At 36.9% G+C, this 144,179-nt stretch overlaps 1 protein-coding gene, 2 non-coding genes and 1 pseudogene across 5 annotated transcripts; 1 reads left to right on the plus strand and 3 right to left on the minus strand.

Annotated features, from left to right (window-relative positions):
- The first annotated feature begins 5,980 nt into the window (after nucleotides 1–5,980).
- LOC113927943 lies at nucleotides 5,981–6,271 on the plus strand (annotated as a pseudogene).
- Nucleotides 6,272–7,306: 1,035 nt separating this feature from the next.
- FAM83B (family with sequence similarity 83 member B) lies at nucleotides 7,307–90,635 on the minus strand. 3 transcript variants are annotated; one of them, XM_027604188.2, is made up of 6 exons: nucleotides 90,181–90,635; nucleotides 80,108–80,304; nucleotides 73,786–74,289; nucleotides 22,011–22,175; nucleotides 21,124–21,248; nucleotides 7,307–13,907 (listed from the first exon to the last, which is right to left on the minus strand). In XM_027604188.2, the coding sequence occupies exons 3-6, from the start codon at nucleotides 74,239–74,241 to the stop codon at nucleotides 11,606–11,608; spliced, it is 3,048 nt and encodes a 1,015-aa protein (XP_027459989.2). In that variant the 5' UTR covers nucleotides 74,242–74,289; nucleotides 80,108–80,304; nucleotides 90,181–90,635; the 3' UTR covers nucleotides 7,307–11,605. The 3 variants fall into 3 exon arrangements, with proteins under 3 accessions (XP_027459989.2, XP_027459991.2, XP_027459990.2); XM_027604190.2 differs by lacking the exon at nucleotides 80,108–80,304 and having other exon boundaries at nucleotides 90,276–90,635; XM_027604189.2 differs by lacking the exon at nucleotides 80,108–80,304.
- Nucleotides 59,602–59,708, minus strand: LOC113928107. The gene has a single exon (XR_003521791.1). It is a non-coding gene; the product is annotated as a U6 spliceosomal RNA (small nuclear RNA).
- Nucleotides 90,636–142,437: 51,802 nt separating the features above from the next.
- On the minus strand, nucleotides 142,438–142,540 carry LOC113928114. The gene has a single exon (XR_003521797.1). It is a non-coding gene; the product is annotated as a U6 spliceosomal RNA (small nuclear RNA).
- Nucleotides 142,541–144,179: the final 1,639 nt, after the last annotated feature.

The following is a 144,179-nucleotide window of genomic DNA, read 5'->3' on the forward strand; positions in this document are numbered from 1 at the left end:
ATGACAGATGATAAGCATCTCAAATTTTTTATTAAGAACAAGGGGATTAAAATAGAGTTAAGATAAAAGTTTATAAATTTGTCAGCAATATTTGTGTCTACTTAAGGTATTCCCCCCCCTTTTTTTTGTAAGTTAAAACGTTAGTTTTGCTAAGTTATGTGATGGATAGTCATTAAATACCTAGATCATTTTCAAATAAGATAAAATACTGAAACATTAATTACTAACATAGGTTTATCTACCTTGAACTTTCTATTACAGAGAAACTAAAGGTATTTGGGTCTATTAATAAACATATTTTGTGCCATGTTGAAACATTTACTACAAGAAGGCATATGTTTCTAAAAATTACTAAATGTATTTGTAAATTTGCCCATCTAAAGAATACTGGTATAACAAACAGTTCACAATTGCTTACTACTTTAGTTTTTACTAGAAACTAAGGTTTCTAAGAGTTCAGAACTCTAATAAATGTAATTGAGATTAATGGACATAATAAGGGAAACAACTCTATGCAAGGAAAGTGAGATATATGTTTTTGGTATAAAAAACAAAAAAGCATGAGGAATGGGAATGCATTTTTGCTGAAGGAAAAGAAAATTATTTTGTCCTAAAGTGAGACGATTTAAAGAGGGAAAACTTAGGACAAATCTAAATGTAAAAAAAAGAAGAAAGACAAAAAAAGAAAGAAAAGAAAAAGAAAAGAGTTGTAGAAAGTTTGCAAAAAGGAAACCTTTGGAAAAGAATATGTATGGTTAGTAGTAGCTAAGATTAGAATAAATTTATATAAAATGATGTCAAAAGTACACTGGTATAAGATTGGAATTTGGTTTTTCTCTGTTAAAATGACAAAGTTTCCTTAGATTATTGGTCTACTCTTAATGTGAAATTGTAAACAAGGTTGTTTATCTTTAATGTAATCACCTAGAAAAACACTTTCTCTGTTTTGTATTTATGAGATCTTTGATCACTTAAGAAAACTGAATCTTCTCAGTATTAAAAGAGCTAAGTTTTGCTAACAATTATGTAATTTCTTTATTTGCCTTTGAATCTTTTATTGCTACCTTGGTTAAATAGATAATTAAGTATTATTAAGTATTAAGTTTTGCTCTGTAATTCTATTTAGGCACGTCCTTTAAAACTTTGATATTTTTGACAACCTTCACAAAATTTTGAAGGATGTCTTTTTGGCTAATTAGTCTTATTTGGTACATTAAATTACATGGGAAGCATTGTCAGATAAGCGATGATAAACCTTCTTAGATTATATAGTATGGGTGAATGCTATTAATATGATCTTTCTAGAAATTCTAAAAAATTTCTCAAGTTTTGATTTGTTTTGGTATAATGTTATCACTTGTAAATCTAATTATTGAAATGGTGTGTGTCTCAGAAATAACCAACTTTGCCTTATAATGAACTCTCATCAGATCTTTAACCATGGCCATTTTTGAATCTTTTGTCATTTACCGTTATTGTTTTTACTCTGATGCTCTTGCAAACATGTTTCAGATTCAAGAATATTCATGGAAAGGACTTACGACAAATACAGGTATCTGATACCTTTAAGGTCATAAAACTAAACTGGCTAAAGAATTGCCAGAACTAATGGGAATACTGGATTCAAACATAACAGGAATTAATAGCATGGTAGTGAATGGACTAAGATGATTATATTTTTTATGACTTTTGTTTGAAATATTTACTGGTTCTATAATGTTTGCTCTTTCAGATCTAAGGAAACTTTTTCTCTTAAGCTATCTTTGACTTAGAGAAATTTGGTAAAATATACCATTGTAAACAAATATGAAACTTTCATTTCTCTTTCTCCCTACCTGATCCCTCCAGAATTTGGAAACTCTCAGTAAATATTCTTACTTTCAGGGCAGTTATAGTTATTTGCATAAGTTCAATAAGAACCTGTTCTCCTTGTAACAGGACATCATTGGAAACATCACTTATATTAGCAAGGCTTTGACTGGAATGCCATATTTGCAAGAGACATGCATAGACTCAGGGATGAGCAGACAGCTTTAAGCAACTAAGGTTGATTTTATGCAGCCAATGAAGCCCCTTGGAGAAATCAGCCTGATACTGCTTATAGGGTTCCTGGGAACCTTACCAGGTGAGTAAGGAAGGTCACTTCCTGGCAGGCTTTGGAACCTCAGAATATTTTAGGGACTGCAAGAAGAAAGGAAGTAACCAAATCTACAGCTATTAACAGGCGAGTCTGATGGCAAGTATTTGGCTTGGCTTCTTAGCCTCAAGGGGCCGTTAAAATTCTTGATAAAAATTTGCGGCAGAGCAGATTTGAAAGGACCTATATGGCCAATCCCTATTCTTGCTGGCGTTGTGTCAATAATTAGGACAAGATTGTTAAAACTGGACTTATTTTATAAATTAGTCTTTGGCTAACTTTGATGGAAAGTAAGGGTGAGGGCGCCTGGGTGGCTCAGTTGGTTAAGCGACTGCCTTCGGCTCAGGTCATGATCCTGGAGTCCCAGGATCGAGTGCCACTTCGGGCTCCCTGCTCAGCAGGGAGTCTGCTTCTCCCTCTCTATCTCTCGTTCTCTCTCTCTCTCAAATAAATAAATAACATCTTTAAAAAAAAAGAAAGTAAGGGTGATTTCAGAAAAACTCTGTTTCAGTAACACAACTTTGTGGATGTTAGATTCTAGTCCTGATTAATTGTCTTTGAGTGTTTGTTGTTTGCCTATAAAATTGGGCTGAATCCTGAATTCCTCTGGTTTCCTCAAATATCTGGCTATTACTCTCTAAACTAAGATTTCCAATTTTCTTCTGTTCTTTTAACTTAGAGTCATTGAGAACTTAAACTGCCCATTTTCCTGAAGCCCTACAGACTGAAGCTAGACAACTTGAGGTAAACTTCAGAGAAATTGCCACAGTGGCCATATTTAGACTATCTTCATATTTGTTGCTAAATAGGCCAATCAGAAAGATCACCAGAGATATTCAAACTGAACCAGGAAAATCTGTCAGACTGCACTGTCTATTCTCACTCCATCTGAAGATGCTTTGAGCCCAACATCTAGAAATTATCTCACTGAGAGTACTCAGGATTCAGACACTGGGTTTATAATTTGCTCCATTAACCTGTGTTTTTCTTTTCTTTCCATAAGAAATGCCTCTATTCATTACCTACATTGCTTGCACAATGCAGTCCTAACTCTAAGAGACCATCTGCAGGACCGCTCCTGAAATGAGACAACTGTATTTAACTGAACTGACCTGTTCTCAAGACTAGGACTGGTTCATGAGATGTGAAACAGACTTCTTACCTAAGGTCCAGAACAGAACAGTTTAACTCCAGCTAAGAGGGAACAGTGTTGATAGGTGATGTTATTCTAAGAAAAAAAAAATCTTATCAAAATGGGAGAATGTTACTTTGCAACCACACCACAAGGACTTTTGGTGAAAATCTATTCCAGATACGTGTAGACGACTCTCAGTTAGGGTAGATTAAGTCAGAGGGCGCCACTCTGCTGGAACAAGCTAATCATACCAGTTATCAGCCTTAAGTGACCTAACACCCAGTCTCAGGAAAACATTAGCTCAATGGCTTGGTTCTGAAATGCGTGGTTTAAATCTATTCTAATGTTTCTAGCTAAGATATTAGCCTTTTTATTGTTAATATATTTACTATACAAATTAACTTCTTCTTGTGTGCATTGGTGTACTCAGACTTGCACTAAGCTAATGATGGTCAAATGTCTAGATACTATAAATAATATATACAGTTCTGTATAAAGTTTGACAGTTTATACCTAGACACAACGAAACACCTCAGGCTATAAAATTCTTAAACTTTAGCAAATTTAGAAGTTTACAGATAGTTATGCTTTTTAGGACATGTTTGCCTCATATATCAGAAAAACTAGGAATGAACCTTCCTAGTGCCCTGGGACAAAGAAATACTTGGTCACCATCGTCTCCTACAGGTTGCAATTTGCCAAAAAGGGGGACCGTGCATGAAAACTGCAGCAGGTGACTGATGTCAGCCTTCTGTGAAAGTCTCGAGTGACCTCAAGGAGATCTCAAAAACAGGAAGAACCAGAAAACCAGTTAAGCAGAGGTATGCAACAATTGGCTCCGATTAAAACATAAGGTATTAAGAGACCTAAGCGTCTTTCTCCTATGTGGAAATCAGAAAACCCTAAATTTTTACAACTATTACAAGTTATACCTTCTGGGACACACATGCATTTGGAGAACATGTATCCCCTTGCCCCCATTTTGTATATATAACCTGTAGCTAATAAGCTTTGGAACAGTTCTTCAAAGCAATTTGAAAGACTTTACTGGGTGTTCGTCCTCAGTAAGACAACTTATAAAGCATTTACTAATTTACCATTTTGAGGTTGGCTTTCTTTCAATCGACACCCCAGTTATGAAAACACATCCAAGTCTGAGCTTTCTGGCAGACTCTTATTAGCTAGAATGCTTATCTTGATTAAATGACTATCTAACTTATTTAGCCTTAGTAGTGAACTCAAAGAAAATTTTGCTAGTTTGTAAAACAACCAAACAAATAAACCAAAAATATGTCCCCTTCCCACAACCCAAAAGAACCTTCTTTAAAAAATGTGGTCTATTAAATCTAACTGAATGTGCCTGATAACTGAGACACAAAGAGGGATTGTGAAAAATCTTTATTCCTATAGCTAGAAAAGGGAAGTTTAGAGACAGAATGTGTTAATGTCAGGATATACCTTGAAAGTTGTTCTCTAAAATAAGTCCCTGATTTAAGGTTGTTTTTGTTTTGTTTTGGGGGTTGTTGGTTTCTCCCCCCCCCCCGCCATTACCTCTTTCTAATTCAAGCAAAATAGCAGAGACCATTCTGTCAAATTGATTATGTGAATTTTGTCACAACATTTTGTGTTTCCTTGTGGCTCTGTTACAGATGTGACATACTTCCCAAGCCAATGGAGTTCAGCAAGAATAAGGAAACTGTAAGTTCCCATCTAAATCTGTTCTGGTGGGGTGTCCACCTCTCCTCATTTCCTACCACATATGTTCTAGGAGTCCCTATTGGGATTTGCTAGCTTGGCTTCCTCATGGCACCTGTTCTCTGCTCTGGCCCTCTGTGCTAATGCTGCCAAGGACCACTCACACCCAAAGTGGTAGATGTACCTACTTGTGCCCAGAAGAGTCTGCCGTGGTTGCTGTAACATTTTAACATTAGCACAGAGGCTGCTGTTGAACACAGGAGGCTGTGCTGAGGATCATGGTGCGGACACCCATGGTGGTGGCCCCTGACACCTGACTCTCCACGCACTGTCCATGGAGAGTTTAGAGAAGCCATTCTTCTGCTGCAGTCCCACAGAGTTGAACTACATTGGTTGACAATCTGAATGACCTTACTCACAGTCACCACTTCCTTCCCTTGTGTGTCAACTATCTTTGAACTGAATTTGAACAGCTCTACTCCATTTTCCTTTAGAATGAATTCTTCATCAGGGGTTTTCTTTCCTTCAAAAAAAAAAAAAATTATGTCCTCAGAAGACTAGCCCTAGGTAAATGTGACTGAAATTTATACTAGGACCCCTGCTGCATTAACTCATCCATGTTTTTTTTTTTTTTATACAAATGGCTATTTAGGTATCTGTATATTTTAATGTATCGATATTACTGGAATATATATTTACCTAACTATAGTTAAGGAAATGACAGGATTCACACATAGAATATTTATCAGGCATTTCTTCTGTGCACTTTGGTAGGCACTAGGAGTACAAAAAAACACAAATTTGGACAAACAGGCTGTGGGTAGCAAATTTTTGCTGTTAGTTTGGGCTATTCCTAAAACACTCATGAAAACTTGCTGCAGCTTCTGATTACCCATTCTTTTTTTCCTTACATCAAAAGTCTACTATAACCTATATACTTGGAACAAAGTAGGTTCCCAGTATGAGTGTTAGATTCCATTGGCAGAGCCGTGGATGACCCTGTGCCTGGTAAAATGGAGCTTGAGGCCATGAGCAGATACACCAGCCCAGTGAACCTGGCTGTCTTTCCCTATCCAACTGTGGTGCTGTTGATCATCGGCATGTTCTTCACTGCCTAGTTCTTTATTTATGAGGATATCTACACGTGCACTCGGGATATCTACAAAGAGCTCCTCATCTCCTTGGTGGCCTCACTCTTCATGGGCTTTGGAATCCTCTTCCTGCTGCTCTGGGTTGCATCTATGCATGAGCTCCCAAGGGTTCCAACCAGGTGGCTTCACCGAATCCCTGCTTTTGTAAATTAATTGTTTTACTATTGTTGGAAGTGTCCTACCTGCTGCTCACAATAAAGGCAGACCACCCCCCCAAATTAGCCAGACTGTTGAAATAGATTATGGGAGAATTGTCCAATTTGACATGTTATATTTTTCATCTATACGTCTCTTACTTCAGTTTCTTACTGCTTTCAGGTCAGGTAATTTCACCTCATGTATTTCTTTCCCACAGGCAGGACATATGCTTACTCCTTTCAATCCCCTCTCATCTTAAACCCAGTCACCTCAGGCTGGTCTTTGACTCCTTAAATAACAGAGCCTAGTTAGGTGTTTCTTTTAGGTATGGTCACAAAAGCAAAACCTTGTTTATTTTCCTTACCAGCTCATTGAACCAGGGTTTTCTTAAACATCTGTGTTTACAGTAAATGGAAAAAAAAATCAAGGTTTTTACTGAAAATTATACTTACCTACTTAAAAATCACATTTGCCTTTAAAATGACACTATTTAATTCCCAATACACAGTATTTCAACTACATCGTTATCTGTGATCGAAGGGACAAGTGTTTTTTTTTTTCCCTAGGAAAAATGCCTTTTGAATTTTAAATAACTTTCAGACTCTAGGTTATTTAATGTCACTAATTGATCTACTACAAATGCACCTTTAGAATATTTATTCAAATTCAATGCTACAAAGTTATACAAAATTCAGCCATCAATTTTTTAGCAAAATTGATTCTATTTTTCAAAGTCTCAAGTTATTTAAAATAACTATATATTACAGTAGCAATAGAAATAGAGTGAGTGTATAGGATACAGTTGTTTAAGGGAAGAGTATTGTCACTGGGTATCAAATATGGATAAATTATTGTATGAAATATGTGCTAACCAAAAATAAAATGAAGATATTTCAAAATTCATAAATATTTAAAAACATGCACAAATATAAATGATATAAAACTAAGTAAAAGCATGTGTTTAAGTAGAGAAATGCAAGGTATGAAGATAAAAAACAACTTACAACACATTGATGTTTGTATAAAATTATTTAATATTCATTTATTAGATCTAAAACCAAGCTACTTAGGAAGAATATTTCTTTGATAATATTTATGTATATAAAAATGGACTCTTTGGTTTATAATTTCATCCTTTTCATTTTAAATATTCTAGAACCAAACTAAGTATTAAAATAAACATTTTTTTAAACAGTATCACACATGGTTAATGTGAAACAATGATTCTACTTTATATTCCTCAGCCATAGTCATATTACATCATATTTGTCTTTCATGACAAATATCTTTGGAATAATAGGTGAATAACTGGATAATCTTGAGTAAAGTTAAAGTTGAATGTAGCCAGAGTTCAACTTCTTCCTTGCTTATCTGGATTACTCTAGATGTCATCTTGATTAAACAAGATATTTGCTTCCATAAAAGTAGACTGCCAACATATACCCATTACTCAATACGCCACATTAGAGTTATGGCTAATCCCAATCATTATAAGAGAGACACCAGCGTGTTCAGGATGCAGGCACTTAAACTATTCTGAAGATATCTGCCAAGAACTTCTTTGAATTCATACCTATTTTCTTGAGTTTCTGCTTACACACTAAATGTATTATGTAGAGAGTAAAACCACCTTACCCATCTTTACTATGAAAAGTACATCTAAGTGCCATTATCTTTCCACCAATATTAATGTGGGGAGAAAAAGGAAGTATTTTGCTTGAAAGGATTACATCCATGAAGTTTAGAAGTGTCTGTTGAGAACTTAAACTCTGAACAAATTATTTGAAGTATTATGTGCTTGCTCAGCCTTTACCCCTGAGGAATTTCTCAGCCACAGAAACGTTGGAAAGTTACTACACCTAGATTCTGACATACAGATGTTTCTGGAGGGAAAAATAAATAAAGGAAAATAAAGACAAATGGCAGAGGAGAATAAATCTGTGCAAAAGCTGAAGCTACCAGTCACAGGCCGATGAGACAAAGCCTCCTGCCTTCTCAGTGCCATGAGGAGAGGAGGGATTCAGGAGCTATTATTTAAAAGCACGGAGCACTGGGTGTTACATGAAAATAATGAATCGTGGATCACCACATCAAAAACTAATGATGTATTGTAGGTGACTAACATAATAAAATAAAATTTAAAAAGATAATAAAAAAATAAATAAAAGTGACCTGTTTCCAGAAGTGGTGGCTGTTGCTGCACAAAAAGGCAACAAGCTTTTGCTTGTAATTAAAAATGATTAAAACTAGTTTATGTAATTTCACCTTCAAAGTTATCTTGCTCTACATTTTAGGACTTCCAATTTCAGAGCTGCCTAAAGACAATTAGCCCATTTTCCTCTTAGGCCATCTAACAAAGAATGGGTAATATTAAAGTCAATCTGGTTTGGGTAATGTGGGTTCTGTCTTTGGTAAGTGGGTAAAGGACAATGGTCCGGAATTACAAAAGCGAATGTTTCTAAGAGCAAAATGAAAAATCTCTTGCATTCACTGGACTCCAATTCTAATGCTTTTTAATAATCTGATACTAATATATAAAGATTATACAATTTCCTTATCAGATTATAAGCCAATGCCCATTCCAACAGTTATTTTTCTTTAAACACAAAACTTTTGTAGATCAAGTGGCTACTTTTCCTGTGAAGAATAACTGTTCTCTCTCAAAGTTTTATTTGTATGCTATTACCTCATTAGAAAGTCTGCAAAATTTCCAATCGATTACATGCAGCTTTCCAAAACAGTAAAATCCCATGTTGCAGTAATTCCGTTATAATGGGAGTCGTAAAACCTGCTTTTATGAATAATGTTAAACTGGGTCCATATTCTGGATTTGTGTTTATAAAATGCCATAAACGGCTTAGGTTACTGCAATATTTCTGGTATATCCTGGTAGAGACAGAGCAAAAGAGAGAGACAACATTCAGAAAAGTTGCCTCCATCATAATGGAGTAGAAGCCAGCAAGGTATGGTGTGGTGTAGTATTAAAGGTACAGGCTTTTTGGGCGCCTGGGTGGCTTAGTTGGTTAAGCGACTGCCTTCGGCTCAGGTCATGATCCTGGAGTCCCTGGATCGAGTCCCGCATCGGGCTCCCTGCTCAGCAGGGAGTCTGCTTCTCCCTCTGACCCTCCCCCCTTCATGTGCTTTCTCTCTCATTCTCTCTCTCTCAAATAAAATCTTAAAAAAAATAGTTTAAAAAAATAAAAATAAAAGTACAGGCTTTTGCGTTCAAACCCGATTCTGCGTTCAAACCCAGTTCTACCTATGCAGAGGCATGTGACTCTTGGAAAGTTATGTAACTTCTCGAAGGGTTAGTTTTCTCATTTGCAAAAAGGAACTATTTACTTTACAGCGTTATTGTGAATACTTAACAAGGTAATATGTTTAACATTGAGTTCCATCCCCTGCCTAGCTTCCTAACCTAAGGGACTGCTTTGCCTAGCACAGACACAAGTTAAACTTGTTGTTTCCTTTCCCTTTTCATTGTCACAGGGCAACCAGCACAAGATCAAAATGGTGGCCTAGCAATTAAAACTGTCCTGGTAAGTTACAATCAGAAAGTAACATCAATTTCATTCCCTACCTCACCTACTATGATTATTTTGAGCCATGCGTGTCCTTGTTGTCTGGTGGAATTCAACTAAAGCTTTCTTGGCTGATTACCATTGAGTCATAAAATCTAAATATTCTCTCATTTAATTCTCAACAGTTTGGGCGAGGCAGATATTGAACAAATTTGGGAGTTAATGGGATGTGACAGAATGTTACAGACACGTTGGTACAATTACTTATAGTTATGTGACTTGGAGCATTACCTCTCTGAGTCTCAAAGTCTCATTTATCACCTCAAACCTCATCTACAAATAATGAGGACAAGGGTACCCACAAAATAATTATTGTGGGAACTTTAGGTTCTAGCTCAAGACCTGGTCCATACAAGGGCTCACTAAATGTTAGATTTTCTTTTCCCTACTGTCATGTTTTCTCTTTTCATGTTCTCATCGTGTTTTTTAAACACTATGGAAAATTATCTTAATGACTGATATTTTAATGCTCTCATTTTAACTTAATAGATATTATTTGACTGAATCTTTGAATTTTTAAAACATACTGCCCCATATTACAACTTAGAAGGTGTTAATATATTTAAAGAGTTACAGAAATACCTCACACTTCTCAAATGGTGTGTTGTTTCTTGAATTCTGTCCTTTGTGGATGAAGTGCAGCCAAGTTAAAGTCTCTTTAGTGGATGTGGGGCTTTAATTTCATTACTTCAAGAAAGGCAAAGAATATCTTATGATCTAAATACTTGAGGATGATCCAGTTAAGATAGGAAAGATTTAAAACTTTCAACTAGGCTCTCTGGTCATGAAAGAATGAGGCCAGATACCACTTCTCATGTCCATCATGGTACTTTCATGAAAACACTATGCACTCACACTGCATTTGGCACAGCATAAAAAAGAGCAAGGACTTTTGCAAGCAAAACACCTAAGCATTGTTGGACTACTCTAAGATAAAAATTTGTGCAGAAGTTTACATTTCTAAAAGCTTTTTTATCTTAGAGGAGAAGTATAATTCAGGTTTCCCAAATATCTGCTGGTTGCTCTAAGTTTCAAGGGAGGAATGACTACATAAGTTCAGCAGCTGACTGGTGAGGGCAGCATGGGGTCCTCTGGTCCAGAGTGGAAAGATTTTCACAAAATGAGGAAAAGAAATTCCTAGCATGTACCACATGAGGCTGATACTTTGCAAACACCTCAGTCAAAATGAAAGATGTGCTGAGCTACATAGTTTAAGTTGTACTGTTGCTGCCCAACCAGTTGTATATGCTCCACAGGAAAATTAATAAAATATAACAAGTTGTCCTGTAGAGTTTAAAGGTAATTAAAACCCAAAAAGGCTTTGTACTATTTTTCTCATAATTTGGAGATATGAAAACCTATAAAGATATATTAAAAAGGGCCACTGATAGTATTAGGATCCTTTTTTAAAAGGAAAGACTTTGGAATGAATGCTTGAAATCCATACACCATCTCTCCACTAAAGTTTCTATTTGAGACTTAAGAAGATCTTCAGTCTGAAGGAGACAATCTACATTCTATTTACCATTACCATTTAAAAATCGTGTGTATAGAGACATTCCATCTACACTGTAATTAAGCACAACTAACTTTATCACACAGAACAACTTTACTGTATATTAGTACACTGGTAAACATATACATCATACCTCAAACTCTCTCCCTACAGAATCTATTGGCATGTTACAAAAAGTGTCCACAAAGTTCTTTGGACAAATGCTTATAGCTAGTCATTTGTATTTTAAAAACTATTTGAAATTACAGTAGTTCATTTATTTTTGTGTATAAAGTTTCCAAACTTCTGCATAAATCCTCGGAACTTGTTTTCATTTGGCTGGTATGAGTGATAAACACCAGTGTTGTAATTAAGCATCGGGCTGGACCTGCCGTAACTATTGCCCACAGTTGTGGATTTTATTTCTGGGCGGTGCACACCAGTATTTGGTATGTTGCTTGCTGGCTGAATAGAGCTTTCAATCTTATAAAATGGCTCAAAACGACTGTAAATGCGCCTGTCAGTTGAATGAGATCTTAGCAGCTCATTGGGCTTTGGCCGTGGAGAAGAAGCTGGTTTTCTTTCAGGAGCAAGAACTGTATTAATCTCCTTCGAATCTCTGTATTGGATCTGTTCAGTGTTAAATCTCGGGGCAGAAGCATCTCCTGCTCTTTCCAAGAACTTGTTTTCAACTGGACCCGGAGCAGGTATTATTTTGCTACTTTCATCAGATGGAGAATTTATCCCCTGAGATGAGCTAACAGTTACATCTTCCTTACTCTTGTGAATACTGCCTTGAGAGTTTGATGACGAAGAACGCTTTCTTCTAGGAGATGAATCAATTTTTGGTTCTGATTTTTTTGGTTTTTGATTCTCTTCAGCCTCAGAAACTAAAGTGTCAGAACTACTACACATTCTATAAAAGGCAGGTGCTTTATTTTTGGATAGATTTTCTTTCTTCTCTGGGGTCAGGCTAAGTAATGACCTTAACTTCTGAGATCCCTTTTTCAAAAAACTCGGAGAGCCTTTAACTTCCTTCTTTGCAGTGAGTTCTTTGCCAGGTTCATCTTTATTCATATCAAGCAAAGCAGCAACGGAAATTGACTTGGTCGTGGTGCCACTTGGAGGCTGTCTCTTTATGACCTCCCTGTCCTCTTCTATGCTCTGGGTCACGTTGTGCATGCTTTTAGAATTTTTCAGCAAGTCCTCTTTGGGTTTTTCTGGTTGTCTAACTCGATTCCTGGTAAGCGTACTATATACATAATGCTTACTATGTCCATGATCTAGGTTGGCTTTTGAGTGGTCAAAGAATGGGAAACTTCGCCTTTTGAGCAGATTCTCATTTTGTTGATTCTTTAGATTTTCTGTCTGCTTATTTACACACAAGGATGTATATAAATAGTTGTTTGCCTCTGTATGGCCATTTGTGGTTTGATTTAAGACTGTGGAGTGGTTTTCAGAAACCTGCAAGGTGTGCATTTTTGGTGCCTCTGACTGCAACGGGAGCTTGGGGCTTGATTCTGGCACAGGTTTTTCTGTCACGTTCTGTCCACTTGTAGGGGTGTCTGGGACCTCCTTAGGTGTGTCACTTCCCTGGGAACCAATGACAGTTGAATTTGAGGAGCCAGTCGTACAACTGTTAACTTCCTGTTGTTCAGGTAAAGTTGGTTTAAACACAAAAGAGGAACGAAGCCGAGAATGAGTATAATGGGCATTGGCTTTCAAATTTTCAGAACTATCGTAGCCCTCAAACCGGTCACCTAGAGCCGACCCATTTGAGTCAGGTGCAGCTTCTGAATGATCATTTAAGTAGGATTCAATTCTCCAGTTACGCAAGAATGACTTTGTGGTATGTTCAAGGGTTGGCATTCTTTGTTGCAAAAAGCGAATATGATTATCTGTTCCGTTAAAAGACCTCCGCACATTTGAGTTCCTCTCTGCAAGATTTGTTGTTTTTCTCTGGGCAAGCCGATCAGCAAAACTCTGGGCAGGTGTGTTTCGGTGGCTCACATAGCCTCCTCGCAATGAGGATGCCACACTGAGACTATCTGAAGGCTTTTTCCAATTACCTGGAGGATTAATGTTTCGATTTAGAGCCCTGTTAAGCAGCAGGTATGGTGCTGTTTCTGGCTGTTCCCCAGCATAACTATGCCTCTTCCAATTTTCATTTATCTGACTGGATTGATACTGACGGACTGTATTTGGACCATTAAAGTTTGGAATAAAATGAGGCTTGTATCCATGATTTCTTATGCTGTATTTGTCATGTTCATTTAGAGTATATATCCCTCTGTTTTTGAAGTAACCAGATTCTAGTTTATGAATTTTGTCTTGTCTGCCAAAAAGGTTTCTTTGGCTGGAAACGGAAGCTAATGAAGAAAGTGACCGCTGGTAGGTGCCACTCTCCCAGAGTGCTTTGCCAGGCTTCACCCTTGCTGATTCTTCCTGAGCGAATGAACTGGGGATACAGGATCGGGCATAGAGAGTTCTAAATTCTTCATCAAAGGACTCAACAAGTTGTCCTGTGATTATCTGAACCATGCTGAGGTGAGCTTTTTCAAATGACCACATGTAGCTGAAAAAGAATCAAAATTGGAAAATTTTAATTTTTCTGTTAGAAGATTAATGACAATATATAACTCTAAGAAAAAATGTGTTGTTTAACATCAACAAGAGTATTTTTGTTCATTTTCCCTCCCTACCGTAATTTAGAACATCTTCAATCATTAAATGCTTGCAGGGCCTGTATCTCCCTACTCCCACATTTGTATCTTAAATAACAAAGCAACTCAAGTCCTGGCTTTGAATCCACCCATAATTTCTGACATTACTTTCTAGAAGTCCAAAGAACAACCTGCTGTACATTTTGCATCTCTGCCTCCTAAGATTTTATGGTGTAGAAAATGTTATATTTCATAGATAGCAGCCTGGCAGAGGGAAGGCAAGCCAGTATGAGTGGAAAAGTTGAGAGACCTGACTTTTGTTGAGCTATCTACCCACATGAGCATGGGCCTCAGTTTCCAAAACGCTAGCATAATCCTACCATTCCTTATAGTTCTAGCATGTTATAATACAAGATAGGTCTTTGCTCATACATTTTATCTCTTTGGCTTACTCAGGAAGTGTACTTTGGGACGCTAGGGCTTGTGAACAGAGAGAGCCTTTGTGGGCTGCAGTCTCAGTCCATAAAGGGCACCTTACTGCTTACTTTATGCATGCAGTGGACAGAGAACTGGTAAATTTAGCCTCAAAAGCCATGCCAGTCAGAATGCCAATTAAGATCTTTTCATATAAAATACAATTTCTAGGAAATTAAAGTTTGTAACTACTTTATAGTACTTTGTGGAACTTCTACAGTTTAGAGGTGACAGTTGAAATGTCATATAAAATTTTAAGTCTGATTTGTAAAAATTTAGATAATGTAACATACAGAGTCACTGAGCCAAAAAAGGAATTGCTAATATGCTATGTATCAAATACTGTTCCTGATATAATAGGGGTTAATAAAGGAAAAAGGAGACAGACATTCTCCACAATGAAGGAGCCTGCTCTTTATAGAGGGGACACAATAACAAAGGCAGATGAAATACTAAAAGAATGTACAGAGTATGAATTTAAAATATGCAAAATATCATAAACAAGAGTGTAAAACTTAAGAGTCCTATTATTTTATCTAGTGTGTTTACTGGATGCATGGTATGAGAAGAATAACTCACTAAGTGCTCTTCTTGTACAGATGTGTGGGTCACAGGTTGACTTAAAATAAATGATACAAAGTGAATCACTAAAGGAATTTTCAACCCCACTGAAGAACTGAATACAAAATTTGTGAGAAACAGCCAGTAGAAGAATGAATAGTCAACTATGACATATGAGAAAATCCCCAGAGACAAGTGGAAGTTTAACTGTATTTTGACAGAGACTGTACAACCCGGACGTTAAAACACAAAAGGTGTCGAACAGCTTGTGTGGGAGGAGAGAGACATATGGGAATAAGAAGGAAGGAAGAATGGCCATGTTTTGGTTGAACACAGAAAAGAAATTACATTTAGCTGAGGTAAATAAGTTATATAAGGGACTGATGAATGGGTGGGGAAAATCTTGAAAGCAAAGCAGAAAGTTTGACTGTGTACGATTCCCTCCCCCCCCAATTTGGATAAATTATCATAAAAAGATGTTTGAGGAGTGATTTTTTCCAGTAGGTATTTGTACTATAGACTTGAAAGATGAGGGACTGAACTTACTGTGACGGGTAAGAAAATTGAAGTAAGGGGATAAGAGCCCAAACCAGAGTAGAAATTAGAATAAAGAGTAAAAATGTTGAGCCAGGAACAAGAAGAGAGAACCAGAATATCGGCACGTCATAAAGGACGTGTATAGGTTATTAAATAAAAATAACCTCCAGGTGTTGAGCTCAGGAAACTGAGAAGGTAATGGCACTGGTGAATATGTTGCAACTGGGAGAACTTTCCCTGCTTTGGTCAGTCAAAAAACAATATTGTGATATCACTTCAGGTAACAGGAAGACATTCAACTATATATGTTCAGTGTAGAGATTATTCTCCGGAACCACTAACAGCCCCAAATAAAAGAGCTATTTTATTGACACCCAGGAAACTTTCAATAAGACTGTCAAGACTCCAGCCAATCACTCTCCTGTAAACTCAGCTCTTGATAAACATTTCCCATGCAATTTCCAATAAGCGTTAGGATCCCTCATTCTTTAACAACAATACACAGCAAAAGATCAGCAGACATTTGAAGACAGTTTAGAAGATGGTTTATAAAGCTTAAAAGTTTAGATGCAAAACAGGCCAAAACAAGCAGGAAACAGGCACCTGGAGGAAACAGAAATTGCACAGATAAGAATACATATAAAAACAGAGCTACAAAAAAACTATAATTAATATCCTCAAAGAAATAGAGAAAATGATGAATCTATAAAACACAAACAGGATGCTTTGAAAATGGTCCAAGTAGGAGATATTAAAAATATTTGATAGAAAAATTAAAAAAAAAGTTGTAAAAGATGTGTTAGAATAAACAACTGAGAAAATCCCTCAGGTAGTACAATGCCACCCACCCTCAGAAAGAAAATCAGAGGGGAAAAAATTACAATGGGAGCAGAAATCTAGTGAATAAGAATTCCAGAGAGAGAGAGAGAGAGAGAGAGAGAATAGAGACAACTGAGGAGAAGAAATGATCAAAGAATAAGAAAATGTCCCAGAATTGAAAGATAGGAGTATTTGGATTGCCTAGAACAATAAATTGAAAAAAGCCTAGACCAAGAAACATAATAAATTTGAGAATAGCAGGGAATAGAAGAGAAACCTTAGAAGTTTCCAGTGAGAAAAAAAAAAAAAAGTTACATAAGAAGAATGGGAATAACAATTGTTTGAGACTTCTCAACAGTAATTTTGATTGCCAGGCAGTGTCTCAAATTCGGAGGAAAAACGATTTGGCTTAGAGTTCTATCCCCAGTTAGGCCATTAATCACATAAAATTATGAATTTTTGGACTTAAAAAAAAGTTCCATGGTAAGGGAAATTGTTCTTGAGCAAACATGAGAAAAACTATGATTTGGAAACAAAAAAGAAGGAAAAAGGGGATTAACATGGGATTTAAGACATTGTAGCTGAAACTACTTGGGAGTATGGGAAATTACAGGACCCCAGCAGAGCTCCAGGTAAAAGACCTGCTAGGCCAGATGGGACACGACAGATTGTTGGTAGTAATCGAGCATTTGGAAAAGTTGTTCATGTGCTAAGAAATCTGTAGAGTCAACTGGAAAAAAAATAGCAATACATAAATAGAAAACAAAGACAATGAATAAAACCAAAACCAAATGGTCATTATTAACTTTGTTATAAAAAAGGAAGCATATCACAATGACTCCATGGCTCATCAATGACCAATTCTGACACAATTTCAGTAATGTAAACTGAGACTTCTCACTTAACAAACAACTGTGATAAAACTGTACTGGGTGAATGGTAACCAGGAGGGCAAGTGGATATGGGTGAATAGCAGATGTAACCCTTCAATTACCATACTACAGAATGAAGAGATAATATCTAGAAGTGATAAATTGAGCATTTGCAGTATAATCACATTATGTAAGAGAATGTAATAACTATCAGAAGAATTAGCTGAAAGAATTAAATAACTGCATCTGGAGATCAGATTCCAGGAGTGGATACAGATGGAGAACAAAAACTGTCTTGTATTGCATATCTATCTTTCTTTTCTTTCTTTTCTCTCTTCCTTCCTTCCTTCCTTTTTTCTTTCTTTCTTTCTCTTTCTTTTCTTTCTTTTCTTTCTTTTTCTTCCTTCCTTCTTCTTCCTTCCGTCCTTCCGTCCTTCCTTCCTTTTCTTTCCCTCTTTTTCTCTTTTCTCTTCTTTCTTTTCTTTTCTTTTTAGTAGGCTCCATGCTAGGCAGTACTTGAACTCACGACCCCCGAGATCAAGGCCTGAGCTGAGATCAAGAGTCGGAAGCTTAACCAAGTGAGCCACCCAGGTGCCCTTGTATTGCTTATGTTTTAGTAATATTTGCTATTTTTAAAAATGTGCATGAAACATAAAATTAACTTACTACTCCCACTCCCTTCAGACACACTGTCATATTCATGATATTGGGAAAGTGGTTATGAATTTACATATTAAAAAGTGGCTCAAAAACTCTGGCTTCCTGGTTGGGGGTTTACACAGTGAAATCCAGAGAGTGAAAGCAGTGACAGCACACGGGTTGTAGCATGGTTCTCTAACTGTGACAGTCTTCAAGTCTGATCAAAGATGGCACCTGGAAGCCAACAACTTCAGTGAAATGTGTCTTTTGAAAGGAGCTTTAATAGAGACCATAAGATTAAAAAAAAAAAAGGCTTATAAAATTCTCCTCAGTCAAATTTGTGGACAATATTTTACTAAATATGTTCCAGATTTTCATACAATTTCAAATGTGGGCATCCAATTCACAATTTGATTTGTACACATTGATAAAAAGTATATGTGTTTTATCTCATCAGTGTTAGTATCATGATAGGACAGAACACCTGTTGCAGTCTTCTGATAAAACTGTCATCACGATGAGTGAATTGTCACACACTGTATGACTAGGTATCAGGCCTCTCTGGAAATGCTTGGAGTTTGGAATATGAAGACATTTTGGGACGTCCGGGTGGCTCAGTCAGTTAAGTGTCTGCCTTCAACTCAGGTCGTGATCCCAGGGTCCTGGGATGGAGCCCCGTATCGGGCTCCCTGCTTGGTGAGCCTGCTTCACCCTCAGCCTCTGCTGCTCCCCCTGCTTGTGCTCTCTCTCTCTCTGACAAATAAACACATAAAATCTTTTAAAAAATAGAATATATAGACATTTTATGGCAAAAAATTTTGAGTTAAAGAAGGTGGCATTTTGATTTGGGCTATGAGGAAGACGATGGCAACACTGGGATATGAAACAAAGGCTGTTTTTAACCAAAAATAAATCAATTTTTAACCAGTTTCTATGAAGACTGGTTCATAACTGTTCCACCAGATCCTGTTACAATATTGTTAATAGGAAAGGTCCATGATAATGAGGAAAAAAAAAAAAAAGACAAGGGCTGACAATCTTTTTTTTTTTTTTTTTTAAATAAGTGTATCTAAAATCAACATGGAAAATAAGGAAAGTGGAGTTGTTACATAAAGAGTTTTGGTTAATTTTTATCATCTGTGGTCCTAGGCATTCTACAGATTCACTTCCATAAACAGTAACTTAAATTCTGCCTTGACTTATGATATACATAGAAAGATAGAGTTTCTATTGCTCTTGTTTGTTTTTCCCAACGTCACTTTAGCCACAGTTATCTCAACATACAGCACCTATTAATGCCTAGTGGTAGCAAAACAAAGTCAAAGTGAAATTATTGTTCAAGGTAATCTTAAAAGTCAAGTTAAATAATAAAAACAGAAAGCCTAATAAATACCATTCTATAAGTCAAATGAACATCTAATTTTAATTAAAATTTCAATGAAAAACCCTGTAAAACCAAGTGGGTCTGAACAAATACATACACCTATACTAAGTCTTTAAGAGGACTCGTTAATTCCAAGCACTGGTTGTAATTTCGTCTCTTAACAAGTTTCCCTTTAGAACTCCAAAAGGCACTTTCAAAAAAAGGTCCCTGAGCCAAAAGGGAAAATTAGCAGATAGTAACAGCTAAAACATGCCTACAGTAATAGCTGACTTCAGGGGCTGTGCTGCATTGACTCCTTTGATTCTTACGACAACACAAGGTAGGCTCTAGGATTACCGTTACTTTACAGAAGAGTAAACTGAAGTGCAACCAAGTTGAGTAACTTGCCCATGGCCAATCACTTCAACACATTTTGGTGTCTCCTTACTGTGGACTTTTTCAGTTCTTAAGAGGCAAACGTTTCCCCTCACACTGTCCTGTTTACCCCCACAGCTCTCCTGGCTCCTTCCCACAGTCTTTAGTAACGAGTCTGTGCTACCCTGGTGACTTAGCAGTTTGCATGTGCTGGTTGATATTTTCATCTGCCTGGTGATACGACCTTATTGTGTAGCCCATTTAGGACGGATGGCCGCAATTTATCAGAGAGTATTAGAGAAGCACTTGAACTCTGGAGCCAGCAGAACTTGGACTGGGCTGCCAGTCCTCGACTGCTTCTGACCTTTAGCTGTGGAGTTTTCAGACAAGTCACTTAGACTTCTGGAACTTCAGTTTCATCATTTATAAATGTAGATGAGAACAAGTGCCCTTATACCCTGTATAAGTGGTAAGGATGGGGGATGACATATGTGGAAGAGCCAAGCTGGAACAGAGTAGAGATTCCAACCGGTGGTCACCTTGAAAGATGTCAGATAATAGTAACCCGAGTGACCTTGTCTAGTGTCTACCATGGCATTTTTAATAGCCTGACTCCGAAATGCTTTTTTGGCTAGCACTACATGTAGTGACTACATGATGATAACTATCAGATTCTTAACAATACTAAAATAAGAACAATCCATAGGTTAGGTTGCTCCAAGTGATAAAGATCTTCTATTTTTTTTTTAGTTTTTTTTTATTATGTTATGTTAATCACTATACATTACATCATTCGTTTTTGATGTAGTGTTCCATGAGTCATTGTTTGTGCATAACACCCAGTGCTCCACGCAGAACATGCCCTCTTTAATACCCATCACCAGGCTAACCCATCCCCCCATCCTCCTCCCCTCTAGAACCCTCAGTTTGTTTCTCAGAGTCCATCGTCTCTCATGGTTCGTCTCCCCCTCTGATTCCCCCCTTCATTCTTCCCCTCCTGCTATCTTCTTCTCCTTCTTTTTTTTTAAACATATATTGTATTATTTGTTTCAGAGGTACAGATCTGTGATTCAACAATCTTGCACAATTCACAGCACTCACCATAGCACATACCCTCCCCAATGTCTATCACCCAAAGTGCTTCTATTTTTATGAGCAACTGTTATTATTAAGCCCATACTATGACTGTTTTCGTAAGGAGCAAAACCACTCCTAGCATTATAGAACTGTATGGAACCTGAAATATCGGTCAACACCGTACTCCTCATTTTGGGGCCGGAGAACTTGGAGCCCAAGGAAGTTTTATGACTTGCCCAATGTGTTAATGTTCTTTAGAGGCACAACCAGAACTGAAACCCAAGTCTCCAAGCTTCCATGCAAAGGTTCTTTTTTATTTCTAAGAAATAGCTAAATAGGTTATATTAAAATTTGAAATTAATAAATTCTATAAATGACTGATAAGGCTGAAGGTAAACACAATGATCTTACCTGTAGGAACCATACATAACTTTCTGGCAGTCAATTAACAAAAATTTCTGTTCCAATTTTCCATGAAATTTTGCTCCTGTTTTGGAAAGATAATCTTGGCCTCTTACTGTCCGCACTCGAATATTCTATAATTACATGTAAATATAAAGTAAAATTATAACTAGAAAAGAGATATTTTGAAAGTGAAATACATGTCAATATAAAATCTTAGTACCAAAAAAGTATACTTGAAATAATCTTTTAAAACACCTAACAGCAACAACAAAAAATGGTAAAAGCAAATTTTAAGACATCACCCAAAAAAAGAAATACTCAAGAAAAACAGTCACTTTAAATATGTATTTTAACATAACATAAATAGGAGGCATTATTTCACAGTTACACAGAACGGTTTCATAAATCACCTAGGGTCCCACTGCAAGAGAGCCTTTCAGGTTATAGTAGCATGATTTCACAATAACTACAATTAAAATCCATGCTCCTTTTTAAGAAGTCAAATGTAACTGAAAACACTATGCCTAATGATTGTGATAAGCAACATCTGCTGAATGAAAGAATCACTCGAGTCACTGGCTTCAAGGGTATTTATGGAGAAACGGAAGCATTTATTATGACTGAGCAAAGTTAACTCAGAAGCTTAAGCGCCCCGTTATCAAGAAAAGCACCTTCTAAACCCATCATGAAGATGTGTGTTTTCAGTCACATTCCAAAAAAGTACAAGGGTACCCTTCTGTGATCAATCATTATACCATCTTAAATATATTTATGCATATATGTATATATTTTTATTTTTGGAGTACTGTAGCTTAACTTGCCTTAAATTCAACTGAAATAAAAATGGTACACAAAATACTTGAAGAAAAAACAAACAAACATGGAATTCTTACCCTGAGTCGTTGAACTTGACAGCCCTGTTTTTCAGTCATATTTAGGAAATGATTAAAGTTGGACTCATCCAGCAGAATGTATACAGATATCCCTCGAGTTGATGCCTCCACTATTTCTTTGAAAATGTCCACATCTGTAAATATATCCATCACTAAAGCAATGACCTATTAAAGATAAAAATGTAAAACAATTATAGATACCCAATAGGGAAAGGTTTAGAAATTGCCTGCTCTCAATAATAATAGGGTAAAATAGAAAATAATCAAATACAGAACACTTATAAATGTATACACAATGTGTGTACAGTCTCCTAAAATAGGAGATACAAAAGTACACTGAAAATAAACAAATGACTACATACAGATTTGCAGAACTAAGTAATTTCATACTGGCTTTAAGTCAAAGGGAATCTGCATTTCAGTAGGATGCTGAGCAAACACGAACCCAAATCATAGTCACATGGATGCAAGTAGGGTAGTGGGAGGAGATGGGTAGACAGAAGGGGGAAACCAGTGTTACAATTTTTTGTGGGAAACATTTCTAGGGAAAAGCAACCTGTCTGAAACTAGCTGTTAGTAATAAATGTTTTGGGGTACTGGGAAAGGGAAAAAAAAAAAACTTATAGAAATAGAAATATAGCTAGGAAGCAACCAAAGCTGAGAAAGGGTACAGACTTGAAGACCAGAAAATTAAATAAATGTGCCTAAAATAAGCTTAGCAGACAAAATAAGCAGAATAAGCAAAAGGCAGAATGATTAAGAAGATAAACACAGAAACTTCCTAAAGAACAGACCCCTAAAATGAAGAGAGTCCAAGTTAACTGTTGGCAACAGAACCATTATTGACTCTGAGAAGCAGTGGAGTGAAATAATGCTGAAAGCAGGGTGAAATCATTCGACTGATCACTTACTATGCGCTAGACAAGAACACAAAATCCCTGCCCTTGGTGAAGATTATACTTTAGGTCAGGGAAGAAACCACAAGCAATAAATACAAGAAATAGATAAATGTGGTAATAAGCTATAAGGTTTTTTTTGCATGCATGAGTAGGGGAGGGGCTAGGGGAGAGAGATAAACGGATTCCTTACTGAGCACGGAGCGTGATGCAGGGCTCAACATCATGACCCAGAGATCATGACCTGAGCCGAAATCAAGAGTTGGATGCTTAACTGACTGAGCCACCCAGGCGCCCCTGTAAGATGAGAAGCTTATTGGGGAAAAAATAGAAAAGAATAAGGGGATCATGAGCCCCCAGAAATTGAGAAGGTAGGATTTGGGACTTTCTAGGTAGGTCTCTTTGAGAAAGTGTCCTTTGAGCAAAGACATAAAAAGGAATTGAGGTAGTCATCAACATGGATACCCTGAGAAATTGTGTTCCAGGCAGGGGATACCAGCAGTGCAAAGGCCCAACATAATGAGTTTGCCTGGCATATTCGAGAGACAGCAAGTCGACAGTGGAAATGACATGAAATCACAACGCCTTGAAGGTATCATAAAGCCTTCAGCCCTCTGTCCTGCATAAGACTGTAAGCTATGAGAAGTTTTTCAGTTGAGGCAATAATATGATCTGATTTATGTTTGAAAGGATTGTTTTGGCTCCTTTGTTGATTCTAAGGGTGGGAATCAAGGTGGAAACAGGCAGCCAGTTAGAACTACTGGAGCAATTTAAGTCAGGAGTGATGGTGGCTAGGAGAAGGGTTAGTCCTGGTCCCAGTCACCAGCAATGATGAAGACAAATGGCCGAATGCTGGATACCTTTGACACAAAAGATTTCTGAAGGGACTGAACCCAGGATGTGAGAGGAAAAGTGGGAAAAGAAGGTGACTCTAAAATTTTTAGCCTCACCAACCTGAAGGACCAAGTTGTCATCAACTGAGATCAGGAAGAATGCAGCGACACTAAATTTTAGGTAGAAGATTAGAAAGGCTAGTTAAGTTTGAGGGGCCAAGTGGAATGCTAAGTAGAGAAGGCTTGGCCAGAGATATCAATTGCGTGTCAGTCGTGTGGAGATGACAGTTAAGTCCAAGTCACCAAGGAAGACTGGATAAAGGGAAGGAGACCAAGGACTGTGCCCTGGGACAAGAGAAGTTACCAGCAAAGGACGCGATAGTTTTAGTGGAGTGGTAAGAGCAAAAGCCTTACTGTAAGGGGTTTAAGAGGCAATGGGAAGACAGATACCGGAAATAGCAGGAATAGGCAACTCTTCTCAAGTAAGTTGGCTATAATAAGAAGCATAGAAATGAAGATGTAGCCATGGGGAAAGCTGGACCAAGCAGAGTTTTACTTTTTTGTTGTTTTAGGGTGACAGAAATAACGGCATGTCTGTATGCTAATGAATGAGTGAAACTGAATGATGTAGGAGATGGTGGGAGGTGGGTGGGGAAGGAAAGAATTTCTGGAGCAGTGTCTTTGAGTAGGAAATAGAAGAGCAAATCTAGTGTAAAAATAAAGTAATGAGAGCACAGAGAATAAAGACCAGGAAAAGATCATCTCTAATATCAAGACAGAAGGCCATGGGTGCAGATGCTGGAGGAAAGGCAGGTGTGGCGGTGGTGCTGGGCAAGTTCTCTTGTGAGTGCTTCAATGTTTTCCATAAACTGGGAAGCAAGGGCTTCAACTGAGAAGACCCTAGATTATGGGAGATGTGTTAGATAGAAGATGACAAAAGGGGTATTAAGGAATCATCTAGGATGGCAGGAAACAGAATGAACTACAGAAATGCAGTAAAATTATAGGGCTGTATTAAGGACTCACTCGATCATAAATTTAAAATGAGAACAGTCAATGTGGTTGTGAGTTATTCTCCAGCTTTAATGAGCTGCTCCAGCATGGAGCAGGCAGAGAGTTTGACTTAACCACGGGTGTAGTTATGGCCATGAGAGTATAATGGAGTGAGAGAAGGAAGCGGAACTGAGGGTGTAGGTAATGTGGAGTGGCTAAAGTGACTGGTCATGGGATTTAAAGTAGACAAAGAGAGGAAAGAGTCATCGATGTGGGAGGCAGTGAAATGAGAGTGGAATCAATGAATTTGTGAAGTCTTGATAGGGTTAAAAAACAAATATTAAGAAATTACTTTTAACTTTTTGACAGTATATAATAAAAGTCTTACCCTTTAAATATACATAATAATATACATATTAATATAATTACAGATGAAATGATAGGTTGCCTTGTATTTAGTTCACATGATAGTCAATGAAACAAAATTGGCAAAACATGAGGGTTCTACGTACTTACTTTCTACTTTTGGAAACTTTCACAGCACAAAGTTTAAAAAATAAATAAATAAAGGAATACTAGATACTAGCAAGTACCAGAGGGAAGTGACAATCAGATGGGGATACCTGAGTTAGGTTCTAGAGGGTCTGCAGTTACCGGCTATGCTGTTATCAAGGATATGACCAGGAGTCAATGGCTGAGGTATATGTAGGACAAGATCATGGGAGGCAAGGGATTGATCTTAGAAGCATCTCTTCATGGATAGCGGAGACGGGAGTAGCACTGGAAAGAGTGATGGAGACCAAGGAACAAAAACTGTCAAGAAATGAGAGGGGATGGAAGAGACACATGGCAACAATAACCAGGAAAATGTAATGAACATAATTGTGACTATGTTAGAAGACGAAGAAAGTCATGGATGATATGTAAACTTGTTTTTATTTACTCTAATGACAGGTTGAAAGAAAAAACTGGACCATACCCAGACTATAGAAGTCGATGACATTCTTCAAACTACCAATGAAACATACTTCAATCAGATTTTTTCTAGGAAGAACAATTTCAATCATTCTAGTAGCTTCACATGACCCTTTTCTTATTTATGAATGGTATGAGGTGCCAGACAGTGAAAAAGATAGTGGTAACAACCTCATGCATGTCTTGTGCATATTCTTTATAAAACTACATATGAGAAAAGACCTTCAAGTCACATCAGAATTATTAATTAATGCATTAACTCTGAAATGACAAGTGGTATGATGATGTAGAACTTTGAGATAAGGAAAAGAAAATGTCTGTATTATAAACTTATTTTACAGAATAACTTCTAAAAATTTAGGTCTGGAGCAGTCTGACACTATTTTTTTTTTAACTAGAAATTTTTTGTTTTAAATAAGAAAACATGTATTGTTTAAGAAATTAATCAGCACATCTAAAGAATTTATCTTTTATTTGCTAGAGTCTCATGTAATAAATTAAGACTTTGGAAATAAACAAAACACATTACCAGGATAAATAAAGGTTTCTGTTTGCAAAAAAGTAATTGAAGTCAGTCAGCCAATGGATGATTCTAGCATACTAAATGTTGAACAAATTACAATCTCTCTTGCATGACAGATAATACAGTGGATCAGGATCCAAGAGACTAGATTATACATCTCTGACAAGCTTATCTGATGTCAACCGAGTCAGGTAGCTTATCAGGACTTCTGGTTTCCTGCATCCTCATGAGGTGGAAAATTATATAACATCTACAGAAAATTTCAGCTGTGCCAAGGAAGGCAAAATAAAATGTAGCACTTTTTTTTTTTTATGGTGGGTTATATTCCTGGAAAGGAATAATAATTACTAAGGAGATATGCCAACCTGATCTGAAAGTATTACAATCCCAAGTAGTTAACTAAATCACACTGTGCTGTAGAAATGACCACAATGACTATCTATAATAAAAGAAAAATTATATACCTAATTAACATAAGGCTTTTCAAAAGGTACATCAATTGATTTTATAAGTCAATAAAGAAACCAGTCACATGAAATGGTATTCATTAAACTATTATGTTATATACCGTTTAAATTCTTATTTTGCTTGTTCATTAATTCCTGTTTTATTCTTGCTTTGTAAATTGAAAAACTAAACAAATAAATGCATTTATCAGCAACATGAGACTTAGAACATTTTTAGAAAGATATCCTGGGTCATTTTTAAGATTTGACTGAAACCTCACTTCTTTTAGTAGTTTCAGAGAACCTGACTCAAGGTCATTGGTTTTCTCTTAGCTTACTCACAGTAGCAAATTCTCCCAAGGTGACCCAGACACTGCAGGTCACACTAAATTAAAATAATATGAATACTGACAATGAATTTCTCATATAAGGCCATTCAGGAGATTATATAATCAGTTGTTAAGTAATATACTGTAATCGTAATTCAGAGAAAGAAAAAAAATGCTCTATATGTGTATGGTTATTAGGGGTGGGTCCAAAGCGGGAGGAAAAAGACTAACAGAGCTTCATGGGTAAGCCTTAAATAATGAGTAAAGATTACTTTTAGCTATCCAAGCTGGAGGACCAGCATTGCAAAGACAAAGAGACAAAGATCAGAATGAAGATGATAGTAATATTTTTAAAAATGTTTATTGAATTAACCTCAAATTAAACACAAAGGTCATTCCTTATGAATATGGAATAGACTTAGGATTTATACAGGTTATGAAAGATCTTGAAAATCTGACACATGTTTAGATTTGATTTGGAGTGCAATATAAAACCTGAAAAAATAAGTATCTGGTCAAAATAGTGTCCTGAGAAAATGAGTATGATAGCAATATTCCTATTGAAAATATCTAAATTCCCCTGAGTGATACTGACTGAAGATTATGAAGCCCCATTATTCTTATTGTAATGTTCATGTTTATAAATGCACTAAAATACCAAAAAAAAAGTGAGGCAGAAACCAGTGAAAAGATGAAAAGAACTGAAAATTGAAGATAGATTTGATAGAAAATGTTTACCACAATGTTAATATTCAATACCTGCATTACCTTAGAAACATGCTTCACAATCTTCAGAATTTTAATTTTGAACCCTACCTTATTTTTCTCATTGTAATCCATTAGGAAAGAAAGCCATTAGCAATATGCTTTTATATGACCTAGATACTTCATGAAATGTAAGTATCCCTTGGGTTAATGTTCTGTAGTCACAGAACTGTCATTATCATCCTCAAAATTGAAAAACTGAATTATACCTTTTATGCTTCAAAATACTAAGCACCATTTGAAAGGGCTCGGACTTCCTTGGTAATTGCCTACATAGATACAGGAGGATTTACTTTTTCCAACAGAAGAAAAGCTAATGAGTTCAAATTTAAAAAAAAAATAAATTAATGGAGTTCTATAATAACTATGTTTTTAGTAAAATTCAACATAGCTAGAAAACTTTGAATTGAGTAATAGAAATCAAGGAAAATGATCACTTAGGGAATATATATTTTTGAGTCTATAAAATCTGTCAAAAGCAATGAGCTAAGTGGATTTCAGAAAAAAGGAGAGGCTGATGTTATGAATAAATGCTTTTGGTCCTTATCCTTCTGCAGCCTAAGGAAAAGTGTTCATTTTGTATAAAATGTTTCATACAATATATTGTGTGCACTATACTATTGTTTAGTATGACAGCTTTACCTTATGAAGACCTTAATTTTTGCAGACATTTAAGCACCTGTACTAACAGTTGTTACCAATATATCATTTGCTTGGTCTATCACAAGTGACCTTGGGGAAGCCGCTGAAACAATTTGGAGTCTCACTGACCTCTGTTATACATTAAATAAACCAGAGAACATCTTGCATTTTATCAAGTTCTAAAACTCTATGTTTCAAGAACTGTTGATTTACTCCCAATTACCCAACATCTGGAGGAATGTTTGGGCTCTGTTATGGCTGTGACATAAATTTGTTGAACTAGTATGTATGTTTGACAGCTCAGAAGAGAAACTGCATAAATTATTTCCTGCATCTTTTACAGTGTACTATATGATCGGTGTTTGGAAATGGAGACTTTGAGAAGTAATTAGGTCATGAGGACAGAGCCCTCATGAATAGGAATAGTGACTTTATAAAAAAAGACCCCAGAGAGCTCTCCTGTACCTTCCACCATGTCAGGACAGCGAGAAGACAGGTGTCTATAAAGCAGGAAGGGAGTTCCAGCAGACTCTGAATCTGCCAGCATCTTGATCTTGGACTCCAGAACTGTGAGAAATAAATGTTTGCTCTTTAAGCTACCAAGCTACTCAGTCTGTGATATTTTTGTTACAGTAGCCCGAATGGACTACGACAACTACAAAAATGGATTATGTTATCTTTATAATTTAATCAAAGCCTTTTATCAGCTCTGTGCAAGGCGGATCTTTGCTTTTTCAAAGATTGATTTTTAAGATTTTATTTATTTGTCAGAGAGAGAGAGAGAGCGAGAGCGAGTACAAGCAGGGGGAGCGGAGGTAGAGAGAGAAGCAAGACTCCCCACTGAGCAGGGAGTCTAACGTGGGGCTCGATCCCAGGACCCTGGGACCATGACCTGAGCCAAAGGCAGACACTTAACCGACTGAGCCACCCAGATATCCCATAAATACTTATTTATTTTAGAGAGAGAGAGAGCACAAGTGAGAGGGGCAGAGAAAGAGGGAGAATCTGAGGCAGGCTCCATGCTCAGCGCGGATCCCAACGTGGGGCTGGATCTCACGACCCTGAGACCATGACCTGAGCCAAAACCAAGAGTCAGACACTTAACCGACTGTGCCACCCAGTGCCCCTCTTTGCTTTTTAAAATAGCTTTTAACCTAATACAGAAAGAGGAAAGGAAGGAAAGGAAGGAAGGAAAGGAAAAGGAAGGGAGGGAGGGAGGGCGGGGAGGGAGAGAGAAGAAAAAGGAAGAAAAAGGAAAGAAGAAAAAGGAGAAAGAAAGAAGAAAGAAAGAAAGAAAGAAAGAGGAAGAAAGAAAAAGAAAGAAAGAAAGAGAAAGAAAGAAAGAAAGAAAGAAAGAAAGAAAGAAAGAAAGAAAGAAAGAAAGAAAGAAAGAAAGAAAGAAAGAAAGAAAAAGAAAGAAAGAAAGAAAGAAAAGAAAGAAGAAAGAAAGGAAGGAAGGAAGGAAGGAAGGAAGGAAGGAAGGAAGGAAGGAAAGAAGAAAGAAAGAAAGAAAGAAAGAAAGAAAGAAAGAAAGAAAGAAAGAAAGAAAGAAAGAAAGAAAGAAAGAAAGAAAGAAAAAGAAAAAGAAAAAGAAAGAAAAGAAAAGAAGGAAGGAAGGAAGGAAGGAAGGAAGAAGAAGGAAGAAAGGAAGGAAGAAAGAAAGAAAGAGAAAGAAAGAAAGAAATGGGAGCAGGCCTAAAAGCCTGAAAGCAACTGCAAAGAAGAGCCATACTCCTTTCACTGATTTCATAGTTCAGTACTTCCCCTAAAGTGACTTTTCCTCAAATCTGGCCCGGTAAGGGTCTTCTAGCATGAGACCCCAAAGCTGAGGTGTCACAGCATCTAGACAGAGGAGTCAGCAGTGGGAAAAATGAGCTCAGGACTTCCCAGCCTCTGTGATCACAGCACAGTCCACCAGACTGCTAAAGCAGGAGCCCTACCAGGAAAGACGCGGAGAGCCTGAATGCAAGGAGGCAGCACGGAAGCCAGTTCTGTTCAACCAGCAACAGTTACCATCCCACTGACTTTGTGCAAAGCCCAACTCAGTGTGTCAAAAGGATGCTCTTTAAAATAAAGATTCGTGCTCTGTCATCATAGCACTAGAAATGCTAGTTTATTCTGCAGCTATGGAAAAATCAGAGTCACATTTTAGTCAAATTCTGGCAACATTTGTAAAAAAAAAAAAAAAAAAAAACAGAAGGAGAAAGTTAAATTTATATATTTATTTAAAAGTAATAACAGACTTTACTAGGAAACTATGAAGCATTCACAATTTCTAAAAGACACAGTACATGTTATATAGCACCCTAATACTTTGAAGTATATAAGTATACAGCAATATAGATATATAGTAGTAGTACCTCCCTAGGACTGAATTAAAATGTATTTATATGTGACTTTTTTTTAAACTTCATTCTTAACTTTTATTTTCAAAATTGTCAAACATGCCGTAAAGTTGAAAGAATATCAGAATGAATATCCATACTGACACCAATATTTAAGAAGTGTTAAAATGCTGTCATGTAAATGTATTAAGAAATTTGGGATCAAAATTAAGAATAAAAATTGAGATAAATTTGATTATGGCTGTAATTTTTACCCAGGGTGTGGAAAAAGGCTTGGGATGGATACAAAAGGCACCTGACTAGAACAGAAGATTCACTTGAGACCAACAGCCATTCATTAATAGTAATAAACATTTCTCTACTTAATTTCTTAGCAGCTTACTATTCACCTTTCAATTTTGCACTAAAATTGTATGTGTAATTGGTTATTTTCACTGATGATGTTTAAAAGAAAACATTATGGGGAAAATGAGTTTATTAGAGTAATTATTATTTTAAATCATTAATTTAAACTAAACTATTCAAAATTCTGACCAAAGAGGTAAAACTATGGCAAGGGGTATGTCATTATATTTTTTTTTTTGCTTTTTTAATTTTCACCAATCATGAGTATTAGCATGGCATTAAAAAGAAATAATTTTTTAAAAAATATTTTAAATTTAAGAGGATGCCACTGGGAAAGAAATAATTAGGAGCGGAAAATTCTTTAAAAATCATTTTATAGTCATAAAAACTGTAATTTTAAGTAAAACCTCTGTTTAGACTAAAACATATTTAATTGTTCTGAGTAAGTATGCTGCAATTACTGGGTTAGTTAAATCTTTCTGTAACTCCACAAAACTTGGATATATTTACATTGTTACCTAGCGCCCAAGGATAAGTATACCTGAAATAGATCAGGTGTTTAATTAATTTTTGTTGGGATGCAGTAGCTACATGGTGCCTGTTCTCAAGGAGCACACAGTTTTGTTTTTTTTTTATGAGATTCACTTGTAGAACTATAAATCAATGTGATACTTGCCATAATAAAATTATGACCAAACTACTGTAAGAGAAAAATTTCTTCTAAGAACTGCATGCCATTAGTACCCGGAGCCTAGCTGAGTGAAGTGTCTCCTTAGATCTTGTTAAATAAGGGAATGAGACTACCTTCTAAGAATTAAATGTCACTGAAGAGTAGATCAAAGCACTGGTACAAAGAGTCCCTTGGCAGAGAGAGAGAGAGAGAGAGAGAGAGAGAGAGAGAGAGAGAGAGAGAGAGGTCTGCACAATATGAGGATAGTTAAATGAATCCACATGAATGACAGTAACATAAAATAAAAGTAGATGCTTCAACAGAAGAATATGGCAGTTGGTTAACTGTGGAAACAGAGTCACAGAGACAAATACTGCCCACGTTCATTTAAGTACTGTCCAGAGGGACAAGTGAGTGACCAAAGGCATGAACTTGACCTTTCTGTAATATTGGCCAAGTAGACTTGGTTTAGTAACAGCATCTGAACCAGACACATTTTAAACCTCATGTAACAAGTCCCTCTTACTCTAATTTTGTGGCCTTCAAGTATACTGGGGCTTACTATCATATTGCCACAGGGAAAGAATGAGACAGCTAGATTAACTAAGGTCTGTCAGCACCGTGAGCCCTTACAACAGGCACTGTTAAAATGGCATTCTGTTTCTGCATTTTATTTTGTATTTACTTCTTATTCTACTTTATTTTTCCCGCATTTTTAAAATTTTTTATTGTTATGTTAATCACCATACACAACATCATTCGTTTTTGATGTAGTGTTCCATGATTCATTGTTTGTGCATAACACCCAGTGCTCCATGCAGAACGTGCCCTCTTTAATACCCATCACCAGGCTAACCCATCCTCCCACCCCCTACCCCTCTAGAACCCTCAGTTTGTTTTTCAGAGTCTATCTTCTCTCATGGTTCATCTCTCCCTCTGATTTCCCCCTTTCATTCTTCCCCTCCTGCTATCTTTTTTATTTTTTCTCTTAACATATATTGCATTGTTTCAGAGGTACAGATCTGTGATTCAACAGTCTTGCACAATTCACAGCGCTCACCATAGCACATACCCTCCCCAATGTCTATCACCCAGCCACCCCATCCCTCCCACCCCACCCCCACTCCAGCAACCCTCAGTTTATTTCCTGAGATTAAGAATTCCTCATATCAGTGAGGTCATATGATACATGTCTTTCTCTGATTGACTTATTCCGCTCAGCATAACACCCTCCAGTTCCATCCACGTCGTTGCAAATGGCAAGATCTTATTCCTTTTGATGGCTGCATAATATTCCATTGAATATATATACCACCTCTTCTTTATCCATTCTTCTGTCAATGGACATCTTGGCTCTTTCCACAGTTTGGCTATTGTGGACATTGCTGCTATAAACATCGGGGTGCATACCCCTTCGGATCACTACATTTGTATCTTTGGGGTAAATACCCCGTAGTGCAATTGCTGGGTCATAGGGTAGCTCTATTTTCAACTTTTTGAGGAACCTCCATACTGTTTTCCAGAGTGGTTGCACCAGCTTGCATTCCCACCAACAGTGTAGGAGGGTTCCCCTTTCTCCGCATCCCCACCAACATCTGTCGTTTCCTGACTTGTTATAAAATGGCATTCTGATGTCAGACATCAGTGTTCAAAACATAGTCAAAATAAGTTTACTTTAAAGAAATGGATGAGGCTTTTAAGTCTAAGGTCCAGAATTTAGAACTTGTTAAGTTGACGAAAGTTAACTTTTTTTCCTGAGACTCGGGAGATCTTTTTATTCTAAAACATAATCATCCATAGGCTTGAAATACCTCATGTGTGAATGTCTGCAATATAAAGGGGTGTCTGTCGTGAAGAAAGGAGTGAAGGGCACTGCAGTCAGAAAGAGAAAGAGAAGAAAGAGTGGAAATCCGGGTGTGTTAGGAACATTGCAGAATAGTGCCTGAGGAGGAGGAAGGGTTTGGGTAACAGGAGCTGAATCGTAAGGGAGGCTCAGAGGCACGGAAGCACTAGAGTGGGAACAGCTCGTGATCCAGTTTTGCTGAGACATGGACATCTGCTGAGGAGGAGCTAACCATAAGATTAGAAAGACCAGAATGGTCAATTTGGCCCAGATTGGAGGGCGCAGTCCTTGAATGCCAGTCTAATCAGATGCCATAAGGCACAACGGGGAAACATTTAAAAGCTTTATAGTCAAAGAATGATGTAATCAAAACAATACTTGAGAAGATTAATATGTTGGTATATAGGGGATGAGTTAGAAATTGGAACATCTATCAGCAGTAGAGGAGTTAGGGGGTTTCAATCCTAATGCAGCATAAATGTATAGGATCCCAACGTGGATCGTGGTAGCAGAAATAAAAAGGGGTGGAGGTAAATTTGCAAAGGGTGTTTTGACAACATTCAATGGCTAAGTGCTTGAGGAACACAACACAGAGCAGCTAGTCTGGGATCATTAGGGATAAGAGACCCAAATTAAACGGATAATTATAGCACCACTGTAAGAAAACTTCAAATTCAAAAGTAGTATTTCACTTTTTTTGTATGTAGGAAAGCCAAAACTGTGATAAACAATGTGCTAAAAAAGCTGTATTCTTTGATTTTTCTATCTATTTACCTATCCATCTATTTATCCAACCAATCATCTATCCAACCACCCACCCACCCATCCATGCAGCCGTCTTCTTCTTTTTTTAACCACTGCTTAGGCATTTTTAGGCATACAGGAAAAGTTAGGTGGACACCAAAAGAATAAAATGGGAAAGAGGTAATTAGGTTGATGGCATAAGATCTCAGTGGTGTTAGAATGGGATGGGGTGAGCAGAAGAAGAGGAGTTTGTCTTCGAATTAGGTTACACAAAAGTGCTAAGACCACAGGAGAACGAGAAGAGGAGAACGGGTGGTAACTGAAAGAAATACCATTCATGGTTAGAGTTAAAGTGTTCCTCTGGGGGTGTGGTCGGTAAGAGCTGACTGTGGGCTTGCACGGGGAATGAAAAAGATCTGCTCTCACAGATACAGTAAAAAGTTAGGGGGAAATCAAGAGAGTTTGTGGTGTAAAGGAGAGACCAATTGGGATAAAAAAATGTGAATTTGTCGTTGATTTTTAAGCAAGTTTTTGAGAAATTTTCCAGCAATGTTCAATAGCTATCAGACATTTTTGTCACAAATAGGGAAATTTTAATACTGACTGGATATTTAACATTGATTTGTTTTAGGTTTGTAATGTATGTTTTTTTAAAAGCCCTTATTTTTTAGAGAATGAAATTGAAACAATTACCGATGAAATGAAATGATTTAATATATGTAATTTTCTTTAATTCAGCACCAAAGGGGAATATGGAGGAAACAAAATTGACCACAAGTTGGTCATTACTGAAATGAGTGGTGGGTGCATGAGGTTTCATTATATTATTTTCTCTTTTATGTGAGTTTGAAAACTTCTCTAACAAGATTAAGTAATCAAGAAACTAGACTTTGACTCATCTTATTATCTTTTCTTTTCCTATTATCTTTTTTTTAAGATTTTATTTATTTACTTATTTGACAGAGAGCGAGCGAGAGAGGGAACACAAGCAGGGGGAGTGGGAGAGGAAGAAGCAGGCTTCCCGCCGAGCAGGGAGCCCGATGTGGGGCTCGATCCCAGGACCCTGGGATCATGACCTGAGCCTAAGGCAGATGCTTATTGACTGAGCCACCCAGGCGCCCCTCCTATTGTTATCTTTTTAACTCATGTCAAATTTTCCATTTATTTTTGTACTCATTCTTCGTAAGTCACTTTTTGAGGTGTCCTTTTCTTCTACAAATGTCTGTCTTTACATGTCTATTTGAATCTGAGATCAGCCACTTTCTAACTAGGTGAAATCAAGAGAGGAAAATGAATCTCTTTAAGCCTCAAATTTCTCATCTATAAAATCAAGTAATTCCTATCCTGCAGGATTGTTAGAGAAATTAAGATGACATGTATCAAGTTGCTGGTAAGTGGCCCGTGAGAAAGAATAATAAGCATTATAAGCACATGGCAAAGGATCACTAAATAGTTGCTATTATTAAAAAAAAATGTTGGTGATAACATAGCTTAAAGAATAGACATTTTTATTATACTGAGAACTTTATAGTCCCTAATTTAAAGAGGTGAGTGAAGTGTTTCACATTTCTCACTTCATTATCCTCTTCATTTATAATGTTGGTCTTAAAGAAATATTCCTGAATCCTCAGAAGAACAACTACCACAAAACAGAACAAAACTTTCTATTCCTGCTTTAAGAGGCTGTAGTCTTTACTTGGGAAATAATTAGTCCACTTTAACGTGAACAATAAATAATTAACATGACATAAAAAAATAACAAACATACTGCATGGCAAAAATACCACAAATTCTATTTATTCTAGTAATTTCTATCGGAATAAGGAACTTCAATATCAAGGAGTTAAAGTCTTGAAATAATTGCAGTGGCTTTTGTATTGCCTTCAACACGTTGCCATGCCTTTACCTTATAGTCAAATCATATGTACTTCATCCCCTGCTCATTTAACTCCAATACTCCTCTTTTCTCTCTTGGGTAATTCCCACACTACAATAATACACTACATCTGTGAGTTGTGTATTATTTTTCACTTTGGTGCTTGAAAGTTGCAAGACAGCATTCCTTTGGTATAGGGAGCAGTGTTTGTAAAAGCTAGGAGATACGGACAATAATTTTCAGGACACCATCAAGCTAAATTGAAAAACTTTAGCCGCATTAGACTACTTCCTGAATAATCCCTCTCCCACGCACTTCAGGTTTCTTAAGCATTTTGAACACCTAATGGCAGTCATTCTATACAGATAAACGATATACAGACACAAAACAGTAAATGTTTTTCAGTGGGGCTCTAATAAGAAGATACAGATTTTGTATTTTATTAGCAGCTATTTTATTTTCAAGTTTTCAATATTATTATTCAAATCCCATTGTGAAAATCTTCATTTTCTCTGCTGAGAAAATGATAAAGTATAATGTATTTGTTTTCCTAAAGTAGGTTCATAGCAAGGAATGGGTCAGATGTCTACGTAAAGTCTGTTTCTGTTTATTACATATTTTGCATCTGAAAGTTGAGGTTTTATCAAAATGAGACTGCTATCAAGAGCTGAAATAATCACATTTATTCCAACCATTCCCATTACATTAAACCCAATTGTTTCATCTATAAAATTAAGAACGTTCCATGTCCTTGTATATCACCCTTGATTGATAATTCTCCCTAAATACATTTGAAAAATAAAATGTGTCCCATATAATATATCCTCAAGCATCTAGTCAAAATGGAAGTTAATTAAAGAGCAGAATGAGATGAAGACAAGAAGAAAAACAATACCCAAATTCTCTTGGAATAACACATTAAATGTGTACTTCCCTTCTAACAAAATTTGGGCAAGTAAAATATTTTTTAAAAAAATTAAATATGCCTATAATTTCGGTTTCTTGAGACTTCATTTTTGGAAATAGATCAAATGGCAAAAGAAATTTATACCAGATAGGCATTAAAACATTCAGATAATCACAGAAGAAAAAATTATCCAAATGATTAAAATGTGGAGCAACTCAGTAAGAAATCCAACCATAAGCTTTTATTATTGAGTTAATCATATGCATCAGTAAGCCTGCCAACTGATAAAGTAATTTGTCCTCTGAGAGGAGTGTAGAAGAGGGTTATGCAAAATGCTCTTGGGAATTTAAATAACTGATAGAATGTAGCATTTTAAATAACATATTTAGGTTTTTTTTTAAGATTTTATTTATTTATTTGACAGAGAGAGAGACACAGCGAGAGAGGGAACACAAGCAGGGGGAGTGGGAGTGGGAGAAGCAGGCTTCCGGTCGAGCAGGGAGCCCGATGCAGGGCTCAATCCCAGGACCCTGGGATCAAACATATTTAGTTTTAAGTTACATTATAATCCATGAGCATCTAGAAAAGATTTCCAACCCTACCTCATATATCCAGTTAAAAGATCACCTCACTATTTTTTTAGACTTAATGTTAGATCTGCCCTTTTTTACATTGAACTCAAACTTTCTAAGTAAAATTTAGGGGCATTCCTTTCAATTCTAGCATCTGGGTCAGAAAGCAAACAAACCAGCAGTGAGCAACATTCTTATAATATCAAAAAAAGTTATAAAATATTTGTATTATATACACAGTTTGTCTAATTCTCTCCACCCCCAGTGTAAAAATTATAACAAACAAACCAACCCAGACCAAGTAAAGAAAAACAGCAATATTTTCAGTTATGCCAGGGACAATGCCATCTCCCTTTCATACTGGAGTATGCATTTTTTTTTTTACAGAATTGAGATTATATTATTTATGTAAGGCCACATTGGTCATTACAGAATATTCTATTATACAAACTGTCATAACATCACATGTTCAAAAAACATAGCTCTCCAAGCAGTGTGAAGAATGCAGTCTGGACAGAGAAAGACCAGTTAGAATTCTGCTGCAAAAGTCCAGAACCTTAATTGGAAAAGGGGATTCTATCTTTCAGAGTTCTGGCAGGAAAACAAATTTCCTGCAGGGTTTTAATGTTGACAAATTTATGAAAAGACTATTTACAGAAATGTGGGCACAGTTAAGGGTACCAAGCAGGGAGTGTGCCAGGGGAAAAAAACAAAAAGAAAACGAACTCTTCTCTGTCCGGTCTTCACTCTCCTGTTGGTGCCTCCCACTGGGCACCCCTTACCCCCCAGGAGGAAAGCAGGCAGGAAGGACCCAGGTGATGCAGCCTACTGCAGCAGCCTCCGAAAACCAAAGGGCAGAGAAAGGCGGAAAAGATTGGACAAGCATGCGGCAAGAGGATAAAACGCTCACAGATGGAGAACACGCGCCAGATTTCAGAGATACTTAGGATGTAGGTGACAAAAACAACATATGACAGTCAACTGGATGGCAGAGTACATGAGGAGAGTGTACTTCTGGAAAACATCATTTCTAGATTGTATGACTGATAAGTTGGTATCGTCGAGGACAGACATAGGCAGATGGGAGGTGGTTGGAAAGAATGAACTTGGCTTTGGGTCTGCTGAGTTTCAGACATCTATGACACAGTAGGTGGAAACCCATATAGTCTGCTGGTCGTCGGGGCTGAGATTCAGGAGAAAGTTTCTGGCTTCCAATTTCACATATTCTGTTCTATACTTCAGACTATTCGAGAATAACTTATGGAATCAAATGTGAATTTTTTATAATGGAATTCACCCATCTAACTTTTCTTCTTAGTTTCACACATCACCGCATATTCCATGCATCCTACTCTGATGGCCATGTTCTTTCACCACCTTTCATATTGTACTACTTGTGCAGTTCCTTTTGTTTAAAATCCTCATCCTTCCCTTTCTCTAGGAAAATCCAACTTACCTTTCAGGCCCTAGCGTACCTGCAGGCCCCTTGCACAAAGCCTTTGCCAATGCCCTGAGCCTAAATTAACTGCATCCTAATTTATATTCCATCTGTAGTTTATTTATACTTTTAGCATTTATTTCACTCAGCCCTGCTGCTTACTTAGTCAAGGAAGAAATAAACTACCAGAGGGTGGGAGGTATACCAGTCATTTTTGTGTCCCCATCAATTTACCAATAAAACTCAATAATATTACTGTTATTTCTCCAAAGCATCAAGTGTAGTTATTTTCAAATAGTAAACAAGCAAATATTTTAAATGAATATTTACATTTCTTTTGAACTCAAGATTCTTATGATTTTCTAAATAAAGCACTGTGTTGGAAACTTCTCATGGTGCTTTTCATTTAAAACTGAGTACTCAAAAATAAATAAAAAATAAAACTGAGTTCTGGGAAGGAAGTAGAAGGGAGCACGTGGACTGCTGTTACTACTATGTTTACGGTCTTCTGTTTGTAGGCAATATTTTATGTATGTGCACCTCTATGAGAAAACTAGATTTCCAAAAGGTATCTGCCCGCTATTCAAATAAAGTACGTCCTGAAATATACTGTAATTGCCACAGATAATACATGTTAAAAATGTGGGTCGTAGTAAATTGGGAATACAAACATTTGCACTGTGGAAGGTATTAATAAGGATCGTATTTCTCAAAACAGTTCTATGAGTTGGGGTGGACAAGTAGTATTACAGACCAATGACATCCGTGACAAAAAGTGAACGATCACAGAAACTAAGATATTTAATATCACAGTAAGCGATGAAGGTATAACCAGAACTAATTTTCTTCTAGTTCAGCACTCTAATATGATGCCATATGACCCCTTGTCTGAATCCGTGGAAAATGTGTTTACTTGAGGGGGTTCCAGAACATGGTGGCCATCTCTTTTGGTAGAATCCAACTTGATCCCAGATGTATGGTTAATGCTTCACTGATACTAAGAGGCAAAGAATAGTTTGATGCAGAGTTGCATTCTTGAAATAAAACTGTATGCTATGTTCTGAATGTTGTCTAAAAAATTCTGACAATCTCCATGTTATTATCATTGGATTAAACTAGTACTGAATTCTACTTTCTCTCTATAGTCTATGCAGAGCCATATCTAAAGCCATTATGGGCAGAACCTTAGTCTGAAGGGTCTATTCCAAATGTATATAAAATTATGGGTGCTTTCCAATATATGCATAAGTTATATGAGATATGAAAATTACAGCTGGATTTTTTCTTAAAAAGTATAGATGAAAAGTGGTTGGTTGAAAAATCTATCTCATTAATTTAAAAAGTAAAAATCAAGTAATCAAAATGAATCTTATGTTCATCCATGCTAAAATTCACAGAATATTTATATAAGACAGGTTTCAGAATGTTTAAAGGAGCTCTTCTCTTTGGTGGTAGAACTGTACCTTAGAAATATTTCTCAGAATGGAAGAACTGTACCTATTAAAGGAGTCAAAGCTACAAAAGTATAAACAGAATGGCTCACGAGAGAAACTGCTTAGTTTCTAATAAAGAAACAAAGGGGAAAAAAGTGGAATGAGATAATTAGGAATTCGAGAGTGAATGAAATCACTGACTACAACTTCTATTAGTGGAATATCTTTTCCCAGCATCTTTGTTAGCATTTGCTAGGCATTTTTTTTTTCCCCCATGAAATCCCAAGAAGGTAATGCTCTCCACTGGGTCAACAAATGAGGTAGCAACAGCTGCCTTTTATTTCACAAGTATCAAGTCAACTTATTTTTTTTCCTCCTCTAAATTTTGGTAAAGGAGAGCCTTAAATAAGTAGTGGTAATTTTTTTTAACCCCTTGAGTGGATTTTCTTTCATAATGAGTTCTATATCACACCTGTTTAATGCCATTTCTTTGATAAAAATCACATGGTGACGCAAGCTAAATGTGTTACCATAACATTTATATTTGGTCCCTTTCCAAGCTATAATAAAAAACATGTTAGCTTTAGAAATTGAGATTCCTTCAATTTATAAAACCTTTTCTGAAATTTGGTCAACACTACAGTGTTTAACAGGAACCCTGCACAGAATAGAAGAAATTCATTCATCAAAGGCATAAATTAGGTCAATTCTGACCTCTGAAATTCTTTCAAACTCTGAGATGCTATCTCCTTTAAAAAAAAAAACAAAAACTAAAACAAACACAAACACAAACAAACTTCTCAAAACACATCCCCTATGAAAATGTTACCAAGAGTTCTATTTCCTTGGTCTCATGCCATCAGGAGGCTCCTTATGCTACAAGCTAATGAGATGTTAGGTATAGAAGTTGAAAGTAAAGATCTAATGAGAGCAAAGAGAGTAAGGAACTGAAGAGACACAGCACTCCCTTCATGAGAATGGCTAACAGTACTCAAAAGTGTTAGCCACACCATCAAACTTTTTACTTTTATATTTTAGCAACATTTTAACAATGCTTTGGAATTTGATGGTTTTCCACTATAACATTTCTAAACAATTGAGATCAGTAAATACAATTACACTAAGAAAAATAACACATTCTTAAATACTATTTGGTTGAATAAAATAATGATAGGAACAATATTCTTTAGTTTAAAAATATAGTAAGACTTATCTCAGTAATGACTGTACACTACAGAAACAATAACAATAAAAGAGGCTGGAATATATATATATATATATATATATATATATATTTTTTTTTTTTTACAGTTAACCAGCATTCAAGAAAGGGCACAGGGTAAAAATAGAAACAAATCACATATTAAAAGGTAGGCTTTCTCCATATAACTGTAATGAGGTTTATATTTGATGGTACTGTTTACTCTAAATACATTGCAGTAATAACATAAAATGGAAATGGACACTTCATAAAACAGAATGAATTTGAATATAATCAAGAAAGGATGTCTAACCAAAAGGGTTCATGAATATATATTGGATGAAAGAGACTGTATCATACCTGCTGTCCTGTGGATGGATATTTCAAACATGTTATTTAGTCATAGTATTTTACCAGGACTTAAAGACAATTCTTGGCAACATTATATCAAATCTCCATATTTTTAAAATCACCTGAGCAACTGTAGGAATAGTCAATAACTTGTTTTGCTTTGACAATGTAGTCTATAGTATAGACTTAGATTGAGTTCTGAGTCTAGGAAAATAAGGATGTTTTAAACATTTCAATTTAGATGATCAGATAAAATAGATTAAGCAGCAGCTCCATTCAGTCCATGCGATACCTATATGGAATCACTGTCACAGGTTGTTGCTTTTATCGGTTCTTAATAGCATAAATGACCCAGTTTATTTCTAAACTGAGCCAGACATTCTGTAAGTGGTGGCCCTTTGAAAGTGCCACTTAAATGGAGTCCAGGTTCTCTGCAGCGATGGAACAGCGTGGGCAGCTGAAGCAAGATCGGACTCTACATTCAGTCCCATCAGCAGACTCACCCACACCGATGCCTTTACACTGGAGCCATGGGGGGACCCGTTTCCTGAGGAGTGGACTCCCGGCCACATGGTCAGTATGAGAGAGAGCAGCTCTGACAGGCACGGCTGGAGCCCACAGTGACCCCCAACCGCTCCAATGCCCGACACTGTCTCTGCAGCAGTTCTGCTTCCCCTCTGTCCTTTCCTCACCCTCTTCCTCTTACCTTGAGTGGAAGCAGAGAAGACGTTACATTGAGTAAGCAGAATGACCTTAGCAGGTGGCCAGCAGCTCCTCCTCACCTCTGCCTACTCTGTAACTGCTTCCACATGGCTCCTGCGTCTGGGATGCCTCCCCAGGCCTTGCCAGAACATCCTTCCTTTTCCTTATGGGTAATCAATCCTCCCTCCCATCCCTTCCCCTCTCCTCTTAGCCCTTTCTCCTCTCATTTTGTTTCTCTGTCCCTCTGGATATATATTTTTTTCTTTGTTTCTCTTGACCCCTTGGCTTCTCCACAGTTAGTTTTTGCCTCCCACGGCCACTTGGCCAACTTTGGCTTGCGTGACGTTCCTGTAGCCGGAGCTAAACTCTGGCTCTGAGTATTGTTGGTCTCCCAGCTCTAGTGCTAATGTCATCTACAGTCTCATGTTCTGAATTTCTTAGTCTAATGTCTTGGTCAGAACCTCTTAAGCCCATCCATGAAACAAACACTAACAACTGAAATGGGTAGAGGTGGGGTCGTGTCCATCTGTATATTTTTTATTTAAAACAAACAAACAAAACACTGTGTACTGAGCTCTCATTCTCTGCCAGGCACCGTGAGAAGTATTAAATCGGGGCTGGAGGTGTGGGGCGGTGGGTGGGAGGGTACCGTGGATGACTGTTTATCTTAAATTACCTCAGAAAAGTGTGGGGAGGCAATATCTAGGTTACAACAATATTCAATCTTTGGGCAACAGTACTTCTAGACAGACATGGTAGTATCTGTAAATTCACTTGACAGGGTGCCTTAGGACTTTTGGAAGATAATGCTATTCACTGCTTTAGAACAAATTTTTTGTTTGTTCAGTGAACTTGTTGTTAACTGCCTTCATATCAACATATTTACTGATCATCACTCCCTAACACTGTTAAATATCTGAGAACAATTACTTTGTAAAGTATTTTAGAATAAAGAGAAATAGTCTTTCACTTATAATTTTTTTAAAACATTAACTCAATACTTAATAACCGAACACTGAACGATATGTAAACAAAGACTTTAAATTATTTGTGATTAGTCATGGGGGCCTTAAAAAGCAAATATCTTGGCCAAATGGTGTGGGACAATAACAATTGAGGGTGCAGGACATAATTTTCACTCGAACGAAGAACTCTTCCCTTAGTCCTACTAGATAAGGTTGACACTAATTCCTTGATGAGGAAGAGCTGGGCAGTGCTATCAGAACCTACTCTATAGGCGCATGATCTGTAAATATATGTAGTCATGATTCTAATATTTGCCTGGAAAATGAAATGTGAATATATAGAAAAATTCACAAAAGTTTGAGTAAGTGAAAGTGTAATATTTTGCTAGAATTAAATAGTATGCTACTAACACATAAAAAATAGATCAGTAGAAAGGAATGGAAAAAAATAAAGGAAATGAGTAAAAAATATATTCAAGATGCTTTTTGATAAAGGTGATTTTCGAACAGTTGAGGAAAAACAATGCATTACATTAATGGAGTTAGGAAATAAGAAAATAAAGAGTAATACTTCTATAGAAAAATAATTAAAAACCAATACACATATCCAATAAATGTATGAGAAGATGTACAAGACCTCAGTAACAGACAGGATTGCAAATTAAACTAGTTATCAGGTTTTACCTAGCACCATGTCAAAAAACTGAAATGATTAACAATACACAATGTTGGCAGGTAAAGAGAGAAAACAGGTACTCATATGCAATGTCAGAGGGAGTACAAACTGAAATAATTTTCCAAGATGACAATCTGGCAATGTTCTTTACAGTTAATAGGTGACCAAACTATACCTTTTTACCACACCAGACCAATTCTCTGGACTTATCCTAAGGGGCAACATTACTCAAATGTAGAGATGTATGTATTTGCATGTTCAACACTGGATTCTCTGTAATTACATAAGCAACCTAAATGTCTGGAAAATAAAAGGGCATTACAGTTATGGTACAATCGTATAGTGGGAAAAAAGTGGTGCAGATAAGCCAGATTCAAAGCAGTATGTAGGACAGAGACCCATTTATTGAAATATAGAGAAATATACATAGGAAAAAATCTACAACTATAATCACAAAATTATTTCAGGTTATTTTTATTGTCTTCTTTCCACCTCTGGTGTTGTATTTGTATTAATATTATAAGTAGAATTAGTTCCATTTTTTGGATTATCAAAATGTATTTAAGTATTTATGAAATTAAATTATACAGATTTTACCTTACATAACTGGGAGTTCAGTCATTCTCAACAAATCATTTTATCCTAAAGGCTGAAGTTAAAGAGTCCCTCAAGATTCCTGTGCATAGAGAGAGAAAATACAGTAAACCAGCACTCTAAAAAATTCTGTCTGAATGAGACTTATTTCTCCCCGAGTGAACAAGGGTTTACATGTATAAAAGATTTGGACATCACTAGTAGAGTAATAGAAGTAAAATGAAGAGAACAGTCTTAAATCTTACTCTTATACAATATAAGGGAGGTCCGCCTAGAATTCTGCAGTCTTTTTATCTTAAGACAAACACAAAAGTATTGGAAATTGTCAAAAACAAGATGACTATAATTAAGAAGGGCATGTGTAGCCTCTCCGATAACCAAGACAAACTAATTAGAATTCTCAGAAATACTATTATCACAAGAGAGTTGAAGACTCTCGGGATAGCCCTGGATGATTCCCACGAATGTGTCCCTAGATAAGACAAAATTCCATCTAGGGATCAGACTTCCAAAATTTCTACTTCTGGAAGTTGGAAGAGTCAAAACAATGGAAATATGATCCAAAATTACTAAAAGTGAATTCATGATTTATAGACTCACATATGCCTCTGAAACAGAAATGCAGGTGCATTTGGGGACACGGTCTTCCAATTTCAGAGTCAACATCACGAAACACAATTACTCTGCTATCTCACAACATGCAGTTTGATTTCAGTGTCAGAAGCAAAGCACAGAGATACAGGAAACAATGTTCAATCCCAAAAGGCAATCCCTTTGCCATGAGTTAGATGAAATAAACAACTGTCCTGAAAGTGATTCAGGCAAATGGTGGCACAATCACATATTATGAATGCAAATAAAGTCAGTCTTATCCTCCCTAAATAAGAAAGACCCAAGGATGGGAAGACAGCTGACCTCTAAAGACTGGAAAAGGAGGCAGGAGAGGGACTCCTGAAAAAAAAAAAATACAGTCTCAAATTAGCTACTTGCCATACAAATGACACACCTGTCACTAAACATCAACCTGTCAAAGTGCTTAATTACCTTAAATTACTTCTTTATCAAGCTGGTTAATAAAACTGATCTGAATGTAAAATACTGACTTCTCTTCAAAGTCATTCCAAGGTAAAACTTAACCTCAAGAGCATGACTTCAACCAGCAACCGTTCCTTCTTTTGTTTCAATATTAAAGGAATGGTTAAAAGAAGCAAGGCTATTTTTATAAGAACCTATGTGTTATTTTATTACTTATCTCTATCATGGCAATGCTGTGTCATCACAGCATTTTTAAAAGCTTCTTTCAGTGAGTATGTGATGTGTTACGTCTTCTTTCACCGAACAGGAAAGTCTTTAACATAATGATTTCAGGGGATAAGACCATCACCTCTTTTCCTTATTATAACAGGCTTTTACCATATTTGTTTCAAGTCATATTAATATACAATTTTTTATAAAGGTGAGCCACACTGTAAACCTGATACAATTTTGCTTACTGAGATACTGTGTTGAGTTAGGCATTTGCCAAATTCCCTAGTCCCTATGATGTTTCCAATCTAGGAAAACATGGTTAATGTATTAAGAGGAGGGCAACAGATTTCAAGGATAATAACCTTAAAAAAAAAAAAAAAAGGCAGGATCAATATAAATTATATTCTGAGACATTTATCATCTTTAACCTTCAGACTTGTTGTTTTTAGACAACTCAAGAATCCTGATTTGGTTAGCTATATAGACAGATTCCCAGTTCTTTCTAGGTATGTGTCCATAATAGCTTTTGTTGCCAGCAACTCAGCAAAGTTGACTCGTGTCAAAGAACAGTCATGTTCTATTGAAGAAATTGAAATTCTGACCTATGATTGCCCTTTAATGTCTGAATACACAATTAACATTCCTTTGAATGGTGAGTATATCGGTGCCTGGTGTTATTTAGCAGTTACACGTGTAAACAGAGTTCTTGTGGTCTTGCATCCGTATTTCCCAGCCATTCTTACTAAGTAGAATGGGTGGTCTATCATGCTCACTTTTGGCATCTCTCACTTCGTTGTTAAAGAGACATATTTGAGGTTTACCACCATTTAGCTAGAAGCAGAGTCGGTTCAGCCTTCCTATGTCAAGCATTTTATTTATTGGGTATATGTGTTACAGGTATCTATGCATATATTGTCAATGATATGTCCCTTTTTCTCCCCTTAGTCATCAATACTTACTTGATTAAGAGAAAAGACAGAATCTGTAACACCAAAATTATTTTATAAATGCTTCATTTTGAGTATGTGAAAATATAAAAGGCAAATATGAAACAAAAGTGATATCAACCACTGACTCCTTTTTCAATAGTACTCTCTTTTTTTCTGCCTTAATATTCTTCCAGAATAACAAACTCTCATCAAGGAAAAGCTATCTTTATACATGGCGATTCCTACTGTGTCCAAGAAGAATGAACCGTCTGAAAAGGCCCCCAGAGATTCTGATATGCTGCCATGGTGGGATGAGGTTGGGAGTGCCTCACTCTCTTCCAATCACTCCACCCCACGGAAAGGCAATGATCTAAAGATAAATTCTACGTTCTTGCTTTCAAGTTGCCTTGTAATTTACGTGAGGATACTAAAAGCTGCAAAGCCCCACCATTAAGCTGAGGTGTGCTATAATAATTATTACATTAATAACTTCATGTACATAATTACATTTTGCATACAAGTGCACATTTTCACAAAATTCTAGTCAATTTTATTTATTTATTTTTTAAAGGATTTTATTTATTTGAGAGAGAGAGAATGAGAGAGAGCACGAGAGGGAAGAGGGTCAGAGGGAGAAGCAGACTCCCTGCTGAGCAGGGAGCCCGATGCGGGACTCGATCCCGGGACTCCAGGATCATGACCTGAGCCGAAGGCAGTTGCTTAACCAACTGAGCCACCCAGGCGCCCTCTAGTCAATTTTAAATGTGATACTGCACTTTATAATCATTCATAAACTGTATATCATAGAATAAACTATTTTAACCTGTTTCATGTATAGGTTTTTTTGTCTGTTTATACCTGAATCATTTAATTATGAATCATTTCATTATGATTAAAAAGTGTGCTCTGGGTCATCTGGCCCCTGGAGCTCAACTTATCTTCAGTCACCAATGAACCCTTGAAAAACATTCAATTTGGCAATTTCCACTAGCTTTTGAACCGACTACTGACAGAACCAGGTAGAGTGCTGGCATATTGTGTATTTTGATTTGCCGCATTTACTACTACATCCTAAAATCACAGTGTAAATCATATTTGCTTGTGATTTTTAAAATGCTGGAGAGAGAAATATTTGGGAAAACCTGGAACCTATTCTCCCATTCACATAAATGCTGTACGTAATGTGTGTTTAAAATATAATAAGGCCTTCCTGATTTCTACTTTATCCATTTATACCACTAATTCTGGATTTCACAACTCATCAGAACCTTTTCTAGTCATCATTTTGATTTAAGCAAGATGCTGGGCATTTACTATGTGCTCAGAATTTTAAAGTATACCTTTAAAATTTCTTGAGGGCTTGCAAGTCCGATTGGAGAAACAGAGGCATAAACGAAGATGTGGATCATGGCATGATCATGGCATGGGTAAGTGCTACAAAGATGTGCATGTGAGCATGGAAGGCAATACTGAACTAACGTGGGAAGTTCAGGAAATGTTTAGCAGAGAAGACATGTTAATTAAAACTTGAAGGTTAAGAAGAAATTAGCAGGAAGGAACACTGCAGGAGAACAGACAGATAAGAGGTTCCCAAAACGGTATGGGCAAGAGACCATGCAAGCCTGAAGTAGAGCAGATGGCACTGGGGACAGAACAGATAAAAACAAGTTGGCATACGTTGGTGAGACAATCAAAAGGTCTTGATAAAAATTTTAAATGGGGGTAACAGAAGGTATATGGGAGAGGGAAGAGCTAACAAAAACTGATTTCAAGGTTACTATTTTCAATGCATGTTAAGATGGCGATACCATTATCCTAGTGAGAAAATACAAATGCAATATCCAATTCGTAAGAAGGGTAGAGATAAAGAGTTCAGTTGGGCAAGTACTAAGTTTGGGGTGCAGGAGGCACTCAGATGGAGATGTCGAGAAGACAGTGATTGTGAACTAATGATAGGCAGCAATTCATTCTTTCTGCTTTTGTCCCAATTCTCAACAAGTAACAAATGACCTACCAGACCAGCCATCTCCAAACAAGTAACAAATGACCTACAAGACCAGCCATCTCCATGTTTGAGTCTCTGCACAAAGTATAGTGAATACCTGAGCCTACTTCCCACCTGAACACAGCTAGTGATAAGTCTCCCAATGATTCCTATTCTTCCTGCAGAGTCTTGGGGTTGGCAGAAAATTCTTTTCTGAGCTATAGGCAGCTTTGGAGGAGAAGAGCAACTGAGGACAGCAATAGGCCAGTTAGAGAATGCCAGAACCTTCTTGTTCATCTCCAGCATTAATTCCCAGGGGATATATAGAGAAATCCATGTTGGTTCCTTGGAAATGCTACTTAAGCCAAAAAAAAAAAAAAAAAAAAAAAAGTACCTAAACATCCAAAGGGGTAGGGAGAACATAACATTAGCCACTCTAAGAAAGGCCAACCTGAATAGAAAAAGGAAAAGTATGTAAGTGATAGCATGATTTTGAGAATGTCTGATAAGGCTGGGTAAAAATGTATACTAATTCAGATATTTTCCCAGGTCTTCTCTTTGGCACAGATAATTGTTTTACTTGATCTTACACTATAACACTGAAATTGGACAGGCATTATTTCTATTTTATACATGCCTAATCCCTTCCTGCTTGCCAAAAGCATTGCTGTGAACTGAGCTGCTCAGTTCTTCTTCGGTCAGATATCTTAGTGTTACTTCCACGTCTTTTTTACTGTCATATTATCCTACTAGTCCAGAAAAAAAAATGTTACTAAGAAGTTCCAGAATATAAATCTACCAAACAAAAGCTTAAACTCTTTGACCTGAATTTGACAGCTAACTTAACAGTTAGGTTTTTGTGTTCTTTTGTATTTTTCCAGACATCTGCAGAATTTTTCAGATGGAAATTATTAGGATTTCTGTCAAAAGTTCTAAGAAAATTTCCTTAACCCTCTGCCCCTCTACTCTATTCATAGAGAACACAATATTACATAAGTAAATGTCAGAAATTTTGACTTCACTTAAGAGCTCTCTATTTATAAGATTTAAACTACCCAGAATACACAATAATGCAATCAAGGCTTTCATTATCAGCAAGATTATAAATATTATTTTAGATTAATCATGGTTCCCATAGCTGTGTCCCATCTGTGGTTTCCCTACTATCCAGATGTCATTGTTGTGTTTTTTTCATTAGGTCACGTAGCAGGTTACTGCCACACCAGTAGAGAAGCAGAATTAGCAGGTAAAGCTATCCCAGGTCTGTTAGAGGATAGTAAGTAGCCTAAAGGGTCTCAGGGAGAGGACATGGGAAGGAATGGATGCAGTGTTGAATAGAAAATTAAATGGTGTATTAATAACAGAGAAGACTCAAGTGAAGAAAATACAGAGACAACTTTTAACTAAATACTAACAGTCAGGATGGCATCAAATGTATTTTTATATTATTTTGCATTTCCTATCTTTTCCAACTGAATTTAGGCTTGACTATAATATTCGATTGCGTTTAATTTTTAACAGATATACTTGATTTTTATTAAAGAGAAGTTCCTTCCAAGGATTCTGGCTAACATATACAATAAGTTTCCTGATAGTTGTAGAAATGTGACTTTAAGTACCAAAATATGTTTGTTGCTTTGTCCTATCGATTTTAAATGGAAAAAATTCTTACATAGAGAACAATCTTCTTTGACTTTTCAAGCATAGTATACCGAATATAATTTAAATCTGGAATTATTTAAAGGTTTCTAAGACAATGGCAATTTATTTTTTTAATGTATAAACAGTTACTTTAATAAACAGTTAAATGTACCATAATCATAAGAATATTGCAGAAGAGCCATAGTTTGGATCACGGGTCTCTCTTTTCACAGGGAGATAATAAATGTTCATAAGCCCAAAACAAATGGGTATAAGTCTCAGGACTGCCTGCCTGCCTTCCCCCCCGACCTTTTTTTATTTATCTTCTGTCTTTTGAATGTGTTATAGGGTACTTGCAGAATTCCCATAAAGGAATTGTTTGCCTATCATAATACAGAGTAAATATTTTCAATGTCAATAAATATACATGATATATATATATATCTTAAAGCAATCAAAAATACTATTAGTGCTAATAAATGAATTCAGCAATGGTACAGGATTAAAAAAAATTATGGTGAAAATGTGTATTTATTGACAATGGCAATTTAGAAGGTTGTTGACGGCGCCAATCACTACATTTCAGGGCCTTAACTGCTAAGGCTCATGGTATTCTTGTGTCTGTTTCCTACTGTTTTTCTCTTGCTATCAAGATATCAAACTAATCTTTCCTCTTCTTGTCAGTATGGCTCCTTGTATTCTAATTTAGTAGTTGTAATCTGATCTGGGTTGGGAAAGATTAGGGAGTTTAATTGTGTGAGAAATAAAGATAAACAGGCTCTGGAGGACGACCAGGTGGTGTGCTGCACCAAAAAGCTGTAGTTTATGGTCATGTCTATACTGCCTGTTTAGGGCTGATCCATTGATTTCTTGGTTCTCTGAATCATTCTAGATAGATGCTATAAACAGGCAGCTGAATCTTGAAAGGTAACATGTTAGGCATATACTTGTGGTTTAAGCAACTGATAGAGTATTTTAACCAAAGATTTTTTTAAAAATGTGCCATGTTATTGGTTATTGGTTTAAAACCTATTTTCTCTAATTTAGTTGAAGTGTCTCTCAATAGAAACAACCATTTACACAATACATACAACCATATACAAAGTTAAAACTATGAACGTGAACTTCACATGCTCACTGTTAGAACAGGTGTCGATTTGGTTATGTGAGTGTGTATTAACATTCTCTGATGAAACAACTGTGTTTGAACACATACTGCTTGTGAAAGTAAAAGCCAGAACCACAAACTGGAACATCTACCTGAGGATAGAAAAGGTACACATGTTACAAAGGCAGTCTCAAGGAAGTAAAAAGACGTATAATAGAATTTTATGCAAGGCTAAAATGAGAAGGACTGAAAGGGCCTTTTACCCTCCCCTTTACCTTCCCAAGAATATGCTTGCTCCAGTCAAACCAAAACTTGTTCTCTCCCAGCTCAGGAGTGATCATTTCTTCAAAAGCTCTTTGTAATGCTCATTCTCACCCATCCAGTATTTGGAAATTACTGTTGTTATTGTTTTCCCACATCCCTTCTGAGTTACAAAGTCTACAACAATAAAGTATTTGTAATCCTTTGGCTGTAAGTCACAGAGAGGTTCCAGTCTTCCATCCACCATGTGTATCAGCTGCTAATCTTGGTCAAATTACTTAACTTCTTGAAATCTCAGTTTATCTGAAAAAATGGAAAAATAAAACATACCTACAGTGTTTTTGAGGATCAAATGAAATACTCTTTTAGTCACAGGGCACCAGACCTAGCACGTGGTAAAACCTAAGTCAGTAGAACTACGATTCAAAGCCAGTCTGGATCCAGAGTCCATGCTCAAAACCATTGCCCCAAGCTGCCATGTACACTTGTATGTTCTGAAGTGTCTCTCTGAAAGTAAAATGTCAAATTTGTCCCTGCTTATTTCTAATACTTTTCTGGACAAACAAAACCATTCTCCACTAGAATCCTAAATTTCAAGGGCCTGTACCCCTTCCAAACTTAAGGAAGAGGCTTTGTATTTTATTTCAGTCAAAAACAAAAATGTTAATTCAAACACCAGATGGCTGAGGACAAACCCTCATAGAGTTCTGTTTCTTAGTTTCCCTAAGATGACACATATTCTTAATTAAAATCTCTTCAAGTATATTCTCTCAAATATTAGACACCTGCATAAACCAGATTATATCTGTCCATTTTTTTTTTTTTGGTATATGTGTTTTTTATTGGCAGACATCACACACATATGTTAAGTTATAGAAAGTAGGTTATATTTCCCCAATTTAGCTATGGGATTGTCAACCTAAATAAAATCAAGACATTCATCAGAATCCAATAGACTACTTATACCATCTGACTACTAATTATGAGATTAAAAAAAAATGCTTCTAGGACTTGAGAGTTTGCAAATTCTTGGTAGATCCATTGCTTCCTGAATTTAAATATGGAACACCTGGGACAGCCACTTAAAGCAGTGGACACCACAGTCATCGAAGGCCACCAGCTGCATATACTACAGAATTAATGTGATTAAAGAGCAAAGGCCACACTGTTAAATATGAGCCTAGAAAGAATTCTTCCCCCTCACCCTTAAACTAACCCTCTACAAATATAAATGTCCAAATGGAAAAGAAGAGTTTGCTTGGTGACATAATTAAAGAGGACTGTTCTCTGACCACCATAAAACATACTGATTCAGGTTAAAATAAGATGACAAAAAACCAATTATCTTTTAGCACTTGTAACACTTAAAGTGATTAGATTGTCAAATCACTTCCAAAATGGAGTAGAATGGCTATAGTCATAAATACTGAGGCCTCACACATGTAAATGTCCCTTATAAAGTACTTTTTAAGATTCCTTTTTATATTTCTTTGCATATAAGTGTTATCAAGAAGAATCCCTAGTGCTAAACTTTAGGTTTTTATAAAAAAGAATCACTTTCCATCTATATTACTCTGTGCAAGTATTCAACCTTAGAATTTAGAAATTGGCCCTGTGACCTGTAACTTGATTTAGTAGAATTACAGTATTTTAATTGGTTCATGGATGTTGACATATAACATAATTGGAAATATGAAACTTAAGATGCTGAGAATGTCTTTTAAGAACCACCAGGTGATGGTAAACACTTATATCTAGAATCTCTTAAGACAAAGCGTTGTTACTGAATTGATATAGAAATTTGGTTCATATTTTAAGCTCTGATATATTTACATAGTTATTAAACAGTTCAGGCTTGTAAAAATTTGCCCTAATTCACCAAAGTATAAAATTTGTTGATGAGTAACTACAATACAAATAAACAGTGTCAAGGAACACATCGGTGGTATAAATGAAGAGAATTCTAAGGAGGAATCTCATCTCACTAGCAGACATCAGGCTTCCTGTGTTGGTTATCTATCATTGCATAGCAAATTACTCCCCAAATTTAGTGGCTTAAAGTAACACACGTTTCTTATCTCATAGTTTATGTGGCTGAAAAATTTGAGAGCAGCTAAACTGAGTGGTTCTGACTCAGAGTCAAAGGTTGTAGTCATCTGGAATTGGCCGGTAAGGCGTATCTGCTTCCAAGAAGACACTTCACTTACATGTCTGTTGGTAGGAGGTCTTGTTTCCTCACCCCTTGGGCTTACCTATAAACTGCTGAGTGACCTCAAGTCACAGAAGCTGGCTTCCCCAGAGAAAGTATTAAAGGGAGCAAGGAATAAGCATTATGTCTTTTGTAACCTGGTCACACCATCACTTCAGCCATGTTGTTTTCATTAGAAGGGAGTCACTAAGTCCAGTCCACACAGAACTGGGTAAGATGAGAGAGAGATGAATCATATGTGATTCCAAAGTATGATGGCCTCAGTGTCTAAGAAAGTGATGATGCCTTTCACCGAGAGATGACAGGAGGGGAAGTATAGTGAAGTTCATAAATTTCTAGCTGTTACTTTGGACATACTGCATTAGGAGTCCCATAGGCCACACAGGTAAAGATGCCGCTGGATGGTCCGCTAGAATTAAAGACCAATGTTCAGAAGACAGGCCAGCCCAGAGTCATAAATAGCACTGGTAGCTGAAGGTGTGAAGTGGAAGGCAGCACTAAGGAATAAAACGCACAGAGAGAATAGACCCAAGGAGAAAAATCTTTGAAACATTCCCTTTCAGGAAACATTAAGAAACAACAGGTAAAGGTACAGGAAAAGAATGAATAGAGAAAAATCACAGAAACTAAGGGCAAGAGAATTACAAGTGGACACTAACTGACAGCAAAGCGGAAGAAACTCAGGGTGACTAAAAGGTTGCCAGTGTGTCTCAACCACGCAGACAACAGCAACCTATAGAGGAGAAGAACGGAAGAGAAATGGAGACTGTAGGACTGGGAGGAAAGAAAAATAAGGAAGTACAGACACTTGATGGAAACTATTTCTTAAGGAAGTATAATGGTTAAAACATAAGAGATAAAAAAAAAATGGTAGAAGAAATGATAGCAGGATGAAGGCAAGCAATTCACTCTAGAGTAGTGCTATACTGGGAAGCAGAAAGGAAATACTCATAAATACAAATTAAAGGTATAAAAACCAAAGTAATAGCTTCTCCCATTCTGTAGGTTGCCTTTTCATTTTGTTGACTGTTTCCTTCACTGTGCAATAGCTTTTTATTTTGATGTAGTCCGGGGAGTTTAGTTTTGCTTTTGTTTCCCTTGCCTGAGGAACATATCCAGAAAGATGTTGCTATGGCCAATGTCAAAGAAATAACTGCCTCTGCTCTCTTCTAGGAGTTTGATGGTCTCAGGTCATATACTGAGGTCTTTAATCCATGTTGAGTTTATGTTTGTGTATGGTGTAAGAAGGTGGGCCAGTTTCATTTGTTGGTGTAGCTCTCCAGCTTTCCCAGCACCATTTATTTTAGAGACTGTCTTCTCCTTATTGCATATCCTTGCCTCCTTTGTTGTAGATTAATTAACCATATAAGTGTGGGTTTATTCCTGGGCTCTATTTTGTTCCATTGATCTATTTTTGTACCAGTACCTTACTGTTTTGATTACTACAGCCTTGTAGTATATCTTGGAAGTATGAGATTGTGATACCCCAGCTTTGTTCTTCTTTCTCAATATTGCTTTGGCTATTCAGAATTTTATGTGGTTCCATACAAATTTTAGTATTATTTTTTCTAGTGTTGTGGAAAATGTTACTGGTATTTTGATAGGTATTGCACTGAACCTATAGAATGCTTTGGGTACTATGCACATTTTAACAACATTAATTCTTCCAATCCACGAGCATGGGGAATACCTTTCCATTTGCTTGTATCACCTTCAATTTCTCTCATCAATGTTTTATAGTTTAGAGTACAGGCAGATCTTTCACCTCCTTGGCTAAGTTTATTATTTTTGGTGAAAATGTAACTAAAACTGTTTTCTTAATTTCTCCTTCTGCCACTTCATTACTACTGTATAAAAACACAACTGATTTCTAGGTACTAATTTTATATCCTGCAACTTTACTGAATTCATTTGTTATTTCTAATAGTTCTTTGCATATGATATATCCAATAAAGGGTTAGTACCCAAAATATATAAAGTAATATATAATAATAATCCAATTAAAAATGGGCCAGAGGACTTGAATAGACATTTTTACAAAAACAAAAAACATACAGATAGCTCAGTGACACATGAAAAGATACTCAACATCACTAATCATCAGGGAAATGCAAATCAAAACCACAATGAGGTATCACCTCACATCTGTTAGAATGGCTAGAATCAAAAAGAAGAAATAGCAAGTGGTGGCAAGGATGTGGAGAAAAAGGAAATGTCTGCACTCTTGGTAGGGATGTAATTTAGTACAGCCACTGTGGAAAACAGTATGAAGGTTCCTCAAAAAATTAAAAATAGAAATACCATATGATCTAATCATTCCACTACTGGACATTTACCCAAAGAAAATAAAAACACTAATTTGAAAGATATATGCATCCCTATGTTTGTTGCGGCAGTATTTACAATTGCCAAGATATGGAATCAGCTCAAATGTCTGTCAATAAGGTAAATGGATAAAGACGTGGTGTGTGTGTGTATATATATATATATATATATATATATATATACACACATATATATATATACACACATACACACAATGGAATATTACTCATCCATAAAAAAGGATGAGATGTTGCCATTTATGACAACATGGATGGACCTAGAGGATATATGCAAAGTAAAATAAATCAGAGAGAGAAGGACAAATATCATATGATGTTATCTATATGTGGAATCTAAAAAACAAAACAAATGAATAAACAAACACAAAGAAGAATCAGACCTATAAATACAGGGAAGAAACTGATAGTTGGTGGGGGGTGCAAATGAGTGAAGGGGACTGGGAGATACAGGTTTCCAGTTATGGAATGAATAAGGGTCATGGAAATAAAAAGACACAGCAGAGGCGCCTGGGTGGCTCAGTTGGTTAAGCGTCTGCCTTCGGCTCAGGTCATGATCTCAGGGTCCTGGGATCGAGCCCCACATCGGGCTCATTGCTCACTGGAGAGCCTGCTTCTCCCTCTCCCTCTGCCGCGCCCCCTGCTTGTTCTCTCTAATAGATAAAAATCTTTAAAAAAAAAAAAAAAAGACACAGCATAGAAAATATAGTCAGTGATGTTGTAACCCGTATTGTGACAGATGGTAGCTACACTTCTTGTAGTGAGCATCGCATGACGTATACAGCCCTTGAATCACTATGCTGTACCCCTGAAACTAATCTAACATCATGTGTCAACTATAGTAAAAAACAAAAACAAAAATCAAAGTAATCAGAGATTCCCCCCCAACCCCGGAGAAAACAGATTAGAAGAGAAGGTAGCATTTGAGGTGGAAAAGCTGGAAACTTAAGTCCCTAGTTGGGAAGGAAGCTTTGGGGATTTTATCAAAGCAGCCCTTGGCATTTGAGAACAAAGATATTCAGTCCAGTTTTAAATGTTAAGCCCCATGATAAATGAAATAAAATTATCATAAAATGATAATTAAAAAAAAATTTTATCACTGTTTCTTCTCAGTCAATAGGACCACATGATTTGAGTATATTGTTACATAGTTTTAACAATCTGTACCAGTCTCTTCAGTAACCAGGGCAAAAAAACGGACTTTTTTTTTACTTCTGCTGTTGAGGGGAGTAACACGAGTAACAAGTGAGTGCATTCTCTGGGTCACATTTCCTGAAATATTATTTTAAATAATTGTTTGACCTCTCAATTTCTTTGATATCACCTTTAAAAATAAAACAGTGTGCTCCATTCAATACGTGCCCTCTTTAATACCCATCACCAGGATGGAGCACTGGGTGTTATACGCAAACAATGAATCATGCAACACTACATCAAAACCTAATGATGGAATGTATGGTGATTAACATAACAAAATAAAATTTAAAAAATAAAAAAAACACTGTATTTACTATACTGGAATTATTAATTTAAATAAACCAAAGAATAAAAAATAAAAATAAAACAGTGTGGACGGACATATTTATGTGAAAGTAAGCTCTGGGAATTCTGTGACTTTGAGCTCCAGGGATTTTGCTACTGTGAAACTATGTAAATAAATCCTAAAAGCTATGTTGATTGAATCAGAATTGGTCTACTTTTACAAAAACATAAAGTGGCAGCTGACAGGGCAATCTTTTATTTTAGGAATGAGCTGCATGTTTTTTTAAATTGGACTGTTAACTGAAATAAACTATTTGGAATGTAACTTACAAAGAGAGAGAGGTTAGTATACTTGGCTCAATGAATACATTTACTGTTTGAATGTGGCAAATGTTTTTGGAAAAAAAGATGAAGTAAACATACACTTGAAAAAAATTAATATTAGTTTCCCAAACATGTTTTCTAGAACACAACTGTGAAGGACATAATGCTATAAAATGCTTGTTTTTGGTTTCACTCGGGGTTGCTTTCATCTTCGTGTTTTGAATAGATTATGGCATTATATACTTTTGTTTAAAAAAATAAGTTTAACTGAAACAGTTAAAATATAAGTTATATATATAAAGTATTATTACTAAATTATATATGGCTGTATATGATATTTGTGACACACAGTTACTTTTTTAAGACTTTAAACCTAAGAGCACGTAAGCCCTATTAAGTTTCCCAGTTAAACATCTGTAAGTGTTTTTCAGGGACTTCCAGGTCTCTAATATTTTAAACATGCAAAACTTGAAGTCCGTACCTATCCTCTTATGTATACACATGAATGTCCATCCTTACATAGGTAGCATATCTATACCTAAACATATTCTCACATGTATACTATTTTGAGTAGTACTCTAAACACAAGAATTTATCATCTGTAGCTTGTATACAAAGTTTCTTGGAATAATGGTTAAAATAATGAGTTTCATGACATGCATTATACAGAGAAATGATGACAAAGTAAGGGCATGAGAAGTTAAAATAAGACACAGGATGGTTTCCATTCATAAAAATGTTGGAAATGCTCAAAAGAAGAATAAAATAAAACTAGTCTATATCTATATTTTTGTACTAGACATAAATTCTAAATATTTTTTCTAAACATTTAAATAGTGATAGCTTATCATTTTTAAAAATTTTTATTTAAATTTTGGTTAGTTAACATACAGTGCAATATTGATTTCAGGAGTAGAATTCCGTGATTCATCACTTACATATAACATCCTAGTGCTCATCACAACAAATGCCTTCCTTAAGACCCATCCCCCATCCAGCAAAATTATGGAATGCTTCATGAATCTACGTGTCATTCTTGCACAGGGACCATGCTAATCTTCTCTGTATCATTCCAATTTTAGTATATGTGCTGCTGAAGTGAATACTATCAATGGTTTTTATTTTAAACTCCTTTAATATGTGTCTGATATGTGTGCTATTTTTTTCTTAAATTCACCTACAGATTTTGTGATATTTAATCATCCTAATGCATTCAAAATAAAACAAAAGGGACTTCTCTAATGATAATTTTATTAGACCAACTCTCCTACTGGAAATAAGGTCCAGGAAAAAAATAAGGCAGCCAGTATTTGTGGGGCCAAGATCATAGATAGAAGAGAAATAACAAAGTAAGACAAATTTTTCCTGCCACTTTTTCACCTAACACTTAACACATTTGCCAATTCAGAGCAAGGCACTGGTAGCAAGGTAAGATATGGCGAAGACCTTCCAGCAATCTCAGAGGGATAGAGAAAACAAACAAAACTGGAGGCCAGTACCACAAAGGCAGAAAGGACTCAATAACCCCTTGTCACAGAGCAAAGGGAATCACAATAAAGTGAACTCAAGATTCCTTGTGGTATTGCCCTTAAGACACCTGCCAAATCCTAAATTTCTCACTGAGTAAAAGGGTAAGAAACCAAACAGAAGGAAGTTGGTAAGAGGGGGAAAAGCTTAAGAATGTTTTTGACAATTACTGGAGTTCAAATTCTTCTAAGAAAGAGGCCCCTGTAAACACCTTCAGTGTTTAAAGGAAATCCCACAAGTGTTACCCTAAGAGTAAGGGAAAACTGGAGATAGACCACTATTCTGAAAGACTAAATCTCAGCTTCACTATATCTCAATCCCTATCAGGAATAAGAGGATCTAATCTTACTTTAGCTGTCGACCCACAGAAAACTAAATCCTGTCTAAAGGAGATTACCTCTGCAATTTTTTATACTAAATATTCAGCATTCAATCAAAAAATCCCAAGCACATAAGACAGAACCAAATGAACAAACACCAAGAGAAAAAACAAACAACAGAAACAGACCTATAGGTGATCCAGATATTGGTATTATCATAAACAGACTTTAAAGTAACTGTTATTTAGGCATTCAAGAATTACATGACTGAAAAATACCAATACCAAAATTAAGAACTCAATGGATGAGTTTAATAGTAAATAATACTCAAATGAAGAAGGGACAGTAACTTAAGGATAACTATACAGAAAATACCCAGAATGAAGTACAGAGAAAGTTATGGAAATTACAAAAATGAGTATGAAATTTATATGGGATGTTTTAAATAAAGAAACAAAGATGTATGTCATACCTCTAATTAGAATTCCTAGAAGAGGAGAAATAGAATAAGGCAGAGCAATATTTGAAGAGATGCCAGCTGAGATATTTCAACAATAGGAAGACATTAAGACACAGACTCAAGAGGCTTTACTATGCCCAAGAGAAAAAAAAAAAATGAAAAACACATACTCGTGTAGTTACATCATATTAAAGCCACTGAAAATGAGAGAAGAAAATCTTAAAATAGAAAAAACACATTATCTTTAAAAAAACATTAAAAGTCAGTTGGCTTGGGTGCCTGGGTGGCTCAGTTGGTTAAGCGACTGCCTTCGGCTCAGGTTATGATCCTGGAGTCCCGGGATCGAGTCCCACATCGGGCTCCCTGCTCGGCGGGGAGTCTGCTTCTCCCTCTGACCCTCTTCCCTCTCGTGCTATCTCTCATTCTCTCTCTCTCAAATAAATAAATAAAAAATCTAAAAAAAAAAAAAAAAAAAAGTCAGTTGGCTTTACAATTAAAATGAGTTTAAGAAAAAATTCCATAGTGAGCACTGTTCATATTTCATGTTATGTCCAACATTGTAATGGAAGACCTAGCAATGTAATAAGGTAATCAAAAACTTTGAAAATTAAATGAGAAAACTCATTATTTATAGATATGATATAGGTAGAAAATTCCAAATAATCTATATACAAAGTACTGGATTGAGTAAGTGAATTTATCAAGTCATTGGGCCCAAGTCAACACACACACACACACACACACACACACACACACACGCACAGAATTCTATATACTAGTAAAGAAAACAAAAAAAAATTTAGAACAAAAAACTTTTAGGGTATCAAGAAGGGATATACCTTGTTCATGGATTGGATGATTCAATATTATAAAGTCCAATTCTTTTCAAACTATTCTACATAATGTCAATGAAAATCTCAGATTTTTTTTTTAATTGATTTTAAAATTCCTACAAAAATAGCCAGGGCAATACTGGGAGGAAAAAAACAACAACAGAAAACAACAGAGGACTTATACTACTAAACAAAGAGATTTACTATAAAGCTATGGTAACTAAAATAGTTTGGTCTTCGCACAAGGATAGAAAATAGATCTTCAGAACAGAGACCAGAAATATACCAGTATATGTAAGTGGTTACGTGATTTAGGGCACTAGTGACACTGGTAGTACAGCATGGAAAGGATGATTTGCCAATTAAAGGTGCTGGGTCAACTAGATCTTCACACAAACATAAACACGGACCCTGACCTCATATCATACATATAAATCAATACTGAAAGGATTTGTATACCCAAATATGAAAGATAAAATAAAACTTCTAAAAGCCAATAAATCTAAGGATAGGCGAATATTTCCTCCAAGAAACTCTGAAATAGCTAACCTTAAGATAAAAGATTGGGCTATGTTAAAATGAAGAACTTCTATTTATCAAAAAAATACCATTACCAGGGTGAAAAAGTAAGCCATAGAAGATATATGCAATATATGTATCTAACAAAGAATTCATATGCAGCAAAGAAAAAGATTACAAATCAATTTAAAAAAATAACGTTGCATCGTGATAGATGGTAACCACATTTATCATGGTGAGCATTGAGCAATGTATAAACTGTTGAATCAATATGCTGTATACCTGAAACTAAGACATTGTATGTTAATTATATTTCAATTAAAAATACGAATCTAATCTTGAAAATAACCCAGTTTTTTTTTTTTTAAAGAAAGAAAAGAATAAGAATCTTGAACCCTATGACAGAATGGAGAATATAGCTCATCTAAAATCAAAGGACAAGTACAAAGTGGCAATGTCATAGGAGGTGACTCATCATTAACATGGATTTTTAAAAACTGGACAGGAGACAATACAGAAAAGGTTTCTTCAAGTAGGGAAATAACCATTACAAAATTAAGAAGGAATAAGTTGCCATGGAATGTCCAGAAAATGCCAATTCAATAAAACTGGAGTTTAAGGTGACTGATGGAAGGAGGAAGAAGATAAAACACAAAAGGACACACGAAGAGCCTCATATATGCCTACTGAGTTGGACTTCATCTGGTAGATAGGCAGGAATCAAATGTGACAATACCTGCACAAAAGCATGGTGAGAGTTCAGTTGGTCTACATAGTACCAAATGGAATGGTCTATCAGAGGTAATACTGATGGTTATGTGTTCTGTTTGGACCCCCTGCCAGGGCTCAAATACCAGCATGGCCATTTCCTACTTCTAAATCCTAGCATAAAAGTTATTTAACCTCTTTGTTCTCACCTCTGAAAGGAGGCAACAGAGCTATCTACCTTAGAGAGCGGTTATGAATATGTTAATACATTCAAAGAGCCTAGAACCCTGCCTGGCACCTGCCATTCAATGAACATTAGATATTACTGATGTTGTTGAGAAATTTACTTCTCTTTCCCAGTAGAGAAGCAACATAACATAAAAGTCTGATCAATGGATGGGCACCTGGGTGGCTCAGTCGGTTGAGTGTCTAACTCTTGATTTTGGCTCAGGTCATGATCTTGAGGTCATGGGATTGAGCCCCACACTGGGCTCCTTGCTCAGTGCTGAGTCTATTTGTCCCCTCTCCCTCTGCTCCCCTCCCCCCACCCCTGCTCATGTGCACATGCTCTCTCTCTCAAATGAATAAATAAAATCTTAAAAAGAAAAAAAAAAAGTCTGGTAAGGGAAATTGAGAAGCCTGAATACTCTCTGTCTTAACAGTTACTCATCAGTGGGGTGACTTCAGACTTTCGGATTCTCTCAATTTCCAACTGCCCCTTTGTAAAAAGACTACATGGTTCATGATTCTTTATTGTTTTTATTTTTTTCAGTAACTGCTCCAGGATTTCAGCAGGCACCACTATGACAGATACTGATTTTTTTTTTTTTTCCACGATTACGGATTTTCCAGTAGCACATATTGGATTGATATTTAGCCAAACGGCACTGTTTTTGCTTTTCACATTTATTTACTTGTTTAAAATACCTGTTTGAATTCTTAAGGGGGAAACTGAAAGGTGATTATTAATAAGAAGTTAATACAGTCCAAAGGAAAGTGTTGGTTTGCGAAAAAAAACGTGTACTGATTTTTTTCTGCTTTTAAAGCTTTGTGAGTCAACTGATTATGGAGTATTTAATGATTACACAAAAACAGTTATGAAGCTTTGTTCCTTTCTAAAGGAATATTACCATGAGAGTCTCGTCATATCAGCGCTGGTGTACCGAGGAATGATAGAAGGGGTAAGGATGGGTGGGGGGAGCAGGGATCTGCCCTGGTGAGGAGCAGCATATCATCCGTGACATTATTTACAACTGCCAGCATATGGTATAATAAAAACCAGGCTGCCTTTTAGTAAATCTTATTGTTGTTATAAATTCCCTAGAGATAATGAACTTCCTTATTACCTGCATCCAGGGCAGGCAGCTCCCACTGTTCCTGCTTTGTGAAGCCATTGCTTATCAGTACAGGAAATCAATTATTTTATTATGGGAAAAATCCTAAGTGAAAAAAGTAGGAGACAAATTTTTATACATAATTTCAAGTATGATCTCAAGTATATTACATATAAACATCCTATTTCAGAGATCTACAGAAGGTGTTAAAATGCATACACATACCCTTTTGCGCACATACACTTCTCTATCCATCTACTTCTCTTACAGGGAAGAAAATATCTAGATTTTATTTCCTTATCACTGTCCTGTATTTTTTCCTGTTTCATGACCTCCTACCAGCCATAACCACTGAACTGATTTCAAAGACCTCCACAACTGGATCTCAATCTACCTCTCCCCCCAACCCATGCCTTCCTTTTTTTCAAACCCACTCTCCTCACTCCACATTCCCTACTATCTGAAAATGCCAAATTTATACACCCAAATGATTTGTGAAAACAGTGACCTCCCAAGTGACAACTTCCCAGCGTCTTATTCTGTCTTTCACTCATCTGACCCAGCATGTGAGAGTTGCTAAATAATTGCCTTTGGGAGGTTCCACGTCTCAGCAAGTTATGTAAGTTCCTGCTTTATCAGGTCCTGGGTCAGCATCCAGCCAGTCAGTCTTCTTATCTCTCACTCCATTCGCCCCATTACTTTGTACCCGAATCTTACCTAAGTTACTTTCCATCCCTCACCTATGCCCTCAGGATCAGGACTGATCTCCAAGTCCAGTCTGTGTTTGGATTCAAATGCGATCCCTAATGTCTACTCAGACGTGTCTGTAGGTCTTGGTGGCTAGGTTACTGGTCAACCATCCTGGGGAAGTGGTGAAAATAGGAACTTCCAGGCCTCTGTGCTTCCTGATTCCAACTCTCTGATGACTGACACCACCCTCAAATGACAATGCCATCATTCCAATTGCTCAGGCCAAAACTTTTGGAGTAATTTCATATTCTTTAACTTATCTCATACCCACATTTACAGTCTTCAAAATATGTCCAAAAACTAACCATCACTGCTGCCACCCCGACCATTTAATATATCATCTCATACTTGAATTATTTTCAGAGCCTCTGATGTGCTTATTCTTGAGCCCTATAGTCAATTTTCAATATTGCAGCCAGACGTATCCTTTAATACAGCATATTTCACATTGATTGTCTTTCTTTTGCTCAAAATTCTCCAGTGGCTCCTTATTTTACATAGAGTATAAGCCAAGATCCTTATAATAGCTCATGCGGCCCTCCATGTTACTTCTCTGAACCCACCTATGCATCTCCCCTGTTTCCTGGGTCCAGCAACTGACATCCTTAATGGCATCCTCTAACAAACAGGAAGCCATGTTCCTGCCCTAAAGCTTACCCTATGTTTAGCCCGCTCTGCCGCAAAGAGATGCGTGTCTCATTTCCTCTTCCCTCAACTGTCGCTTTCCTGATGAGGTATACTCTGAGCACCCTATTTAAAATGCAGACTAACACCACCACCACTCTCAATCCTCCTGACCCAACCATATTTGTGCTTTGTTTTCTTTTTCTCCATACCACTCCTCATTTATTATGCTTATTATCTACCTCATTTGTATGTAAGCTCCATTCAAAGGCAGGGTTTCCTATGTATTTTACCCTCTTATGTATCCATAGAATTTAGAACAGTACCTGGCATACAGTAGGCATTAAATATTTGCTTGAATGAATGAACACCCTGTCATATTTCTTACCCATAAGGTTGGCCAAAGACTGACTGATTCCCCCCTCACAGCTGAAGCCTGAAGAGACCAAAGGACAACCTCATTATCTGACTGCCCCTTTACTTACTTCTTCAAGTTTCCCCTGCATTTAAACTCAAGAGATCCCATTTCTTTTTAGTGCCTCCTGATGTAGTCTGCATCCTAGATGCTACATCTCATCAACTTAATCACAACCTTCTGTCAGTGGCAGATAGGTTACTGTGACCTCTAATAGCAACCCCACAATGGCTTTCTACATGGTTCATTTAGAAACCAGTGCTTCTACATCTCCACCATCTAGTTTTAATCCTAGAGCCTCTCAACCATATCTTCTAATACCTTCATTTAGGAATAGGCTGTCATCACTACTTTCCAATTATGATCACTTTGGAGGCATATCCATCACAAAAAAAGATTATCCATCAGTAAAATATGGGTGATAAAAAGTACATAATTCACAGGGTAGTTGTGAAGGTCACTTTAAGGTAATACGCATAAAGTACTTAGCACAGTGCCTGACACGTACACGCTCAGTAAATATTACCTGATACTGTTACTAGATTAAATAATATAAATCCATTACTCAAAACCAGATCCCACTTTTAGTCCTGATGATAAAAGCAACAATTTTTTCTCAATATGAAGAGTGACTAGTTTAAAAAAAATAATTAATATAAAAGTATACACCACATGATGAATCTGTGGCAACTACAGAAGGGCAGGCAGAATCCTTTAAATACAAAATGTCAGTCTGGTGTTACAGCCCTCATCATCTCAAAAAGGCTCCCGAAGCAAACCGCCATTACATTTTTTTTAATTTTTTTATTGTTATGTTAATCACCATATATTACATCATTAGTTTTTGGTGCAGTGTTCCATGATTCATTGTTTGTTCATAACACCCAGTGCTCCATGCAGAACGTGCCCTCCTCAATACCCATCACCAGGCTAACCCATCCCCCTACCCCCCTCCCCTCTAGAACCCTCAGTTTGTTTTTCAGAGTCCATCATCTCTCATGGTTCGTCTCCCCCCGACATACTCCCCTTTTCTTCCTCTCCTGTTATCTTTTTTTTTTCTTAAAATATGTTGCGTTATTTGTTTCAGAAGTAGATCTGTGATTCAACAGTCTTGCACAATTCACAGCGCTCACCGTAGCACATACCCTCCCCAATGTCTATCACCCAGCCACCCCATCCCTCCCACCCCCAACCACTCCAGCAACCCTCAGTTTGTTTCCTGAGATTAAGAATGCCTCATATCAGTGAGGTCATGTGATACATGTCTTTCTCTGATTGACTTATTTCACTCAGCATAACACCCTCCAGTTCCATCCACGTCGTTGCAAATGGCAAGATCTCATTCCTTTTGATGGCTGCATAATATTCCATTGTGTATATATACCACATCTTTTTTTTTTTTTTAAAGATTTTATTTATTTATTTAATTGACACAGAGAGAGAGACAGCGAGAGAGGGAACACAAGCAGGGGGAGGGTCAGAGGGAGAAGCAGGCTTCCCGCCGAGCAGGGAGCCCGATGCGGGGCTCGATCCCAGGACCCTGAGATCATGACCTGAGCTGAAGGCAGTCGCTTAACCAACTGAGCCACCCAGGCGCCCCTATACCACATCTTCTTTATCCATTCATCTGTCAACCACCATTACATTTTACATCTCATTAGAAGGCAGATAAGTAAAGGACAGTTATATCCTCTTATTCTCATGAAAGTTAACTTTTGATAAGATGCCTCAGTGTGCACTTGAGGTCCTCAGTTTATCTCATTTAGCTGCAAGGTATGTTTCATTTATTACATTTTAAACAAGAATGCCTACAAAGTCAAGTTATCTTCCCTTTGTCCATGTTCTTTTCACTCCCTGCTGGAATACCACATGCCTTCTTCCCCTCTACAGCGTTATTTTTCTAGCTTGGCTCTAAAGGGATCTGAGTCTGGGCGCCTGGGTGGCTCAGTCACTTAGGTGTCTGCCTTCAGCTCAGGTCCTGGGATCCTGACATCCTGGGATGGAGTCCGGTATTGGGCTCCTTGCTGGGCGGGGAGCCTGCTTCTCCCTCTGCCTGCCACTCCCCCTGCTTGTGCTCTCTCTCTCTGACAAATAAATATTTAAAATAAATCAATAAATAAATGTGTGGTATGTGTCATGTTTGACACGTCAACTATCTCAACTCCATCCTCACAAGGAGCCCATGGAGTATTAGCATCGCCATTTTACAGATGGGAAAAATAAAGCTCAGAGAGGTTGTAGTATAATAGGTAATACAAACAGCTATTTGAACTGGGGGATTCAACCCAGCCCTAACTGACTCCAAGATTCAGAGCCTTCATACCATTCCCTGAAGCCCCTTTAAAAAAGAGCATATTTGAATTTGGGTAATTCAAAAAGAGAGAGAGAAGCTACAGTGTTTTGTCCATACAAGTTTTCAAGTCAACTAAGGAAGCCCATAACCTGATCCTGCAATAAGGTCCGAGTGCCTGCATGGTGCCTTCTTTCCTCTCCCCTCCCTTAAGTAATTGTGTTAAAAACTGTATACTTAGTATCATCAGAGTTACTGCTAACAGTAGAAGAAGGGAGTAGGTAAATGAACTGGGAAGAATGTGGAATGTGTTACCTCTCTGTATAGCACCAGGAGCTCAGTGGAGAAAGTGGATTCCCCTACAGACACAACAACAGTTAGCACAGCAATTTTAACAAGATACCTCTCTCTCTCTCTCTGACACATATACACAATGTGTGTGTGTATGTGTGTGTGTGTATATATATATATATATATGAACATGTAATATATTTTAGAGAAGAGGTATTCAAATTAATGTCACAGGATAAAAAATGTCATTAAATCTGACTACACAAAAAAACATTTCCTGGAAAAAACTAATTTTGACTCAAGTTCAATGAAAGTATTCACAGTGAGAGTTGCAACAGGGAGGGCAGAGAGGAAATTCTTAATAAAAATCGGGAACATCAGGGCAATGATGATCCTAGCCTAATAAAGGCACTGATAAATACATCAATATCACTTTGCTGGGAAGGATATGATCGCAAAGTCATGCAGATGGAAGTGACACACTGTAACACACAAAAAATTATTCATCTAATGGACTAATTCAGCAAGGAGTATAACATATTGAAATAATCTTGAATTGGGAAGCACTATTAGAGATCTGGACAGGAACATTAGATTAAAAAAAAAAAACACTGAAAGGCTTTGCTTCCTGTCTTTTACTACATAAATGAAGATACCTGGGGAGGTACAATGACCTGTTCAATCTCTAACTGGTTAGTGGTAGACCCCTGATAATAGAGCCTCTAGTCTAGTACTACCTTTGTAATGCCAGGTAAATCCCAGGAAAAGCCCCATCATCTGTTCACCTTCCCAGTTGTGGCCATGGGCCAATTGGTGGTTAATGTTTCTCTGTATTACTAATAGCCCCCCAGGCCATATCAGCCGCACCCAACAGCAGTGACTCAGGAGAGGCAGTACAAAACACCTCAGGAACTACTCTGCCCTAATTCTCACTAGATTCATGCTTCTGTGTCTTCCTGAGTCCCTATTTCACAAGAGTAAGATTCATACCTCACAGAAGCAGCTAGCACAGATGAAAATAGCGTTCTGGTTAAGCATTCACATATTCAAGACTATCAGAAATCATAACTTTATGGATATCCACCGAGAGGCTAGAAGAAAAATTACTTTAATGAAAGATGACTTTTTAAAGTAATTAGAGAGGATACTTTCATAAGAGGTGTTCACAGTAATTAGGAATACATGCATATATCATCTTGGGAACACCTCTTGAGAGACAAGTAATTACCTGGGAAAAGTCTTGCTAGATGCTATCAGATTATATAAAGTTCACCCAAATATAATTATGGCAACCACATAGGGAAAAATAGGAAGGAGTTAGAAAAAAGAGCCAGTCAATAAAAATATGGCCCACTTAGGGCACAAGTAAGAAGTTATTTCTAACTGGATTTTCCCAAAGGAAAATTCTCTAATAACAAAATAAGCATACAAAGGAAAAACAAACAAATGGAAAAAGCAGGAAAACAAAAAACCTCTATACAACTTAAGGGGTTTTTTTGTTGTTGTTGGTTTGTTTGTTTTTTGACAGAGGGAGAGAGAGAGAGAGAGTGCGTGCAGCAGAGGGAGAGGGAGCGGCAGACTCCACTGAGCAAGGAGCCAGATGTGGGACTTGATCCCAGGACTCCGGGGTCATGACCTGAGCGAAGGCAGACCCTTAACCGACTGAGCTACCCAGGTGCCCACTTTATACAATTTCTGAGTGACAACTGGCAAAAATAAAATGAGTAAATAAAAACAAATCCATGGATTTTTCAAATACTATAAAGATTATATTTTGCTTATAAAAGTAGAGTCATTCAGAGACTGTGTGACTTGAGACAGAAACAAGAGCATATAAATCAGTGAAATTTAAAAACAAAGTATTTCCAGTACAGATAGATATGATATAGTATCATTTTTATTTCCTTTCTCAAGGGACTAGAAGGTTAATTTGGTGGTCAGACTTCCAATGCTTGGACCTCTAAGAAAAGTGCTTTTGGATTCTTTTCATTAAGATTTTTTTCCATAATATGACTTTTTTTTTTTTATAAGTATCTTCTGTCAATTGTAAACAGAACAGTGAAAATGGACTTAAATTATTCTCTGAGATCACTTTTCTTGGGTTCTGCTATGCTGGTTCTTAGCCCTACCTGTTTGGCTTCATATCTCAACAGTTTCGTAATGTTGATTACCTAAAGAATCTCCCTAAGAAATATGAAGGCAAGAAAATTCATTCTATTCATTAAAATATACATTATTCAAACACTTTATGGAAAAAATGCCTTCCTCTTCATAATGCCATGACAATTCATTGAGTTATCCAATAAAGAGAATGTCTTCTGAAAATAGTTTGAAAACAGAAAGTTGACCCTGATAACTAATAAGCTTCCTTTGACTCCAGAGATTATTAAGAACCTGACTTATCCTGAGTAATGATAGTCATGAAAATCACACTGAATCTACAATGTGTTCTGATTAGCTTTTACTTCAAAATAATATTTGCTCTTCTTATTTTAAATTTTTTCATAAGACCTTGTCCGGTTGTGGGCTAAATAGTGTAACATTTTGTAAAAAACGGGTTCAATAACTTTTTCTTTTCTGGAGTATTGTATCCTTCTAAAATCTTTAAGTAGACATAGTGACACACAAAGATATTTCCAAAAGACTAGAGAATTACACATTACGTGTGTGTGTGTGTGTGTGTGTGTATTATATACACACACCACTTAACCTCAATATTTAATGCATCCCAGTAGAAATTAAAACATTCTCCAACACTTTTGGAAAACAAAACACTATGTTATGTGGTTTGATTTATACTCAAATGCACAAGGTTCAAATAATTCTCTTTCTTTGAATTTAGCTTGGGTATGTACACACAAAACCCAATAAAGGTAGAATTCTCTTTCTTATTTCATGCCATTTTGATTTTGTGGAAGAGAAGCAGACCATAAGACCACTGTTTACAGTATGTACTTCACTTTCCTCATCTTGCCAGTGCAAGTGGAAGTTCCCAGCAGACAATGACCAGGCAGAGGATATTACTTTCAGAGGCTCACTAAATAAATAGCTGCCACATTAGAAAGAAAGAAAAACACATCAAGCAGTCATGACGAATGTTCAGTAGTTTCCAGTGAGTGCTAGCCCAAGAACTTATGATATCTCCTGAATTTCATTTTGCATCACAGAAATGCAATGCTCCAAAGGAAACTAGCTGTGATGTAGGCTCATGAATTCATAACAAGGTTTACCATAATATTAATCTTCACTGATGTTCTAAATTTTCAGTTACTATTACAGTTCAAAAACATACTGTCTCCTGAAACAAAAATGAGCAAATGTTATAGTACCTGATATTTGTTATTCTACCTTTACAAGGATTCATATATATTGACTTTCGTTCTGTTGTTTTACAAAATACAATTGTATGATGTGTCCACGGGGTAAACAGTAAAGTATTAAAAATACTCAGGGTGCCTGGGTGGCTCAGGCAGTTAAGCATCTGCCTTTGGCTCAGGTCATGATCCCAGGGTCCTGGGATTGAGACCTGTATGTTGGACTCCCAGTTCAGCAGGAAGCCTGCTTCTCCCTCTCCTTCTGCTGCCCCCGCCCCCCGCTTTGCTCTATTTCTCTCTGTTAAATAAATTAAATTTTAAAAAATAAAATAAAATAAAAAATACTCATGGTTCAATCCAGAAAATTGAACTGACAGTTTAATTCAATAAGTTTGGACACCTACCATTGCCTGATTTTATAGCTAATTTTTAACAAATGGAATAGATTAGTACTTACTTTCATGTAATACTGCTAAGTTCATGGCTAAATGCCAGGTTATTTGAGTTCAAAAGGTATAGGGGAAAAAAAAGTCACCTTACTTTTGCAAAGCCTACATTTGACATTAGCCTCAGAACATTGTGGTTCCCTAACATGATTGGGAGGCTTTTAGTTGCCTATCTTGCAAACTATAATGTCACTGAGAATTTCAAGGGTCTTATATTTCTGTACTCCATAAAAGCAAGCTTCTGTAGCATTTCTGGGTCTTGGTGACATGAAACAAAGCAATGTCATGTATGTGTGGATCCTCAGGTCCCTTTTAGATCTACACTTCTATATTAATGGCATCTGTAAGAAATAGATGGTTTATAGTGAAAAATCATAACTCCTTATCCATTCATTTTTAAAACTCTAGATTGAGTTCAAAAGAGAGCTTAGGTAATTTTGTTGTAATCTCAAAATTGTCTATCATGGTGTTAAGTACCTAGAAAACACTCAACAACTTTTATTTGATTAAAAGAAAATTTCTAGTTTTTTTTTGAGCTCTAAAATAGAATTTCTGAGATTTATAAGCCAATATAAATATTTAATAATGAACACAGAGGCCTTAAAATGCTAAGTAGCTCAGGACCTTACCTCAGAATTTTACATTGTCATGCCTGATTTTATACCATTTCCACACAACTGAGGAAATTAATAAGTAAATCTACGGTTTATTTAACAGCATAAACTAGGTCCAGAGCAAGAATTAGGGCTCAGTCCTTTTGAGTACAAAACAAATTTCACCAGATTTACCAATAACACATTTCCTTTCAGAGATTAAGGAAAATATAAGTGCTTTGAACTCAAGGACTGTATCACATCATCTTGTTGCCAATTCATATACCTTAGTCTTCAAAGGGAGAAGAAGGTACATTAAAAGAAGGAAATCTCCTGTAGCAGGGACCTAACCACTCTGTTAAATACAAGATATGGGAAGTACAACCCTCCTATGTGTTCACATGCATATCTTCTGAGAATAATAGGCATGGTCTACACATACAGAGATTCTTTTAACATGCATATCTGTTATACTACTATGGTGCATTTTCCACATATTTCATATTTTTCACTTCGAGTGGAATGAATAAGTCATGGGGATGAAAGGTACAACACAGGGAATGTAGTCCATGGTATTATAATAGTGTTGTATGATGACAGACGGTTACTACACTTGCGGTGAGCACCAGATAAGGTACAGACTTGTTGAATCCCTGTTATACACATGAAACTAATATAACATTGTGTGTCAACTCTACTTAGATGAAAAAAAATTTTTCACTTAAAAGAAAAATTTCATTTAGTAATGGAAAATATTACCTTTCTTGCTTCTTTGATCATCTTCCGAATAGTTTCCTTAATTGTAAGTAATTGTGCTCTTGGTGGATGAAAGAGGAGGTCTATATGGGTGCCCCCTAAGAGTCCCGGCATCACATACGGCCAGCCTAAGTCAAGATTTGGAGCTTCCACATCCGATTCAATGGGCCAGTAAGTCCCTGAAGATGAGGTATCATCGTAGGAGTTATCAGTGCCATGTGCTGTACTTTGTGCAACTTTCTGGACGTTTTTCAGAATATAATTAATTTCTTCCTCAGCTAGAAAGTCTGATACTCGTTCCTTGGCAAGAAATTCTTGGTATGCTTCTAACCCATGTTCAATTAGTACATCAATGGCTACTCGATACCATTCCTTGTAGTGAGGCTCAATGTAATTGTCTGACTTACACTCATCATTCAGTGAGGACAACATTGATGAGGTTTCCATGATTGCAAGCATCTGACAACAGCACTTTCAAATGTCCATTCGTGCAGTGATGAGAGGTATCTGGGTATTCGAAAGGAAGGAAATCAAGATCAGTTAGAATTCTGCAATGAATTTTTTTTTTGATCCACATCAATCACCATTTTTGCATTTACTCATTTCCACTACCATTACTCAATATGACATACATTTTACATCCAAAGTGGCATTAATTGCATCATAATTCACATACATATTACAAATAAGCTAAACAGATTTCCTTCTACAAGCCACTAGTTGGTTTTCCTTTTTCAAGGTACCTCTACTTTCAGTTTCTCACCTAAGGAAAAACATTTTCCTTTCTCTGACATCCAGAAAGGTCACCCTTAATTTTAATCTGGGACTACAAATGGTCATGTCAGTTTCTAGACGCTTTCTTGATTTGGGTTTTACCGTATCTTAAAATAGAACACAATCAGTACCTGGCCATCCATTAATATACGTTTTTACTAGGTACCTGTTATGCATATACTTGCATACTAATGGAATATAAAAAGCATGAAATACTTGCCTTCCAGAAATGTATTAATTAGCTGAAGAAGCAAAACATACACACAAACTGTCTGTCACCACTTTGAACAAAGCCATATATTCCTAAGGGCCAAAATGAGTACTGCCTATAGTCAGTGCTTTCAGGTTAAAGCAAGTAGAGATCAATACAGAATAAAGGATTTATGTATATCCCTATATGCAGGACCTGGCTTCAGCTGAACCTAGGGTGATAAGAATATGATCAGGTGGCAAGAAGGCATATTTTAACCCCACCCAAGAGAGGAAAACATAGCAAAAGCGCAAACAGGCATGAGCTTGACATATTCATGAATTAGTTAAACAAAAACAAAAACAAAACAAAAAAAACTTGGTCTGCTGGAAAGCAGGTTTCTTTCACTAGGAAGAGGAGACAAATTTGAATAGACATGATGGAGCCAGGTGTGGAGGGACACGGGAGATTTTTGTGATTCAACAAAACCAGTCTTTAAAACAATTAGTCTGGCAGTATCAGGGGAATGGAGGAGAGACAAGTAGCTAAGTCTTTCAGTGTTCAAACACCCAGTCAAGAAGTGACAAGAATATTCAAGAGCTGGTTCAAAGTAAGGACTCTTGAGATTTGATAGTTTGACAGCATTTAGGTGATGAAGAAATTTGAGATATCAAAGATAATTCAGGGATTTCTCTTAGGAATTCGAATCTGCCTAACCAAGCTCAAACCCCAACCCCTCACAATGCCCACAAACTGTCATTCATTCAATCCTTTACTGTGTAAGATACCATACTCCACTTTAACTCGATCAAATAAGGGACTTTCCAATTGTTTGAAGTCATGCTCTCCAATGTATAGATTCAAACAAAATTCAGCTCTATGAAGTGCTATAAGCACTAAAGGACTAATTTGACCATAAACATCTTTGTCAGGGGCCCTGTCCTAATTTAAAACTTTCCACTTAACCCAGCTTTTTCAGACTCAGGACTATGGAAACTCAAACCTGATTTGGGAGGGTAATCCACAAAGCTATTATCATGTATTAACTCCTCAGCTCAAAAGATGTAACAAGTCACTAATCGTACAGAGGGTTGTGACGAAATGGGAAACGGGACCACAAGTTTTGCTGAAAGGGTGGGGAGATCAGAAAAGATTCAGCACACATACTAACGCAGAGCTAATAAACAAGGAAGATACAGGATCCATTTGGCTCTTTTAGTGGAGACAATTCTGTCCCCATCCCTAGGCTCAAAATTTTTACCAACAAAGTCTAAAAGTGCAGGTGCGCCTTGGGTGGCTCAGTCGTTAAGCGTCTGCCTTCAGCTCAGGTCATGATCCCAGGGCCCTGGGATCGAGCCCCGCATCGGGCTACCTGCTCCGCGGGAAGCCTGCTTCTTCCTCTCCCACTCTCCCTGCTTGTGTTCCTGCTCTTGCTCTGTCTCTGCCAAATAAATAAATAAAATCTTTAAAAAAAAGAAAAGTCTAAAAGTACAGAGAGCCTAAAGATTAAATCTGATACAAGAAAACAAAACGTGTTTATGCTACTGGCATGTACTGTGTAAAAGCCAGGGATGATGTTAAACCTACTTCAATACACAAGACAGCCACCTGCATTAAGGAATTATTTGGCCCAAAATGTCAATGGTGCCATGGTTGAGAAATCTTCATCAAGTTGCTCACATGGTATTATACTACTAATGATCTTTTCGATGTTCATTAAAGTTCTTTTTTGCACCTAATACTGGACTCATTTTTAACAAAGAAATAAGGTTTTTATTTACTTGACAGAATCAATCCATTGGATTACAGTATAGTTCCCTAAGGTTTACTGAGGTGTGGTGTTCATTTGATAATTCCGGTTCATGAAGGGACAGCATCCAGTGATCCCATGAAAATCACATCTATTATTTATAACTGCTTAAGACAGTAATTAACTACTGGTTGTTTAAAAAATCTTAAATTTTCTTAGCACTTATTTCCTAATTTTTTTTAAAAAATTAACTTTTGAAGTCCTATAACATACGAAGTTAAGCACCTATTATCTACTTAGAAGCTAAAATGCATGAAGTGCTTTAAAAAACCGTATTGATTCCCAAGCTTTATGTAGGTAAATATATACTCTGCAACTATAAAAAAATTCACTCTTGAGCTATGGGTAAACTGTGAAATCACAGAGATCAAAAGGACCACGAAAGTAAAATAAAACCATGAAGACAAAGACAAAAAGTTAATTATGAGGGAAAAAACAATCGAAGATGAAAAAATGTAAAACACTATAGGACTAATCAAATAACAATGCCAGATACAATGTAGAAAAACCCATCACAGAAAAAAAATGCAACAGCTATGAGCACGGAAGTTGAGATATTACATAAAAGAGTTAAGATAAAAAATAAATATGCTTGATTTTGTCCTGCTAGAGAAGCTCTACCCTCTAACCACTGTCTAGAGATACATATGTATCACAAGAGCTTTAAGGGAGAACGGTAAGGTAATGGCACTTGCATAAATGGGCACTGCAATAAAACAGCACCTGTATTTAGTTACAGATTTAATACAGCACTCTCAGGAGCTCAATCACTGAACATTTTAAAGATTTAATTTGAGGACAAAATTAATTGGGTATGCCCTTAAACATGTAAAGGTGCATTATTTTATTAATAACCATTAAAAACTCCTAGAAAGTATATAATCGTATATAATGGAGTTAATGAGTAGAGAAAAACTTTCACTATGATGTAAAAGCTAAACCAACCACTAGGCTCATCTGCTAGTTAAGTGACTCATTCCAAAAAAAATAGGCTTACAAAATATGGGATTCAAATCCATGCCTCAAAAGCATTACAAATTCATTTGATATTGAATCTTTGGTGTCATCTGTGGAAAGTAAACATTTCAAAGGTACTAAACATTAGATTTCAGGGCGCCTGGGTGGCTCAGTCGGTTAAGCGACTGCCTTCGGCTCAGGTCATGATCCTGGAGTCCCGGGATCGAGTCCCACATCAGGCTCCCTGCTCGGCGGGGAGTCTGCTTCTCCCTCTGACCCTCTTCCCTCTCGTGCTATCTCTCATTCTCTCTCTCTCAAATAAATAAATAAAATCTTAAAAAAAAAAAAACATTAGATTTCAATTCATGGGCTACTCTGGAAAACATTTGGCAGTTTCATCATAAAACTAAATATGCAAATGACATACTTGTTTATGGTCTGTGATCTGAGAAGATTCATTGAAAAGACTTCTGAAAGAACAGGTCAATGGAAAAATGCTCCAAAGAGAAATTACAATTTTCTTAAATCGCAGATGATCTGAGGTTATGATTACTAACATGCAAGCAGATGACCAACGTCAAGACTGAAAGAAACACAAAAAGGATCACAGCTGCCAGTATCTCTGAGGTACCTTTTCCAACTTCTCTTAGGCCGTTTCTTTTCAACTACTAAATGCCATTATGGGTTAAATAATGTCTTCTAACAAGGTATGTTCAAGTACAAGCCCTCAGTACCAGTGAATGGGATCTTATTTGGAAATAGGGTCTTCTTTGCAGATGTAATCAAATTAAGAGAGGTCATGTTTAATCCATGGTCCACAACAGTTGAAAATTATATATCTTTTTCCTTGAATTTTTAGCTACCAAGATTGTGTTTGACTATGAATTTGATTACAAGAAATTTGAGATACTATTAAATTAAAAATTTTACTATAATTGTCAAGCTGCCAAGTGCAATTTGATATCAAATTTTGGCATCCAAACTTATTAAAAAAATTCTCAGCTGGTTTCATAATAATACTTACAACAAAATGGCCCAACAGTACAGATTACAGCCTTCCACAGGGTCTGATTCCCAGCAGGCCAAGGAGTACATGAACACACAGCACACCCAGTCACAGGGTTCTGAATGCAAATATCTCCATATGTAGATCACAAATAGAGTCACCCACCTTATCAAGCTCATGAAAAGGAAACTAAATATCTCCAATTCACTTCACAAATCCCAAATAAAAATTCCATTACTCAGTATCTAAACATTAATTTAACTTCTTTTAATTGGGTGATGGTATGACATTATTGATTTCATATCAAAACACTTAATTCCAGGGTTTGTTTGTATTACCTGTTATTCAATATATTTCCCATCCCCAGTTTAAACTATAATCTAGACATAAGAATATATAGGCCCCCAATATATGTTAACAACATTAAAACAATCATTCACTGTCATTTGGAATCAGAGAGTAATTCCTGTAGAGAAATTCATAGGAAAAAAACCCAATAAACCCTTTTCTCAGACTAGCATATACTAGTCACACTTTAGAGGAATACTCTATGCATGGCTTAAAATGCAAGTGGAATTAAAGCAATTACTCTTTTACCAACACAATAAACGACTCCTGAATTGCATTGTATTATGGACACAAGCATTCCAGAAGCTCCAATGAATGAGATAAGGTCATCCTAATGGGGTTGAAACTTGTGCTGTCAAGTGTTCCATCTTGTCCTGATCCTGATCAATATACCTAACAATCATTTGGATGAATCAATAGAAATACACTGATACAGGTGGCAGAAATAAACACTAGCATATACATTAGGTGCCAGAATTAATATTCAAAATGATCTTAAAGTGGTGAAATAATATAGCACAATGAAGGAGTTTAAATCCAATACAATAAATGTAAAAGTTTTAATTTACATTAAAAATTAACCATACAAGTACAGGATTGAGCAGAGCTTGCAGCAGATTATGTCAAGAAGAATAGCTGAAAAATTAGAGGGTTTAATCCAAAGAGAACACTAAAAGAGACACAGAAGAGTAGTCTTTAATTGTACGAAGGGGGGGAAAGTAGGGTTGAGGGACAAAACACTGGTTAGCTCAGTGACTCAGCGGTGAGATGGCCCAAGTTCTGTCTTCTGCTCTGCCACATACAGGTCTTAAGATTTTGGTCACAAAATTTCAGGGCTCTAAGCTGCATGTCCCTCACTAGGAAAATGGGTAAAATAACAGTACTGACTGCAAAGGGACTAAAGGAGATAAAAGCCCTCAACTCTGTATCAGCCATAAAGACTGCTACAATAAATTGTTAGGTAGTAACGAAAGATGACTTCAAATACTTCCATTTTGACCTCAGTGTGTACTTCCTGATTAAATTCTTCTTTCCAGCTTATCTCTTAAGGCAGGGAAAAGACCCCTCAAGCAAAGCATCCCGTTTTGCCAAGGAACTGAAACTACCCCCTCAAGCAATGAGGACTGCCCTGGGCCAGCGAGACCCCTTGTGACTGACCCCAAGACAATAATGGGCCTGACCTTTCCCACCCACCTGCAGGCGCCCACTGACCTTTGTCCCACATTGCCCTTATACAAACCTGGAAGTATCTTTAGCACTTTGGAGACAGTCTTTGAGGTGCTAGTCCAGTGTCTTCCTGGTGGTGGCCTCACCGAAATAAACTCCTTTCTTGTTTCCCCACCACTTGTCTCTCTGCCTTTGGGTTTTGTCAGCAGTGACTGGCTGAAGCTGGTCTGTTTGGGACCCCGGAGCCAGGCACTCTTGCACCCCCACACCCTGGTTAGAGTAATATAGGAGAGAATTTCACTTAGTAATAAGGTTCTATTTTTCTCTTACTTTCTTAATGAGTATCCTCTTTCTGTGTGTAATCAAGCAGAAGACATATTTTTGAAAGAATCCTATAATGTGTAACAAGTTGGGCTCCAGGGCACCCTTGCCAAAATTCTAAGATGATATTCATTTTGCCTGCTGAGAAGATCTGTAATACCCACAAACTTGCTAACATTGTTTGGAGGGAGGGAGGTGGTTAAAAAAAAAAAAAAAAAGTGTTTCTAGTGTGACAAAGAACTGACTCATGTCCTTCTTCTCAGTTTCTCCCAAGTCAGCTTTCACAAGTCAGCTTTTTTTTTTTTTTTTCTTTTGAGAGAAAGAGAATCTTAAGCAGGCTCCATTGATCTCACCACCCTGAGATCATGACCTGAGATGAAATCAAGAGTCAGACACTTAACCAACTGAGCCACCCAGGCGCCCCTCAGCTTCATTTTTTTTGAAGTTAAATAAAGAATATTCTACATACTCATTTTCAAATGCAAAACAAACAAAAAGCCAAGAAAGTCAAAAGCCTCCTCTAGTTGTTTTGATAGCATGCAAAAATGTTTATATTATGATGCTCTATGGATAACAAGCAGGCTATCAAACTATATAAGAGAATTATAATTAAAAAAAAATTCATCTGAAAACAAAAATAAAAACATACCTAAAAATGAAAGTGACTGATTTGGAGAGGTGGTTTTGTGGGTGATTTCTTAAAACTACTTTACACATTTCTGTATTTACCAAATGTTATATATATATAGTTTTGCTTTGGGGGGGGGAAGGAATTTTTAAGAGAATTATTCCAATACTTATTTTTTACTTTAGAATACCCTCCTCTTTATCCATTCATGTACTAAGTTGAGTGTCACAGGTAATTCAAAATGCTGCATATAAAACAGTTTAATAATTCTTACAGAGCAACACATGAACAAGTGCAGAATATGAGAAACTAAAGCTGTATGGATTCAAGGACCAACAAGGAAAAAAAATAAAATAAAAATAACAGCATACACTTAATGAGGTCTGAGTAAGTAGCTCCCTGATGTGCAACGCTGTCCCTAACTCCCCGGGGCTAGGGACAGAGCCACTGCAAGCCCATAGCAATTTCTGTGCATATTATCACTTTCCATGCACTATTTAAATGCATTATTCTCTACCTTCTTCACTATAAACTCTGTGATGGTGGAGATTATCTGTTAAGCACAATTATTAATGCTCAGTACATAATTGTTATATAACAAGCTAATAATATACTTTAATAACTCAGCATAACAGAATGAGTTGATTAAATATGATAGGCCAAAAAAATCCTGAAGTATAATTTTTTAAATGATAATATCCACATAGAACTTTTTAAGACTGAAGCACATATTTGTTTCTATTAAATGGAGGTTAGTTTTTTGATAATACAAAATATTACCCACTGAAAAGGGCTTTTAGTAGACTAATTAGAAAAACCACTGAGCAAAGTAATTAGATAAATCCATAGATCTCTATTGAAAATAAACATCAATACTAATTTCAAATGAGCAATTTGTGAAAAGGATAGAAATATTATCAAGTGTCCTTTGGGAATTCTCGCTAAGAAGTGTATTTTGAAATGTTTAATTACGTTCAAGTCATTCTGAAAATAGTTTCTGTGTATTTATTTTTTATTTTTTTATTTTTTTCTGCGTAAATTAATCTTCATGAAACAAAGTTCTAAGTCTTGCTTTTCAACATAGTGATACAAATTAGCTGTAAAGTAGGACTTATTTCTCCTCTGTTTTTGATATTAGTTCTGTTATTATATTTCAGCAGGAGGAAAGGATTCACTGGGTGTTTAAATGGATTATGACTATCAATGTTTAGTATACCATTAAGGTGAAATTAGAGTTAACTATATATTCCAGAGCAGAGCTGAGAAGGTTAAAAGTCCATATTTTCCAATGTAGTAAAACAGAGCTGTGTGAGGCTTAAGTTTATCCAACACATCATCCGGATTCTAGTTTCAGAAGTACGTAGATCCCTCCGCCCTAAGGGTAGGAATAACTTGCAACAGGATAGGCATCTTTCCCCCCCCACCTTGAGTGCTACAGTCGTAGGGGAAATGATTATTAACAGTGACTACTGTTACTGCCAATGGTATCTGTAAATCATTGCTGGGATACTGGGTTGTAGCACAGAAGGCTAAGACTTCCCTTCAAATGCCATCAAGCTACTTATTTTCCTGCTGTCTGGGCTTGGACTTGGGAACTTGACTCAGCTGTACCTTCACTGTTCTCTGTCAATATTCCTCCCAGGATAATGTCATCCAGTCTTACAGCAGGAAATATTCTATACCCACGGATGACTCGAACATCTCCAGACGTGACTGCTCCCCTAGGCTCCAGACTCATCGATTCGACTGGTTTCTGGACACCATCTGTGGTTTACTTTCTTTACACTGAACATGCCGAGTTAATTCCTGTTTTAGGACCTTTGCACTATTCATTCCAACAGCCTGGAATTATCTTTCTTTTCATTCCCATCTTACTCATGTGGCACCTCCGTAGAGAGGTCTTCCAGACCTCCCATTTTAAAAAGGACCTACCCTCTGCTATGCTTAATTCTATTACTTGGTTTTATTTAGCTTCTAGCACTTATTATTATGTAAAAATAATCAAGGTATTTGTTTACTTGCCATTGCCTGTATCCCCCCCTCACTAAAATGGAAGTTGATCAAAGGCCACCAAGCTATTCATTCTAATTTATCTGTGCCACTATCATATTGGGTATTCCTTGTTTTGAGTATCACTGCTGTCTTAGATAAGGCCTATTGTCTTAACATTTTAAGTATGTTGGGATCTATATGCCATTCTTCCCTCACTTGTCCTCACAAAGGTGAAATAACTAGGGGGTCTACCTATTTCCTCACTTGTTTGCCTTACCAACCCTCCCCAAGTTGTAACACCTAGATTTCCAGATTACCACAGGAAGTGGGTTCAGGATCTTTCAACCTCAGCTTCTAAACCTCTAATATAAAACAAAGACTTGATATATTTAGATGAGAGCACCACAGGCAACAAGGGCCCCACTGAGCAAAATGTTGAATGTGTCTCATACGCCCTCTTGTCCCAGCTTCTGAGTCTACTTTAGACAACAGAGCGCCAATCTGGGTACACACTGACATTTACAGAACGGGTGCTGTAGGAAAACATCATAAACATGTGCTCCAATACAAACCATGAAAGTGGCTTTCCAAATATGTGTAACAAAAGCAGTGTGCTTCATCTATGAAAAAGTGAAAGTTCGCAAATAAAATGTCTTAAGAAAATGTATTTTCCTGGGGCGCCTGGGTGGCTCAGTTGGTTAAGCAACTGCCTTCGGCTCAGGTCATGATCCTGGAGTCCCGGGATCGAGTCCCACATCAGGCTCCTTGCTCAGCGGGGAGTCTGCTTCTCCCTCTGACCCTACCCCCTCTTGTACTTTCTCTCTCATTCTCTTTCTCAAATAAATAAAAATAAAATCTTAAAAAAAAATGGATTTTCCCTATGCATGTTGGGAACGGCAATCAAAGTCAGTGTTTTAAGTATTTAGCGGCAACAAAAAAATCTTGAACTATTAAAAAGTAGAGGAGTGGGGCGCCTGGAAGCCTCAGTCAGTTAAGCACTGGACTCTTGATTTCGGCTCAGGTCATGATCTCAGGGTTGGGAGACTGAGCCCTGCATCGGGCTCCGTGTCTGCTTAACCCTTTCCCTCGACTCCTCTCCCCCGCACCCTCTGCCCCCCCCGGCCCCCCACGTGTGCACTCTAAAATATACAAAAATCTTTTAAAAACATTAAAAGTAGAGGTTTAAAACAAATAATATTGTGGAAACTGTGCAAGTGGACACCAGTTTATTTTTAACATGCCAAAAAATATTAAGTATTATTAATATATCTAGCCTGGAAAATTTTAATTTTTTATAATTTAATGTGTTACAAAGAGCCACATAAACTGAACATGTATAAAGCAAGCCCAGTGTCTAGCAATCCTTTATTAGTCTTCCCTCAGGATTAGCTTTTAATTAAGCCTGCTTAGGTAGCTATATCACAGATGAAATGAAGTGCTTCTTATTTTCCCACAGAAATTCCCCAAAAAGTCTTACTGGAAAACTAGCCTGTCCTGGTTTAGACCTTGTATTGTTTTCTTCCCTGGCTCCTTTCACTTGGTGATAGAACACTTGCACACCCAGAAGTTAACCAAAAAGATATACTTTTTTTTTTTTAATGTGCAAAATGCTGCTGGATTTGTAAAGATGGATTTCCAGGTCTTGTGGATTATGCGTGAACAATGTTCCCTCACAACCCTGCTACATTCCTGTGATGGGGGTTCTACCCTGGGCAACTGTAATGACTGAGTGAAGGCTGATGCTTCTCAAGTTCTAGTCATGGTCCCCTAAACCAGACCTGAGCCCGAAACTGCCCCTGGCAGCTCTTCTGTTTCACTCCCATTTGTCTGTGTACATAGGTCAGTGTAACTGTGACAGAGAAGGCAGACGATACCCCAGATAAGGATACCCCTGTGCTAGGATGTGAAAATCAAACATAGTAACTAGTTTCTTTAACTCAAGTAATTCATGATTTTATCAAGACATTTATTCTATGTGTGATACATGCACATACCTAATTAGGATGTTCATGGGCTCCTGCCCCACATTTTGCAGAACCGTATTTTGGGTCCAATGGCCTTAAGAGAGATTTTAATTTTCTTTAGTGTCATTTTCTTGAGATTTTTTTTAAAAAAAATTTCAATTGTATGTACTAGTAGTCCCCTATGTAGTGTTTTTGACCTTTGAACTTTTCTACATTAGACACTGACACTAAAAGTACCTTTCCTGTAATGAATCCAGTTTTCAATCCAACAAATATTTCAACTTACTGCACAGAGGCTGTGGGCATGTCAATATCCAGTTTCAATAACATCATGATCCTTCTTTTTTACTATCTTATTTACACCCTTATTTGAATATTTTATTGAAACTTCAACTTATAAGTTTTAGGAAAATGGAAAAATGAAAGTCTTGATGTTAGTAAAATGCTTATCTAATAAACTGAGTATAATAGAGGCAAAGATGGAAATTATTGAACATGCCAAATAAGGCAAATCATGAGTTTTAATCAGATGATCATTGTCCACATGTTCTACTGTGAAGGTAAAGAACATGTTTTTTTAAAAGATTTTATTTATTATTTGACAGAGAGAGAGAGCACAAGCAGGGGGAGCAGCTGAGAGGGAGAGGGAGAAACAGGCAGGTTCCCTCCGAGCAGGGAACCTGATGCCGGGGTCGATCCCAGAACCCCGGGACCATGACCTGAGCCAAAGGGAGACGCTTAACCGACTGTGCCACCCAGGATCCCTAAAGATCATTTTTTAAAATGTATAAACTGCCAGAAATGTATTGTTGAATAGTGAGTCTAATATTTAAAGTATAACTGGCAAGTTTATTTATATTTTAACTCTTACAGAACAAAACTACCTCTGCAATGTTACTTGATTTTCATATCTGAATTTTATAGATTTTTAGAAACCTACAATGTACCAAAATAGAAAACTACCGATATTGAGAGATGCCAGAAATAAAGGCAAATAGGTGAACAGATGGAGAAATAGCCAAATAAATAGAAGTAGGTAATGGGTGAGAAGGAAAAAGACAAAATGAGAGGTGGGACAGAAAAATGAAGATGAGCCTAAGGAGGAAAAGGGACGAGGAAAAGAGGGAAAGGAAGACAGAGGAAAAGGAAAGGAAGAGAAGCACAGAGAAGGAACAAAGAGGCCAGAAACCTAAGATCCTACAAAGGATCAGAGGGCCAATAAGAGATGAAGGAATGAAGAGATGAAGGAAAGGAGGGCATGAACCCGAAGCAAGCAAGGGATCACTGGGGGAACGCGGTGACAGTCACTAGCTCCTTACTCTAAGAACATCTTGGCTTCATTTTGCTGTTCTCTAACAAATGATTCAGAAGTCACATTTATTCGAGAAAAAGACAATTATTTTAAAACATCAGGAAACAGCTGCTGAATGAGTCAGAGGAGACTAAGTAGTTAGAGCAATGTACTGTTAAGAATGAAAGCCATCACTGCTTGCGCGTGGAAATAAACGACAGTCCGGACAAACAATCCGCTGGGTGACTGACTCCACTGTAGCCACTGAGGTGGCAGATGCCACTTTTTAGTGCTTTGAAAACTGCCTTTTCTTCCCCCAAATGAGTAATGCTTAGACAACCAGAGAGGCAACCTGACAATAAATAGAGAACTAAAACCCTTGGAGATGAAAATTTGACAAAACAAGTGAAAATAATGAGTTGCCCAGTGACACCGCTACGGGGAGATGTCCATTAGCATCATTTTACAGTACCCTCAACAAGAAGTGATCACAGAGAATTTCAGAGCAGGATGGGACAGGCCATTGAAAAACCAAAGAGGCCAACAGAATTTAGGTACTTTGTCCAAAATCATGACTAAGTCAGGTCTGCTAATATTCAATTTTACAAATGATTAATGGACATATACAGTATATGCTGGAACTTCCAGAGAATATGAAGGAAATACTAAATAAGTGGACCAGATTCATTAATTCCGTTCGCACTTATAAATGTTATTAGGTCCCTAACTGTAAGCTTCCTGAGATCCAGGAACAGTAGCTTGCTACCTTCCTACCCAGAGTGGAGCACATTGCTCAGCACAAAATAGTCCATACATGCATGTTTAATGAATGGGTAGAGTGTAAGTGCAAAAAGTCATAACTTTTAGATATCGGTACTGCATAACTTCTGCGTAAACTCTTCAAAATCAGCCACTGCCAGCATCATGGAGGTTACACCCGACCCTATGCCAGTTCTCAAGAGACTGACCATCACTAACTTACCTTCCCCAGATACGGGTGCAGTCTACAGACTACTTGATACATAGCTCAAAAGATAAAAGGCATATGCCTTTAGGGGACATCTGGCCTCACTCCTAAGGACAGTATGAAAATAAAACAAAATTACAAACTGAGTAGTAATTAGATGTCCCCGAGGAAAAGGTTCCTCATAGCAGCCATGATCACATGATTCAAATACTTCCCAACACAGATGTGCCCAATGGGTGAATAATCCTTATGCTTGGATCAGTCTCATCTTCCTCACAGCATCAAAGCTGCTGAAAACATCATTTTCCCTCCCTGATCCCCCACCCCTACCTCCTATATATGTGAGCCTCCTGACTCTTTAATAAACCCTCCTTCACAATCCTGGAGCCAACCTGCTCCCACTCCATTTCACCTCCACATGAGCCCTTTCTCCTGGAGCCCACCATTTCCCCAGTTCCTGTGTCAGCAGCCCACAGTACTCAGTTTCCAAGGATCAATAGTACGGACAAACCCCCCCCCACTCCACCTTTGGGGGCTGGGACAGACACCACAGAACAATGCTCATGCCCAGTGGCCTGCCTCAGTAAGAAGGAAGCTCCATCTGAAGGCTCCAGTACATTTTCTCAGAGAGGTGTTGGTGGATTTAAATTTTGGTGGGACTTAGGTGCCGTGTGTATAAAATTTAATCCACAATATCTTAAAATCCATAACCATTGGTTAGAACACAATTTTGGGGGTGGTTCGGAGACTGTATTCTGATTTTCAAATGAAAAACTCACCAGCAAAATTCTAAAATACATTCCACTTCCAGATTAGAAATAATTAAATAAACGAAAGTACATTTCAAAATTAGCAGTAACATTGTGTTTAGCAGACTCTGAAATGCGAAACATGCTTGGAACACTCATATTTTACAAGTTACAGAGGGACAGATGTGCAAACTTACCTAACTAGCAAAACAAGGACAACTTGTAATTTTGCAAATAATTAGTTAAAATTAAGCTAAGCAGGGGCTTTTCAAAAGCTCTCCTCCAACCAGATAATTTTTATAGAAGAGGCCTGCTTTACTGGGATCACACTTTCACCCACAAGATTCTCAAGACTAAAACTATAATGTTACATCACAGAAACTCACTATTGTATAATATCATTGAACAGGAAACAGGTAGGTGAATTGCTGCAGGACAGTCATAGTCGAGAAAATACTCAATGTATGAGCCTCCACCATAAATTTTAAGGGGATATGGTAGCAGGAGGAGATATAATAGAAAGAATTAGAAAATTAATTAACCCATCCCAAAAGAGTTTAGTCAGTTATAGTTAAAATAATAGTTTCCAGAGAGTAATCACAAAGGACATCACTGAGTCAGCACCAGAGGTGTGGTTTGTCTCCATCTCTGCAATCCCTTTCAGCAGCTGTTCAATAGGCAAAGCTTCCCACAGTAAGTTCTGAGCATCTGTGGTCTAGAATGTGCCAGCTTTAAAGGCAGGATCCACCCAGCCCCTCAGGCAGGCTCTGCAGGGCGCAGCCAGCACTCTTTAATAGGTACACACCTATTAAAGTGCAACCACGTGTGTGCCCTAAACCCAAAGCCAGGGGGTGGAATTTGAAACTGGAAGGTGTGGGAACTGCCATCATCCTGAGAAACAAACAAAACGAAGACCGACCCCCCACCCCCACTTTATCCTGTTTCCCACCCTTCTCATTATTTATATATTTTTAAAAACCAACCCAACAATCAAACAAAAAAAACACCTTTCTCTTCTAAGGCCCTTTCATCACTGCTCCCTTGTCCTATTTCTTGTCAGGACTGATTCAGCCTCAGTCATGGATTTCCCTGGGGCTCTTCCACTGGTTGGGGATGAGAAAGGGAAAGAGGGGAGGTGCCTGCCAGGAAACGGGCAAAATGTGTAGCAAGTGGGAATCTGGAAATGAGTTGCGGGTCATCATGGTCTTACAGCCTCGACTGCCTGCCGCCAGCACGGCCTTTTCTTTGTGTTCTGGCCTCCTCTGAGTTCTCCACTTCTGGGTCAGAAACCCTAGAACCTAGAACCTCATCACTGCATGCACAGTCAGCACGGTATCCTGTGTTCCCACAGCCTCCGCCCTATAAAGCACCATTGTCTCTTCACATACTCATGAATGCAACAACACATGCACATTCTCTGCCTCCTCACGCACCTTCTAGAGGTAATAACTCTCCCAACGTGTCACAGAGGATAGGCCTAAAGACTCCAAGTACCTTTCCAGAAGCTATCTCCTCTAGGCACAATGTCCCTTTAGAGCGGTGGTTCTCAAAAATCTGGTTATGTACCAGAATCACCGAGCGAGCTAACTAAGGACACAGACCCAGGCCAACTGGAGTTTGGAAAACACCTGTGGACAGAAGTCCATTGGATACAAACAAGAGCTTTTGTTACAAATAACGTTGTCTTCCTTTCCCAGTTCCACTCCCTACTAAAGATCTAAAGAACACACGCGCCCTTCTGCAGCTTACGCTCCCACTTTTTTGCCCTACGCCCCCCTCCGCTACCCGGCCCCCGCCCCCAGCCCGACCGCGTCCCCCCCTTACTTCCTCCCACAAGGCTCTTCCCAGACCCTTCCCACCGCTCCCTCCCCCGGGGTCCGCGACGGCCTCCTGGGGGACAGAGAAAGCAAATACCAAGTCCAGGGTGGGGCGGCGCCTGTTCCTAGGGGAACCCGAACTCGTCCCGCCTGAGACCTAACTTCTCAAACTTCCCAACGCGCTCTCAGCCACACGACAATGAAAGAAAATTAACCAAACAGAGGAAAGCGACCTCTGCGCCCTGGCGAATTGCCGACACCGCGCCGGCTCCCCTGGGGTGCTCCCCATCCCTCCCCCGCCCCGCACCGGGCCGGCCTAAGGTGGGTGCAGCCTCGGGACCCCGCCGCACCCGGCTCGCGCGCCAGCCAGTCTCCCGCCCGCCGAGGCCGGGGAGGGGAGCCCGGAGCCCCACTTACGGCCAGGATCGCCCCCGAGCCGCGCGCCGCCCCGGCCGCCACCGAACGTTTGCCGCCCAGGAAGCCGCGCGGCCGAGGGAGGGGAGGGGAGTTACCTGCCGAGCGTCAGGTCGGCGGAGGGAAGCTGACTCCGGCTCGGACCGCGCCTCCCCGGGCTTGGGTGCAGAGCCGAATGAGGGCGCGTCTGGGGACGAGTTGCAACAAGTCTGAAGTGGTGTCACACCAAACCCCGCGCAACCAGAAAGCGCCTCGGAACCTGTCTGAACTCAGAAACCCAACCCAGCCCTCTACCAGCAAAGTATAAAGCCTTCCTTCCCCGTCCGCCCTCGAGGCTCTCGGGCGATTACGAGTCCCGACACCTGGGCCGGAGGAGCAGAAATCCGGGAGGTCGGCGGCGCACACCTGCGAAGGAGGTGGACCTCGGAGGAGCGGGGCTGTGCTCCCACCCACGTCCTTCCTGGGCTCTGGAATGCTTGGGGGGGGTGAAGGGGCCTCAGGGTTAGAGCAGGGGCGTGGGGGAGGGGGTTGTACCACCCTCGGGAGAGTGGGGCGGATTCAGCCTGCAGGAGATAATGCCAATCAGCAGCCCTCAATGCAGACCCCTACTCAACCACCTGAGTGTTTGCTGGCTTGGGAAAGAGCAGGAGGTGGAAAGGTGGTAGAAACAGTGCTTGTGTATGTACCTTTTTATGTGAAAGAGAAATTCTAAACATCATCAAGATTTGGTATCGACTTTGGATGACCCTGGTTGCTGACTTGAGATGAAAAGATACTGTTTAAAATAGGAATACCTGCGTGAAGAGCAGGTCAGTCTCGGTGGGATACTGTGTAGCAATGTAGAAGAGGAGTAGAGGCGTTATCATTTGGTTTTAACATAAAATAATTACAGCAATTAATAAAATTTATTTTTTTAAAAATTTGTCTACATCTCAATAAATCTCTTAGGAATGTTTCTAATAATTTTATAGTCATATAGGCTTCAAGATATAGCCACTTGCAGCGAACGTTAAAAATGCAGCCTAGTACGGGAAAAATGAAACAGGGTAATAATAAGCATATTTTAAGCTTTTGGCATGTTATGTAAATTACCATAAAATGGAATTGACCTTAAAAATGACTTCTATGGATATTTTGCTCTGAATAAAATACTTGGGGAAAATGTTAAACTATAGGGATTTCAGTTAGGTCTTGACTGATGAGTCGACTTAGGAGGATGAGAGTTACATATTCTAGACGCTAAAACAGAGCAAAGGACAATGTCAGAAAGTAAAAGCAAGTTCCAAGACAGAACAAATGTAGGCTTCCCAGATTGTGGTGTCTGTGATTTATAGTTTTGTTTTGTTTTGTTTTGTTTTTTCCCAACGGTATGTGGAGAATTATCTTGTTTTATATATGTAACTTTTTTCTTCTGTTCTTGTAATTTCTATGTCTAACCTTCTAATATTTTTGCAATCCTGGTCTTTATTTTGACATCTGACTCTCTCAATTCATGTTCTCTGTGTGATACTTCATTTACTCATTTGCTTTTATGATGTTCAAAAATAATTCTGGATGTTTCTTATGAGCATTTGGGACTGCATTCATAAATATAAACTTACTTAAAAGTAGCAAAAATATTTAGACTAAACAAGTTAAAATGGGCCCACAGAAAGTCTGATTTTGTTAAGATATTCATTCATACATAACTCGAGGGAAATTTCAAGGAAGGATATTTACTAGAGTGTTAATTATTAAAAGCAAATGAAAGAGAGGAAAATGTAGGTGAAGAGAGAGAATCCATTAATGGTGCTATGCTAAAGGCTTTGTGTCCTTAGTGGGATGGGAAATTATGTAAAACTGATGTGACCCCTTAAGGAGCCTACAAGCCAGGTGAAGAGAGAGGACACATGAACAAGGAAAGGAAGCTAATAGTACAAGCCAGTATGAGGAACTAGAAGTGGAAAGCACACAGGTCTTTAAAAAAGGTAAGAGGAAGAAATGATTAACTGCTGGGGCGCCTGGGTGGCTCAGTTGGTTGGGCGGCTGCCTTCGGCTCAGGTCATGATCCTGGAGTTCCAGGATCGAGTCCCGCATCGGGCTCCCTGCTCGGTGGGGAGTCTGCTTCTCCCTCTGACCCTCTTCCCTCTCGTGCTCTCTCTCTCTCATTCTCTCTCTCTCAAATAAATAAATAAAATCTTTAAAAAAAAAAAAGAAATGATTAACTGCTTAACTCATTAAGGGATGCTGATGGAACTTTACAGAACTGTAGGAATTTGAATTGAATAATGACAGAAGTCATTACTAGTAGACTAAGCTTGTGTCCCTTTAAGAGCTTTATAATATACATATTTTAATGCAGTTTAAGACAATGGCTTCCAGGCAGATAAAGCCACTGATACAGAAAGAATGTCACATGTAACAATAAAAAACTAGATGTGTTTATCTAAAACATTTTTCCAACGTACTCTGAGGGAAGTTAAGAAGCAAAATTACTGATAGTGTTGGCAAAACCTACTGGCTGAATCAGCACATTAGTTTAATAATCTTAAGACATTTCATGTTAAGACTACCATGAAAATTATTGAAATGAGCTTCATAATCATTTCATATATCTGCCACATTTAAATTGTTACATAAAGTATTATGTAAGTGTCACTGTTTCAACACATAGTTATTGAGAGTTTTCTGTAGGAAAGACATTGTGCCAAGCACTGGGCAGAGGACGGAAAGATGAATAGAGCACAGTAGATATAACTAGGATTCATCCATGTTTATCTGAATTCTTGATTTGTCTGTGTGTGCTTATTTATGTGTGTGTCAAGATGGCACAACTTAAACACAATTTAAAGTCCACAAAGACGTTAGAGTATTTGTGAAGAGAGGTGTGTGGAAACAAGTATAATTACATAAAATTAGATACATAGATTAATAATTGTTTTATTCTCCATCACAAAATTCCTTTAGAAGGAATGAAATATACATTATTATATTCTGTGATTCCTTCATTTTCAAAATTATTATGTAGTACTGTGAAGTTGTTTTTGTTTTTTTTTAATCTGTAAGCATCTGAAAGGTTAGATCATTTTAATATTATTTCGGGGAATGAGGTAGAGAAATAAAATGACAAAACAGGAGAAATCCTTTCTTTTTAAATAGCTATACTCATTAGAGCCTACCCTCTCATGAACACAGCCCTCTTCTCTTTCTTTTCAGCAGATCAAATACATGAAAATATAAGGTCATTTACATTTTTCATAACACTCATAAATAATTTTTAAACCCTTGCCAGTATTTACTGGTAAAATGAATAATCATGCAATTAAGTGGAGGGTCAGAACAAGAAGCAATGCTAATAGAAGATATTTGATGTAAAGTACTGATTATTGTAATTATTCAATGTCTCAAATATTCATTATTAGTCTTTTGTTGCCAGTATTTGCTAAGAGATACGAAAATTGTCCAATTTAAATATATTTTAAATTCTCCTGAAAAGTCATAAGCTCTTTGTCATTGTTATGGATGAATATGAATGCCATCTTCCAAGGTATTTTATCATAGCAATATGTAAAAGTTATTATCACCAACATTATTAACACCATCACAGACATCCACTGCTATCCTATGTTGTGTAAATTATGTAGAAATACATCATTAGTGGTCATTCTAGGTGTCCTCGGATGCAATCATTACCTGGACTAGATTTCACAGAGGCCAACTGAGGTCTGCAATATAAATTATACTTTTGTAGTGAAAAGAAAAAAAAAGAAAGAGGCAGTAAGAGAGAGAGAGAGAGGAGAGAAAGAATCAGTAAACTGCCAACTCCATGGGCCTTTTCTGGAAGATCTAATTTGCAGATGCCTGCAATTCTGTATCACTGTCTCCCAGACATAGCATGTTTATTTACACTTCATGCCTTTGCCCATCTCTGCTCAGTACATGTCCAGCCTGAGATGCCTTTCTTGCTTCTTCCTGCTTCTCTGTAGGATAGCCATCATTCAAGACTCATTTTTAATCCTTCATTGTCTAATTCAGCTTTGGCTTGCATGGGCTCCTTAAAATGCATAAGCCTTAATCCCCTTTCTACCTCTCTACCAAAGAAATGTGGCTTTATAACACCCCTATTATTATTTGTATCTGGGGGGCGGTGTTGTTTTGCTTTTTGTTTTTTGTTTTTTCTCCTGGGCTGTTGTTGAAGTTTTCTGGTATAATTTAACCTTCTCAGTGTCTTGTCTTATCTTCCAATCAGATCAGTAGTTCTCAGTACCAGGGCTACCAACCCACAGAGGACATGGGGAAAACGCTATAATGACTGACGGCTCTACAGAAACTTAGTGGGCGAGAATCCAGAATGATAAATGTCCAAAATATGTCCTTCACAATGGAAAATTACCCCATGTCTTGTACAAATAACAGCAGTTCTGCCAGATATAATGAAGATGAAAAGGCCATTAATAATTACCTAAGTCTAGAACTTCTCGGTTTTACACACAACAGAAGAAATTTTTGCAGTTTGAATATATACCAAATTCCAGGAATCCAATTACAACACATTTTTTTAATTTAGACATTTGTTAAGAATTATTCTTTATTTTTTATTTTATATTTTAAGGTTTATTTCTTTTAGAGAGAGAGAGAGAGAGAGAGCAAGGGAGGGGCAGAGGGAGAGAGAGAACCACAAGAGGACTCCCTGCTGAGTGCAGAGCCCAGTGCGGGGCTTGATCTCACAACCCTGAGATCATGACCCAAGAGGAAACCAAGAGTTGGACATTCAACCGACTGGACACCCCAATTCTTTATTTTTTAAATCACAGCACTAACAGAACTACATCAGAGTTACCAATAAAACTCATGAGTCTCCTTAAACACCTGTAGGTCAAGCATCTGACAACTTCGTGTTTTCTGGTCTACTTTTGTGTGAGTATTTATATACAAACAAATAGCATTCTTTGTAAATTGCGTATACTTATAATTAGTCATGACATTACTTTTTAAAAATATGTGCATAGGTTATTTTATCAAGAAATTTCATTTTGTTTTACTATAATAAGGGGACTTTAACCTTATTAACCTCATTTGTTCAAAAATATAGAGGGGCATTGGGTCTGAGTGGTGAGAACTACAGAGCCACATTATACCCTTTTATGGGAGAAGCAGGATGGAAAGAAGGAGTAAGCAAAGGAGAAAAGTGGGATTTATTGAGTAATCCCTTTGTACTAGGAATAATGCCTTAGATTCGTATATATACTCAATACTCTGCAGGACCAGCACAGTGATGGCATGCAACAGCTAAGTGATGAAAGAATAAATAGTTCAAAAGAATAAAGCATTCACTGAATGTTAACAGCAAAGTCCTTCACATGGCTTATTCTTGCTTGGTCTGGCCTGTCTGCTTCTCTGCTTCACCTGGCCTCTCCCCTTCCCCTCGCATTCCCCGGCCCACTGGCCCGCATCATTTTCTGAGATCTAGCCCTATCATCCCCCTTTCAGTTAACCTGTTTTGGCAGATTCTCTTCTTCATCAGATCATTTGCAAACGCTGTTCCTTCTGCCTGGAAAGCTGTCTTCACTCTGCTTCCCCTCTTTTTCCCTTGAGGAACCTACTCTGTAGAATTATTCCTGTTTGTTTGTTTGTTTCGATAAATGTTCATTTTCTTCCTTTTTTTTTTTAAGGATTTTATTTATTTATTTGACAGAGAGAAAGAGAGAGCACAAGCAGGGGGAGCAGCAGGCAGAGGGAGAAGCAGGCTCCTGGCTGAGCATAGAAACCCCTTCCACATGGTGCTCCATCCCAGAACCCAGAGAGCGCATGACCTGAGCCGAAGGCAGATGCTTAGCCAACTGAGCCACCCAGGTGCCCCTATAAATGTTCTCTTTCTTATGTAATATCACTTCATGGAAATCCCTCTGTGTCAAAAAGTAAAGCTTTCATTAATTTTTTAATGGGTGCATAATATCCTTTTGTGAGGATATCTATTATACATATGGCCTTCCCCTACTCATTACAATTCTATGTTGATGATATTTTTCTACTATTCTCAATGCTGCATTAAACAACCTTGTGTATTTTTTTAAAAAAATCTATGAACTCCTCCTTCAGAGTTAAATGCAATGCTTCCATCCTCAGGAAAGCCTTCCTAGCTTCTCAGACCAGATGAGTTCTAGGTTTATAAAATGTCATGTGCTTTTTCTTCCTAAAAACCATCAAAATTATAATTTTAGGTTTATTTATGCAAAGCCCAACTCTTCTCATTCCCAGAGAACTCCCGCTAGTTCCCAGAGAACAAGCATCCATCTGTTTCTGTCCATCATTTTACCCCTAGTGCATAGTAGGGGCTCAACAAATATGTGAAGAATGAATGAGGGAATGAATGAAGAAAGTGAATTCATAAAGTATTATAACTGAGTACGCCCTGGCTTTAACTCTTCTAAGTAATGCTGGCATACTCTCCCTTTTATCTCTTAACAACTCCCATAGCTCATATTTCCTCTTTCCTTCTGAGAATTGAAAATTGGTATAGGGGTGAAAAGGATAAATGGAAGAAACTGTGAGCTTCGAGGATTTGACTTCCAAATTCTTCAATATGAAACTTCCAGTATCAAAATTCATCTCTTCATCATTGCTACAATCACTAGAGTGAAGTTATTCATATGTAAACACAAGCAGTCACATTTTTGAACAGTGCCCTTCTCTGCCTTCACCACTCCCCATATGACAACCAAAAGTATATTTCCCTAGTGGAAATTAAACTGGAATTTAATTTAAATACACTAAACTTCATTTAAGTAGATGTTCCCTACGGCTCCAATTCTGCTTACGAACATAGGCAAAATAAAACCCACCATCATTGTGATTCCTAGTTGGAAAGAAGGAATTAAGGGATAATATTTAACCAAGGAAAAAAAAATTACCAAAACACATAAAATACCATCGTTGGGGTGCCGGGGTGGCTCAGTCAGTTAAGCGTCTGCCTTCAGTTCAGGTCGTGATCTCCCAGTCCTGCGATGGAGCCCGGCATTGGGCTTCCTGCTCAGCAGGGAGTCTGCTTCTCTCTCTCTCTCAAATAAATAAATACATAAACAAATAAACAAACAAATAAATAAAATCTTTAAAAAATAAAATGAAACAAAATACTATTGTCATAGACAGATTACATTGCTCTTTGTTATTATATGAAGACTACAGTTCTTTATTTTTAAAAAATCTATTATGAAAAGCAGTTGGGATTTTAGAGCAACTGGAATGGAAAAATGGTTAAGAAGAAAATAGAAATTCAGATGGAAGAGAGATTGAAATCCAATACCATTACCTAAATTTACTGAGCCCAAGTTTTAGAGCCACTTGATTTTCATTCAAATTTTGGATGAGTCATGACTCTTTAGCATGGCATCTTAAATTCCTATGTCATCTTAAATTCCTGTCTCCATATCCCCAGATCTGGTGTAATTATAATAATGCTGACAGACCTCAAACTGATGTTGCATAGCTTGGAAAACCTGCAATTATCATACAAAAGTCCGATATTACTGTGGTTATCATTCCTGCAGACATTCTTCACGTACTGCAAACATCAAAGCCAAGGTGAGCTCTAGGATGAATTAGAACAGAAACACAGTCTTCGTCTCTTCGTGACAGAATTCCGTTCTAATGCTTCATCTAGGATGCCCACGTTTTAAAGAGATCATCTGATGTTTCAAAATAACCCCCCCCAAGTGAAGTTTTCATCTTGCAAAACCTATGAAATAGGGGAAGGCATTTGTCTTAAATTAAGCCAATCAGATTTTCTCTTGGAATTTAGAGACAACTTGAGCATGTGGAGTCTGGAGCTATCAGATCAGTCTGTGGAATAACCATATTTAGCCATGTAGACCAAAAAAAAATAGATAAAACTGGTTTGCAAAGAGGATGGGGACACACAAAGGTATAGCGCAGAGTAGAGACAGAAGATGACACTTCCTAAATCCAGATTCTGTTGGGGCCTTGAATGCAATCTTGCCCTGGGACTCGGGGAATAGGTATCCATCCTCATAAAATACTTTCCATTCCTATATTTGTAAATACAAGCTGTTTTCTGTTGCTTGTGATCTAAAAATTCTAACTAATGACTCATTTCAGTATGAGGTGAAAGGCTGAGTATAATAGACCTTCAGAGAATGTGGAATTGGCTAAGTCAGTAAAGGGTCAAGTCCAGGGAGGGTTTTCTCACCCCAGAGGAAGAAATTGGTAGTCCATACCATACCACAATGAAGTATTTGACTGAGCTATTATCTGTTGGCTCTTGAGACATAGTCTGAGTACTCACCAATAATGAACATTAGGGGAAACAGTAGCGAATAACTGGGTATGTGGGAGTGGGAGTGTGTTATTTGCACCTTGAAATTTTTAGATTTTGGCCAGGATATGCTACAGTCCTGCATTCAGCGGCAAACATATAACGAAAACCTGGGTCACTTATTTAAAATATTTGAGGTTTATAAAAAAAAAAAAAAAAAACCACGAATTACATGAACTACAGTAGGTAGATTTACCAGGTACTGGTATGGATTAAGAAACTCCAGAATCTAAGTATTGGGTGTACATATATCAAACCTGACAACCCTCTCCCAATCCTATGTCTTTAAAGCAGTCCTCAAACATTTGTTTCTGAGAGTCAAACTCTCTTCATTTCATTGAAAAGCTCATCTATCACTACCTGGTCAGGAAAAAGCACCAGGATGGGGCCCTGGTAAGAAAGGCTTCTTCCTTATTCCATTGTTACCCACCCATGGTCTGTGGCTGAGGTCCATGAGCAGAGGATAATGGGGATGGTTGAGCATTGACAACAGCTCATGATCACAGGCAGGGAGCTTTTATGGTGAAATAGGGTTTGGAGAGCATCCTGACAGTGTCTTGTGGAAATGTTTTTTAAACAGATGGCGTTCCCCACAATGAAGTCAAAAGACAGTCCAGGAAGTTTCAGGGCAGTATGAAACTCTGAGGAACAGTGACCCACAAATAGTGTGGGGAGTATTATCCACTTGGGTCACCCTCAGATCCCAATCCAGCGGCACCAGGGAGTAAGGGGTGTTTGCATACCTATCTGTGTGTGCTTACACACACACCCACACACAGAGGAGCCTTCCTCATGTTCCTCTTGGGGGTGGCTCTGGAGGGCACTGCCGAAGGAAAAGATTAAGATTTACTTCATTAAAGACTCATCTTGTGGTTTTTTTTTTTTTTTTTTCCTCCATCATTGAGTATCAGGTATGTTGAGGTATGTTGACCATGGTTAATATTATACTCTTGGGTCATAGTATCTAAGGTGGTGAGAATCCATACCTGGACAGATTTCAAATGAATTAGAGAAGGAATGAGTTTCATTTAGGGAAAATTAACCCATTAAAAAGTCTCTCAGTTGTTTTTGTCTAACCAATAACCCCCTCTTTTGGAAAACCATATTCTCCCTGTTCCTTTTATACCTGATGGCCTGAGAACCACAGTAGCTCTTCATTGTCCCCACAGCCACCATGTCAGCATCTGACCTAGCTTTCCACATTTTACTGGAAAAAAAGGAAATGAGGGGAGAGGCTGCTCAAATCGTCCACATAGGGCCAATCAGAGGTTGTCTCTGAAACCAAACTCCCAACATTAATAACAATTTTTTTTCTTTTTTAAAAGAAGCAGGGGGGCCTGCTTCTCCCTCTTGAAATATCTTGGTCATACTTAAATGTATAAGGAATAATATAACAAGGACTCATGTAAACCAATGCAGCTCAAGTCCCTGAAGTACCCCACCACGGCTCATTCCCCTGTGATCTCACAGAGGCAATCACGCTCCCCAGTCTGGTGTTTATCACCCTGATGTCTATCCTGACACTCGTTTTCTTTACATATGTATGCACCCCTAAGTGACATATAGGATTACGTTGTAAAGTTTAAAGCAATACCAATATATCACAATGCAATTGGAGAATTAGAAGCTTTCTGCTGAGATTGTTAAGCTGAAGTGAAAGAGCCTGGAAGACTGGCTTCCTTCTTTCTTAGCTGAATGAAGGAATGTTGGAGGAGGAAATTAAGCCAATTTGTGAAGGAAAATAAACCATAAACAGGAGGGGGAATGGGGGAGGGACTTTACAAGATGATTGAGTCCTAGATACAGTCAAGTATAAAACCACCAACCCAGTTCCGTTCTAGATTTAATCCGAGTTGTGTTTTGACACTTGCACCTCAAAGAGTCCTCATGTATAAAGTGGTGTCTTGGGGCACCTGGGTGGCTCAGTCGGTTAAGCATCCGCCTTCAGCTCAGGTCCTGATCCCAGGGTAATGGGATTGAGTCCTGCATCGGGCTCCCTGCTCTGTGGGGAGCCTGCTTCTCCCTCTGCCTCTGCCTCTGCCTCTCTGTCTCTCATGAATAAATAAATAAAATCTTAAAAAAAAAAAATAAAGTGGTATCTTGTAAAGGAATGCTTCAGGTAACAAAACCCTGAGATAGAAAATTGTCTGAGGCCACATGTCATTGTGAGCAGCAAGGATCTCTGTCTCTGCATAGGAAAGTTGGAAGTATTTGATGTCTCTTGATGTATCCTAGAATTCAGACCCCCTGCCTTCCTTAGGTGGAACCTTTGGGGACCTAGCAAATATATGAGAATGTTAGCAAATATTGGTCATTTTTAGCAGCCTCCAGTGAGATCTGGCAAGAATGGGACAAGCTTAGATTCCCAAGTCAGAAATCTGCAAGCAGAAAGAGAACAATATTTAGATTTGTTTATATAGCACAACACAGGAATCTGAGATGGCTGAGAGTCAGAAAACCGGTGCCTTGTTAATCATAAAACAAAACAAATTATTTGCCCCCCAAAAAGTTAAAACAAGTGAAAGCAGAGAGGTGAGAAAACACAATTGGTACCCCAAGTGGTTTAAGTCATAGACTTCATCTTCCAAACATCTCCTAATGTTTGTACCCCAACTGACAGTTAATACTCTCTCTCTCTAGGAGGTAAATAATGTAAAGCTCTATCTTCTGGGATGAAGCAGGACAGGGCAGAGGTGGGCTCACCCTTCCTACCATTAGCTTAGGGCCAAGTAGAAGTCCTATAGCAGTGACCTCGAGAGATCAGCACTTACTACAGTAACAATTATAGGGAGAAAACCTGTGGGTTGAAGATCCAGTGCTCTTGATCTGGGATTTTTTTTTTTTTTTTTAGATTTTATTTATTTACTTGAGAGAGAGAGAGAGAGAGAGCACAAGCAGGGGGAGGGGCAGAGGGAGAAGCAGGCTCCCCACTGAGCCAGGAGCCCGACGCAGGGCTCCATCCCGAGACCCTGGGATCATGACCTGAGCTGAAAGCAGATGCTTAACCATCTGAGCCACCCAGGTGCCCCTGGGCTGGGAAGTATTTTATCAGTCCTTCTACCTTCGTGGATCCATTCTTTCCCCAATAACGAGGTTCTGTGCAGCTGTCAATTATACAGCATGTCCCTACCCCATATATATGTCCAGCTTCAGAAGTAACCACATGATGCAGACCTGGCCATAGAACTCCATTTTTCTTAAATAGAGCAACTGATCCAGGATGGGCCTATGACCAAAACGAGATCAATCACAAGAGTCCTCCTCCGTATTATGTATTTGATAGTGGAGAGAAACTGGGGTAAAAAATCATGAATCTAATAGTGACCCAGACACTAAAAAATCATGAATCTAATAGTGACCCACCCCTAGACACATGGATAAAGTCCTTCTGAAGTAGAGGTAACACACAGAAGGAAGCAGTGGAGGTAGAGATACACATATTGGAAAATGGTTTGGACTTTGCAATCTAATTGAGCCTGAATCTAGAAATATCTTTGCACTTCCCAATTAAATGACTTAATAAATTTCCATTTTAGCTTTAAATTAATCTGAGTTGTTTCTCTCCTAAAAAGTCCTGATACATGATCTGTGGCATGCCTCTGGTTTCAGTAACAGATTTTACTTCAGGTTTCCTCCAGTTATGGAGCTGTTCAGTGTGTTGTTACGCATTAGGCAGTTGAAGCGTGGATAGAATATCTTTTGGGTATATGGAAAGAAAGATATATATGTGCTAAGAAATCAAGAGCAGAACATGGTAGATCTTTTTAGTAGTGCTAACAATAATCCTCTGTCCTCCAGAAACTGTCTGAAACATCATGAGGATGAGAAGGCAGCCATTTTTAAATTATACCAACTCTTTGATCCTAACAGAGTCAGAAGGAGATTAGTGAATCCAGTTGGACTGATCACATTTTCTCTCCCATTTTTGGAGAGAAATGGCTTTGAGAGCTAGGTAGTTAATCCCAGCATGTGACTTGAACTACAACATGTGAACTCAGAGGCCATGGCAATGCCTCTGAGTTCACATGTTGTAGTAACACGCAAACTCCTTTTTCGGAGAAAAGCAGGAAAGCCATTATGCAGAGACGAAATGCTGATGCAGATGTGCAGGGATAAACAGCAGAGAGGGAAGGAGAAATTTGATGGCTCTCCTGGACCTAATCCTATTGTCTTCTGAGGCTCAATGCCTGTCCCACCCTTATGTCACTCTTTGATCTCTGCAAATTCGGGTAAACTTCATTGTGTTCTTGCCCTAGTACTAGTTGGGTTCTCTTTACTTGCAACTGGATGTTTCGTAAGAAAATGGTTGTGGAGTTATAATAATAATTGTGATGGTAATGATAATAATAATGCTAACTAAAATTTATTAAGCATTTTTCATAACTTCACATGTATCATTTATTCTTCTCTATAACCTCATGAGATAGATGTTATTATCCCCAATTTAATGATGAAATTAAGGTTAACATATATTGTTATATGTTTAACTGAAAAACTATTCAAGCAAGTTATTAAATCAAATTAAAAAGTCAATAACTATTGAATTCCTTTAAATAAACTGTGATATTGGCTTCCAACAGAAAATGTAAGGAATAATCGCAGGAAGAGAGCAAGTTCTTTGTTGGTATTGGTAATTCACTGGCATGGTATGATAATTATTAAGAGGTAAATATCAGCCATCAGGTGGCATTATGAGTCACTTTGACAGATACTATTATTTGATCCAAAAAAATCCCCCAAAACAAATAAACAAACAAAAAAACAAACAAAATGATATCCCACTGTTTTAAGTTCCCAGTAAAAATCTTGTGAATCTGTTCAGAAAGATAGCACTTAGTGCATTCTCTCATCAGTATCCAATTTTGTTTTCCCCTGATATTTTTCTTAGCTGAAGTTCTGGCTTTAAATTTTAAACAAATGCTTACATGACTCAGACAATTTGATAGAACATGAAAAGACAATTTTGTCCTTGCTGAACAGAACTCACGTGACTGCCTAAATAAAATTATCTGGAAAAAAAGTTAACCATGGGAAGCCTTACCTATGACATGACTCATCATAAAATAATTCAATATAAAGACAGAATTTGAATCTAATATATCATTGTATCTTCTACTGCACTTTGTCGCTTTTATGTAGTACTCACTAGATATTTTTGAGAAAATCAATGTAAGGTAGATCCAAATTTGAACTGCATCCAGGGATGACTTGTATATGATCCAAAAGGCTTTCATTTCAACAATTCACCATGATCACAATATCCTGTTAATGTTCCACAGATTGCTGGGAGGCATTTTCACTGTATCACCATGTATTTTCAAGGTTATCTCCCGTATTAGAATGATTTCCTTAATACCAGAAACTGTGCCACCCTTATTTGCCTTTCCTTCTGTGGTGCCTAGTACGTTGTGAGCACTTGACAAAAACAGGTAAAATGAGTCGTTATTGTATCAAACACAAGATTATCCCACAGTTCCTGTGTATTCATGTACCTCAGACAGTTCAGCTTGAAGAGTACATGACTTGTTTGGCTACCCATCATCTCTCTTTGTTGCTGCCATCTCTGCCATTTACAGGTTTCTTAGTCACACTCTCTACTTCCTTGAAGATTCTAGAACCTGGTTTGCTCTCTAATTCTTGATGAATGAGGATCCACAGAGATCATTTTTTTTCTGATATATGCTGGTGACTAAGGTTTTTAATCTCTTCTCCAACAATTTTAGCCTTCAATTTACCTCAAGTAACCACTTTCATGGTCATAACTTGGTCTTTACCATTACCCTCAATGATGCTCCCTCCATAAGATTGGTGTCAAACTTCGCACACTCTGACCACCACCTTTATTCTTCTGTTTGTTCCCACTACACCTCTGATATCTAAGACTCTAACTCTTGTAGACCTTCAGTTCATCAACTCCAACACCTTTCCCTTCTTTTTTGTCCCCTCATCCCTCATTTTACTCCTCCCTGGCTTAGATTCCACAGTCCATCATATAGTCATTCCTTATACATACTCTAAACTCCCTATCTCTCTTCCCCTCTATTGTATTATCCTGGCCAAGAGCCTGATCCTGAGTGAATATAATCCTCCATCTATCTATTCTACACCTACACCCAAGGCAAGACTACAGCTGGAGAAAAACTCACCACCATGCTGACTGGTCCCAGTTTACATTTATGATTAGTAACTTCCAGCAACACCTAGAACAACCCCCATTACCCTTGTTTAATTCACTCCACACTGTACTTCCTATTTCCTATCTTCTCCTCTGTCCCTGAATCTCAAATATCTCCACCTTTCCACTCTTGGCTAATGATTTTTCTCTTATTTTACTGAGAAAACTGAAGAAATCTGAAGAAAATGTCCCAACATTCCAGCAACCGGATGTAAAAACTTGAAAATAAAATCCTGCTCTAACCTTTGGATGAACTATTTTTACTTCTGTGAAAGGTCAATTCCAACATATGTACACCAGATTTCCAACTCCTCACTCATTTCCACCCATTCAAAGACAGGACATACTTCCTCTCTCTCCTGCTTCATTCTTTCCACTGATTCTCTCTACTGAATCTTTTCTGTGAACACACAAACACAATATAGTATTTCCCATCTAAAAGAAAATGAAAAAAAATTTAAAAGTTACTTCCTCATCCCTCCTTTTCTCTTTACAACAAAGGTTCTAAAAAGAGTTGTCTGGGGCACCTGGGTAGCTCAGTCGGTTAAGCGTCTGCCTTCAGCTCAGGTCATGATCCTGGGGTCCTGGGATCGAGCCTCACATTGGACTCCTCGCTCAGTGGGGAGCCTGCTTCTCCCTCTGCCTCTGTCCCTCCTCCCCTCACTCCCCCCGCACTCATGCTCGCTCTCTTGCACTCTCTTTGGCAAATAAATACAATCTTTTAAAATAAATAAATAAAATAAAAAGAGTTGTCTGTACTAGGAGTCTCTAATGTCTGCCTTCTTTTTGGAATCCATTCCAATGAACCACCCCCTGACACCCCCATCCACCTAGTCAACTTAATAACAACAGCTCTTGACAAAATCATCCGTGTCCCTGTCATTCACGTTGCCAATTTTAATGGTCAATTCTTGGTTTACATTTAACTGGATCTGTCAATAGCATTTGTCACAGTTGGTCACTCTATTCTTAGAACACAGCCCCATACCCCATGCCTTTTGGCCTCTAAGACACCTCACTGGCTCTTCATTCTGATTTTTCTTTGCTAATTCAACCTCAACTTTTGGATATATATACACGGATGCTTCTCAGTTCATCCTGTGATCATTTCTTTATACTTATTCCCTAGTGATTGCTGATAAGTCCATAATTTTATCTCCAGCCCAGTCTTCTCCCGTGAACTGTGGAATTATTTATCAGATGCCCCTACCATATTTCAATTTGGAAATATAATAGCATCCTAAAACTAACATATCCAAAATAAAGTCTTGCTTATTTTAAGACTTCAAAAACAAAACAAAACAAAATTCTGCCCTACTTGTAATCTTCCCCGAATCAGTAAATAGTAATTCCATTTCTTTTCATTTCAGCTAAAAATATGGATGCATGTTTGATTGCTCCTTTTACAATATAATCTGCATTCAATCCACCAACAAATATTGGCTTGTTCTTTGAAATGTATCTGGAATCTCTCCACTTATTATTGTTCCATCACCTCTTATTTCTGGTCATTTCTTACTTGGACTATTGCGAAGCCTCCACATTTGTCAACCTGCGTTCACTTTTGCTCCTATGATCACTAAGCTTAGATTCTGCTATGTTTAATGGGAATACACAAGTAGCGGTATGAACAAGATAGAAACTTCCCGGAGGTTCCACAGTCATCAGGGACCTCTATCTCACTGTTCCACTATATTAAGAGAATTGCCCCCAAATCTAAGATGTCTGCTCCAGCCTGGGCACCTCTCTGTATTCTGAGGAGCCAGGAGGGAGGAAAGCATAAAAAAGAGGTTACTCCCACTCCTAAGGAGCCATCACATAATATTTCACTTATTTTTCACCAGAACTTTGTCACTTGGCCATGCGTACCCATAAGAGATGTGGGGGAGTATGTGAATCCTCCTGTCAATGTGTTGAGCTAATGAACTATTACCAAAGAGTAAGGAGAAAGTAAATATCGAGAGGTATCTAGCAGTTTCTGCCACACTTTCCCATAGTGTATTTTTCAGAGCTTGTAGCTATTTTTGGCAACAACAACCATCCAGATATCTAGTCACTGTATGACTGGAAAGAGACTGTCACCTTAATTACTGGAAGAGCCTCTTAGCCCATCTCCCTACTCTTGCCCCATCATGGCTATTCTCACAGAGCAGCCAGAGTGAAATTTTAAAAATATATCTGATCATACCATTCGTCATTATAAGACTCTCTAATGACATCTCTTCCCACTCAGACTAAAGCCAATATTCTTGCAATAGCCTGAAAGGTCATACACAAATTTTCCTTTGGGTACCTCTCTGATTTCATTGCCATTGACTTTCCCCTGTGCTCACTAGTCTATGGACACATTGTCCTCCTTGCTTTTACTACAACAGAGTCTCACTGCAGTGCCTTTGCACCTACCATTGCTTCTGACTAGAGTATGTTTTCCTCAAATATTTACAAGGCTTCCTAGAGATGACCTCATTTGTGAGGTTTTTCCCAACCACTCTACATAAGAGAACCATCTCCAGTCATTTACTAGTTCTTTTACCCTTCTTTATTTTTCTCTATAAACTTATATGACTTTTTTCTTGTTGCTTTATGATTTTTGTGATCTCTTCCTATTAGCATGTAGTCTTTTCAAGGGCAGGGATTTCATCACATTTGGTACACAGAAGGAATTCAGGATATAATGAGGGAGTAAATTAAGTTTATTAATGGGAGGTATGAAAAAGTTAATATCTATTGTAGAAAATAATTTTTTGAGTTCATTAACTTTGTTTTTCTGTATATGTCTAGAAGAATATTAATTATTCATTTAATAATGGCTTCATGGGTGAGATTAGAAGTGCTGCTATGTGAATATTTTTGATCATTCTGATCTCCTGGTGTGGAACATGACAATTAAACACATACATCCCATATCAAATGTTTATGAAATTTAAATAGATTTTCCTCACCAAGAAGTTTTGCTCAAGGAGAAATCATTCTCAAAGTTATTTAAGCCTCTTAGAATTACACTTCAATAGTCAAAGACTCACTAAAGCCACATTTTAAGGTAGTCAAAGACTTTTAGAGATCTTCACGTATATGAATGATGTGATTAGGTATTTCAACGTCTGATGATGAAAGTGTTGAATGAAATTTTGAAATTTTTGTAGTTCTTCCTCCCTCCAATAATTTTCTATTGCTAATATCTAAAAGGTTCAAGATTTCTTCCAGAAATAGATGTTTGGTTGAAAATTTCCCTATATTCTTTCTCTTCTGTAATTACAACTATACTGAAACCAATTTGACTTCATTGAATTTAATAATATGGCTCATATTTTAATACCTTGTTCGTTGGTTGTCTCTTACCTTGCTTCTGAAGAAATTAATTTTTTTAGCTGAGTTCCAAGTTAAGAACTATTTTTTTTTCTTGTGTCCTAGTTCTAATTGGATTGCATTGCTCTCTTTCCTGGAGACTCTAGATTTTTATTAAAACATACAAAATTTATTAATTGAGTACTTACTATATATTGAATCTATATATTAGCCTAATGCAGATAATATCATTAGCTCATCTTGAACTAGGTCACCTTAGACACATACTATCTTTTCATATATTTAAGATCTATTTGAATTTTCTATTCTGTTAACTTTTTATTTCTAACTTTTGTCCACTTTTCAATTAGGTGATGATTATTTACTTATTTATTTGAAGGAGTTGGTTTTTTTTTTTGTAAATTAGGGAAATTAACTCTTTGTCTAAAAGTTGAAATTATTTCTGAGTTTGTCTTTATAGTGATTTTTCTTATGATGATTTTAGCCATGCAGTCATTACTTAAATTTTTATTTTCAATTAATGAAATTCATCAGTATGTTATTTCATGGCTTCTGTTTTGTTATATTTGGAAAAATCTTCTTCATTCTGAGATTAAAAAAGAATTATCCTGAAACCACAATGAGATATCACCCCACAACTGTTAGAATGGCCATCAACAAAAAGACAGGAGATAACAAATGCTGGCATGGATGTGGAAAAAGGGAACCCTTGTGCACTGTTGGTGGGATTATAAACTGCTACAGCCACTATGGAAAACAGTATTAAGGGTCCTCAAAAAATTAAAAATAGAACTACCATATGATCCAGCAATTCCACTTCTGGGAATATATAAAGGAAATGAAAACACTAACTCAAAAAGATATTTGCTCCCCCATGTCCAGAGTAGCATTATTTACAATAGCCAAGACATGGAAACAACCTGTGTCCATCAATGCATAAACAGATAAAGAAGTTATATATACATGTGTATATGTATACACACACACACAATGGAATATTATTTAAGTACTAAAAAATGAGGAAATCCTACCATTTGTTACAACACGGATGGACCTTAAGGCCATTGAATAAAGTAATTGTTGAGTGAAATAAGTGAGATAGAGAAAGACAAACACTGTATGATCTCAGAAGTGGAATCTAAAAGACAAAAAAGAAAGACAAACAAATTGATAGAAAAAGAGATCAGACTGTGGTTCCTAGAGATAGAGATAGAGGGCAGGGGGAGTTGGGGAAGAAGGTGGCCAAAAGGTATAAACTTCCAGTTATAAGATAAATAAGTAGTAGAGATGTAATGTATAACATGATAACTATAAGTGACACTGCTGTGTGATTCATAGCAAAGTTAAGAGAGTTAATTTTTAGTTCTCAAAGCAAAAAATTTTTTTTCTCTTTTGTTCCTTTTTCTACTGTATCTTTATGAAAAGATGGATATTAGCTGAACCTATTGTGGTAATCATTTCACAATATATGTAAATCAAACCATAATATTATACACCTTAAACTTATATAGTGATATATGTCAATTATTTCTCAACAAAACTGGATAAAAAAGAGAATTACCCCACACCACTTAGGATGGCTATTAAAAAAAAAACCAGAAGGCAATAAGTGTTGGAGCTGGTATGGAGTAACTGGAACCACTGTGCATTTGCACATGAGAAGGTAAAATGGTACAGCTGCTGTAGTAAACAATATGTCAGTTCCACAGAAAATTAAGCAGAGAATTACCATGTAATCCAGCAAGTCCACTTCTAGGTATATACAACAAAGAAATTAAAAGCAAAAATTTGAATGATATTTAAGCAGCATTATTCACAAAGCCAAAAAGCGGGAAAAACTCGAATGTCTATCAACAGATGAATGGATAAACAAAATGTGGTACATCCATACAATGGAATATCATTCAGCATTAAAAAGGGATGAAATTTTGATATATGATACAATGTGGATAAACCTTGAAAACATTGTACCAAATGATATAAGCCAGGAATAAAAGGACAACTTTTATAGCATTCTACTTGTAGGCAGTAATTAGAATAGGCAAATTCATAGGGGCAGGAAGTACAATAGTGATTGCCAGGGTGGTTGGGAAGATACTGTTTAGTGAGTATAGTTTTGGTTGGGATGATACAGTTCTGGGGGCGCCTGGATGGCTCAGCCTGTTGAGCGTCCAACTCGTGACTTCAGCTTAGGTCATGATCTCAGAGTTGTGAGATCGAGCCCCACGTCAGGCTCATGCACTGCGTATGAAGCCTACTTGGGATTTTCCTTCTTTCTCCCTAAAAAAAAAAAAAAAAGTTAAAAAGTTCTGAAAATGGATAGTGGCATTGGTTGCACAACAATGTGAATGCATTGAATTCCACTGAATTATACACTTAAAATTATTAAAATGGTAAAATTTATATTATCTATATTTTACCACAATTGAAAAAGAAGAGTGACTCCATTATGTCATTTAATACTTTTGTAGTTTCATTTTGTAGATTTCAATATTGGATCTATAGTTCAGTTGCAAGAAGCAGGCCAATTTTAAGTAAGGCAAGTTTATAGAATGACATTTATTTATTCAGTTTTATACTGGTTTGTTTAGCATCAAAATGGAATTTATTTTTTAAATGTTCAAAAAGAACCCATTATGGAGACTTTCTGAAATGTGTATTTTAATAGAAGATAAAGCAAAATCAGCTTTTATTAGTTATAATAGTGATTTTACTTGAGAAAGGGAAAAGAAGGGGCTACCCTTAAGGCTCACTTTGTATTACTTTGTAATACTTAGGTATTACCAAAAATCAAACTGGATAAACATATTAAAAGATAATTCAAGGTTGGAGTGCCTGGGTAGCTCAGTCAGTTAAGTGTCTGCCTTTGGCTCAGGTCATGATCTTGGGGTACTGGGATCAAGCCCTGCATCAGGCTCCCTGCTTGGTGGGGCATCTGCATCTGTCCCTCCCCAAACCCCTCCCCTACTCAATGTCTCTCTCTCTCAAATAAATAAAATCTTTAAAAAAAAAGATACTTCTTTCCATAAGTTTCTCTCCCTTCAGAAAGTGTCAATTTATTAATATCTCTTGTGTTATATTCTTTCTTAATACATTATATCTAGCTAAAATATTCTTTTTCAAAATCTAAATGAGAATTTAAGGATGACCTTAATCCATTTTTTTTCAAATACAGAAGTGTATAAAAAACTATATTTCTTCAAAGACTACAACTTCAATTATAATGATGATTGTTTTTATCCCCAGAAATTTCAACTAATATTTTTATATAAAAACCTAAGGTTTCCATTTTATTTTATCTTAACACTAGTACACAGGAGTTACACTATATTTTCAGAAATTGGTCCTAAATACACATCTACTAACAATACTATTTACTAATGTGAGAGAGATTTTTTTACTGTTTACAAGTCAGAGATTGCTGGGGCTAGATTATGCAAGGCCTTGCACTCTCTGATAAGGTCTTTAGATTTTTATACAGTTGACATAGGGAGATACTAGAGGGATTTTAACAGAGGAGTAATTTAAAGCAATGTTTCCCCTGCAGTCTTCAAAAGATTCTGCAGAGACATAAGGGCAGAAGCAGCTGGACCAGTTAGGCAGCTATGTCAATGGTCCAAATAAGATATGACAGTTACATGGTCTAGGGTGGTGGCAGTGAAGGTGTTGAAAAATGACTGGATTTGGGATATGTTTTTAAGTTAGAGTAGGTGGGATTTGCTGGTAAATTAAGGTATATGAGAAAGAGAGGAGTCAAGGATGACTCAGGTTTTGGAATTACAAAATCTATGTTTGGAAGAAGTGGAAGATTAGATAAATACAATGGATCTGAATAATAAGAATCTTTAGTGCCAGGTGAGTAGTTTGGACTTGCTCCTGTAAGCATTACAAAGTCAATTTAGATTACTGGGTAGGAGAATAACATGATGTAAGAGGTGCTATCAGAGCACCTGGCAGCATTATCTAGCTAGGCTGAAAGAAGGGTGATGAGGCAGGACTAAGGAAACAGGACGCTGCTGGTTTGCGCCTGATGGTGGTAAGACTTGTTCCTCCACTTTCCTCTTTTGGTAATGGAGGCCCTCTCACCCAATGGGACCTTGTCTCTGTTAAATATGCCCTCCAATTCCCTGTGGAATCTGTTGGAGTGAGAACATATTAGAATTAGTATGATTGGTCACACAAACCCCCCAAGACACAGAGTTACTTGCCTCTCACAGAACTTTCCACACAGCATTGTGAGCAGGTTGGTGGAAACACTCAGCCTAGACTATCTGATTTTGAATTTTGGTTTTACTACTTATATTTGCCCAATCTTGGGTAAATTATTTAACTTCCCTGTGTCTTAGTTTTCTCATCTGTGAAATGAGGTTAAAACAATATTTAACTAATAGGGCCAAGGTGAGAACTAAATGAGTTTTATATTTTAATGCATTTGGAATGCTGCCTAGGACATGGTAAAATGTTCAGTAAATGTAAGTTGATTTTTTTCCCTTAACCTTCAAATAAAAAATGTAGACTAATCCTTTAGATATGTTCTTATAGAAATCTTGGTATAGAATGACTAGGGTTTGTAGAAGGTAACTGCGACAATATCATTTCAAAAAAAATAGAATAACAATTTGATATCTGGATAAAGGAAGCAGAAGTGTGCATGATGATGCTGAGTGACTAGAAGAAGAGTGGTGTCCTCAACAAACAATGAGGAAGTTTGGAAAGAACCCACTTTTTTTTTTTTTTAATGTCAAATGCTTTAGAGCTTAACATGTTTTATTTATTTATTTATTTTTTAAAATAAGCTCTACATCCAACATGGGGCTTGAACTCATGACCCTCAGATCAAGAGTTACATGCTCTATGGACTAAGCCAGCCAGGCTTCCTGAACCCACATTTTTAAAAGGGGAATTTGGCAAATTTCTTTGGAAATGTATTTATTTCAATCAATATTTTTTATGATCCTATGATATGTTATATTTACAATTTAAAATAATTCTATGATTGCCCGTAACGAGGTTTCTCTCTAGCCTCAGTGAAGACATTTATTGACTAGAAAAAAAAGGAACAAAGTCCTTAAGGTGTATAAAATGTGTGTGATCACTTTCAAATATAATCTTATAGGAAAGGAACTATTCACCATTATTATAAGGCTGTGTTTTCTGTTTTAAAATTCCCAAACACTTTTCTCCTGGATTGAAGTTTTATTTTTATTACCATGTAGATTCTATGTATGTATGCTGACTATCTGATATTGTTACCGGTCACATATAATTACATGATTTAGTTTGTTGCATGTTTTCAGATAATTATCAGCCAGAAATATTTTCATCTTCTTTAATGATAAAAAAATACTTAAGATACAAAAGGTTTGATATTTAAAAAATATTTTCTAAGTGAGTAAAATGATATTTAGGCATGCTAAAAAGAAATTAGAACTTTTGAGATTAGTAAGGTTAGTTATGGCAACAATTTCCTATACCTACTACTCATTTGAGGGTCTTTATTTCTTTGCATCTGTGGTGGGCAGAATAATGGCCCTTCAAAGATGTCTATGTTCTAGTCCCTAAAATTTGGGAATATGTTACCTTACATGTCAAAGAAGTATTAAGGTATTAGATAGAATTAAAGTTGCTAATCACTTGGCCTTGAGATGGGGAGATTACCCAGATTATCTGGGTGGGGGTCGCTATGTAATCACAAGGGTTACTATAGGTATGAGAGGGAAACAAAAGAGGGATAACCAGAAAGATAGCAATATGGAAATGATTAGACCAGCCATTGTTGGATTTGAAGATGGAAGTGGACAATAAGCCAAGAAATGTGGGCAGCCCCTAGAAGCTGAAAAAGGCAAGAAAACAGATTCTCCCCTAGAGACTCCAGAGGGAGCACAGCCCTGGACACTTTGCTTTTAGTCCAGTGAAACCCATTTTGGGGCGCCTGGGTGGCTCAGTCGTTAAGCGTCTGCCTTCGGCTCAGGTCATGATCCCAGGGTCCTGGGATCGAGCCCCACATCGGGCTCCCTGCTCGGCGGGAAGCTTGCTTCTCCCTCTCCCACTCCCCCTGCTTGTGTTCCCTCTCTCGCTGTGTCTCTCTCTGTCAAATAAATAAATAAAATCTTTAAAAAAAAAAAAAAAGAAAAAAAAAAAAAGAAACCCATTTTGGACTCCTGAGCCTCAGAGCTGTAAGATGATAAATCTGTGTTGTTTTAAGCCATTAAATTTGTGGTAATTTGTTACAGCAGCAATAGAAAACTAATATAGCATAACAGAAAGACATATCAAAACATGTACAGAATAGTTTAAGAAGTTCAACTGATAAAAAGGATGAAGAACAAATGTTTTAATTCAGGATTTATAAAATTCATGATGTCTTTCACCAAAGGAATCAAAGATGTTAAACTCACTGCTCATATTAGCACCTAGAGCATTTTCATTTTATTTTTTATTCATTTAAGTAATGTCTACACCCAACATGTGGCTTGAACTCATGACCTTGAGATCAAGAGTTTCATAATCTTCCAACTGAGACATCTAGGCGCCTCACAAGCATTTTCATTTTAACTCTATTCCTGGATTACTATCTCATTCTGTCTGTAGAATTTTCACAGATTTGGCACAACTACAAAAGCAGTGAATATCAAGTACAAGAACTTTAAAAGAAAAGATGTCTTACAATACTCGTTTAATACATTAGAGTGGCATTCTTTTTAACCCAAACCAATCAGACAAATCTAATTAAAACAATCAAGGAATTTTTTTTGATTCTATTCAGATTTATACCAGTAAGTTTTATAATTATTAGGCTGTATTTCTAACACTGTGCCAAATTTAGAATATTACTTTCAGCACATCAATTGACCTCATCATTTCTAGATTACAAATTTACAAAGAAATAATTAGAGTCACTTAACCCAAGAAGTGAAGGGATGGTTAATTAGATTATAGCTGTAAAATATTTTATACATCTAAAACATCTTTCGTCTGAATATCCCAAAGGACAGTCTATAAATGTTAGTGAGTCTTATCTCAATTATCTGAGGGGGAAAAAGGCAGAGGGATTTACTAGATCAGAAAATGTCATAAATTACCCACTGGTGGTGGTAGATTGTTAGGGCTATAGATGATGTACTCCTATCTGCTTACCAGTATTTTAATCTCTATTTTATACCACTAAGCATTATCAATAAAACCAATCATATCATAAGCCCTAAAACTCATGGAAAATGTTTCAGAGATCCGAGCCTTTGTTTAACATAATATGGAAAGGTTTAAAGTCAACTGATTTTTGACAAAGGTGACAAGAATACACAATAGAGAAAGAATAGCCTCTTCAAAAAATGGTGTTAGGAAAACTGAATATTCACATGCAAAAGAATTAATTGGGCCTTTATCTTAACTGGCACACAAAAATCAACTCAAAAGGGACTAAAGACTTAAACATAGTACCTGAAACTATAAAACTTCTAGAGAAACAGATGAGAAAACTTTCATGACACTGGTCTTTGCAATGATTTATTGGATCTAACATCAAAATACAGGAAATAAAAATAGACAATTGGGATTACATCAAACTTAAAACTTCTGCACAAATGCACAGAAATGGGATTACTGGATCATGTTTTTAATTTTTTTGAGGAACCTCTACATTGTTTTCCATAGTGACTGTACCATTTTACATTTGCAAAAATAGTATACAAGGAAAAAAATAGTATGCAAGAGTTCCAATTTCTCCACATCTGCATCAGCACTGTTATCGCTTGCTTTTTTGATAATAAATATCCTAAGAAACGTGAGTTGATATCTCTTTATAATTTTGACTTGCATTTCCTTGATGATCAGTGATGTTTAGTATGTTTTCATATATGTGCTGGCCATTTGTATATTTTTTTTGAGAACTGTATATTTAAGTCCTTTGTCCATTTGTGTGTGTGTGTGTGTGTGTGTGTGTGTGTGTGTGTGTGCGCGCGCGTGCGCGCGCTATTGAGTTGAAGAAGTTTTCTTTGGATATTAACCCCTTGTATGGTTAATATACCAGGCAATATACCATATATACCCTATTTATGGTTTGCAAATGTTTTCTCCCATTCCTTAAGTTGTCTTTTCACTTTGTTAATTGTTTCCTTGGCTGTGCAGAAGTTTTTAAATCTTGGGTAATGTGGACTCTCTTGTGCTTTGGCTCTTGCTTAATATATAAAGACAAATTAATAGAAAAAGTGACCAATTCAGGAAAGGTAAAATCAGTGTCGATCCAGTTTCACTTCTATGAATATAACTTTAGGTAAATGGAAAAATGTAAAGAAAATTAAAAAATGACATTATAAGAGCACTGCATGAAATATGACAGAACTGATATCCCCGTCAGCTCTTACCACATTTCTTACAGACACATGAGAGTTATGGGCATGGAGGAAGTGAGCCAGTGATATACTCTTTTTGAAACCATGCTCTCTAACACACTGAGTCTCTGTCAAGGAATCATCTAGGTGAATAAGATTTAAAAATATTGATGGGAGAGGTCCAAGGGAGGCTGTGAAAAATGAGGGGGGCCCTAATTGGAATTACTGTGATAGTTCCACCTTAGCAACCCAGAACATAAAGTTATGTTTCAAAAAATACCACTTTCACCAAAAGTGTATAATAATACCAATTTCTTCTCATCGTTATTAATATTAAATATTTTTATGTCTTTATTATTCTTGTCAATCTGATGGATAAAAAATGTCATTTCATTTTCAATCATAATTTACTATAGCCTCATAACACTAAAAGAGCAAGAAAAAGTTCTAGGGATCTACTCTACAAAATTGCATCTATAGTTAATAATACTGTATCGTACACTTGGAAATTTGTTAAGAGGATAGATCTCATGTTAAGTGCGCTTACCACAAATAATAATAACAATAACAATAACAATAAAAGTGGTGTCACATGTTTTTTTGTTTGCCCAAATTCAAGTTTAATGCAGCAGGCACTACCTCTATCAATATTTTTTCAGGAGCTCCTTCTCATCCCTGAGTTGGTACAGCCATGCAGTTTCAAGTGCTTATTTGGTTCAGAAAAGAGTTTCATGGTTTCCATAGCAACCTCAGTTCTTAGTGGATGCAGAATATCTTGGTGAGTCTGTTGTGTCTGTTCAATGCTGAAGTTGCATCTAATGTGGGTTCTTTCCCAGCTTCCTGCCCAAACCAGTGGAATCCATTCAGTTGGCAGCTCCACCTGTGATTCTAAACTTTACCATGGGGGCCCCTTGCTTGGGCTCTCAACTTATGCGGCTTCTTTACCTCCCTCCACCCCACCCAGTGCTCACAGATACCCCAAAAACTGTGCTTTCTTTGTTGTTGTTGAGAGCTTGATTCCTAAGAAAGAGACTGAAAATAAACTCTCTGGTCACTGTATCCCTCACAGAACGTTTAGTCCTGGCACTCTTCCCTGCCCCTGGGTGGGTGTCCCTTCTTCTTAGGCCTGTCCTCATATACACACCTCATCTCTGAATATAAAGCTGCCATAACTTTCTCCTTCTGGATATTTGCTCCAAAGGTCAAAAAGAGTTAATCATCAGGATTTCAATTTCCAGTCGTGAAACACAAAAAGACTATTTATTCTGTTTTTCCCTTGACATTTTCATGTGAAGGAGAATCTATACAAATAAAACCAGCTGCCCTCTTTAGAAGGGAACCCAGAATAACTATTATTCTTCTTAAGGGGCCCATAGCAATGAAAAGTAAAACCAAGCTATTTATTCGATGGTTTATTACATGAACTTGCTGTAAAATTCTTTCAGATATCACGTCTATCATGAAGTGAATTTCTCAGCAAAGGGACTAAACTTTTTTTTTTTTTTTTTTATACTGCAACACCTTCCCCTACTTTGTAGACTACAACTCAAGAGCTCTCTTCTCAGAGATACAGAGAACTGCAGCACCTGCAGCCACACCCAGTATATGCCAGATCACTTTGGAGAGATGGAAAGACTCCTGAAGAAACCTGCTAACGAGTACTGATACTTTGAATAAATCCATTTAAAAATATAGATGTACAGGTCTGAAAAGAACTGACATAACTTGAAGAGACCAAGTGGCAAAAAGCAAGAATTATATGAGACATCTGGGAAAGGGAATTAAACCAGAAATGACTATCACTTCAGGTGAGACTTTTCTGAAGGCCTATTATAAGGAAACACTACAGATTGATAAAATAACCTATTCTATACTCGGTAGAATTTACTTTATGTATATAAGCTTCTCCTTATTAATGGGAAGAAATGAATAAAGCCACATAAATATTACTTTCAAAATATGGTAGCCTCCACCTTTATGAAAGCTGGGTCTCAATTCCACCTTTTAAGTCTCTACAAGTTATTTATGGGAGTTCCTAGGGTGGTGTCTGAGGATTACTTATATTCTGCTCAGTTGTTTTCACTGAATCCTCTTGTGATGTTTATAAGGTTCTAAGTTAAATAACTGGCCATTAAAAATGGATGTACCCTATCTGTCTACAAGAGTTAGGATTCAAGTCCTTGGAATGTGCAAACCAGACCAGGTAAATACCATCTCTAATGGGATACTATCCTAATGAATACCATTTTTGTAGAGGTTTCAAATATTTTGGGTATGATCTGTCAGTATCTGTTTTATGAAGATTTTGTAATATTTTCCTATACAAGGTGTCCAATTTTTTTTTATTTGACTGTGCTTCACCAACTCATTTGATAAATATTTCCTGAGCATCTTCTGTGTGGGAAACTTGCCTAAGTAGATGCATTTCTGAGCAAGACATAATCTCTGCTCTGATGTCTAATGGGAAAGGAGTACAAACAATGCTAATTAAAAGAAAAAAGACATGAAAAATTCCATATGAAAGGTATAAATATAAATACTTCATAGTTCAGAGAAGGAAAGTACTAGCCTTTTCTGTTCTCTAAGAAGACTTCAAAGAGAAAGTAGCATTGTAATGAGCCTTAAAGAATGGGTAAAATGTTTTAAAATTACATTTTATGAATTTATTCTTTATCACAGCTGTTTATTTAATCTAAATTAGAAAATAATAAGTTTCAAATACAAGAAAATAAAATTGCCTATAAGCCTGTTAGTCAAAATTAATTCTGTAATTGTAGAGGAATGAATTATTGGTCATATTTTTTTATCCTCTCTATCTATCCTTGACCTTCCTATGTGACTTGACTTTCCTCCCACTAAAGGTTGTGTATACTTTGCTGTGTCTTGACTGTGGACTTAGCCATGTGACTTCCTTTGGCTGTTGGGATATTAGCAGATGTGACACAAGCAGTGGCTTGAAATGTGACTGCTATCTTATACTTCTTCCATTGCCATGGGGAAAAAAAAAAAAGCTAGGCTGCTGTACCCAGAGAATAAGAACTCATAAAGATGACCCACTGGACCCAACCAACAAGTTGGAGCTAAGTCTAACAGAGAATTTCCTAGATTAACCAATTCCTAGACAATAAATAGACATGCAACTAGAAGTAATTCATTATTTTTGTAAGCCACTGAGTTTTGGGGCTGGTTTCTTATGCAGGGTAATTTTGTTAATAGTTAATATGGTGCTCTCTACACTTTCAGATCATACTATAAATGCTATTGTGTAAACTGATTGCATCACTGAATATATCTTGATTAACTTCCCATTCTGTTACATCATTTTAATGTCTGAAGGATTTTTTTTAACCAGTTATCCCAAGTTGAAAGCTGCACTTGTTAGTTTTAGGTTTGGTTGCAAATCAAAGAAAACCAAAACTAAGAGTAAATTAAACAAGGCAGAATTTTCTTTCTTACATGCAAAAAAGAAATTCTGGGCTGGTATGGTGCCACATCATGTCAAATCCCGGGCCTATCTTTTTCTCAAGTTTTAGGATGATGTAGTAAATCTAAGCAGAGGCGAAGAACATTTCTCACAAGTGGCACATACCACTCTTATTTATATCCAAAGGATACAACATAGTTACATGTCCACATCTACTGTGAGAAAATGTAAGTATCCTGTATATCAGATAACCAAGACCCAGCTAAAAACTAGAGGTTCCATTATCAAGTAAGAATTGGAGAAATAATAGTGGGTTATAATTGAAACTGTCTGTAGTTGACACCCAACTTGTTTTTAGTCTTTGAATATAATAAATAATATTTTGATTAAATTTATAGCTTTTGACGAGCAGAAATAAAAAGATATCAGAGAATGAAGTGCATGTAGGAAAACTTAGGGACTTGCTTAAGAACAAGTAATATAATTCTGGGATAGTATAAAAGTTGCATAGGGGAATACATGGAAATAAAACTTGTTTTTCCCAAAGTATTTCTAATCTTTTGTGTCCAAAAGGACAACAAAATCCTGAGTTCCAACATAAGTGATATTAGACCCTCATTTTCAGACGGTTATCTAATCAGCATATAAAGCATTTATGTTCCCTAAGTGAACTAGTTAACCCAACAAATAAAGCCATCCTTGACACTTTAATTCCTAGTTAATTTTTTATATTAAATTAGAAAACCTTTCTTGGAATAACTAGTTATTTTAAAATGTGTGTGAAAAATATTCTATATTTTTATATATATTTTACATTGCTTGTTATAATAAAATAATAACTTACATTTGTAAAATGTTCTCTAGTTCACATTTTTTGCATAAATGATCTTGTATCATATTGGTAATATATCTGAAAATGAGCAAAGATATATTATCTTTTATGCATGAGGAAATAAAAATCTCAAGAAATGTGTAATACCTTGCCAAAGATCACACAGCTAATCAGAATAAAATCTTGGCATTAAGGCTAGAATCTAGGACTTCTCATTCATATTATATCATATTACATTGCTTTTCTAGCCTGAAACCATAAATGCTTAATTTAAGTGTAACTGGATTTAATATGATGCATTCAATGAGAAATAAATAGCAGATCCTTAATTAGAAAATATCAATAATTTAAAATTATTATTCAAAAAGTATTAATATCTAAGTGGTATCGATACTACTCGATTTACCATTACTGATTTGTTATATGATCTTAAATGAACAAGCTAGCTAATCAATATCTCCTGATAAGAAATGCTATTCTTTTAGTATTTTCTTAACGTATATGGCCAAATCATGTAGTCCATTGGTTAAAAAAACAAAATAAAACAAAACAAAAAACCAACAAACAGAAATCCTGAAGTGACCAAGCATTCAGATGGAGTCCAGAAAGCTGTGTTGAACCACCCTTTATCTCAAGTTCAAAACCTTTATTGTGATATATAGAGTCCACATTGAGCAGAAATCAGGAGAGACTGTTATGAACCACCCAGCTCATTCCACTAGTAGCCTTTGTTATGACACTTTGCGTAGAAGTTCCTTTGACTGTCCCTCTCCAGATTTTCGAGAAGACTTTGTAATGACACTTTCTTTCTTCTCACATAAATGACCTTGCTTGTCTCCACACACATGTTATCCTCATAGCCCAATTCAGACCTTTCACTTGGTTTATCAACTGCCGTTTTTTTTTTTTTTAATTTTACCTCAATGAGGTGGAAAGATCTTTAAATATATCTGATGAATGCCAGATACAATTAAAAGTAACTCTCAGGGTGAATAATCATGTCTTTTATCTCAGTGAGAGTAAAAGTTTCTCACCCAATTACTTTATTCTAAAGCAGTTAGCCTATCTTTCTAAATTTTACTTGAATCATAAAAGTCTGTCAGCTACCCTAAATTATGGGTGTGACCTGTTGGGGAAAGAAATATTTCTCTACCTCTCAAAGTTCTTTTGTGTGGTCTAAGAATTAAATTGACATGAGACAGATTAACAGAAGAAAACCAAATTTAATTACCTACATATGAGGAATTAACATAAACATGAAAGATTTCAAAGACAGTTGGGAGATTGAAATGTATGTATCATCCTGAAATAAGAGACAAGGGGGTAGGGGTCTGGGACTTCAAAGGGCAATCCATAGGATGAAAAAGAGTAAATATTTGGTAAACAAATGTTTGCTGCCAGGCCCTACAGAAACAACGGGACATAAAGCAGAATTTTAAGACTTTCCAAGAGTTTCTCTCTGTCTACCACACTTAGTTCATATTACAGTTAACCCTTGAATAACATGGGTTTGAATAGCATGGGTCCACTTATATGTGGTTTTTTTACAGTGCAGTACTATAAATGTATTCTCTCTTCCTTATGATTTTCCTGATAACATTTTCTTTTCTGTAGCTTTATTGTAAAATAACAGTATATAATACATTTAATTTACAAAATATGTTTTAATTGACTGTTTATGGTATCCGTAAAGGTTTAAATCAACAGTAGTCTTAGTTAACATTCTTAGTGAGGAATGTTATATTCTTTACCAAAGATGAAGAGTCAAAATGCTGATTTTCCACTGCAAGGGATGGGGGACAGCACCCCTAACCTCTACATTGCTCAAGGGTCAACTGTATTCGGTTGTTATCTATGGTGATATCTTCTTTCCTGGAGCAGGTCCTCTATCTAAATTTTTTAGGCAGTTGGGGGAAGGTCAAAGTTTTTTCCTGAGCCTCTATTTCTTAAAAAATAATAAGCCTAAAATAATCCATGTGCCAAAGAGACACATTTTGGGGTGGCAGGTTTTGCTCCCCTACAAGTCCTTACCTTAATTGGATAGGAAAGAAATGAGGTAATTTTTTTTTCAAAAAATTAAAAATAGAAACACCATATGATCCAGTAACTCCACTATTGGGTGTCTACCCAAAGAAAATGAAAACACTAATTGGAAAGGATACACCACCCCTACGTTTATTGCAACCTTATTTACAATAGCCAAGATATGGAACCAATCCAAGTACCCCATCAGTAATAAATGGATAAAGAAGATGTGATGTTTACACACACACACACACACACACACACACACACACAATGAAATATTGCTCTGCTATAAAAAAGAATGAGATCTTGCAATTTGTGACAACATGGATGGACATGGAAGATATTATACTAGGTGAAATGTCAGACAGAGAAAGACAAACACAATATGATTTCATTTATATGTAGAACCAAAAAATGTAACAAAACGAACAAAAAACCCCAAACAGACTCAAATGCAGAAAACGAACTGTGGTTGTCAGAGGGCAGGTGGGTAGGGGTATGGGTGAAATAGATAAAAAGGATTGGGAGGTATAAACTTCCAGTTATAGAATAAATAAATCATGGAGATTAAAAGTACAGGATAGGGAATATTGTCTCAGTAATATTGTAATAATGTTGTATGGTGACAGATGGAGATTACACTTACCATGGTGAACAGTAAGTAATGTATAGAATTGTTGAATCACTATGTTGTACATCTTAAACTAATATAACCTTGTATGTCAACTATACTTCAATAATAAATAAAACAATTAAATAGGGATTCATTCTTTTTCTTAAACGATTTTATTTATTTATTTTAGAGAGAGAGTGTGTGCAAGTAGGCTGAGGGGCAGAGGGAGAGGGAGAGAAAGAATCTCAAGCAGACTCCCTGCTGAGCGCAGAGTCTGAGACAGGGCTTGATCTCACCACCCTGAGATTATCACCTGAGCCAAAATCAACAGTCAGACGCTTATCTGACTGAGCCACCCAGGTGCCCCAGGAGATTCATTCTTTGTTTTAAAGACTTTACTATTTATAGAGCAGTTTAGGTTTACAATAAAATTAAGGAGAATGTACAGAGATTCCCCATATACTCTCTGCTCTTAGACATGCATAGACTCCCCAGTTATCAATATTACTCACCGGAATGTTATATTCTTTACCAAAGTTGAACCTACATTGAAACATCATAATTATTCAAGTCCATAGTTTGTCTAAGGACTCACTCTTAGTGTTGAACGTTAAATGGTTTTGTACAAATATATAATGACATATATCCATAATTAGAATATCATACATTTTCATTCATAAAAATTCTCTCTATTCTGCCAATTCATCTCTTCTGTCTCTCTCTGCTCCCCTGCCCTGCCAGCTGCTAACCTTTTCATTGTATCTCTATTTTGCTTTTTCCAGAATGTCATATTTTGGTATAATATACTACATAACCTTCTCAGATTGGCTTCTTTCACTTAGTAATATGCATTTAAGTTTCCTCCATTTCTTTTCATGGCTTGAGTGCTCATTTCTTCTTATTGCTGAATAATACTCCATTGTCTAGATGTACCACAGTTTATTTATCCATTTATCTTCTGAAGGAGAGCTTGGTTGCTTCAAAATTTGGGGAATTTTGAATAAAGCTGCTGAAAACGTCAATGTGTAGGTGTTTGTGTAAACAATAAGTTTTCAACTCCTTTGTGTAAATACCAAGGAACAATTGCTGGATCATATGGTTAAGGTATATTTGATTTTATAAGAAACTGCTGAATTGTTTTTCAAAGTGGCTATACCATTTTGTATTTCCCTCAGCAACATATGAGAGTTCCTGTTGCTCCACATTCTCACTAGCATTTTGCTGTTGTCTGTCTTCTAGATTTTGGTAAAATAGGTATGTGGTGGTATCTCATTCTTTTAAAGATTTTATTTATTTATTAGAGAGGGAGAGAGAGAACACAAGCAGAGGGAGAGGGAGAAGATGGTTCCCTTGCAGAGCAGGGAGCCTGACATGGGGCTTGAGCCCAGGACCCTGGGATCATGATCTGAGCCAAAGGCAGACACTTAACTGACTGAGGCACTCAGGTGCCCAGATATCTCATTGTTTTAACTTGAATTTCCCTAATGACATGATGTGGAACATCAAAGGCTTATTTGTCATATATGTATCTTCTTTGGTAAGGTGTCTACTAATGTTTTATGTCATTTTTAAGTGAGTTATTTGTTTTCTTATTGTTGAGCTGTAGGAATTCTCTGTATTTTATTTTTTTTAAGATTTATTTATTATTTATTTTGAGAGAGTGAGAATTAGAGAGAGAGAGTACATGAGAGGGGGGAGGGTCAGAGGGAGAAGCAGACTCCCTGCTGAGCAGGGAGCCTGATGCGGGACTCGATCCCGGGACTCCAGGATCATGACCTGAGCCGAAGGCAGTCACTTAACCAACTGAGCTACCCAGGCGCCCAGAATTCTCTGTATTTTAGATAGCAGCCCTTTATTAGATGTGTTTTTTGAAATATTTTTTCCAGTCTATGACTTGCCTTCTAATTTTCTTGATTTTTTTTTTCTAAGCAGAAGTTTTTAGTTTTAATTTTAATGAAGTCCAAGTTTTATGAATATGGATTGTGCTTTTGATGTTGTGCCTAAAAAGGCATCACCATCCCCAAAGCCATCTAGATTTTCTCCTATTTCCTAGGAGCTTTATAGTTTTGTCTTTTACATTTAGGTTATGATTATTTTTAGTTAATTTTTGTGAAGAGTGTAGTATCTCTGTTTAGATTCAGTTTGTTGGCATGTGGATGTCTGCTTGTTCCACCACTGTTTGTTGAAGAGACTACCTTTGATCCGTTATATCACTTTTGCTGTTTTGCCAAACATCAGTGGACTATATTTATGGGGGTCTATTTTAGGATTCTCTATTTTGCTCCATTTATCTATTTGCCTATTCTTTTGCCAGTACTACACAGGGTTGATTACTATAGCTTTATAGTAAGTCTTGAAATCAGGTTGCATCAATCCTCTAACTTTATTCTTCTCCCTACTCCAGGTCTTTTGCCTCTCTGATTAAATTTTAGAACCAAGTGTTTATATACATAAAATAATTTGCTGGGATTTTAATTGGGATTGCATTGAATCTATGGATCAATTTGGAAAGAATTGAATATTGACCATATTTGACCTATCCATGATCATGGAATATCTCTTCATTTATTTAATTCTTCTTTGATTTTATTCATTGGATTTTTATAGCTTTCCTCATATAGATCTCGTATACATGTTGTTGGATTTATAGCTAATATTTCATTATGTATTGCTAATGTAAATGGTACTGTGTTTTTAGTTTCAAATTCTATTTGTCAATTGTTTGTATATAGGAGAGATTTATTTTTACAGTTGAAAGGTTGCAAATATTTTTCTCCCAGATGGTAAGATTCTTTAGTAATAAAGTTAAGTAAAATTCTGTATTGATAACTGTGGCAAAATCTGCCTGATGAATAAAAATTTTTATTCAGCAAAGGTCTGCTATAAATGAGCCAATATGTTTAACTTATTAATATTTGGCTAATATAGAGAGTAAAATAAAAGTCAATGAAAAAGTTAATAATTTGTACCAATCTTGTTAGGACAAAAGAATGAATAACTTGGTCTAAACAGCTATTTTTATTTTACAAAACATTAACCAGTGTAATTGTACATGATCAACAATAAAGTTATACTATTGAGTGCTTTTTTAAAAAAAAGATTTATTTATTTTAGAGAGAGACAGTGTGTGTGTGAGTGGGGGAGGGGCTAAGGGAGAGGGAGAGCAGCAGACTCCCTGCTGAGCACAGAGCCTGACATGGGGCTTGATCCCAGGACCTGAGATCATGACCTGAGCCAAAATCAAGAGTTGGATGCTTAACTGACTAAGCCACCCAGGTGCTTTTATCGAGTGCCATTTTTACATAAAATTATGTAATATATTTGATGTTCTCATTGACTTTAAACCCTTGTAATAAAATCAGTAATAAATGTTTACTGAGTGAGTATTCAGATACAGGTATAATTTTTATGAGTTTATAATACCAATCAAACATCTAAACTTCAAATTAAAGACCTTCCATTAAACAATATTACTCAGCTTGACTTTCCTGTTATTTCCCCCTCATAAATTATCTCCATATAGGACAATATTCTGAAAAAAAATATATTAAACATACGTTACAAAGAGTCAAATGATGTAATCTTGGAATTAGGGTTCACGAAATTAGCAAATAATAATATAGGATTCCCAGTTAAATATAAATTTCAGACAAACAACAAATAAATTTTAGGTCATGTCCTAAATATTGCATATGATACATTTATACTAAAAAAATTATTTTTCATTTATCTGGTTTAATTTAACTGGACTTGCTATATTTTATGTAACTACTCTACTTGGCATAAAGTTCTCAGTTGGCTATGTTAATCCAGAGAAATATGTTACAGTGTTGAAGGAATGAGTAGTAGACTGAATGGTCCATTTTTAATAGTTCATTTTCCTTCTCCTGCTTGTTAAAGGGAGCATTTCCTAGTGTCCGTATATTAGCCATCTGCTATTTTCTGCATACATACTCAGTCTCAGAAATTCATTTCTACCCTCCCTCCCCTTGCACTGAAGTGTAAGTTCCAAAAGGATAGTGCCATCCAGCCATATGTTTTCCAATGTATCCTTAACTGCTAGCTCTGTACTTTTACATATAGAAGGCAATGAATAAAATTGTTGAATAAATAAATAAGTTGACCTTCAACTGTTTCTTCTCTGTGCATAAATCCTGAATCTAGATTTCTGTCCCTGGCATCTCTCAAAAGCTCTTCAGAAATGAGTTTGTTAGCACTTATAGGGTATATACAAATGTGTGCCCAGACACTGCTTCAAACTAAAATATCCTCAATTAACTTATGTGATTCCATCAGTGATTTTATATTTTCCTGAAGAAAACCTGAATTTTAAAAAAATGTCTCTCTCCTCTTTGTTGCCCAGAAGAGCAAACAAAATCTAGGAGGACAACCATGAATAAAAATAACTAAAATGCAACATGATAAATACAACTCTTGGACTATGTTCAGAACATTATAGAAAAACAATTAATTCTGAGGAATTCAGGGAAAATTTCAGAGGAGGTGATAGTCGAGCAACGTCTTGGAGATAAGTGATTTTACCAGGCAGGGAAGGGAAGACATTACTCTAGGAGACTGGTCTCAATGACTAAAAATCTATTTATAATGTTCTCAGAACCTTCAAGAATCCACTGTAGCCGGAACACAAGTATATAGGCATGTGTTGGGGGAAAGTGGTGGGAGTACATGAGGGACTGAAGATGAAGCTAGAAAACACTTTCAAGTTTTCATTTATTTTCTTTAATATTATTGCTAATTTAAAAAACGTACTTTTCTAATTATAAAGCAATGCATATTTACTGCAGAAGTCTTCATGATCGATCAGCTGGACTCACAGCAGCCCCCTCTTTGTCTCGCTTGCCCCTAAACTGGATTACCCTCAATCCATTCTGCATATCATCCCACGATTGCCCATGCTAAATGACTCTTCATGGCATTCTCTTAAGTAATGTTACAGATAGGATGGATACTGTGGGACAACCTGCAATTACCTTAGCTGATGTAGTTATTCACAACCCTGCTGCTTAATGAAAATGTCAGTGCCCATAGGCTTAACTACCAGAGGTTTTAATGAATTGGTCGGAGGGAGGGGGCTGGTGTCAATGTAGATTTAAAAAACCTTCAGGTGATGCTGATGTGCAGACAGAATGAGAATCACTGAGTTAATTGATAGCTGCTTCTAGTCTCACAAACAACTGAACATCCACCTTTGGCTTGAATATTTCCGTCTTCATGAAGCAAGCTAAGCTATTTTCATCCAATTCTATAAAATATTTCTTATCTAAAGCTAGAATTGGCCTACCCTGTGACACTGCAAATAAGTTTATCTTTTTTCACATGGCAGCTTAATTTCTTGAACATTTGTTAACATGGTCTTCCTGAGGATTCTTTCCCCCCAGCTAAACATAGAGAATTAAAAAAAAAAAAAAGTAAAACTGATGGTTTGCTCTTAGCTTAGCCCATCCCTGGTTGGACATAGAACTTGTCACATTCTATAGCTCAGAAAGATGGATACTTCTAAATGACTTGCATTCCTGAAAGACATAGTTTACAAACAGACTCAGAGAGCCTCAGATCTTTATACAAGCCAGAAAATTCCTTTTTCTTGTTATCAAACACAGGAATGCCTGGCCTATATCAAAATGACTGGAACAGAATCCAGCTGGAATTTTTTACTTTAAATAATGATTTGAAGAGTAAATACAGAGCAGAAGTACTATAATACACAATACTATAAGCTGTACTAAATATAAAATATAATATTTATGTTGTAATATAAATATTATATGTTATACTATAAATACTTTGAATACTTCTCTTTTTATTTTTGGGACCCTGTTTATTCTGAAATCTGGATTTCCTTCATTTTGCTATCTAATCATGAGAAGAAGAAGAGAAAAAAACCTTTTCTCAGCTCTCAAAAAATATCTATGAGTTTCTTTGACAATACCCAAAACTTTCCATCTCTCCATGACAAAGATTTCTGGTTTCTTAATTCTGTTCATTCTTTTGTGGATGTGCTCCCCTACTTCAACTGTGGTCTGCTCAGTGAGGAATAGAATAGAACTCTCAATTCTCTTGCTCCAGAGTCTCTACCTAATTATGTAGGCTAAGTCTTTGATAACCCATTTAAAATGTCAGCGATGAGAACAGCCCTACAGATTATGACCACACATCTCTCTTCTGGTTGACACTGGTCCATTAATCATAACCCAGCCCATTATCAGTTATTCACAGAGAAGAGCCCAAGGGCTGGCAGATATTTAAGATCATATAATTAGGTCCCAAGTTAACCTTTCCTCTTTTATTACCCATATCTCCCTAACATGGATTCCCTATTAGGTCGGTCTACTCATTATGTCTTTAAATCATGTCAGAGATATTTCTGTCTGCACAACGCAGTTATACCATTCCCCCTTTAACAGAATGAAGTCTCCTCCCATTCACAGAATCTTTTCTGCCTGTACATAATCTACTCAACATTCAAATACTGGCACAAACCCTGTCTCTACTGTGAAACTATCCCAGGGAGCTATAGTTCATAGAACCTTATATTTTCTTCAACACTTGTTGCCTTTATTGTCCATAGTGGCGGTTGTAAGCAGCCATGACAATAGTAATCATTTACTATTTTATTGAGCACTGTACTAAGCAAATTCATATAAGTCTTTAATCCCGGTGGGTAGCTTTTATTTTAACTGTTTTACCAATGAGGAAACCGAGAAGCAAATAGGCTAAGAAACTTTCCCAATTTGATAAAGCTAGTAGGGAGTAGAACTAGGATTCAGTTCTTGGTCTGCCTGCTGCTATAATACCCACTCACCTCACTTCTATGATTTGCTTAGTCCTGAATCATGCACTGACTTGTGTTATTATTTGACTTTGCCATATTTCATATTGTTTATGTTTAACTTTTAAGCTAATAATTTGGAGCGTATCAGTTTCATGGTAATACTTATATATTAAGTTTAGCTATACAAAACTCAAGACTATTTTAAAAGCCTGAAAGAGCCCAAGGGATTCTGTGACATTTGCTATTTGAAGTCAGTTTACACCTGTTTCTATTCAACTAGTGTCTCCCTTTCTTTGTTGGAATTTAATTACACCTATTCCAATCAAGGGATTGCATCCAGAGGATATCTACGCCCTTTAGAAAATAAGAATTTGACAGAAATGGGTGGAATGTTAGTTAGTCCTAATTCTCAGACAACTTCCAAAGAAGTTCTTTTTCCAGTGCCTTCTCTGAATGGTTGGGTTCTTTCTCCTTCCACTGTCTCCATATTAACTTCCTGCTTGCTATGGCCAACTTTTATTGGGCTTCTGGCAGTCTTACCTTCCCCATGTAGTGTACTATATACCAGGCCATGCAATTGTAGTTCTGTGTCATGTTCACTGAGAGTTTTGCTCTTTTTTAAAAGTTGTGGTCAAAATATATACTAATGAGTGCTCTTTCTCCAGGTCACTCGTCTTCATCATAGCAACTTGCATGCATTTGATTAGAAGCCAGTTGGAAAGTGTGCTTGATGCAAAGAGTTGACCTGAATGCTAGCATCTTTGGCACTGTACAGATATTTCTGGCAACAAGATTTTTCAGCCCCCATAAATCAAACAACATATACAGCCCCTGTCAATGGTTCTACTGCAATGACTTAGTTTCATGACTTTTGATAGTAAATAAAGAAAGGAGTATATATCAACAGTACTAAAGATGTGAAGAAAGCAATAGAAAGGCACCAAGGATTGAGATGCCTTCAGAGTTGGAACATTCCACTTTAATACTTTGTAAAATAAATAGAAGGGTAGAATCTTCCTTTTCCAATCCCTTGTCAAGAAAGTCAGAGTAGAAGATACTGGTCTTCATCATGATATATAAATATTATGTTGTGTGTGTGTGTGTATATATATATATATATATATATATATAAATTTTCCTGCAGTTTCTAAATTACATTAAGGTCATAGCCTCTTTTATTTGAAATATTATATGCATTTTAGGACAAGTAATTAGCTAACCCTCAAGCGCTCTTATAAGGCAGTGCCATATAATTAACCTCATTTTACCAGAAACAGTGTTGGGTCAGAAAATGTTCTTATCCTTCAAGGTTCTTTTGGCTTTTCTAAGAATTAAACTGACATAAGACAGATTAAGAAAAGAAAATACAGTTTAATTATGTACATACAGGGGCTCCATAAGAATATGAGCCCTACAGGCAGTCAAGCAATTGAGGCTTATTGGCCATCCAGAGCTAAACAGGAGATACGGTTTTTGAGACTTCAAAAGGAAGACAATTCACAGGAAGATGAAAAATAGTAAATGTTTGATAAATCAGTATTTGCTGGGACATTCTAAAACAATGGACATAGAGAAAAATTTTAACAAACAGACTTTGCATTATACTAGAGTTATCTATGGTGATACCTCCCTTCCTGGAGCAAGTCCTTAGGCAGTTAGGGGGAAAGTCAAAGTTTTTTTCCTGAACCTCTGTTTTTTTTTAAAAATAATCATGCTAAGGACACCTAGGTGGCTCAGTTGGTTAAGACTCCAACTATTGGTTTCAGCTCAGATCATGATCTCAGGGCGGTGAGATTGAGCCCACGTGGGGCTCCTCGCTCAGGGCAGAGTCTGCTTGAGTTTCTCTCTCCCTCTCCTTCCCCCTCCGCCTCTCCACCAGCTTATGCATGTTTTTTATCTCTTTCTCTCTCAAATAAATACATAAATAAAATCTTTTAAAAAATAGCCTAAAATAATCCACATGCCAAAGAGACACATTTTGGGGTGGCAAATTTTGCTTCTCCAAAACAGTCCTACAGAAAGACCGTGGAGAATAGCAGAATTAGAAGAACTTAAATGTAGCAGAATTAGAAGAACTTAAATATAATCTTTATAGACATGATATTTTCTTTGAATAAATAATAAATCTAAATCTGTTGGTGAATTAGGGCAAGAAGTCTGTACTTGGAGAGGATTTGGCTCTACATATGAGGTCAATGAAGGGCTTGAATGAAATAGCATTGCCAAGTATTAAATTTGCCATCATAGTTCACTCTAATGATCCATTGATGTCATCTTCCAGAATAACATATATCCAGAATATAATTGACACATTCTAACTCAAATTAACCTTTATATCTTCTTCTAAGCCAATTTTACTTTTATTGTTATCTGCAATTTTAAGGAAGGCATATCATTTTTTCTAGGACTAACATTATTACTTTCATTTATTGTATATAGTCAAAAGGAAAAATACAGTCCCTCAAACCCAATCAATCATTAATATTAAGTTCTTCTTAGTAACATAAATTTTTTTTTCTTCTTTCTCTTTCAAAGATTTTATTTATTTATTTGAGACAGAGAGAAGGGGGGAGGTGGAGAGAGAGAGAGAGAGAGAGAGAACGAGCGCACATGAGAGGGGGAAGGGTCAGAGGGAGAAGCAGACTCCCTGCCGAGCAGGGAGCCTGATGCAGGACTTGATCCGGGGACTCCAGGATCATGACCTGAGCCGAAGGCAGTTGCTTAACCAACTGAGCCACCCAGGCGCCCAGTAACATAAATTTTTAAACAGTGAACCTCATTAATGTGATCTATGTATAATACATAGGAGACCCATATTCTTCAGGAACATTCACCAATGAAGAAACAAACTTTTTGACTGAATGACTTAGAAAGAGCCCTGCCTGCCTGATTCACTGTGGCTCACTAGTATGAGTCATAAGTACCAAAACTCAGTTATAGGTCCATGATATGATATCACATGACCATGCTGACACTCATTACTTTTTTTTTTTTAAAGATTTTATTTATTTATTTGACAGAGAGAGACACAGTGAGAGAGGGAATACAAGCAGGGGGAGTGGGAGAGGGAGAAGCAGGCTTCCCGCGGAGCAGAGAGCTGATGTGGGGCTCATTCCCAGGACTCTGGGATCATGACCTGAGCCGAAGGCAGACGTTTAATGACTGAGCCACCCAGACGCCCCAACACTTATTACTTCTTAACCTCTAATTTCATATTTAACTTTTTCAAGGTAAGATGAATCTGGCATCTGTAGCTATAAGACTTTCATCAAAAGCCTGGAATACATGAAAAATTTTATTGGTGACTTAGAGTCTGCTGAGGGTAGGTCATACAAGGTATTAATTTAATGATGAAGGGGCTATTATTTTACTTTTAAAATACTGAGATTCTAATAACAGGTGGCCTATGTAGACCTTACACTATCTTTGTTTGGGGATGGCTGACACTCCAAAAAAATGTAAATTCCAGTAATTTTCCATCTGGAATATCAAAACACCTCCAGTGGTACCAATGGAAAAAGAATGTCAAAGTTTTACCTACATTGTATGTAGGTACTCCATAAAATCTTTTCATTAATTGATATGCATGAAGAAACAGTTGGCGTATTTTCTCATTGAGTTGAGTGCATTTGACTAACAGGTGAGGAAATTCCACTGTTTATATTACATGATGTATTTCCTGGAAAGACAGGCATTTTAAATAACGAAGAAATTGATAATATGTTAATGATTTTAAGTTGTATATAATAATATTTAGTTTTACATCTAACTGATTTTCTCTTCCTCAATCTCTCTAATAAGTTTTCTGCACCAATGGAGGAAAATGATAATATGGATAATCAGAAACAGACATGATTTTTAATGTATATTTATATTTTAGTGTTTTTTTTTAAAGATTTTATTTATTTATTTGACACAGAGAGAGAGAGCACAAGCAGGGGGAGTGGCAGGCAGAGGGAGAAGCAAGCTCCCCATTGAGCAGGGAGTCCGACATGGAACTCCATCCCAGGACCCTGGGATCATGACCTGAGCTAAAGGCAGACAGGTAACTGACTGAGCCACCCAGGTGCCCTGTATTTTGATGTTTAATTTTGAAACTCAAGACAGGCCTATCTCTCATTCTGCTTTATTGTAAATCTTCAAGGGCACAGATCCTATTTTATTTGACTATTCCTCTAGGACACGGCTTAGTGTCTGGCATATGGCAGCTATTTAAAAATATGCATTGAGCAAAAGAATATATTCCCCATCATTGTGAATAGCCACACTAACAAGGTCCATATTGGCAGAGCAGGAGAGCAGTCCATTCCAAATTATTCGGCTACTAGAGTCTCTATGGTTCACCGCATGCTAGAAACTGACTAGTAAGTGTTGGAATTTAGGTCCTCTTGTTATGTGTTTGTTTTGAATGTTTTACTTTTAAATTTCCAACCAGAGCTGAGAAAATTATCAACAGGCTCTTATGTTCTTAGTATCACTTGCAAAAATTTCCCACTTTGGAAGATCTATTATTTGTTTCCCTTCTCTGTGAACTTGAATGTGATCCACGTTCTCTAAAGATAAAGAAAATTGATGTATTGACTCTGATAATAAACTCCCTTAGCACTGGCACCAAGTCCAAATAATTTTATCATCTTCTTTCGTGTATTTTTTGTTTTTGTCAGATGTACATCAAGTGCTTATAAATTATGTCTAATTCTATGTTCTAGACCCAATCAATGAATGATAAGCAAAGGGGTAGTAAAACAATGCTATGGTATTTACTGGATTGCATTTTTATGAATAAAGACTTCTATCCATTGAGACATTAAATTGCATATGTGGTCTTAGTGGTTCACTGAGATGTCATGGCTCAGTCACCACTATATCTATTTTGTAGTTTATTCATACATGATTGGGAGTTCTTTCTTCCACCCAGGAGAAAAGAACTCCATCAGCTGATAACCATATCGGGTTCAGGGCTTACTCCTGTGAGAGTAATTTTCTCCTGATCAGCAGCCACACTCTCCAGTTTAAGTTTTAAAGCATTTGAAGGTCAATTCATAGAGTAGTGAGCATTTAAGTAATACCTATTATGAAAAATGGAGGTTGGGAAGAAGAACAAAGACGAAGAAAAAGAAGAGAAGGAAAAGAAAATTGGCTCATATTCTCAAAGATTTTACAATCCAATAGTTTAAATGAACACACCTAGTCCAAATTAAAGGATTGTTAAAAATGAGAGATAGATCAAGGCACTGGGTGGCTCTTTTTATATTTGAAAATACTGAGATTTAGAGATGATAACATTGGGGGTACAAGTTCTTATACTTACCTGTGTGACTTCAGATCTTTGGTCCAGATCCAGTAAGCTCTCATGTCTATACATTTAAGACATTTTATAATACAATAAGATAGGTAACTAGACAGGGCAGCCATATCAAGTGAGGATTTTCAGAGTTGTAATTGAGCTAGAGGAGATGCTATGCTAAAAGGAACTTTGTTAATGAAAATGGAAGGAATGGTGATGATACAAGTGAGGAAGTGGGAGAAAAATAAAATCAGTATTTACTGCAAGTCAAGAAGTGGAATCTTTCTCTGTCCAGAGGGAAAAAAATGAATGTCTGTATAGACAAAGAAGTACATTGGGCTAGAAGTAAGAGAAATATTGGAGCTCACTGCAGATGGATTTTAAAGGCATTGCAGAGTTAGAAGACTTGAAAAAGAAGAAAGTCTGGACAACCATTATGGTGTCTTCACTAAAGAATTACCAGGCGATCCATGAACTAGTTGCATGAACTAAGTGGAAAGGAAGGACCCAGGTGAAATCTGGTCCATCATTTCTGCATTAGATCTAATACTGGTCAGGAGCTAGAGCAAAAGTAGAAGAAACACAGGTTGGAATTTTCCAGGCCTGGGATTGACATGACAGGCATGAAGGAGTAAGCCCGGTCGGTCGAAGGGCAGCACTGGGGGCTGCCATGGAATGCTGCTGGAGAGTCCACTGCGAGTGTGGCTGCTTTTTATTGATCAGTAAGGCTAATCAAGGCTGCTTCAGTGTTTTCTGTCCAGTCTATCAGAAGATAAAAAGGGACTAATTTCCTCACTCCTGAGCATAAGCTCAGGTTTATTGGGGGTTATCCTGTCTTTATTCATATAAGTTAACATCCTTTATATGAGCCACAAGAACAGCAAAATGACCTAGCAGAACTCAAGGATATAGAAAAAACTGCTCACATGCCCACAGTGTAAGAATAGCCAGAGTAGGTACTAACACTGATATAACCCAGTAACACAGTGTAGTCCTTAAAAAAAGGCTCTTACAATACCAATTGCTGAGAACAGCTGATTTGAAAAATTATTCTGAATCAGGCACATCATAAAGTGCTGTCTTTCACATGAAAGAGGTAAGTAAAGATTCCACAAGTTGACTTTTCAGAAACTTTCACCTATATGTAATGCTATCTTCCTAATCATGTGGGAACTGATCACTAAAGGGGGTGACTCAACATGACTCAAGGATTCTTATAACATCAGAGCATGTTGCTTCAGAGTTGATCTTTTTCCAGTGGCACCTATCCTGAGGGCTTCTAATAACATTGTTCTTGAAAATGAATGTCCAGCCAGTCACATGACAATAGAAAATCTTCTGTAGGGAGTGTCACTAACATAAATATTCACCAAAAAATGCATCTGGTTAGCACCAATACAGGATATTATCTTTATGAAGGTGCACCCCACTGAGAAAAGGAGAGCATTTAATGCTTGCTGATTTTATTTACAGCTTATTTACATTTGTATATATTAAGAGTAATCATAGTAAATAAAGTGTCAGATATATCTCCTCCTACCTTTCTGTTTTCCAGGTGAATGAAAATTGTGAGCAGCTTTCTGCCTTCATTGTTCTTTCATGTCTGGAGATAGTGTCATGGAAAAACATTCCACTTGGAACAACATTTACTGGGTTCAATTCTGACAATGACTAACTAGTAAACTTGGGCAAGTTATTTAAAGTTTCCCTTCTTTTATTCCTTCCTGGACTGAGCAGGTACAATACTTTTTGTAGCACCTATTGCATATGGCTGTTAGAAGAATCAGGTAAGATCATGGAAGGAAAGGGCTCTGAACCTGCAGTCAGTGTATATTTGTGTGTGTGTGTGTGTGTGTGTGTGTGTGTATACATACATATTATAATATATAATATGTATTATATAATATATAATTAAATCATTTATTAAATATACCCATCATTATTAGCAAAGTAAATAAAAAGACAATAAGTACAAATTTCACAAGTGGGTTGACCTAAATATAATGATTTCCAGTATAGGTAAAATGCTCTGTACATTGCAGTGAACTCCCCAGGCGATCCAGAGTCTACAGAAATACTGGAATTTTGCTATACCAAATGTTGCTCTATTTTTTTTAAAAGATTTATTTATTTAGTTGAGAGAGAGTAAGAGCCAGAGAGTGTGAGTGGGGGGAGGGGCAGAGGAAGAGAAACTCAAGCAGACTCCATGCTGAGTGTGCAACCATGCAGGGCTCGGTCCCATGACTCTGAGATCATGACGTGAGCCGAAACCAAGAATCTGTCCTTCAACAGACTGAGCCACCCAGACGCCCATCAAATATGGCTTTAAATAAATAACCTGGAACATAACTTTTTTGGTTTTGGTAAAGGTGACTTTTGTTGAGTAATTGATCTAAAATATTGATACAACCCCACACACAATAAAACATACACATAGGGGCACCTGGGTGGCTCAGTTGGTTAAGTGTCTGCCTTTGACTAGGATCATGACCTTCGGGTCCTGAGAGCCTGCATTCTTGTCTTCAGGCTCCACATGTAGTGGGGAGTCTGCTTCTCTCTCTCTCTCTCCCTCTGCCCCTCCTCCCTGCTCCTGTACTCTCTCTTTCTCTCAAATAAATAAATAGAATCCTAAAAAAAAAAAAAAAAACTAAAAAATACACACAGTAAATTTTTTCCATAATTAGTCATAAAAGATAGATATCACTTCAGATATTTGTAGTTATAAAGTTTATTAGTCTGTCCAAAATTTTACAACCCTATAAATATTTTAACAGACCTTTCTATAATTAAATTGGCACCACAGCAAATGGGCACTGAATTACTGAGATGATAAAGTGAATGTTGTTAGTTTTACCTTCTAAACTGAGTTTTCTGTCCTGGTTAATAAAGTGTTTAAAAGTCTGTATATAAATTCATCAGTGTCTATGAAAATAAACAAATCAAATTTGAAGTCAAACAAATCATGAAGACAACAAGGATTTTATTTTATTATTTATTTATTTGAGAGAGCGAGCACCAGCAGTGGGGAGAGGGGCAGAGCGAGAGGGAGAAGCAGACTCCTTGCTGAGCAGGGAGCACAATGTGGGACTCGATCCCAGGACCCTGAGATCATGATGTGAGCCAAAGGCAGACACAATCGACTAAGCCACCCACGCCTGCCAACTACAAGTATTTTAAAGGTCTACTTCTACCTCTGCTATTTTACTATTTCCTACTTTGAGTGTAGTTTGTTGCTGTTCATTTTTTGTGGATTTGTTTGTTCGTTTGTGGATATTTCTTTTCAAACCAGGGCCCTTTTTTGGTACTGAGTTCCTAAACTGAAAAAAAAAAATTAAAAATTAAAATAAAAAAGTTTAAACAAAAACAAAAAACCCAGAAATTTATTTTGGGCTTTGTCATAATAGAAAATAAAGTATTATGCAGTATATTTAATTGATATGCCAAAAGAATTATGGCCTCAATACAAAAATTGAACTGCTAAAAGGTTAAGATTAATCCTGTGTTGGAGAAGATAATTTGAATCTTTGTATTCTTATAGTTTTAAATGTGAAGATATTTTAAAAAGTAAAATAAAATCTAAGGGATAAAAATATACTGAAAATCTAATAAATCATAGCAATTTACAATTGGGCCTTTGATACTAACAAAAGTAGAAATAAATTTGAATGATGTTCAAATCACTTTTGCAATGCCTTTAGTAATTCCTAAAATGTTTTTTATATTCTGTTCATGACATAAATGTGAACATGTTCAAAATAAATAATAAATATAGAATACACTTTTCAGCACATTGAAAACAAAATATTCTGAGCATCAAGAGTGAGTGAAATCAGTTTAAGAGGTAAGAAATACCTTGACAACATGTTTTGATGGTTCAGACATTTAAAAATATAACATACTGGGTTATTCCGGAGCGTGAAATATCTAATTTATTGGGTACTAATTGACTCCTTTTTCCTTGACACATAATACACAATTTTGGTACCATTTTATCTTCATACATTAAGCATAAAATAAACTCATCAATTTCTGAAAATTTTTTAAGTACAATCTATCTAGTCTAAGTGCATAGTAAGAATATCTGTAAGTATCAAGTCATACTAGTAGTTTGCCCAATAGGAGAAAAATAATTTTTCATTTCAGAAGATTTTTTGGTATAATCCACTGTCCTGGATGGTGAGTGACCTTTAGGTCATCTACAGGGAAATCTGTGAATATGGCAATTGTGTGCAAATTTTTATGCATAGGTGTTTTTTCTGGAGAGATAATTCATGACTCTCATTCAGTAATGAGAAGGACTATGTGTTAGACAAAGATGCAATAAAGAGGTTATTCTGCCAGAGTAGATACCACTTTATGTATATTATTTAAATATTTGTAATGAATTTATTCAACAAATGTGTATTGACCACCCAGTCTTTTGTACTTCACTAGCCCTCCCCACAAAATTAATTAAATGAAATTTAAAAAGATTAAAAACTGCATTTCTTGCCTTCAAGAGTGGTATAGTCCAATCAGGATATTGTCAAGTAAATGAATGTATATAGCAAAATAATTGTCAATTTTGAGGTTTGTATACAACACTTTGATCTGACAAATGAAATTCCATTTAAGCACAACTTTTAAGAAGAGATTTAGTCTTTAAAGCTTTTAATCACCCCAGTAACAGAAGGATGAAAGCATTGTGGCAGATGGATCAGGCATAGGGATACTTCCAGGCAGAGGAATTAGTGAGTGTAGAAATGGAGAAGACTCAATAGGCCTGGTGTGTTCAGAGAACTAGAACAGAGCATTATTATTAGAGCTCCCAGTTTGAGGCATGAAGTGGAAGAAGGTGAAGCTGGGCTTGTAGGTAGAGCACAGATCCGTTAGAGCCCCTCATCCAAGAAAAAAACAGAGATTTTTAATTTCAGCCTGTATCAGAAGCTCCCAAAGTGCAAAATCACAGTATGAAGATATTGATCTTTTCAGTCTTAAGGTGATAGGCTAGGAATCAGTGACTCCTGAGAACAAGGACTGGTTCCCTAAGGCTATGAGTAACTGTATAGTCTCATGTGGCACATAAATACAATGTTCTTAGTGTTTTGTAATGTATAAAAAAGTTGGGAACTGCTGAGTATGAAGGAGATTCACTGTGAAAATAATGTTGAGCTGAAAGTTATTGGACATTTTCTGTCTCTTGATTGATATATATTTTACTGTATCATTAAGTAATGACTATATTTTATATATTACTTATTTTACTTTAAAAAAATTTTTTTAAAGATTTATTTATTATTTATTTATTTATTTGTCAGAGAGAGACACAGCGAGAGAGGGAACACAAGCAGGGGGAGGGGCATAGGGAGAAGCAGGCTTCCCGTGGAGCAGGGAGCCCAATGCAGGACACCATCCCAGGACGCTGGGATCATGACCTGAGCGAAGGCAGACGCTTAACCGATTGAGCCACCCAGATGTCCCTATAGTACTTACTTTACTTAAATCAATATATGGAAATGTAATGGCTATTCTTTTGGGTGGGATTTCTCTTCTTTTCAGCTGCCTCTAAATTTTATCTATTACAATGTCATCACACAAAAACAAAGGAGAGATTTTAAAATAAAAAAAATATAATGGAGATTTTCACTTCTTAAGCAATACATGTTTCCTTGTACTTCAGTCATTTTCTTGTAATCATATTTTCACTATGGTTTTAATTTCAGCGTACAATGTTTTTTTTAAAAGAAACCTATGTTTTAAATTTTGATGTAATTTTAGAATCACATACAGTTGTAAGAAATAATCTTATAAGAGGGATCTCATGTACACTTCACAATGTTTTCCCTCAATGGTAACATACTGCAAGAACTGTAGTATAATATCATAATCAAGATATTGACATTGATACAATTCACTAGTGTTATTCAGATTTCTACAGTTTTACTTGCACTCATATGTGTGTGTACATGTATGTGGATTTAGCTCTATTCAATTTTATCACCTGTGCAGGTCCATGTATCCACCACCATAGCAAGATACTGAACACCATTAAGATCCCTTGGGTTGAATCACAGATCTGTACTTCTGAAACAAATAACGCAACATATTTTAAGAAAAAAGAAAAAGAAGAAGATAGCAGGAGAGGAAGAATGAAGGGGAGTAAGTCAGAGGGGGAGACGAACCATGAGAGAAGATGGACTCTGAAAAACAAACTGAGGGTTCTAGAGGGGAGGAGGGTAGGGGGATGGGTTAGCCTGGTGATGGGTATTAAAGAGGGCACATTCTGCATGGAGCACTGGGTGTTATGAACAAACAATGAATCATGGAACACTACATCAAAAACTAATGATGTAATGTATGGTGATTAACATAACAATAAAAAAATTTAAAAAAAGATCCCTTGGGTTTTCCATTTAGAACCACACTCATTTCCCTCCCACACCTCTGCCTTCCCCAGCCACCACCAATCCTAGTTGGTACCTCTGAGAATCACTAATCTTTCCTCTATTTCTCATATTATGTCATTTCAAAAATGCTATATAAATAAAAATTATATGCTATGTATCCATTTGGGATGGCTTTTCCACTCAGCATAATTTCCTGCTGATTTGTCCAAGTTTTTGCATGTATTAAGTTTGTTAATTTCTATTGCAGAGTAGTATTTCATGATACAGATGGACCACAGTTTGTTAAAGCTTCCCCAGTTGAAGAACATCTGTGCTGATCTAGATTTTTGCTATTACAATTAAAGTGCTAAGTGAAAATCCATGTACAAATTATTGTATGAGTATAACTTTTCATTTCTCTGGAATAAATGCCTGTAGAGTGCAATTGCAGGGCTATATGTTAGTTTCATGTTAGTTTCTAAAGAAACTGCAAAAATGTTTCCAAAGTGACTGTACCATTATAATTCCTACCAGCAATGTATGAATGATCCAGTTTCATGACATCCTCACCAGTGTTTAGTGTTATCACTATTTTTAAGTATAGCTAGGTACTGATAGGTACTGATAGGTACTTAGTGATATCTCATTGTTTTTCATTTCGGTTCAGTTTGGGTTTTGGTTTTTTGCTTGTTTGTGAGGAATTAAGGGTTTGAAGCCGGAATGGCCCTCAATTGGGTAAGTTACTTTGCTTATTGGATCCTCAATTTTTCCATCTGTAAGCATTAGAAAAAGAAAGCAAAATATAGAACATTTCACAAATTTGTGTATCTTCCTTGTGCAGAAGCCATGCTAATCTCCTCTGTATCATTCCAATTTTACTATATATGCTGCCAAAGCAAGAACTTTCATTGTAGTTTAAATTTGCATTTCCCTAACAGCTAATGATGTGGAATAACTTTTCATTTATTTATACAACAATCTGTATATCCTCTAAAGTGAAATGTTGTTCATCTCTTTTTCTTCTTTTCTAATTGGATTGTCTCTGTTTTAAGTCTTCTTTGATTTCTTTCTATGGCTTTTGTAGTAAGTTTCTGTGTATTGATCCTAAACAATGTTTTATTTGATTTTATTTGCATTGGTTGTTAATGGTATTCTGTGTTTAATTTTGGTGTCCTCGGGCTCATTGTTATGTAGTAATGCGATTGATTTTTGTGTGTTGATCTTGTATTCTGCAATCTTGCCAAACTCACATATTAATTCTAGGAACTTTTTTATAGATGTCTTGGGTTTTCTACAAAGATAATCATGCCATCTGCAAATAAAGGAATTTTTATTTTATTTTTTTGTTTGATCTATATGCCTTTTGTTTCCTTTTCTTTCCTTATTGCACTGGCTAGAACTTTCAGTACCATATTGAATGAGTGATGAGAATGAGTATTTTTGCATGGTTTGAATTCTTAGGGGGAAGTGTTCACTATTAAGTATGATGTTAGCTGTATAGTTATCGTATTTTTTTAAATCAGATTGAGATAATTCCTTCTATTCTTACCTTGCTGAGAGTTTCTACTATGAATTGGTATTGGATTTTATCAAATGCTTTTTCTGTGGCAGTTGATATGATCATATGATCTTCTAGCCTGTTGATATGGTGGATTGCTCTGATTGAATTTCAAATGTTGAACCAGGTTTGCGTACCTGGAATAAAACTCATTTGGTCATGCTATCTAGTTCTTTTTAATACATTGTGGGATTCAGTGTACTAATATTTTGTCAATAATGTTTGTTTTTAAGTTCATGGCAGATATTGACCTGCAGTTTCTTTCTTTCTTTCTTTCTTTCTTTCTTTCTTTCTTTCTTTCTTTCTTTCTTTCTTTCTTTCTTTCTTTCTTTCTTTCTTTCTTTCTTTCTTCTTCTTTCTTCCTTCCTGCCTTCGTTCCTTCCTTCCTTCCTTCCTTCCTTCCTTCCTTCTTTCTTTCTTTCTTTCTTTCTTTCTTTCTTTCTTTCTTTCTTTCTTTCTTTCTTTCTTTCTTTCTTTCTTTCTTTCTTTCTTCTTTTGAATTATCTTTGTACTAGTCAGTATCAGGGTATGCTGCCCTCATAAAATGAATTTGCAAGTATTTCTTCCCCTTTCATTGTCTAGAAGAGGTTGTATAAAGTCATGAATTCCTCCGTAAGTAATTTGATAGAATTCTCCAGTGAAACCAGCTGGGCCTAGAGATTTCTTTTTCAGGAGATTATGAATTAAAAGTTCAATTCCTTTAATGGTTATAGGACTATTCAAATTACAGTTTCATATTAGGTAAATTTAGTTTATGTTTTTTGAGGAATTGGTCTCTTTCTTTTTTTTAAGATTTTATTTATTTATTTGAGAGACAGAGAATGGGAGAGAGAGAGAGAGAGAGCACACGACAAGGGGGAGGGTCAAAGGGAGAAGCAGACTCTCTGCTGAGCAGGGAGCCCAATGCAGGACTCAATCCCAGGACTCCAGGATCATGACCTGAGCCGAAGGCAGTCACTTAACTGAGCCACCCAGGCGCC

The sequence above is a fragment of the Zalophus californianus genome, chromosome 7 (genome assembly GCF_009762305.2).
Source record: "Zalophus californianus isolate mZalCal1 chromosome 7, mZalCal1.pri.v2, whole genome shotgun sequence".
Lineage (NCBI taxonomy): Eukaryota > Metazoa > Chordata > Mammalia > Carnivora > Otariidae > Zalophus > Zalophus californianus.

Excerpts from the sequence above, each read along its gene's own strand:
- FAM83B (XM_027604190.2), bottom strand. The coding sequence starts at position 74,241 with ATGCTTGCAATCATGGAAACCTCATCAATGTTGTCCTCACTGAATGAT. Across the intron at positions 22,176-73,785 it reads TGATCAAAGAAGCAAGAAAG|GTCATTGCTTTAGTGATGGA; the intron begins GTAATATTTTCC and ends TATCTTTAATAG. Across the intron at positions 13,908-21,123 it reads GTTATGTATGGTTCCTACAG|CTACATGTGGTCATTTGAAA; the intron begins GTAAGATCATTG and ends ATTCTTTTTCAG.